At 38.5% G+C, this 144,179-nt stretch overlaps 2 protein-coding genes, 2 long non-coding RNA genes and 2 other non-coding genes across 8 annotated transcripts in view; 2 read left to right on the top strand and 4 right to left on the bottom strand.

The window, feature by feature from the left end:
- The window catches only part of AKAP6 (A-kinase anchoring protein 6), a 503,026-nt gene extending 496,818 nt beyond the window's left edge, over positions 1-6,208 (bottom strand). The window contains exon 1 of the mRNA XM_034648359.1: positions 5,937-6,208. The gene's annotated coding sequence lies outside the window, so the exon portion shown is untranslated. The remainder of the gene's footprint in view (positions 1-5,936) is intronic.
- A 17,540-nt stretch (positions 6,209-23,748) lies between these two features.
- Positions 23,749-80,480, bottom strand: LOC117797225. Its single transcript, XR_004622144.1, has 6 exons — positions 80,277-80,480; positions 75,847-75,899; positions 55,886-56,142; positions 53,257-53,465; positions 52,138-52,265; positions 23,749-23,792 (listed from the first exon to the last, which is right to left on the bottom strand). It is a non-coding gene; the product is annotated as an uncharacterized LOC117797225 (long non-coding RNA).
- Positions 80,481-80,597: 117 nt separating this feature from the next.
- Positions 80,598-99,585, top strand: LOC117797261. Its single transcript, XR_004622206.1, has 3 exons — positions 80,598-80,910; positions 94,756-94,759; positions 99,573-99,585. It is a non-coding gene; the product is annotated as an uncharacterized LOC117797261 (long non-coding RNA).
- LOC117797312 lies at positions 80,805-80,911 on the top strand. The gene has a single exon (XR_004622243.1). It is a non-coding gene; the product is annotated as a U6 spliceosomal RNA (small nuclear RNA).
- On the bottom strand, positions 81,954-82,060 carry LOC117797311. The gene has a single exon (XR_004622242.1). It is a non-coding gene; the product is annotated as a U6 spliceosomal RNA (small nuclear RNA).
- Positions 99,586-122,698: 23,113 nt separating the features above from the next.
- ARHGAP5 (Rho GTPase activating protein 5) overlaps positions 122,699-144,179 on the bottom strand; it is a 106,667-nt gene continuing 85,186 nt past the window's right edge. For all 3 annotated transcript variants that reach the window (XM_002918511.4, XM_034648362.1, XM_034648363.1), the window contains exons 4-7: positions 133,471-133,548; positions 130,752-130,883; positions 129,926-130,031; positions 122,699-125,634 (exon numbers count right to left, since the gene is read on the bottom strand). In XM_002918511.4, the coding sequence (XP_002918557.1) occupies positions 125,307-125,634; positions 129,926-130,031; positions 130,752-130,883; positions 133,471-133,548 (644 nt within the window). In that variant the 3' untranslated portion in view covers positions 122,699-125,306. The remainder of the gene's footprint in view (positions 125,635-129,925; positions 130,032-130,751; positions 130,884-133,470; positions 133,549-144,179) is intronic.

Here is a 144,179-nt window from a genome sequence, read left to right as displayed (position 1 = left end):
GCTTCTTCCTCTCCCACTCCCCCTGCTTGTGTTCTCTCTCGCTGGCTGTCTCTATCTCTGTCGAATAAATAAATAAAATCTTTAAAAAATAATAATAATAAAATAAAATAAAATATTCATAAGTATACAAGTCACATAAAGAACATATACTATACAGAATACACATATTGAGATATAAAAAACAACAAAATCAAGTAATAAAAGCATTGCTTGACCTAGCTCTATATTCACAGTGATTACTCAGTGCTATGGACTGAATATCTGTGTCCTCCCAAAATTCATATGTTGAAATCCAAATCCCCAAGGTATTAGGAGGTAGAGCCTTCCCGAAGTAATTAGGTCTTAACGGTGGATCCCTCCTGAACAGGGCTGGTGCCCTTATAAAAGAGACCCAAAAGAAAGCTCCCTTGCCCATTTTCATCATGTGATGGCAAAGCAAATAGATACTATTAGGAACAGGAAATGGATTCACACCACACAATGAATCTACCAGCCCCTTGATCTTGGACTTCTCAGACTCCATAACTGTGAGAAATCACTGTCTGTTGTTAATAAGTTGCCCAGTCTATGGTATTTCTGTTTGGTAGCCCAAACAGATTAAGACACCCAGGCTCTTCAAAAATCAGTCGTGTTTCTATATACTAACAACAAAGTACCCAAAAAAGAAAGTAGAAAACAATCCATCCATCAAAAGAATAAAATACTTAGGAATAAATTTAACCAAGGAGGTAAGAGACTTATACAATGAAAACTATAAAACACCGATGAAAGAAATTAGAGAAGGCACTAATAAATAGAAAGCCAGCCCATGTTCATGGATTAGAATAATTAATACTGTTAAAATGTCCATACTACCCAAAGTAATCTGCAGATACAATTCAACCCTTATCAAAACGCCAATGGATTTACACAAATAGAAAAACAATACTAAAATTTGCATGGAACCACGAAATACTACAAATAGCTAAAACAATCTGAGAAGAAGAACAAAGCAAAAAGAGGCATAACACTTCCTGATTTCAAACTATCTTAATATAGGAATCAGAACAGGATGGTATTGTCATAAAAATAGACACATAGATCAATGGAACAGAATAGAGAAATAAACCCATGGCATATATGGCCAACTAATTTTCCACAAGGTCACCAAGAATACAATATGGGGAAAAATAGCCTCTTCAATAAATGGTGTTGGAAAAACTGGATATCCACATGCAAAAGAATGAAACTGGACCCTTATCTTACACCATTTACAAAATTAACTCAAAATGGATTAAAGACTTAAGGATAAGACCTAAAACCATAAAAGTCTTAGAAGAAAATATACGGGACAATCTCCTTGACATTGGTCTTGTCAATGATTTTTATTTTTATATGACACCAAAAGCATAGGCAACAAAAGCAAAAATAAACAAGTAGGACTATGTCAAGCTAAAAAGTTTCTGCACAGCAAAGGAAACAATTAATAAAGGAGAAAATGTTTGCAAACCATATATCCAATAAAGGGTTAATATCCCAAATACATAAGGAACTCTTACAACTCAATAGCAAAAAAACAAATAATCAGATTTTTAAATGGGCAAAGGACCTGAATAGACATTTTTCCAGAGAAGATATATGTATAGCAAATAGCAAAATATAAAAAGATGTTCAATATCATTAATCAGGGAAATGAAATTAAAACCACAATGCAGGGCACCTGAGTGGTACAGTTAGTTAAGCGTCTGACTCTTGGTTTTGGTTCAGGTGATCTCAGGGACTTGGGATTGAGCCCCACGTCAGGCTCCAAGCTCAGCACAGAGTCTGCGTGAGACTCTCTCTCCCTCTTCCTCTGCACCTCCCCCGCCCAACATTCTCTCTCCCTCTCTCTCTCAAACAAATTAATAAATCTTTGACACAAACAAACAAAAAAACACAAAGAGATAATACCTCATACCTGCTAGAATGTCTACTACCAAAAAAAATGAGAGATAACGAATGTTGGTGAGGATGTGAAGAAAAAGAAACCCTTATACTCTTATACACTGTTGGTGGGAATGTAAACTTGTACCACCATTATGAAAAGCAGTATGGAGGTTCCTCAAAAATTAAAATAGAGTTACCATATGGTGCAGGAATCCCACTTCTGGGTATACATCCAAAGGAAATTAAATCAGTTTTTCAAAGATAGCTGCACTCTCATGTTCATTGCAGCAATATTCACAATACCTAAGATAGAGAAACACCCTAAGTATCCATTAACAGATGAAGGCATAAAGAAATGTGGGAGATATATATACATATATATGTGTGTGCATTTTATTATCATCATTATTATTATTATTCAGCCATAAAAAAGAAAGAAATCCTGCCATTTGTGACAAGTAGAAAAAGCCAAGAAAAATTATATGTGAAATCGAAAAAAAAAAGAAAAAAAAAAGCCAAACTCATAGAAACAGAGAGTGGAATGGCAGTTGCCCAGGACTTGGAGGGAGATCTTAGTCAAAGGGTAAAAATTTTCAGTGTTGTACACCTGAAATCTGCTAAGAGTGTAGATCTTAAGCATTCTCACACACACACACACACAAGTAATTTATGTGAGGTGACAGGTATGTTAATTAACTTGACTGTGGTACTCATTTCACAAAGTTTACATACATCAAATCATCACATGGTACACTTTCAATATCTTACAATGTTATTTGTCAGTTATTCCTCAGTAAAGCTGGAAGGAAAAAAGAAAATAATAATAACAACAACAAAAGAAATCCAGATCATGTATGGAATTTGGCCAGGAAATATGCCTTTTTAGTAACTAATATAAAATTAAAATACTTCAGGGCCTGTTTTTCTTGGTGTATTGGCTCTTGGCTCAATGTTTTAAACACCCAAGAAGTGTGGCATAACTGCAGACAGTAACCGCTGTGGTCAGGCAGCACTATAATAATGTGTGGCTAAGGTTTTGAATTGTTAGTCATTTGTTGTAGAATGCCACTAATAGACTACACCACATGAGCTACACTGAAGAAAAAGATGATGCCCTAAGGAAAAATGAGCCAGCACCATTCATCTACATGGGACTTCAAGTGGTGATTTTGAAAAAGGTAAACACCAACACCCACCCACCCCCAGAAGAGGCTCCACCCTGAGGTGCTGCTTCTGATCCCTGGGTAGGGCTCCCATGCATTGGTGGGTTCTGAAATCATTTGGAGTCCTCTTCTGCAGGAGACAGCTTTATGAGTAAATGTTACTCAGATGGTGGAATTTGAGGAGAATCCAAGTCCCATCTGCCCCATGGTCTCCCTCACAAACCTGCTCTGGCTCCTAAATGACCTCAGGATTCACTCCACTCAGCGGGAAGCTAATGAATGTTTTGGACGAGAGGGATCACCATCTGCCATCAGCAACCACTGATATCTGCAAGGCGGGGCATGCTAAGAGACAGGCAGTAACCAGACTACTGGGAAGACAATCAGGTTGAAGCCCAAACATGAACTAGCCATGGGAAATTGGCCAAGTCATTTAACATCTCTCAGATTCCTCATCTGTAAAATGAGGAATACCTGCTCTGTTGACCTAATACTGTTACGAGAATAAAGTGCCACATTTTAAGTGCTTTAAGAAAGAAGGAAAGGAGGAATGCATAAAGGGGAAAGGAGAAGAGAAAAGGAGGAAGAGAAAAGAGAAGAAAAGAGCCTTAAAGAGCTTCTAACAATTCCTTGCAGTTTAGAGGCCACCAACTGCAAACATCTTGCCTAAAAAAACTTGGTACAATCCGACACTGGTGGGCATAGACTAAATTTTCAATAAATTCTTATTGATCAAAGCAATACATACATCCCCAAACTATTCAGCCACCGAACCTGACATTTATTTCCATGCTAAAACGCCAGTGCGGCTCAGGGGGCAAAGGTGCTATAAAGACAATGGTGCTGATCAAAGTGAATAGAGTTGCACAAAATACATGGCATGGCAAGCATACAAGGAAGTACACAATCTTCATAATTGCTAGAACTCTTGTCCCCCTGGCCTAATTTTCAGTCTCTGGGACTGTGGTAATTCCCAAGGTTGCTTTATAAATACAGAATCAGTAAAATACTGTTGTTCCATAGGGCAGCAGAACATCACCTGGGAATTGGGAGTCCTGAGTCTCAGTCCTGGTTACTAGCTCTGAGGGTCATTCACAGTCTCTGAGTTTCAGTTTCCTCACGACACAGGCCCTGCTGTTTCTGGACACTATTATAAAATCTGCCAAAATAATAAAGGGGAATGTGCTTTCAACATTTCAACACTACAGGCCAGCCTAGTGAAAATGGCATAAGTTTTAGAACCTGACAGACCTAAGTTTAAATCCCAGCTCTATCACTCTCTAGCTGTGTGATCATGGGCACATTACTTGCCCTCCCTGAACACAGTTTCCAGATCTACTGAAAAGGGTTAATAGTAAGCCCTGTCTCTTAAGATGAGCTAATTGTGTAAAGCATCTGGCACATATTGGAGCTAAATAAATGGTAATTATTGTGCTTGTTTGCAAGCCATTATTTCTCAGGGTAGTCTTATGTAAATGATAAACATCTTGAAGTCTTGAACAACGAATTTTTGAAATTCTAGCATAGAACTGACCATGTGGATGGCGACTAGCAGCAGCAACAGAAGTACTAGTACTAGATCCTGCTGCTGCTAGTACTAGGAGCACTAGTAGCAGCAGGACCAGCAACAGCAGCATCAGCTGTAATTACTGTACAGCAGCAGGTCGTGGCAACAATAACAGCAATAGAAGAAGAAAAGGAAGAGGATGAGGAGAGGGGGAAGGGGGGGAAAAGGAAGAAGGGGGAGGAAGAGGAAGAAGAAGGAGGAGGAGGAGGAGGGCAGCAGCAGTAACAGCAAGCACAATGCTCTCTTCACCTGTTCTTTCTTGTACTATGGATTATCTATCCTTCTACCAAGAAGATAAAGTCTCCCATGCAAATAAGCACTGCTCTATAGGCACTGGGTCAGTAAGAAATTGAGCAAACCCTGCTAGCTGAGGAAGCTCAAATGCTGAGGGATGTTAAATACTCCATACTAGTTTCTCCCTACTAGTCCTGCAACTTGTCATCTCCATTGGTATTAGATGCAGCAGCTTTATGGAGAAACAAAAGGAGAAGATACTAATGAAAGACACTGGCAAAAGTTTGAACAGAGCAGTGACAATGATTCATTCAATACTTGAAAAGAAAAAAATGCTGGGCACTTGTGATCTCAAACTTTAACCTAGGTCAGAACTCTCTTCTCTGAACTTCAAAACTCCCAAATCTTAAGAGACTACAATCCTCCAAGTTCAACGTCATGCTTCAGGAGTCAGGCAAAGAACAAAGGCCCAGATAACTAGCTGGAAGAGAGGTCCACATTGGTCCTGGGTACCTTGGGGAAAATGACAAGAGATTGGCAGAGTGACCAGAGGGAAGCCAAGAAAATAAACTTAAAACACCTGATGGGTTCCTCTACCCATCGTCACAAGCAAGAGTTTCTTTCTGTGGTAAAGATTTTAACCATTGTCTGAGAAAGTAACCAAGAGCACAGATGCGCTGGAATTTCCTCTTTTACTGCATTCCTTTTTTGTGCATGGCTTCCCTTGGGGAACACGGAGCAGAAAGTTTATTCAATAATATATACATGGGTATATGTTTAAAAAGAAAACAATCACATAGGGCCAAACATGGGTAAAGCTTAACCATGAACCACACATAAAGAAACATTCTTTTAATAAGAGCAGTTCCAAAGGGGAAAGCATATCCCCTAGTTAGCAAATATATGTATGAAAATACTAGCACACTCATCTAAATAACACACATACAAAACTCAGAACAGCCAAAGAACCACAGCACACCAAAATGACAACATATGATAAAATAAACATCCTAATGGAATAACTAAAAGGAATTAAAATAAGATGTATAAAGAAGACTCTGACTTACCACTACTGGATAGTATCTTTATTAATGTACAGAGGAGAGACAAAAGTCTGCCCTCTGAGAACAGTCAGAAATCCTGTCTTCTGTACAGGCCTGATGAGCTCTCCATAACCCAACATTTTCCTCTTTCCTCAGCAGTAGGAATTCAGAGGTCACAAAGAAGGTTCCATTTGGCTAAACCTCAAGGGGAGGAGCAGTTCTACACAGAGCTCTCTGAGCAGACAAGACAATGGCTAGAAAGCTTGGGTCTCTCCCACTCTGCAGGCAACACAGATGGGTAATGATCTTGGGAATGGTGCTGGAAGAAAGTGTCCTCAGACCAAAATCTATCATCGTTATCTCATTACCAGGTCCCCAAGGTCAGTCAGGGCTCACAGGTCTTAAAACTTCCCTTGGCTCCTCCAGGAACGGATTTCCTGATTCTAGATTCCTAACTTCGCCAAGTTCAGTAATTGCCAACAGTGGGCCTCAGCTAGGTAATGGAAAAATACAGAATCTGGTGGCATCAAAAGGGTGTGTACTAGCAAATATCCATCAAATGGGCCTGAGGGTGAGCCAGAATGAATACATAAGTATAAGAATCTGAGTGTTCAGTCTAATAACATGGTTATCCTCACAATCAGCTCTTTGTTCACTGGTGGCAGAGACGCGCTCATCCGTTTGGTCTCAGAGGCAGCGGAAGTGGCAGGGCAGACAAAATGGAGGAACCTAGCAAAAGCAGAAGCAACATGGGAGGGGGCGGGGAGAAGAAGAGAGAGAACTATGCCCCACCCCCACCACAAACATCACCTAGCCATCTGAATGGTAAGATTTGCGGTTACTTACTAGCTTGGGCTTGAGTAGAGCGCTCATCCCTAAAATAGACCTAATGGTAACCTACCAAACATTTTGTAAACTCTAAAGCACTACATAAATGTTACTTGCTATCTTTACTATTATTACCAAAAAGATAATACCCAGACTCAACCATTTGGAAATTATACTTTATTCTTTTTGTTGTTTTTAAGCTTTTAATGGTCCAGGCAGTTTCTTTGTTGAACTTTAAAACACTTAATAGGGGCGCCTGGGTGGCACAGCGGTTAAGCGTCTGCCTTCGGCTCAGGGCGTGATCCCGGCGTTATGGGATCCGAGCCCCACATCAGGCTCCTCCACTGTGAGCCTGCTTCTTCCTCTCCCACTCCCCCTGCTTGTGTTCCCTCTTTCGCTGGCTGTCTCTATCTCTGTCAAATAAATAAATAAAATCTTAAAAAAAAAAAAACACTTAATAGTCATGTCAAATATTCTCCATAGAAATGCTAGACCAATCAATAAATGAGGATGGCAGGGGAAAAAAACCTTTAAAAATTTGTCTTTCTCTTCAAGAAACATACTTTCCATTACTAAAGAAAACAATTACCACCGAGCTTTAGGTATTTATTCAAGGCTATTCCAAGCAACCAGGAGTCAGTTTTTTCATTATAGCTATACGACCTAGAGGGCTGTCGGAACAAAGAAAAACTACGCTCCAAATATTATTCCTGCTTCCAGTCATTATGTACACAGAAAACACATTTCTGGCAGCTTTAGGATACTTTTAGTTTGTTCCTTTATTCCAGCCATCATGGTTCATAAATACAGAGGCCTAGCTTCAGAGACTGAAAATATTGCAGTATGTGATTCAGTACCAAACTCAGGGAGTAAGTATAGTGTGATTTCTGGCCATTCCTAAGATTTTCCAAGCCTTGATGGGTAAAATCTGAAGGCAAGGGGTAGTGGGAGGGAAGCTGCCATTTAAGTGCTGAAAGTAATTCTATCTGTCCACATACAAGGAACTGAATTCCCTTTGGGGTAGGCAGATCCTTTGTTTTGAAAAAAACATCCAAATGTGTCCTTGGTTACACCTACCAACTTTTCTTGAAGAATAATGTGAAATGATGTAAATCTTTCAAATTTAAAATATAAGTATCTATTTGGTAGAGAAGATTTTCATTTGAGGTTGAGCTTGAAATAGTCTTTAGAGACACTTCTTTTTTCTCAGATAGGAGCTATAGTCTGAGGATAAGGTTCCCCTAAAGGGAGTGGATAGTCCCAATCTTTGGATGAGACAGAGACTTGGACAAAAAAATAGGGACCAAGAAAGCCAACCTTAGACTGGGAGCAGAGGACTTTCATTTGTTTTTCAGGTCTTGGGGGAGTTATGCTTAGATTCTTATGAGTAGACATGCTCTGAGCACTCTAGGGTATAGTTAGCTGGCCTCTGCCACAAAGAAGTATGTGGGAAACTAGGAAGATAGACACTAGAAAGGCCCCTGAAGGTACTGTAGAGCTACAGATTCTGAAGTTAGCAACACTGCTATGGACTGAACTGTGTCCCCCCCCCAAATTCATATATTGAAGCCATAACCCTCAATGTGACTATATTTGGAGATGGAGCCTATAAGAGGTAATTAAGTTTAAAAGAAATCATGGGGGAGTGCTAACTGGACAGGATGAATGTACTTATGAGAAAAAAATACCAAAAGCTTGCTTGCTCTCTCTCCACCATGTGAATACACACAAGAAGGAAGCTGTGTACAAGTCAGGAAGAGAGCTCTCACCAGGAACACAATTGGTCAGCACCTTGATCTTGGGCTTCCCGGCCTCCAGAATGATGAGAAAATAAACCTGTTGTTTAAGCCACCTACCTAATCTACGGTATTTTATTACGGCAGCCTGAGTCGACCGAGAGACACACCTAGTAACTGTGTCAGGACTCTTTTGGTGTTGCATTTTTGTTTCATTATTCCTCTACCTGAAGTAGTCTTGTTAAACCTGACAGTGTAGCAGATCTTTCTAGTATTTGAATGCCTAGGCACTGCACTAGGCAAAGGAAAACAATGATGAATAAGATAGACATAGTCACTACCCTTATGAGTGGTCTAGAGAGAAGAATACACAAATATACAGAAAATTCATGACAGTTGTGACAAGTGCTATCCTACACATATGAGAGCACAAGGTAGTCTCTGCTATGCTGTGTAGAACCAAAGATCTTGCTCTTCAAGTGCCACAGCATAATAAAGAATAGACCAAGGTCAGCGTGGTAATGGGGACAGCCATAGCCTGAGAAAGACCAGAGATGCCTAAGCCCTGTGACAAAATGGGACAAGCACTAGCACAGAAGCTTGATAAGGAGACTGGAACATTAGACTCAAAGTCCCATCAGAGGAGTGATCATCTCTCTTGTTCGCTGCAACATCCCCAAAATCTAGCATCCCTTGGTACACAGTAGACACTTAATAAGTATTTGTTTTTGGATAGATGGTCACAAATGACAAGACCATGGGGAAAATCTCAGAAACAAATGGGGGATAATCTAAGTGGACTACAGTTCTATACTCGAGTGTAGAAAAACTCCAGTTTTTATAAAAACATATTGTTGTATGAATAGAAAATGACACATTATTACAACTCTCAAGGGCATTCTAGGAACAGTGACTACAGATTTGTTTTGGGGATGTCAGAAAAGCTCTGTAATAAATATCTGTTGTTTTTGTCCAACAGCCATTTCCAAAAGCTCCAAGAGAACCGTTTCCTTTGAGAAAGAGGATCCAAAATTTCCTTTGGGAAACCACCCTCCACTATTCTTCAGTCATGTGGTTTCCATGGGATTGACTCCAACACTAGTTCTGGGGGGTGGGAGTGGGGTCCCTAATTGGCTTAGAATAACAACATATCCCGTCCCTGTGGCTACACTGATTAGTTCCAGAATGGCACATAAACTAGTCAAAGCCAAGAAAACATGTTCAGTCTTCCTCTGGAATTGGTAGTGTAAGGATATGAACCCACAGAGTGAGCTGGTAAAGCTGACACCCAGACAAAGCAAGCCTGGAGACAGATCCCTGTGACAATATTTGAGCACTGGTCCCAACCACACTGGAAGCTCAGCTTGCCTGTGGACTATAAGTGAATCAGTACATTCCCATCCTACTGAAAGCACTTTAGGTTTCTTTATCTAAGCACTTGTAATCTAGAGAATCCCAAGGGACAGATGCCCTGCTTGCCCTGACCTAACTCTCTTCTGGACGGAAGCAGGTTGGGTCACAGGACCAGTGGGTCTCCTCACCTTAAGTTTCTCCACAAAGGCTGCTGGGATTTCTCTGGCAAGTCTCCACAGTCATCCTGGCAACAGTGAAAGTCCTGGGAGAGCTCCCTTTGCCCTTATGATTAAGGGCTCCGGCTTACAACCTGCCCTCCCTACATCTGTTTCTATGGCAGGAAGGCAAAATGCCCAATATGAGATAGATAGGAAAATCCCTGGGTGTGAAGCTCAGAGTTATTGATGCAATAACAGATTTCAGCTGTGTCTCTTTCTGTCCCCATATTGTCAGTATCACACCTACAAAAAACCAAGCATGGGGAACCTCAGGGGCTCAGTGGGATTACAGAGACAGGGACATAGCCCCTGAAGGCAGAGGGGCAGTTCTGACTCTTCCCACACTGCCCTGTAGCCCAAGATTTGGCAGCCATGGCCCTTTGCTTTGTTTCCCCATCACAGATCTCCAGCATCCAGCCACAAACCTATGGTCATAGGATGCTCTGAACTGAATCATGTCCTCCAAAATTCATATGTTGAAACCCTAACCCCCAGTTTGACTGTATTGGGAAATAGAGTCTAAAAGAAGGTAATAAAGGTTAAGTGAGGTCATAGGGTGGGTCCTAATCCATTGGGACTGGTGATGGACAATAACTGTCCTGTCTTACTCTATCCCACATAAAAAGAGATAGATAGCCTGAAGGCCCACCAAGATGATGAGTCACCCCTGAGGGAAAGTGAAGTTGCGGCTTAGAAAAGAGGAGATAGTGGTTTTCAAATAGCAAACAGGTGCAATGTTGAAGAGCTAGCTAACCTTGCTCCGATTACCTCAAAAACTAGAAGATCAATGGAGAAGGAAAAAGTAAAGCTGGTTTCAGCTTAATATTCAAAAGCTCCCATAAAGTGTCATGTAACAACTGAAAGGGTTGCCTTATGGTGCCATCAAGCACCTTGTTACTGAAGCTAGACAAGCAGAAGCTGAATAAGCATCTCTCAAAAGTATCAAACAAGGGGTGCCTGGGTGGCTCACTTGGTTAAGCATCTGCCTTTGGGTCAGGTCATGGTCCCAGGGTCCTAAGGTGGAGCCCCATATTGGGCTCCCTGCTCAGCGGGGAAGCCTGCTTCTCCCTCTGCCTGCCTCTTCCCCTGCTTGTGTGCGTGCTCTCTCTCTCTCTCTCTCTCTCTGTCAAATAAATAAAATCTTTTTTAAAAAAGAAATAACAAACAAGTATTTCTCATTGTGAGGCATAAGGTCGAGCTACACAACTTCTATTTCCTCTTCCAACTTTATGATCTCATGAATCTATGACTAATAGATAATAATTAGGAACTAGACTACTTGTTTCAAATCCCAGCTGTCATAAACTGTGGGACTATGAATAAGTTACTTCCTCATCTGTAAAATCAGGGCACTAAGAGTGTCTTCTTCATCTTGTGGTGGTTAAATGAGTTCATATATATAAAGAACCTAAAACAGCACACAGCCCAAGGTAAGCCAGCAAATGCTAACCATTGCTATTACAAGCTGAGTGATAACTTTGTGCTCAGGCCTATTACAATTAAAGCAGGTTGCAAAAATATATGCATGGTCCTGGTCCTCAAGACTAATATATGAAAGGAGGAGCAAACAATGATTGCTACCAATCTTTCAGTTCCTAGTACAAATTGAACACTTTATATACATCACCTCTAATCTTCCAGCAACCAGCAAAAGCGGCATTACTGTTCCTATTTAAAATGACAGAAGATCAAGTAATTTGCAGCTAGTTAAAAGGTGGCAGGAGAATTCAAATCCACTTTTGTCAGGCTCCAAAGGGTAACAGGCTCTTTTCATTCTAACAGCCAATTCAACACTAGCCTGTTTCTTTCTATTACCTAATTTCATCTTTGCCACATCCTGTGAGTAAATAGAGTAGACTCAGGGCACCCGGGTGGCTCAGTCAGTTAAGCATCCGACTCTTGATTTCAGATCAGGTCTTGATCTCAGGGTCCTGAGTTCAAGCCCTGTGTTGGGCTCCATGCTACCCATGGAGCCTACTTAAAAAACAAAAGTCAAAACCACACACACACACACACACAAAAAAAAAAAAAAAAAAAAAAAAAAAAAAAAAAAAAAACCAGAGTAAACAGTATGGTGTAGGAGTTGAATTTATAGGCCCTGGAATCAGGCAACCTAAGGTCAAATGGTGGCTCTATCATTTAGAAGCCCTGACATTCAGTAAATTACTGAACCCAGGTCTCAGCTCCTTCATTATAGAATGAAAAGGTTGATAATAGTACCTATACATAGAACGTACCTAGCATAAGACTAATAGTAATGAGGTGTTAGCTATGATTTTCATTCCCACTGATGAATAAAGAAACTGAGGCAAGGGGCATCTGGGTGGCTTAGTTGGTTAGGTGTCTGCCTTCTGCTTAGGCCATGATCCCAGGGTCCTGGGATCAAGCTCCGCATTGGACTCCCTGCTCAGCACACAGCCTGCTTCTCCCTCTCCCTCTGCTGCTCCCCCTGCTTGTGTACTTTCTCCCTATCAAATGAATAAACAAAATCTTTTTAAAAAAAAGAAGAAACTGAGGCAAAAAAAAAAAAAAGAAAAAGAAACTGAGGCAAATCAGCCAAAGAACCTACTCTATAAATCAAGTTCCTTCTTCCTCAACCATTTCTCCACTAGATCATATACTTGTATTGATATGACACGTCAGCACTTCTCTTCTAAAATAAAAGACTACAGGAGCACCTGGGTGGCTCAGGCGGTTAAGTGTCAGACCTTGGTTCAGGTCATGGTCTCCGGGTCCTGGGATCAAGCCCCATGTTGGGCTCTCCACTCAGTGGTGAGTCTGCTTGTCCCTCTCCCTCTGACCCTCTCCATATTCATGTTCTCTCGCTCTCGCGCTCTCCCTCAAATAAATAAATAAAATCTTTAAAATAAATAAATAAATAAAATAAGACTACATATAATATCTCCACGAACGTGAATATTCCTAACACTAAGCTTAGTCAAAATGATTATATTTCTGCCACCTCTGTGGAGCTCAAATATCCAATATGCTTTAATGCTAATGACTCAATATTTAACCACAACAAATTAAGTCCCTGATCATCCTCTTCTGCCCACCCCTCCCACTCCACCAGGCAGAGAGGGCGCCCTCTGGCACTGTGTCCTACCACAGCCACCAAAGCAAGAGCACTGCCAGGCCTCAGCCTCTGTGCTTCCTGCCCCATTACAAATCTGGGTGTATAGCTGTTATAGAAATGCCACTTGCCTCACATCTGGCTTTCATTTTCTTTACTGAATCGTCATGTTTTCACTTTGTGACACATCCAATGACCACTGATGGACTTCCAAATAAACCCACCGTGGGCAAGCATTTCCTCTTGGTGGAACTCTTTACCAGCCCAACCCTGATTATCGTCTTATTACAGCTTCTGAGGGTCACAAACACTCATTCCCCACTCCTACTGTGGCTTGGAGACCAGAATAACAGTCCTTGAATTTACATAAAATAATTTTTAAAAAGAGGCAATTGGAGACTGACAGTGTCTCTTCTCATCCCTCTCTCCCTGACTCTCAAATTAGGCCTCTGACCCACACTCTCAAATGGATGGGGTTTCTACCAGCCTGAGAATCCCAATTCCATGCCCAAATATGGCTCCCCCATATGGCAAAAAGGGCTGCTGCCATGGGACAGCTGCTAAGCTGAAGCTAATCCTTTCTGGAGCACTTATGGCCCGGAGGGTGTCACCTCCAAGATGTTCAGGGCTCCATCTCTCCCTCTCAGCCTGCCCATTAGGCTTAGAAGCAGGCATGCAGCATAATCACCCGTGCCTCTCCTGGATCCCTGAGGGGAGCCCCCTCTTCTGGGTGGAGCGTCTGTCATATGGCTACCAGGCATCTGGTTTCAAGCAGATTTTTGTTGAGAGGTGAAATGGTGCCAGTATTGTACTATTACCGTTCCCCATGGACATTCATCAGAGTAAATGATCAGAGTAGATTAACCCATCAAGGATCTGAGTCCCACCTGGTTAAAATAGATTATTTGGATCCAGAGTCTTGAACTTTATGTACTAGGAATCCCTTCCAGGGTTAAAGTACAGGGGAGCTTGAGTTGTTATTCATAGTTTGTATTTTTATCTGATTACCCCCTACACACATACACGCATGCATGCATGCACGCACACATGCACATACACATGCTTGCATGCACACACGCACTCATATTTTGCAACCTATAGTTGGTTTTGTTTTTTCCTTATAATTTCTCCATGTCCTTGCTTATGATGTGGGAACATTTTGTACTGACGTCAAGAAGGCAATCTGTCCCCCCCCCAGCATCAGAAAATGCCAGAATTGGAGGGCTAGAATATACTACCTGAATCCAAGTTTGTCAAAATCCAAAACCCCATTGTTTTAAATGCATCAGTCTGTGTCTCTTAAGTCTAAATGACTGTGTTCATGTTCAACCACTAAAAAATGATTGGAACTATGCATGCATAAAATGTTAACATTAGAGGAAGCTGGGTGAAGTGTATATCCAGTGACTCAAGGATCAATAAACAGGCTTCATATGATTTTCTCACTGTCCTTTTCACCTCAGATGCTAATAAGTCTAAATATTGCTTCTTATTAAAATGAAGTAATGACTTTAAAAATTGCTGTCAGTCTGAAGATCCTTCTCAGCTAAACCTGTTAAGGTTGTTAATTTCAACAATATTAAAAACTGCAATTACCCATAATGCCACATGCTTATAATAATTACAGCTCACCTCTTTGGACTATATGCCCAGAAATCTCATACATATTATAAGAAACCAAAATAGCAAAGTATTTTAAGCGTTTGATGATAACGCCTACTTCTATTCTAATAGTTGGCAACACATTTAGTTATAAATGAAGCCTTTCAATATATAAGTTCTATGTGTTGACCTACCTTAATCATTTCAGACATTTATTAGCCTGGAAAGAGGACACAGATCCTTCAGAGGACACAACTGAACAAGAGAGTGACAGCCATATATATAACTGCTTCTCCTTTTCCTGCTACCACCTTCTGTGTTTTCAGAGGCATGTTTTAGAATCCTGCCTTTCTGAATGTTCTCTTTTTACCCTCCTGATGGTACTCCTGGGTCTTTCAGCTTTGACACCCTAACCTGTCAACAGTCTGCATCTGACCCTCTCCCCAAGGAAATGGAATACTGGGCAAGAGAGAAACAGATGGAATATAAGTGGAGCTGAGTCATTCTGATGGCAGCTAAAGAGACTTTCATGAGCTCCTCTGACTGAGATGCCTGGAGCTACCACGGCTTCTATACTTGTGAGATCTTATTTTCTGTTATTATGTGAACCACACAAATCTATTCTGTAAACTATTTTTTTCTTTTCATAATAGTCAGCTTCTGTTATAAGCAGACTTACAAGTTCAGAACACCATATCTGGAAGGCATCTCAGAAATGATCTAATAACAATGTTCCTTTACCCCTGACCATCGTGTTGCAAGTGAAGAAAGTGAGCGTTTTAATTTGTGCTTAGTCCTGCTACACGGAAAGTCAATGTTTTGCCCTTGATAAAAACAGCACTCTAGTGTAAACAGTCTCTGAGAGCTTGCCCATAAATATTCCACAAGATACTATCAAAAAAAAAAAAAAAAAAGAGCTTGCCTTAAAGAGTTAATTGATGTCATGAACTAGCTCTCTCTAAATGAAGACCTAACTATAGAACATTGATACTTCCATAGTATTTCCTATGACTGAAAAGAATTAAAGTACAGAGAAAGCACCTCTGAACCCTAGTTTAGAGTAGCTCATTTAAAATAGGAGAGACTCACTGCTGTAGCTAAGAATCCACAAACTTCAGTGACTTAGGACATTGAAAGTTTTCTTCTTGTTCACATCACAGTCCAATGAGGGTCATGAGAAGGACTCAGCTCCACAAAGTTATTCAGGACTCAGGTTCCTTCATCTTGTAACTCTGATCTCTTTCAAGTCTTTGAATCTCTCCTTTAGCAAACAAATGGAGAAGAGAATGGGGCTTGCCAATGGGAGATGTTTACAGGTCAGGCCTGGAAGAGGAGCAGTCACTTTCACTCATATCCCTCAGGCAAGGAAGGCCACACCTAGCTGCAAGAGAGGCTGAAAAATAAGGTCTGGTTTTGGACCCCCAGTGGCCTCTACCACAAGCGGCAAATTCCTTGACTTGAAAGAAAAGGAAAAATCTGAGATTAACTTCTTTAATGAAATTTACTTCTACCTAAATGCAGAGATTATCCTACTTGAATTAGCGACCCACAGATGTGTTTTTTTTAAATACTTTGTTTTAGGGGCACATAGGTGGCTCAGTCGGTTAAGTGTCTGACTCCTGGTTTCAGCTCAGGTCATGATCTCAGGATCATGTCCTGCATCAGGCTCCACATGGGGCATGAAGCCTACTTAAGGTTCTCTCTCTCCCTCTCCCTCTGCTTCCCCCACCAGTCAAGTGCATGCAAGCACGCCACCCAACACCCACCCTGTTCGTGCGCTCATATTCTCCCTCCCTCTAAAAAAATAAAATATTTTGTTTTATAATAACACTAGAAAAGCACTAAAATTATCTTAGTAATCAAGACATGCCTGATATGTTTCTTATTAAGAATGAACGTTAAAGACCTGTCTAGGATATAAAGGAAGTTGAATGATTAGGACTTAAATGAAGAAAAGGGCTATTTTCACAAAACGAGTTTGGTTTTGCCTGCCCCATGTTTTTTGGGGTGGCCCCTCAATATAATCAGATCGGTAAAAGGGGTGAGGGCCAGAAAATCAAGACTACAGAAACTCTAGTGCAGTGGTCAGCAAATGACCAAAGTAAATCGCAATTTTCTGTGTTGGGATCTGATCTGTGGGAGCACAGTTCTGGAGTTAAGGAGCAAGAAGGACCGTTTTGAAAAGCTGCACTTTCTGTCTTGTGCTGTATTCTCCCAATCCTCCGCCTCCACTTCTATTCTCAGGCACACTGCCACCACACCAGAACCTGATTCACATGTACATTATGGGATTAATTGTTACATGACTCATCTTACTGTGCCACTGTCAGAGAAGTAAGGTCCTGGCTCTCAATCTTGTGTCCTTCCTTGGACTTCCCATGTGCCATGGTGAGGGCAAACACCACCAGAAAGGGGGCCTAAGGTTCGCAGCAAAGAGCAGCAAAGAAGAGCAGTCTCTTTTACAACCTAAACACCCTAGAGTAGAGAACACAGTTGCCAGGGGGTACATGATGTTCCTCACCCAAATAAGGTCATTGGCCCTGGTCATCTCTAAGATCTCAGGTCTGGGATATCCCTAGTAAGGCCCCAAGCTCTGAATGCCTCACTCCTGCCACAGCCTGTCCTGAAGAATAAAGCCCTTCAATTCTCACGTTTCCTAATGATTATCCATAGCACAATGGCTTGGAGGAGGAGAGGGAGACTGAGGGAGGGTGGGTCCAGCCAGCAGGTCTGCTTTAGAGGCAGCCAGCAGACAGGGCTGGCAGAACACTCAGAGACTGCTGCTTTCCACCAGGGGTTTTGCTGACCAGATCAGAGCGACACTCGAGAAGGCAGCAGCTGTGGCCAGAGACAACTACTCTAACTCCTTTTTAGCTAATGAACTGGAAGAATCAGGAGGGAGCCAGGGAAGAATGGCTCCCCTGGGGTGTGCAGAGAGGACTCTCCTTCCCCGAATTTTCCATTTTTAATTAGGCTTGATGGTTTGGTCAGGATAAGCCTTTTCAGATAAAATATCATACTGAGTAGGGATGCCCTATGCTTAATTCTTTAGATCCCTCACCATCTCAGATCCAATACGTGCCCTGATTGGGCCTCTTGACTTGTTTTGAAGGAGCAAAGAGGAAAAGAATAGGGTATTTTTAGAGCATGTCTTTTATTTCGAAACAAACACATGATAATTATTAAAAGTTGAGACATTTTTGAAATAAATTAACAGAGAAAGAAAATATGCCTCCATAAACCTACATCCCCAGAGGACAGGAATTCAGTGTTTTTATTTAGCTTTTTTTTACAGACATACAAAGAGACCTCTATTTGTTGTTTGTACATATATGTAGATATTTTAGAGAAAAACTTATCATATATTCTTTTGACACTTGCTTTTTCCTAGTTACTACAGTGATCAATCTCATTCACTTTAATAGCTGAATAGTGTATCATTGTAAGCTTATGCTTTTATTTAACGAATATGGTTCCAAAATAAATTTAGGGCAAGTTATTTGGCCATGAAATAAAACCACTATAGAAGTTTCTGGCTAGGTAAGTTAACTGTTTTCAAAATCCAGGTATGTGGCTATGGAAATAGTAGGCATGACCATAAGCCAAGAACTCACCCAAAAAAAGAAAAAGCCATGAACAGACAAATCACTTGCACAATTTTACATTCAATTTCTAATACTGGAAATTACTTACAATTGCAAAATATTAACTTCTTTTAAAGTAAAAATCCTGTCTCTCCATGTTTCTACAAGAAACTCAGTCCTAGGTGATTCAGAAAGTAGAAACGGAACAGAATCAATATGGAAAGAAGCATATGAATATTAGCTTCTTCATGGAATGAAGCAGTGGGATGAGGAAGGTCCCTGGCCTGACAACGCTTCTCTTATGCAGATGGTAGATGTCTCTGCCCCAGGCACTGGACAAGGGTGTCAGTAGTGTCTCTGCCCTTGCATAAAACATATGAAAAAGAGAAACCCAGAGTTGTTCTAGGGCCCAAAATTCTGCAACTCACAAAAAATTCAACTCTTTTTCCCTCCCCAACTTCCCTCACTCCATAAGCAATGGAACAAGTCTGTATCCTCACTTTCCTAAGTCACTATTGAGTTCCATTCCCCCCATATATGTTCACCTGGATCCAATTCTAAATTGGCCTGTGTGGCTAGCAGAGGTTGGCATGGTAGCTTTTGACATCACTGGAGCCAAGTGCCAACATGGAAGAAGAAATGGGTGTGTCCATTCTCATCCAAGCATGTTTCAGTCTTTGTAGACCATAAAAAATGGTGTTTGAACAACAGGGCAATAGAATAGGGTAATGTTTTATGAACACGTTTGGAAAACAGCAATATGAATTTATGTGGCCTTAAATATTTACTTCTACTCACAAGTTAAATTTTTTAAGTGTGATTCAAAATTAATGATACCTAAATATATTAAAACTCGGTATTAACTGAAAATACTAGAACAAAGAGTCAAAGAGAAGGAGAAGGAAAGGAAACTTCCAAGAGTTGATAGACTGGTTTTGAATAAGATGATGTGGGCAGCCAGTTCTTTTCTTCATTTTCAAATTAGAAATACAATACACAGAATTAAACAGCTTCTTGGAGGTGATATAAGAATAATATAAGAATTCTGATAATCATGGTTTGTTGCAATTCCTAAGTTTAATATGGGGATTAATAAAGAGAAGGGTATTTTGAATGTCATCAGCAGATATCAATATTAGCATAAAAATGCTAATATTACAGTTAATGTATATAAGTACACACCTTACTAATAATTCTCTTTAAAATAAAATGAAAACAAAAAAAGAAAAACGTACTATTCTATCAACATGTTCTTTTACTGTAGAATTAATATTTTTGACGTAGGGTTGGATTAGATAATCCCTTTCCCTAAGAGGAAAATGTGTGAGTGTGAGTGCACATGAGCATATATGTATGTGCATATACACACAAACACAGCGTGCCATTTTATTTCATTTCAAATCAATGTACTAAAGCACATTATCTTATAGTAGATCTATAGCAAATGCTACTAAGGAAACCCAAACTTACTATGATCAGTCTTAATGTTTTTTTAATTAAACAGCAACCCAAAAAAATGGGCTTTGGAACCACATAAAACCATGTTCAAATCCTGGCTCCACCATTTGTAGTTCAGAAGACAAATAAGTGACCACTCAAGGCATGGTTTTCTCCATTGTAAACTGGAAAGCTACCCCCCATGGGGTTGTAATGTCAATTAGCGAGATGAGGATACCTAGGACACAACAGACAAATCCTGGGCATTCAGTAAATTTGATTCCCTTCCTTTTAATTCAAACATGAGTAATTTATGCAAAAATATTTCTAAGTTATACATGGTACCGTTAATAAACAAATGTGTACAGTGAATAATGCCCGAAAATATAATTTAAACATTTTTTGCTAATATTTGTCTTATGAGACCATTAATCTGAGTTAAGGATATAGCCACTTAGCTGTAAACACTGTAACTGGCATTTATCAACCAAGAGAACTGAGAGGGAAGGAGTTTTGATATCCTAAGCATAATCTTTCAATCTAGTGACCAAAGGAGCACCTGGCTGGCTCAGTTAGTAGAGCATGTGACTCTCAATCTCAGGGTTGTAAGTACAAGTGCCATGTTGGTGGTAAACTTTACTTAAAAAAAAAAAAAAATTTAAATCTAGTGACCAAAAAGCAATGCCAAACCTAAAATGGACTGTCAGTAGGATTATTACAGGATAATATATGACTATTTATTGAATAGAAACAAATGTCTCAGGAGTTTGTTTGCAAATCACTCATAAGCCTTAGCACACCCTCTGACATCAGATGTAAAATATAAATTGTTAAACTAATCCTGTCCCTTTTCCTCATTCTGCTGTCAGAAAATGAAGCCCTTAAAGTACAGGCTGCTAATCAATGGACATTACCAATTCTAATATTTAAAACTGCCAGCGTTCCTAAACCAGAAAAAGTCCAAATATAGGGAGGAAAATCCAGCAATAGCAATAAATCCTGAGTAAATTAAATACTAGAATCTGAGTAAGATTCAGTCAACTTTAAAGACAGACCAGAGACAAGAATTTTTGATGCATCCTTGTGGTTCCAGCTCATTCCTGCTCTTCTGCAGTTTTCACTTTACAGTCATCTTCCCTTCCCTGCCTGTTCTGTGTCCACGGGTTCCAGCATCAAATGTGAAGATGACAGTCTTTCAGAGACTGCCTGGCCAGCTCCCACAATTACGTAAGGTCACATCCCTGTAACAAATCCCTTTGTCAGTGTATGTGTGTATCTATACACATACACACGTGTAAATACATATATATATATATATATATATATATATATATATACACACACACACCAAGAGATCTGTTACAGGCCTGTGATCATATATAACTGTGAGAACTAGGGATTTAGATATATCCAAATATATACATACATATATATATGTTTCTATAATATATATAAATACATTTCTTAAATATATATTTCTTTGATTGAAACCTGACTGATACAACACCCAAATGCTTAAAATATATTGATAGGTTTCTTTCTTTTCTCTAGATACCTCATACTTTTTTGCTCTTTTCAAAAGAGGGAGAAAAAAAGCAAAAAGAATTTTAAAATTCCTCTCTTGGGGTACCTGGGTAGCTCAGTCAGTTAAGCAGCTGCCTTCAGTTCAGGTCATGATCCCAGGGTTCTGGGATTGAGCCCTGCATCGGGCTCCCTGCTCAGCAGAGAGCCTGCTTCTCCCTCTTCCTCTGCCCCTCCCCCTGCTTGTGTGCCATCCAACCCCCCCCACCCCCTCCCCCGGGTCAAATAAATAAATAAATAAATCTTTAAAAAAATACAAAAACAAAAACCTCTCCCGTGCTCTCACACTCTCTCTCTCTCTCCTTCAGATTATTAGGCCATTATCAGGGTGACACTATAAAGTATACCGAAAAGCAATTTTCCATGTCTTTCTTCTTAACAGAAACTCAATTGGATTCAGCTATCAGAGGCCTACTTGCCTCCTCCTGGGACTGGGCCCTCCTCAGCCTCACAGAATACGTGTTGATTAGCCGAAGCCCATCGTGGTCATTTCTTTTTCTTGCCAGTGATTAGGTTAGGAATGGGCAAGGGACAAAATTCTAGCCAGTAACATGACTGAAGATGACTGTTGCAGGTAAGGAGGCTCTAAAAAAATTTTTCCCCTCCTTCTTAAAAGGAAACATAAATAAGAGAAGTCCCCCTTTCCAGCCTGGAGTTACTAATCAGTAGACCTTAAAACAGAGAGATTATCCTGGTTTATTCAGAAGGGGCCCAGTGTAATCACAAGAGTCCTTAAAAATGAAAGAGTAAGTCCGAAGAGATGAATCAGAGGGAGATTAGACTATAGAAGAAAGGCACGGAGAGATGCGATGTTGACGGTTTAGAAGATGGAAAAAGGGAGCCACAAACCAAGAAATGTGGGCAACCTCTAGTTTCTAGAAAGGCAGGGAAATGGATTCTCCCATAGAGCCTCCAGAAAGGAACACAACCCTGATGACATCTGGATTTTTGGCAAGAGAGATTCCTGTGAGATATCTGACCTACAGAACTGTAAGATAATAAATTTGTATTGTTTAAAGCCACCAGATTTGTCCTAATTTGTTTCAGAAATGGTAAGAACCTAATACAGCCTTCTTGACTATAATGCTTCTATACCTAAATTCAAGAAATCAATGTCAGGCGTAGAAAGTAGGAGAGATCTGGCTTCCCCCTGGAGCCTTTAGTTAATCCAAACTTAGTATGTTCAAAATAATTACTAAAGTAAATATAAACCACATTACTATACTAGTGTAACACACCCACTAAACTCTGCACTTATATACTGTTATGTCCAATTTTGAGCCTAATGTTTAAGGGAAACACCTGCAACTAGATTGCTCCTATGATTTCACAAGAGCATCCAAGAGCCCTGAGGATGCTCACCTCGGAGGGGACCTGAAGGAAGGTGACAATATCTGCAAACCTCATGAGGTTGTCATGTGTAAGTGGGGCTGAGATTGTGTTCTCTGTGGGACAGATTATACCCATCGGCAGAAATAGAGGAATGAAGTTTCATTACAATATATGGAAGAGTTTTTTTGTCATTGAGAGATGACCACTGTTGGAGGGTGCTACCTTTCAATGTAGAGCATTTGATGTCACTAAAAGGCATTCCTAGATAGGGTGGTCTCAATTCTCTTCTAAAATCCCATCCGAATCTAAGGCTTTATTGATTTTCTTAAGTCAGAGTCTTTTGGAGAGTAGAACGGTGCCTCCCATACAGTAGGCACTTAATAAATATTTGTTGAATGACTGAGTGAGGTGGGCTTGGAGGCACAGGTCACAGACTGCAAAATTCATCTACTTCACAGCTTCCCTATGTTGGTGATGCTTTGGTAGGTATTTCTGGCCTTTAGAAACAGGCCTGAAAACACTATCGGCCCTATTATCACTAATAAGTTCTTAATATCCAGGCAATACAATGAATTCTTCCCACTCTAGACTTTCCACAACCTACAGAAACCAATAGAATTTATTTTGTTACTCCTCAGGTGGTTTCAGACCAGTGATCACATCATTTCCAGCTATTCACTCTATGCAAACCTCTAATAGGGACAAAACAATGAGTTGCCTAAAAAGTAGTCTTTGGTAGTGATGAGGTTGAATAGTATCTTGTATTTGCCCCAATGTTAGGAACATTTTCAAGACTGCCATCTGGCCTAAACCAAATGACAATGCTGGTTTCTTGGCTGGCTCAGTCTCCAAGCTTGTTATGCCCTTTTGGTTTCTCTCAAATCCAAGGCTTGTTTGACTCAGAATCAAAATAAGTGGTTACTTACAACAAAGGCTTTTGGGGGTTGGTGGTGGGTTGGCCGGGTTTTGTTGTCGTTGCGTTGGGCTCAGACATTACGCTTAATTCCCTTAGATTAAATACTACATTGTCCTTTCCTATTTCTCTCTAAAAATGCAGATAGTCTAGTTCAGAGGAGGTGAGGAGGTCATACATTGACTGCTTTCCTCAGGCTTGGAGGTACTGGGGCATCAGAGCACTGCAAGGGGAAAAAGAAAGAAGACTGAAAAGTAGGAAAACAAAGACACCCTGCACTACTTAAAACCACTGGGAGCTCAAGGTATCTCCTGTGGTGTCACAGCTTGCTGAAGAACAAACTTTAGAACAAATTCTAGAAATTCAATGAATGAACTCTCCTTAGCTGTCAGCTTCCCTCATAGTGGCAGGTTGTGGTCCCAGAGCCATTCTGTACAGCTTCTGTTCCCCTGAATGAACCAAAAACAGACATGAGGTCTAAGCTGGACCAATTAGTTCATTTGCTAATATCTGAACTGAAATAGTGATGAAGGAAGAAGGGAAAGACAGACAGAATGGCTTAGTCTCTTGGGATGTCTCATCCAGTTACAATGAATGCAACCTTTGGACATGTGGGCTGGCCATCTTGTACTTGCCATGTAGATCAAAGGGGCAGAGGAAATAGGCCAATGGGCAGAATGAAGCAGCCATGCTGCCAAGGGTCAGCAATGAAAGTGTCAGGATGGTGTGCCATGGCTGATTCTAGGCCCTCCAGGGCCTGGTTACACTCTTGCTCCAGGTTACTTGAGTAACCCCTGTTATCTTGAAAGTTATTTTTTCCCTTAGNTTTTTTTTTTTTTTTTTTTTTTTTTTTTTTAGAGAGAGAGAAACAGAGGAGGTGAAGGGGGAGGGGCAGAGGGAGAGGGGGAGAGAGAATCTTAAGCAGTCTCCGTGCCCAGCATGGAACCCCACACATGGCTCAATTTCACAACCCTGAGATCATGACCCAAGCTGCAATCAAGAGTCAGACGCTTAACTGACAGAGCCACCCAGGAGCCCCTCCTTTGCTAATTTTAACTGGAGTCTTACCTGCCACCAGCAGTACACACCTGTGTACTATTTTTAACTTGGCTAAGCTGAACTACATTTTCTAGAATTCCCTTTCCTGTATATTTTTTTTTTAAGATTTTATTTATTTATTTGACAGAGATAGAGACAGCCAGTGAGAGAGGGAACACAGCAGGGGAGTGGGAGAGGAAGAAGCAGGCTTAGTGGAAGAGCCTGATGTGGGACTCGATCCTGCAACGCCGGGATCACACCCTGAGCCGAAGGCAGACGCTTAACGACTGCGCTACCCAGGCACCCTCTTTCCTGTATATTTCTGATGAGAATTGGTGGTAAGAAAGATTCCTGTGGGAGGTATGGTGGGCAGAAAGGATGCAGCAGCAATCTATAGCTCCCACAGGCTGTTATTTATCTTTGCTGGCTCACCTCACTATCATTAAGCAGCAGCTGAACCTAAAACTTGCTCTACTTTCCCCTGGATCTTCCTTTTGCTTCTCCAACTCCTGGGCCAGGTGTGTGTGTTTAGTTCTATGATGAAGAATTCTAAACATTACTTTTATCCATATATTATTTCATTCTGGTGATAACAGGCCCATTCTCCCAACCTATGGAGATCACTTTGATTATCTGTCATTCTGTACATTAGATACCTAAGCTTCATTATAGCTACAATCTGACCCCTGGCTGTCCTTCCCATACCTATTAATACTTCTTGGGGCCCTTCTATCTTCTATAAATCTACTAAAGGCATTGGGCAAGAATGGAATGAGATCTAATATATTAATGTGCTGCCCCTACCTTATACATTTAAACAAGTGTGTCTGGAAATAGTGGTAGCCCAAAGGAATGAATTTTGCATAAATGAACACTTCAGTCCTCAGATCAGGCTTGGGAAGGAGATATTTTAAGGTCAAGAGGGCCTTAATGTAAGTGGCTGCCTCGTCTGGCTACACCGTGGAAATCTTTGGCCACTGCACCAGGAAATAGGAAGCCCCACCTTCTCCCATCTCTTACACACAGCAGACATTCCTCACCCTTTTCTCTTCCTTTCTCAGAGAAATGCAAGATTGTGAGGTCAGGGAAAGTGTCTGACTTGTTCCCAGTTTTAGTTACTGGATGATAATCGCTGTTCTTTGCCACATAAGCTTGCACAAGGCCCACTGTGACACTGAGAACTCAGGAAATCCTAGCCAGCCCTAAACGGTAGCACAAACACCACTCTTCAAGTCCCTTAACAATGGACACACTGCCACCATTGACTCACAACAACATCTGAGAATAAAAAAGGGAGGGAAGAATAAGAAAGGGGGTGACTTACTCCTGTTTATCAAACCCACAGTTACAATTTAAAACTATAGGCTAATCAAATATATTATGCTTAAGCCCTTTTAATTCTGAGTTCCTGAAAGTAAATTAAACTAAAATGTACCAACTGAGAAAGTATGCATAGTACGTTAACTGTTTAAGAAGGGAAAGGAAGAGGGCATCTGGGTGGCTCAGTCAGTTAAGTGTCTGCCTTCAGCTCAGGTCATGATCCCAAGGCTCCTGCTCAGCAGGGAGCCTGCTTCTCCCTCTCCTCTGCCTGCTGCTCCCCCTGCTTGTGCTCTCTCTCTCTCCCTCTTTCTCTCTGTCAAATAAATAAACAAAATCTTTAAAAAAAAAAAAAAGAAAAGAAAAGGAAAGGAAGATATAAGTAGATAGATATCAAAGGGGGGGGTGCACCTGGCTAGCTCAGTCGGTAAAGCATGTGACTCTTGATCTCAGGGCTGTGAGTTCAAGCCCCACATTCGCTGTAGAAATTACTTAAAAATAAAATCTTAAAAAAAACACACACCCCAGAAAATAGCTACATATAGAGGGAGGAAAGAAATAAAGTGGAGAGGACAAAGATAAAAGCTAGATTTCTGGGGCACCTGGGTGGCACAGCGGTTAAGCGTCTGCCTTCGGCTCAGGGCGTGATCCCGGCGTTATGGGTTCGAGCCCCACATCAGGCTCCTCTGCTATGAGCCTGCTTCTTCCTCTCCCACTCCCCCTGCTTGTGTTCCCTCTCTCGCTAGCTGTCTCTACCTCTGTCAAATAAACAAATAAAATCTTTAAAAAAAAAAAAAAAAGCTAGATTTCTTTTCATATACTTTTGTTGATCTGACTGTAGAATCATGTAAATATTTTATATTGTAAAACAAAATTAAATTTTAAAAAGCAATCCTTTTAAGCTAAGAGTCCATATTCAAAAAGCTGTATACTGTACAATTCCATTTATATGCTTTTCTCGAAGAAAGCTAAACTACAAGGACAGAAAACAAATCTGTGGCTGACAGCAACTGGAGTGGGGGCTGACTACACCGGGGCTCAGGGCAATTGTGGGGTGTGATGGAACTGCTCTAAATCTTAGTGTAAGGTACATGATTTTATGCTTTTGTCAAAACTTGCAGAACTATGCATTTAAAAGAATGAACTTTATGGTATGTAAATGATACTTTAATAAAAAGAAATATTTTAAAAATCCTTAATAATAAAAAGCCAAAACACCTGACCATACGTCCAGTTGAGGGTACATCCACCACAACAAATCATTCCAAGTGACTTCAAAACGCAATTATGTGTCTGGTCATTCTTTTGGCAACATGCCCTCCTTATAAAAAGAGCTGCAAAAGATTTTTACCATTTTCAACTAATCATATTGTTTAGTGTGCGTTTAGCGTGCAATAAGGAAAATGAGTAATCACACTGGTGCTAAGGTCAGAGATCTCAATGTAGGAGAAAGGAGGCATGGATGTAAGATCAATGAACTTAAGTAAAAACTCAATTTTTTTTAATTAAAAGTATCAGTATGAATTCATCATTTACCTTAAATATTTCCTATGTCTGTCCACTGAAAAGATCTAGAAATAACGACCAAAGTGGAAATAATCTGCACCTGTAGTACTCCGGTAGTTATCTCTAAAATACCTCAGGGCTGCTTGGAGAAATGGCAGATTCCGTTCTGGAGCAGGACTTACAAAAGATGAGCCCAGAACAATTTGTTACACCAAAAAGAAGTCACCAAACACTCCTAGAGTTGCACCTAGAGGACTCAGGAGTCAGCCTAAATGCTCCCACTGGCCAAATAATGGGAAAATTTAGGTGCTAATAAGGATAATACCTGCAATGGATTAAATATATCACATGTGTTTAAATCCATAAGTTCACAACGATACTAAAAAGCACGAGTCATCACTGGAGCATGCTAGGGAACCATTTCCTATCTTTAAAACTGATAAATAAGGGGGAAAAAATCAAGCACCTTTCCTGCCTTTCCTTTATGAACCATACCTCAGAGAACCCTCGTGGTTGCTGAGGGGAAGAATTTCTGTAAGCTGGAAGTATTCCAGCTAATAAAGGAAGAAGTAAAAATAGAATATCCCCCTTTGGAATGCTTTATGAATTAATGTATCTGGAAAATAATTGTCAGTGGTTACTAACCTCTCCAAAGGGAGAATACCAGCCATTATGTAGCTCCTACTGGCGTACCCAACACGAACAACCTATCAAGTATTTAATCTGATCAACCTCTAAATTTAATCCCAAATTTATAGGAAAAACAGGGTGCAGAGAGGCACATTCATCAACACCACGAAAAGGCAATCAGCAAAATAAAGACTGTGGGAAACTCTTAATTACTTCAACAACAAAAAAGACTGCAAGGGAAAAAGAAATTTGGAAGTGAAGCCATAGGTTAAAAGAAATTTAAGAAATGTAACTGCATTGATTAACACTTATTTATTTGGGGGTGCCTGGGTGGCTCAGTCAATTGAGCATTCAACTCTTGATTTTGGCCTGGGTTATGACCTCACAGTTGTGAGGTCGAACCCTGCATTTGGCTCCGTGCTGGGCATGGAATCTGTTTGAGAGTCTCTCTCTCACTCCCCCTCTGCCCCTTCCCCAGCTCACGCACTCGCTCACTCTCTCACAAAATGAATAAAATATTAAAAAAAAAAAAAAAACCTCATTTGGATCCTGATTCTAACACAGTGCTATATATAACCAGTCAAGGAGTTGTGTAAACGTGAGATATTAGATGGTACTGACTACTATTTTTAGTTTTATTGTTTAATTATTAATATAATTAATTTTTAGGTATTGGTGATATTGGTATTACATTCATCAAAAATGAATATTTAAGATTTGCTTCAAATGGGATGCCTAGGTAGCTCAGTGGGCAAAGCATCTGTCTGCCTTCAGCTCAGGTCATGATGCCGGGGTCCTGGGATCCAGCCCCGCGTCAGATTCCCTGCTCAGTGGGAAGCCTGCTTCTCCCTCTGCCTCTACCACTCCCCCTGCTTGTGTTGTCTCCTCTCTGTGTCAAATAAATAATAAATAAATAAATAAAAATAATAAATAAATAAATAAATAAATAAATAAATAAATAAATAAATAAATAAGATTTGCTTCAAAATAATTACCGGGAGGGCGGGACGGAAGTAGGTAGGGTCTACATGAAACAAGATAGGCCTTGAGTTGATAATTATTGAATCTAGGTGATGGGACTACCAGGCTTCATTAAACTATTCTATTTTTTTCATATATTTGAAATATGTAGTTAAAAATAATAAATTTAACTGTACTATAAAACATAACGACCTAAACTTACAATGTTTACTGTTTCAAAAGTGGTAAGGGCTTAGCTTTATCCCTCATAAGGAGGAAGCACAAACTGGATTTACTTTGAAACTTATAGGAAGTAGAACAGAAATCTATCACGATAAAATGCAATTATCAGTTAGAGAATAAGCCTGACTTCTGAGAAAAAGGGAAAAACTGTAAGTCAAGAAGACTCAAGAACATTTCTCATAAATAAACATTTCATGAAATGGTATTGATCGCTGAAAAGTAGATGCAGTTTTAAAATTATTTTTATTTTAATAACAGATTTGGGATATAATTCACATACCACACAATTTACTCACTTAAAATGTACAATTCATTGGTTTTCAGTATATTCAAACATTGGCAACTATTATCACAGTCAGTTTTAAAACATTCTCATCACCCCAAGAAGTTCTGAACCTGTTAGCAGTTACTGCCCATCTGTGTGCCAACCCTACTGCCACCCCAGCCCCAGTAAACCACTAATCTGCTTTCTGTTCTCTGGATTTACCTATCGTGAACATTTAATATAAATGGAATCATACAATATATGCTCTTTCGTATCTGGTTTCTTTCACTGTTTTCTTTCGTGGTTCATCCATGTTGCATTGTCAGTACTTTATTCCTTTTATTGCCAAATAATATTCCATTTATAGATATAACACATTTTTTTATCTATTCATCAACTGATAGGCATTGGCATTGTTTCCACCTTTTGGTTCTTATGAATAGTGTTGCTATGAATATCTGCAAAGATATATGTTTTCACTTCTCTTGGGTATATGCCTAAGTGTGGAATTGCTGGATTATATGGTAACTCTATGTTTAAACTTTTGAGGAACTACGAGATTGTTTTCCCAAATGGCTGCACCATTTTACTTTCCTACCAGCAGGATGTAGAATTAAAATTTCTCCATATCCACACTAACACTTGTTAATATTTGTCTTTTTTATGCTAGCCATCCCAGGGGGAATGAAGTTATATCTCACTATGGTTTTGATTTACATATCTAAAGATAAGTTTTTAGTTTCCAGAGAAATCATTTTTATTGAACCTTTATTGCTTGAAGTAGGGAAAGAAGATGCTTTTGAAATGAAGACCAATTGTTTATACTTCAGAAAATAGTAAGATGAATGCTTTTTTGTGAAGGGACAGTCAAGCCAGTTTTCAGGAATAAAAAGCATATTAAAGATAAATCCTATAAAGAAAAGGCAAAGAGCATAAGAAGAGAGGGCAGTTATATTTTTTGGTCCTATTTTGAATGATAATTTGACACCTAAGCATTATATGTTAAATAAAACCTTTTATTCCCAGGAACTGTTTTTTCAACTAGACCATGTCAGAATAAGCAGAAAGCTCCTGAATTTAACCAACAACAACAACAAAAAGAATGGAAGAAGGAAAGTGGATTTTGTGTTTTGAAACAATTTTTATTGAAGTTGAAACTGAGGGACACCTGGGTGGCTCAGTCTGTTAGGCATCTGCCTTTGGCTCAGGTCATGATCCAAGGGTCCTGAAATCCAGCCCCGCATCAAGCTCTCTGTTCAGTGGGGAGCCTGCTTCTCCCTCTGCCTCTCCCTCTGCTTACCTGTGATCTCTCTGTCAAATAAATAAATAAATAAAATCTTTAATAAATAAATAAATAAAGTTGAAACTGAGGCCTCTGGGCCTGTACTAGCCTTTCATGGAAAGGAGACATCACCAAAACCCTCAATTTGGCTAGCGAAGAGCATTCTAAAGACATCATTGTAATGTCTTGGTATGCTAAAAAGTTGGAAAAGGATATGGAGAGAAAGTTTCAATTAAACATTTGGGAAAACAATAGTTTTGAGGTTCCTCAAAAATTTAAAAATAGAAATACTCTATAATCCAGCAATTGCACTACTAAGTATTTACCCAAAGAATACAAAAATACTAATTCAAAGGGATACATGCACCCCAATGTTTATAGCAGCATTATCACCAATAGCAAAATTATGGAAACAAACCAAGTGTCCATCAACTGATGAATGGATAAGGAAGATCTGGTGTATACATACAATGGAATATTACTCAGCCATAAAAAAGAATGAAACCTTGCCACTTGCAATGACATGGATGGAGCCAGAGAGTATTATCCCAAGTGAAATATGTCAGTCAGATAAAGACAAATACCATATGATTTTACTCATATGTGGAACTTAAGAAACAAAACAAATGAGCAAAGGGGAAAAAAGAGAGGGAGACCAAGAAACAGACTCTTAACTATAGAGAACAAATTCATGGTTACCAGAGAGGAGGTGGGTGGGAGGATGAGTTAAACAACTGATGGGAATTAAGGAGCGCACATGTTGTAATGAGCACCAGGTGATATATGGAAGTGCTGAATCACTATATTGTAAAACTAATATTACGCTATATGTTAACTAACTGGGTTTGAATAAAAACAAAACAAAACAAAAAAAACCTTGGGGAAGCCTAAGAGATTGAGTTTAACTGGAAGAAGGTAAGTTGTCTAATTCAGATAAATAAATAGAACAAAAGTAAACAACCCAAGACCACCTGATTTTAACATTTTGAATGTAGTATTTATTTTTTTTCAAATTAAGAATTTTTATTGGATAATTCTATGGAGTTTTTTGTTGTTGTTTCGGGGTTTTTTTTTTTTCTTCCAAGTTTTTATGTAAATTCAAGTTAGTTAACATACAATGTAATATTCGTTTCAGGGGTAGAAATTAGTGATTCATCACTCACATACAACACCCAGTGCTCATCACAATAAGTGCCCTCCTTAATGCTCATCACCCATTTAGCTCATCCCCCCACCCAGCTCCCCTCAACCATCAGTTTGTTTCTTTAACTATAGAGTTTCTTGTGGTTTGCCTCCTTCTCTGTTTTTATCTTACTTTTTCTTTCCTTTCCCCTATGTTCATCTGTTTTGTTTCTTAAATTCCATATGAGTGAAATCATATGATATCTGTCTTTCTCTTACTGACTTATTTCACTTAGCATAATACACTGTAGTTCCATCCAGAACGGGCTACTTCATTTTTAAGTAATCTCTATGCCCATCGCAGGCTTGAGCTCATGACCCCAAGATCAAGAGTCACATGCTCTATCAACCAAGTCAGCCAGGTACCCCTTGAATGTGCTTCTTAAATAAGTGAGCCTAACATGGACTAAGTCGTCTAGAGCTCCCCAAAAGAGGAAGCAAACATTGAAAAATCACAGAAGTAACTGTTTATATATTCTCAAAAGAAAATTCAAAAATAGAATTTACAAAAACGAGCCTACTAGAGACCCTGAGAGAGAGGATGTTGGGAGTATCCTCCTAAAGTAAAAGGAAAAATCTCTGACATTCTGTCTTGGAATCTCTCTATCAATACAGCAAAGATAATTCAGAAAGAAGAAGGTTTTGGGGCACCTGGGTGGGTCAGTTGGTTAATCCTCCAACTTGTGATTTCGGCTCAAATCATGATCTCATGGGTGGTGGGATCGAGCCCAATGTCAGGCTCCATGCTCAGCATGGAGTCTGCTTGAGATTCTCTCTCCCTCTGCCCCTCCCCCCACAATGCTCTCTTCCTCTCTCTCAAATAAATAATCTGAAGGGGAAGGAAGGAAGGGAGGAAGGGAGGGAGGGAGGAAGGAAGGAAGGAAGGAAGAAAGGAAGGAAGGAAAGATTTTGTGTCTTCCAGGAAGAAGACAAAAAGGTCAAAGGAGAACAAGCGAGAACTGAAATAAACATCCAGAAATGTGAAAAAAGAAAGTCTTCTGAGTAAAGAATCTTCCTGAGGAACATGATATGAACTGAACAGCTCTTTGAAATCCATTGAAAGATTTCTCAAATACAGAAAATCAATGAGACAAAAAAATTTTTAAAAAGAGGTAGGTTAACTATTTCAGAGAGAAAACTGAAAAGTAACAACAGGACGATGTCTTTGAAAAGAAAGGTCAAAGAAAAGAAAAAGAAAAAGAAAAAAAAGCCTAGGAAATTGGGGTATAATCTCAGAAAACTTGATTTACTCAAAGAAATGTTGAGGTGAGCTTTTAGCACTTTTAAAAAGCTAATTAGATGGATGCCTGGGTGGCTCAGTTGGTTAAGCATCTGCCTTCAGCTTAGGTCATGATCCTGCACCCAGCTCCTTACTTCTCCCTCTGCCTGAAGCTCCCCTGCTTGTGCTCTTTCTCTCTCTCTCTGACAAATACATAAATAAAATCTTTAAAAAAATAAATAAATAGAAGCTAGTTAGAAAATAGAAAATAAATGTGAAAATGTCACAAAATAATAACAAGGAAATATATAAAGAAAACGTTTTAAAAAGTGTCTCGGAGAAGAGAGAGAAAGAACATCAATGAAATCATCACACTAAGGAAGAATGTAGCAGTTCTTTTGAGAAAAAAATAGGAATTAATTAAAATGGAGAAATTGCTACTTTAAAGCAAATATTTGTCATTTACAGGTGGAAAATAGGTGCTTTTCTTAAACCCTGAACTCTTGACAATGTTTATTCTTTTCCTCATTCAATTATGTACAAGGCTTTTTCCCTCTTGCTGAAGAATTTGTAGCCAAAAGAGGTATAGAACAATTTCCTTCAAAGTCACTGCAATTAATACAAGGTAGACAATTCCTTATGTTTCTGTCCTGTTTAGGAGATATCTGAGAACTCTGATCTCCATAAAATGGAGAGAATACTCATCTTCACAATCTAGACTAGTATGCAGTAGGCACTCAACAAACACTGAATAAATAAGGAAACAACAACAGAAATACAGACATACACCCAAAATACTGTTTTTTCTCTTGAGGCAGCACTCAAGATTTCTAGGTCACATCAAAGACAAAACAGCAAGGACTATTTTTTAAAAATTCAATTAAATAAAACTCAAAGCCTCTCAGTTGCAGATCTACTTTTTAAATGTTATATCTTTGGACAGATCATAAAAAGCAATTTCAGAGACTTAAGTCAAATAAGACTATAAATACCTATTATCTTACTTCATAAGACTATGGATAGGTTACTACCTAATTTATTTTCTTTTCACTGCATTCACCAGCCTTAGATGAATCCTATTTAAAGGCTTCTTTTTGCATCAATCTGCCAGCAGCACTTTTTATTTACAAGTTTTCATGAAATTGGCCTGGAGGTAGTTAGAATTAGTCAGAAACAAACATAATGATCATAATTTTCATTAATAGAAACATCACTGCATTTTAAAGTAAGTTAATCATTATATTCCGGATAATGACATCTTTTTCATGAGAAATCTATACTCTTCAGTTAGATACAGGGCAGGGAAGGGAAGGTTTTAAATCTATATATGATGCCTGACATGGAGTTCAACTTCCCCTCAAAAACAAGCCTGCTTGGATTACATGAAGCACAATCAATGTACCTGGCCCTGTCACCACTCCCAAGCACCCCTTGCTTTACTTCTATATAAAAAAGGGGGGAGGGATGACAAAAAAGATAATCTATGACATGCAACTGCCTGCCTCTAGACACAAGACTCAGAGGCCTTGAAGGCACAGACCAAACATGATTCCTCTTTGACACAGTGCCTGACACAGAATGTTTCTGATATTTTTTTAAGTGAATGAAGATTGGTAGTTCTGGGTACAAGATTCAAACCAGAAATTATATTGTGGAGGATTTATTGTGCTAACAGGCTATGGAGCTTAATATTCTATTCTGTTTCCTATTCTGGAAAGCCAATTCCCTCACCCACCAAACACTAACCATCTTCTAGGAATCTGGCACTGTTACATTTCTTGAGATACAACAGAGAGTAAAACAAAAATCCTTTCCCTCACAGCCTAACATTCTAGTGGAAGACACAGATAATAAGAAATAATTATAATAATCTATATTCTATAGTAAATAGTAAGTACCATGGAAAAGAACAAAATAGAGTAGATTAAAAGAGATTGGGTACACAGGGGGAATGATTGTATTTTTAAGCAGGGTGGTCAGAGTAGGCTTCCTTAAGAAGGTGACATCCGAACAAAAAGACTTGGAAAAAGTGACAGAATGAGCTAGGAGGGCATCTGGAGGAAGGGTAGTCGAAGGCAACAGCTTATGCAAAGGCCATTATGGGGCAGGAGCCTAGCTGCTTGAGAATTAAAAGTAGGCAGCTAGAGCAAGCTGAACAAGAGGAAAGGAGATCAGAAAAAGGGGTAGAACACATGTCATCTGGGCCTATGTAAACACTCTGGGTTTTCTCTAAAATAGAAATCCTCTAGATGACTTTTGATCTGAGGAGTGACATAATCTGACTTACGTTAAACAAGATCCTTCTTCCTGCTCTGCTGGAAGAGGTTGAAGCAAACAGATCAACAGGGAGGCTCTTGTGGTTATCCAAATGAGAGATCATAGCTGTATCCATTTGCTGGGACTGCCGTAACAAAAAAACCACAAACTGGATCACTTAACTAAAAGGAACTTATTGTTTCATAGTTCTGGAGGCCTGAGGTCTGGGATCAAGGTGTCAGCAGCGCCATGCTCCGTCTGAAGGCCCTAGGCAAGGGTCTGTTCTAGGCCACTCTCTCCACTTCTAGTAGCTTCAGTTGTTCTATGCCCTGGAAATGGCCATCTTCTCCCTGTGTCTCTTCACATCAAGGAAAGTGGTGAAGGTAAAGAGATGTAGTCAAATTCTAGATAGGATTTGAAGGTTGGGCCACAGGTTATGTTGACAGATTGAATACAGGGAGTATAAAGAAGGAAAAGAATAAATGAGAAGTCCATGATTTTGACCTAAGAATAGAGTTGTTGCCATTAAGATAAGGAAGACTAGAGACAGAGAAAGTGGGGGTGGCAGCCACAGAGAGGTGCCATTCAGATCTCCCTGCTGCACAGCATGTAGTTAGCTGCCAATCTCCAGCAGACACACCTCCAGGCTTCGAGGCATTATTCAGGCCAAGGCCATGAGCTCCCTGCACCAAGCTCAGCCAGGGACTGTGCATAGCAGGAGTTCTAGAGTGGGGCCATTCCTGCTAGGGCAGGATGCCTCTAAGGGCAATCTTTACTCTGGTTCCTTATCTAACTGCTGAGATCTTCTCAGAGCTATGCTGAGTCTCAGGCTCTTCCTACCCCTTCCTCCCTTCTTCCCCCTCTCTTTTCACAGGTTTCAGATTGATTGTGCCATCCAAAGTCTCTCCCTTCTATTCCCACTCTCACTACCCTTTATCCTTCACAAGTATCTCTCCCTTTAAGTCCCTTGCACTCCAAATTCCATCTTGGTATCTACAACCAGAAAACACAAACTGACAAAATCAGTAGCAAGAATGGGCTGAGAAAGCAAGCAGTAAGATAGGATTTTTGAACTGTCCACTTCTCATCTGACAAAGAACTGCATCCCAAGTGGCGGGAAAGCTGATAGTAATATGGGAACACCTCCCAATGGAGGGGAATGCCTTTGCCAGTAAGACTGAGACATGTGAAAGCTAAGGAGGGAACAATGCATAAAAAGGACAGTGGAGTCGGTTGGTTATTATTAAGTTGTATTGCCCTGAAGGGGGATAATGAACAACCTGATAGCACCTAATAATAGTTAAAGATTAAATATAAAAATCAGAAAAACTTTCTGGTGGTTTACAAAGAGGCCCTTTTCTCCCACACTGGAAGAGTAGATACAACTAAGGAGCAAACCCAGGCCTAAATAGTTGCAAAGCCTCAAAAACAATTAAACGCTTAGTGAAGACAGGTCTATTATGTAAAAGTTCTAGCTGGAAAAACCTGGGATCCAAATGGGGGCAATTGGGTTAAAGCCCCCGAGGATTATGGCTCTACAGACAACCCTGCAGAGAGGGCGCACCGCTCAATTAGCACGTGCCCTACACAGAAAGACAAGACTCTGCAGAGGCCTCTCTGCCACAGGCAGCACAGGCCACCTTCAGGAGGGGCCCCACCCTGCCCCTGGCTGCCAAACTGATAACTAGGGGTAAATTCCTGCATAATCTGTGGTGACAAGCTAGGACTGATAAGAGCGGAGCTGTAAGAATTAGTCAGCATGTCCTGACAGCCCAGAAGAGGACCTCTATGGCTGGATTTTGAGGGTGCTTGATCAATGGAGGAGGACTATGAGACTGTATAAGCAAGAATAAATTGACTCTCTTGGGACATGAGATTTAACACTCTGGCAAGGACCCCAGGGAAGGAGCAAACTTGCTATTAGGGTGGCCTCGAGAAGCCTGGAGAAAACGATAGCCTATGCCAAGGAAAGCAGAAATGCCTGAGTTACCACAGTAGGCAAGAGAAGACGGGATAAAGAGGCTAAAGGAAGCAGGCATACTGGAGGGAAGCAGCACCGCTCCTGAAGGTGACCTGTGCTACCCTGGCAGAGAGGCCCTCGGTAGCGTCTCCCTGCATGGCGGATGTGCCAGCTCCTAACCAGGACCGGTACGCCACCTCTGCATCACATTTGGCATTCTATGATGCCAAGTGGCCCACTAGAGGATTCTATTTCATGGAAGAACCAACAGGACACTTCATTTACAAAGGCTGTCAGGAATTTGCTGGTGAAGAAGGAACCAGCATCATCACTAAGAACTTTAGTGCGGGCTCTCCTCTGGAGGTCAGAGCCTATGGTACCAGAGGTAGTCACAAAACTTGGCTTGTTGATAGTGACAGGGCTGATGGGTCCCCACCTAGAGACCAGGTGGCAGCACAGAAGCTGGAAGAACAAAATTACTAGAATGACTGGAAAGGCTAGAGGGGCAGTTGGCTGGCCAGGGACTAAAAGGAAAAGATACCAGAAAATCAGAGACAAAAAGATCCACGTGAATGGACTTACAGTTGTGAGCATGAAGTGTGAAGATTTTTGTGTCACATGTTAATGCCCATCAGAAAACACGTACCATGGAATAGGCACTAAACGACTAAATAGGCAAAATGACATGGCAGTTGACCTGTCAGCCTTTATCACTGACCATCTTGAACATACAAGACAGGTGCATGCCCACAGTGGCAGAGATAAAGGCTATACTGGGGCCCAAAGCATGATTCCCACTTAGCAGGGTCAATCTAGCTACCTCCATCTCTGAATTTCCAACCTCCGAGATTAAAGTTCAGCATCCTATATGGCACTCATCCCCAAGGAGACCAACTAGTCACTTGCTGGTAAGCTGACACTATACCTCTTCAAGGATCAATGATTCATTCTCATAGGAGCAGACACTAGTAGACACACTCAGACATATTCTGAGTGTGGGTTTGCTTTACTATCTACAGAGTCTCAAACACCACCACTGTCCAAGGTCACAGTGTGTCTATTTCAAAGACATGGAATCCCACAAAACACAGCATGCAACCAAGGAATGCATTTCACAATGAAGGACACGTGGAGGGGTCCATGACCATGGAATACCTTGGTTATATCACGTACTGCACCAGCCAGAAGCCACTGGCCTGATAGAGCACTGGAGTGTCCTGGTTGAAGGTATAACTGAAACACCAGAGTGGAAGCAATTCTCTCAAGGATGGGGTGCCATCATCCAAGATGCAGTATAGGTAATAAATCTATATGGCCCTGTATTTCAAGTAGGAAGAATTCATGAGTCTGGGAACCAAAAAGCAGAAGCAGGAGTGGCCCCACTCACTATCATTTCCAGTGACCCCCAGGGGGTCTTTGTATTTCCTACCCTCATTACTCTAGGCTCTGCAGAGTTAGAGGTCCCATTCCAAAAGGAAGTGTACTCTGCCAAGGGACACAGCTTTCTTTGATATCATATGAAAACCTGCAAAGTGCAGAGTCCTTCATTCTCCTTTACTTTGGGATTTAAGACATAGGCAAGACATCACCAACTACACCTCTATAGCTCATGATTAGACAATGTGCATTACAGAAATTGCATGTTTGAGGTCCCCTGTACATCTGGGTCCAGGACTACTTTATAAGGTCTTCGGGTGTTAAAGGATTATCCTCTGATTTACCTGCCTGCTGCTTACAAAATTACCAAATCACTTGAACTGCCTTCCTTGAGGGCTGTTTCCTGTAAACTCTCAGGTCAGTGAGAGATCAAAAGAACCACCTGCTGCCTGGGGCTAGGGCTGAGTTGGCTGATGAGTCATAGTTTATCTATTTAACTCTTTCCTATTTGCCAGATGTGAGCGACACTACTTCCCTCTCGGAAAGCAGAAGAGGAAACACAGCATTATAATGAACACCAGAGAGCCCACGTTTAAAATAATGAGTGTTTGCTGTATGAATGGAATGTCAGAAATCATATTTTTAATATGCAATGGCTAAATGAAGGTCACTTTTTCTGGAGTGAATTAGGAAGTAAACAGATGCCGTTTGATTGTGTTTAGGAGAAAGAAGGCAGGATTCTGACCACACCCTACCTCCTCTAAAATTCCTAAGGCACTTGTGATATTTTGTTGTGGTGGGTAGCTGAAATATTTGAATTTTTGAGGAGTAGGAAAATTAAAGTTAAATCTCACTAGCTCACAGAAGCAAAAAGAAAGAGAAATGGAGAGTTTAGGTATCTTTTCTCCTAAAGCATCTGAGGCACCTTCCTTAAAGTAAATTTTGCACAAACAGGATCCAAAGTACACGTATTCTACAAAAACATTTCTTCTAAAAAATTCATAATCAACAAAATAACAAAGATAACTATTAGGACTTAAAAACAGGAGCAGTCAGGGGTGAGGGGGTGAGGAAGAGAGAGAGGGAAGCAAACCATAAGAGACTCCTAATGAAAGAGAACAAACTGAGGATTGATGGAGGGCAGTGGGCAGAGGGATGGGCTAAATGGATGACGGGCATTAAGGAGGGCACTTGCTGTGATGAGCACTGTGTTATATGTAAGTGATGAACCACTAATTTCTACTGAAACTAATATTACATTATTTGTTAACTAACTAGAATTTAAATGAAAATTTGGGGGAAAAAACAAACAACAGCAATCCAAAAAGTTATTTTAGAATAAACTGTACCCCAAACAATTTCATTTATATAGGCCTGGGGTAGAAAAGAGAAGGATTAGTTTTCTAAAGATAAATGCTTTAAAAGATGGGGAGTCTGGACAGTATCCCCAAAGTTGCCATTTACTTGGCAATCATGAACATCAGTTTTTAGGTCAAAGCCATAACTATGGTATGAAGGAGGCAGTTGTTGGTTTTAAGGTCCTTCAGTGGAGTTTTAATTTCCTGGAATGCAAGGGAAGAAAGTTCAGGCCAACCCAGCCAGTCTTTTCTGAAAGACGGCCAAACCTTAGTGACGATCTGATTTGGGCAGCCAAGAAGTCTTAGTTTTGATCTTTTGTAAGGAAAAGTTGGGACTCTGCCCAAGACAACAGAAAGGGGAAGAGGCCGGGATGGGAATAAAGACTGAGATGATGACTGCCTACACACTGGGTAGGCATGTCCAGTTTGAGGCCTCCTGCTTGCTTGCTTAGGCCTTGAGCAATTATTGAGTTACTGTTGACTGGGCCTTTCCATAGACCATATATTCACATACAGTATCTCTGTCGTATTGTTTTAAAACATTTTAGAGAGGGTCTTATCAGTGACAGTGGACCCTAGCAAGAGAGCAGGACCCTGTGCCTCTCCAGAACCCTTTCCTGGGAGGTCTAAATCAACAACTTGACTTCTCTGTATGCTGGACATCAAGGAGGGTCACTGGGCTGGGAGCCCAGACACAGACAGCGGTGTTCAAATGGCCTGTGGCGGCTGCTTTCTCAGGAGCATATTACTAGAGAGGCAGTATGGTGTAATGGCTTCAGACATGGGTCATGAAGTCAGAGCTGGGTCAGCTCCAGTTCTGCCACTTACTAGCTATATAAATTCCAGCAAGTTTTTTATCTCTATAAGCCACCATTTCCTTATCTGAAAAAGAACAGGTAAATACCCACCTCATGAGAAATAATGAGATAATATATGTAAAGTGCTCGGCTTATAGTTAGTGGTTGACATTTGTATTATTTTTATTACCAACAGAACAATGAATTGCGGAAAAGGGAGACAAGAGGGTAACTCCTCATCTGTGATTCTGTTTCCCAAGTTGTATCACGGTGCATGATTACTATATCCATTTACCTTAATGCATATTTGAAATACAAATGAGATGACAGGTGTGAATCCCATTGGGAATGAAATACAAGACATTATCTTTTCTTTCTTTTCTTTTTTTTTTTTTTTAGAGAAGGGAGAGAGAGAAAGAGAGGTGGGTGGGGCAGGGAAGAGCAGAGGGAGAGGAAGACAGAGAATCTTTTTTTTTTTTTTAAGATTTTTATTTATTTATTCGACAGAGATAGAGACAGCCAGCGAGAGAGGGAACACAAGCAGGGGGTGTGGGAGAGGAAGAAGCAGGCTCCCAGTGGAGGAGCCTGATGTGGGGCTCGATCCCAGGACTCCAAGATCATGCCCTGAGCCAAAGGCAGATGCTTAACCGCTGTGCCACCCATGCGCCCCGAAGACAGAGAATCTTAACCAGGCTCCATGCCCAGCCCAATGTGGGGCTCAGACTCATGACCCTGAGATCATGACCTGAGCTGAAATCAAGAGTCAGATGCTTAACCTCCCAAGCCACCCAGGCACCCCAAAATAGTATCATTAAGAGAAGGCTATGACTTGAGGAAACCAGGTTATGGCCTTGACATTTAATTGCTCCCTTTTGGGAGTATTCTTCCTGAACTCCACCTTTTCGCTTTCCAAGTCTCCTAAGACATCCGAGAATTCACATTTTCAACTGCCATTCAGTTACATACTGAGATTTTAAGATGCAGGTAATGATGAAATCTCATAAGTTCTTTCAGTCAAGAAAATTTAAAAACAAAAGAAAACAAAAAAAACCCTACCAGGTAATGAAAAATGAAGCTACCATATGTCCAACTTGCTAACAGGCAAAATCATAGCAAACTTCAATCTAGTCGCCACCAATAAAAGAAAATCTTAATTGATCTAATTTTATCAGAAATAATACCTCATCCCCAACCCCTTGGAAAAAAAAAACTTACTCTCTTACGAAAATTCTCATTAAAAAGCTAACAATCTTGCAGTGTTTTGCTGTTTTTGTTGAAAAAAAATAATTTCTTCAGTGTATTGCCTTTCCTTGGAGATAATATACACAAAGTCCTAAATATTTACCAGATGATACAGATCTGCCAGTGTTTTCAGCCAAGTTTCCAAAGTTTTATGACATCACTTCTTGGACATATATCTAACAATCTGGCCCATAATAATTTAACTGGGGAGGATTTTTCCACCTTCTTCACATGGCCTTTAGTTCATAAGCCTCTGTGTGTGTCCAAATGAAACGAACACCCTGCAATCCTGAATGTCCTTACTCGTTCAGAAGCAGTTGTTATCAACAGATAAATATACAGAAAGTTTATTCTCTGGAACAGCTATTTCCAATGAAGATACCACGTGTTCTGGCTTCAGTACAAATTTATTTTCTTGGCCTCCACTTACTCAGATCTCAACTATCTGCTGTTTTAACAAAGTATCTTCTCAAAAGTATATTTCAATTCAGTTTTCCTACACTAGCAATTTTCAGTTCAGGTTCCACAGAGTCAAGTACCAAGCCTGCCTCAATCAGAGTAGTTCCACTTTTATTGCTCTCTTTAAGCTTTATCATTCTATTTCAATTAAAAATTTAAAACATTTGGGGGAAAAATTTACTTTTCTGTAATTATAAGCTTTAATGAAGAAGAAAGTTCCATTACTTCAGTTACTAGAATCTTTTAAGTAATAATAGATTTTAAATGTCATATTCCCATTTAAAAATCTTTCAAAAATACTGTATGCCTCTGAGAAATTACAAGAAACAGGGAGGCTAGTCCTCCACATCCTGTCCCAATTGCCTGGAGGGTCTGACTGCCAAAAATCTCAGTCTTCCCCATGGGAGTTCCACATACATATCCAGCCAGGAAGGTCACGTTCCATCCAGAACTCCAGAGGAAGAAAATGATCCAGAGGGGTGCAAAACCAGGCCAAACATTCACTACAGACAAAAATTCATCTATAAAGTAGTGACCCACTTAATAAAGAGACATTATCCTCATTCTACCACACTATTATTTTTGCGTTTCTATGTGGGTCACAGCACAGAAAAATCCACGGAGAATTTGCTAGGGAAAATATGGAAGTTATAATTGAGGATTGTTGACCCCACTTTTCCACTTAAACTGTCACATGAAGGAAAAGGTGAGACCACAGGGAGTAGCAAAACCACATTTACCCAGACACTGGGATTTCATAGACAAGAAAATGTTTTTAAAGAATCAGGGATCTGACCTACAGTTGCTTTTTCTCTTGCCAAGCAAATATATGCTTAAAGTGATAACTCTCAACTATTACCACCATTTTGTAAAAGGGCTTTTAACACCAGAAAGTAAAGAGATTATAAATCTCAGGGGGAAAAAAGGGCATTCCTTTCCTCAATAGGTCACTTGGCCCTCTTGCACTGACATCAGCATGAAAATGAGCCACCCTGGTCCCTATTTTGGATTTAAAATTTTGTTTTGTTTCCACTTAACCAGTGAAAAGTACTTCAAGGCAATCCTAGTCAACACACTGGGTATCCAGAGGAATGAGGCCAGAGGATGCTGGGATATGGGCTCCCAAAACAGCCTGAGCCTGAGGCAACTGGCCCTGAGCTCAGTAACTGGTGGGGAAATCCCTGTGGGACAACTCTAGTTGTGAACTAAGGGTATCCAACAGAAATCCAAGTGCATCGTGGCATTTTATGAGCTTTGCTGTTCTCTGCCCAGCCCTGGGAGAGAGATGGAGGGGCCAGGAATGCACATAGTCCTTAGCTTTCCCAGTCAGCTTTCCAAGCTTGGTGATCCTTTTCCAGCAGATGGCAGAACACACCCATAGAAAACTCCAAAGCCACCCAAGGTTTCTGCCTCTCATTTGGTCCTTGGCCTTATTTCTTTAAAAGCTGGCCATGAGTGAGAAGAAATTCTGCAAATAAAAAGCCCCACCCACGTTCCATCCCTGAATCCTGTTTACTCAGTGCTTTGTTCTTCACAGAGAGGCTGAACTCCTTGGAAAGAGAGGGAGCACAAAGTCAAGAAAGCCTGACCAATAAACTGCAAACACCAGGATCAACATGTTCTAGCTGTTAGAGAGCCAGCATATAACTCATGCATTTTTTAAAATTCCTAAATCCAATCAAAGCTGTCATTAATCTTCATCACATGTGTTTATACAGGTAGATAATAGCTATGAATTATCTTTTCTAAAGAAGCCAATGGTTTTTACATTGCCTTGTTCCAAGTCACATAAGTGTCCAAAGTTACTATACAGTAGGTCAGAAGACCCAAGAAAACCAAAAGGGTATCTCTCTACTGCAGTGTGTTTTCACAAAAGCAAAATCATATTTCAAGCTGAAAAAGTATTTCCTAAAATGCACTCTAATTGAATATTTCAGGCACAATAGTAAGTAAGTAGGTCACTTGCTCTCTAGGATTCAAAGAATATCAGCCTGTGGAACTCCATTTCTATCCTGAACAGGAGAGTAAAAGGGAAAACACTACAAAACAAGAAAATCCACCCCACCAAGCTCTTTACAGCAGCAGCTGAGCTCAGGTGTATGATCTATATGACCAGGAGTTCTGTAGATAATTTTCAAAAACTTGACTGACCTATAAAAGTATAAGGAATTGTGCTTCCCCCAAAATCTGCAATAACCACATCCACATCACCACGCTTCCTTTTACGCATCTTCTAGTCAGAAACTGGACCCAGGAATAAATGCCCCAGAAACATTCCTTAAATAGCCCAAATTTGATTGTCAAACCACACCCCTTCTTCAGGCTCCCTGTCTTTTTTTCAGTGTCTAATCTGGTCCTGCTCCCACCCCCAATTATCCAGCGTTCTCAGGGGTGCTCCACACTCTGTGCTCTCCTGGATGCTATCTGCCATGTAAAACAGAATGTCAGGGCTAGAAAGGATCTGACAGAGGAATTAACACGGCTGCTTCTACAGATGAGGAAATCTTAGCCCTGAAAAATGAACTCCCCACAACCACGCCTTGCCAGTCCAGAGTTACAACTCCACCCCTCAGTATCCTTGTCCCTTGAAGCTTGTCAGGTTGTTCATTTTCACTAGACTATATGCATGGGGCCAAAGTAGCTGGCTTCATTATTAGTTCTCTCAGAAAACACAGCTTTAATGAACGAGGGGTTCAAGTTTAGAAATTTCAGAAAAGACTGGTTGGAGCAGACACAATTCTGAGCAGTAGGTCCTTTCCATGTCCTCAAGTCACATTCTGCCTGGAAACAGATCACACTTTAAAATGTAAACATAGAGAACTGAGCTGTGGTGACCTGCCCCTCGGCAAATGTAAAGAATGTAAGCTTCAAGAGGGCAGGGATTCTGTTTTATTCCCATTTGTACCCCTAAAACCTGAAACAGAAAATGGCACTGAAGAGCAGCTTAACAATAAATATTTGTTAGATGAATAAAATGAAAGATGGAAGCATCCTTCTTCCCTTCTCTCTGTAGTCCATCTCTACCCTCCTTTTGCTCCCTGTTGTACTTAAGTCTAGTTCCTTTGATTAAAACTCTGTTGTCAGGTAACAATCATTTATACGCCAGTAACCTTTAAGCTGCTGCTTGGAGTGTTTGGAATTTCAGTTTTACCCTAAAAGAAGGCTTTGGCCCTTCTTCAGGCCCAGTCTCAGTGACCAATGGAAAGCCTTTGTGGCCAGGCCCCATCCATCCTCCTCTTCACACAGGACGCCAAGCTTTGAATTCTTTCGAAGAACAGCAAACTGTTCAGAGGAACAGCTCCCTTTATAGTGACCTCCTGATACACTCCTGTGGCTCTCCTTAGCTTTCACATCTTTGTAAAATAATCTAAACCCCTATCTTCCTGCTGTCTCTATCTTCCTTTCTCAGCTATTGAAACCTAGAAGACAGGCTGCTGTTGCATAGTTAGGCTCAGCCATTCTGTTAAATAAACGCAAGCCGCAGGATTCCCACCGCTCACTCTGCGAAGACAGAACACTTCACTGCATTAAACCGGAGCCCATCCTCATCCAGTCGCACACTAGGGGGTACTGTTGTTATATACAGATCCCAGGAGGTGGAGGAAGTGACAGAGCTTGCAGGGTCCTGGGAGACATTTCTAGTTGGGCCTCTCACACAACCCTTCTGCAAAGTTTCTCAGAATCAAAGACCATTACACCCCCTCGAGCTACGTAATTCCAGGGTAAAGCTGCCACATGGTGCGATGGGAAGAGAGGGCTGAAGATGTCCAAACTAAAGGTTTTATTCTACAACTCATTTAATACACAGGCTCACATAAGTATTTATGACAACTGCTGGACATTCATAATTAACCCTCACTCACCACTGGAGAGGAATATTCTGTTTACACAACCAAGTGGCAAACACTGTCAGGCAGAATTAAATGTATCGGAGGCAACCAGAACAGCTGGGAAACACTTGAGTTTGTCCCTGCTTTTCACAATCATCTTTCCTGGTATGTGATGTCTAAGACGTTGGGAATGAACGCTTCATACACAAACAAATGAATATCAGCCTCTCCCAGCCCCCAGCTTGGCTCTCGCACAAAGCTTGCAGGCTGCCAGAGAAGCTTCTCTGGCCTCAGTTAACTCTTTGCTTGAATGACGGCAGACCTGCACTGCAGGAAAAGCTCCCTCAGACAGCAGAATGCCTTTTCAAACTTCTGAACAAACCATCATGACAAAGAGTATTTTGTAGGGTTTGTGGGTTTTTTAATATAAATTGAGAAAAATGTGTATTTGAAAGAAGTTCTCTGAATGAGACTCACACCTAACAGTACGAACATTAAACATTCCCACACAGAGAAGAATGGATCTGCACCAAGGGAAATAACTCTGGTATTAATCCAAGGAGAAACAATCCCTCTCACCCTGCCCCCCACCCCAAGCTAGGGTTTCACACCCTTTGTTGGTTCACACAAATGCTAATGAGCAACAACTCACCAATGCTAATGACTAGGACTCTCTTTGGCTTCAAAAACAACCCAGCCAAGCTAGAAACCTTCAAGAATCCCCAAGTGGTTCAAGAGGGACTCAGCCAGTCTGAGGTACCATTTTAGGGCAAACAGAATGGTTTCCTTTTTGCTCTGAACCCTATTCCTAAAAGGGACAGAATCCCAATTACAGATCCATCAAACTTTCAGACAAAATGCAAAAAATATCCAATCCTAGCTTTTTTGCAACAGCTAGCCTGACATTTCAGGGAAACTTTTAAGAAAAGTGGCTCTCAACCTAATTCCTGCTCTCACATAGACAAAAGACACACTCCCATCAATTACCAAGGCTGACTGCTGCAGTATTACTTAACTAGGACCCTTAGGGAACATGTCAGAATGGGAAGGTTGGGGGATGCAATATGGGGTATAGTTTGAAAAAGGCTTACTCTGAGAAGGCCACTCTGAATGGTCCCCTAGGGGCATTCTGCTCAACCTCACTGGAAATCACTAAAGCTAGCACAGTTATATGTCAATGGCAGCACACAAGGGGGGTTAGCATGAGACATTCAGTAAGGTCCTGATAAACAATGGGTGAGCATTTCTGGTCCTAATTCCCTTAAATTTTATTCTTTAAAATGAAAAACACAAAGACAAACCCTTGAACCTGTTGCTATCCAAAAACTTTCATAAACAAAATGCTAATTGGTTTGAAAAGTAATAGCATAAAGCAAGTTTTAATTAATATTATGTTATATTTTTTGAAATGTGTTTTACAATCATTCCCGTGATTTCCTAATTCCAACAGTGAAAATGACATCTTGCCTTCTTAGTAAATTCAGCAGTAATCTCAACCATGTTTGCCCATTAGATTCACCTGAAAAGACTGAAATGTCCTTGCCTTGACACCTTAATGGATTGCCATTTTTCATTGGCTCAGGTGAGATCTGGGCATCATACTTCTTTAAACTCCTCAGGTGTAGAGCCAGGTTGATACCACTCGATTGGTGTAGCCAGGCCCACCACCTAAATGTAATTAACTACCTTCTTTGAACTTTCCCATATCTGAATTTTATTCTGCAAAATGAAGTTAAACAAGAGTTCTTCCATCTGAATATAGGCAAAATAAAGCTGTAATCATAAAGAACTTTGTGGTAATGAAAAAAGAAAGTAGGTACTTCTATCTTGATATTTGAAACCAATTGTTGGCACTGCTAACAAAGCCACAAGATGTCGATGAGGTGGCGAGATGATACTCCAAATATGCAACAAATTTGTAATCTGAGGTAGAAATATATTACATTTCTTCTCCAAAGAATTTATTGCATTGCAGAATTTAGCATTAAATTCAAACAAAGAGGCAGCAGAGAGACAGAAGAAGGGACGTGAGAAGGTTGCATCATGAAATCTAAATGCAGATCCAGACGGTGGAGGAGAGGTTTAAATCCCTTGTCCCTGTGATTCAAACATACCAAAGACACCTAGGAAAGAAGTAATCAGTGTCAAGGCCACCCTGCCTGCCTCTCCTTTGCTTCCCCAGAGCCAGCCCCACTCCTCCCTGCAAGGCCAATGGACCTAGTGAGGCTCCTGGCTGAAACTACTCAGATACTCTCTGCCCAGAACGGTAGAGAGCAGTTTGCCGCTCAGGGCTGGCAGAGGTTAAGGGGACATAGATCCTCTTGGGGCCTAAAACATCACTCAGCACCAAATGAGGTCCTGGTAGAGAATCAATACACCGACCCCTAGAAATTAGGACTCTCTCAGTCCCAACTTGGCTCAGGAAGAAGAGGCCAAGTGGCCCCCTTCAGATACCCAAGTTGTGAGGTGGCAAATTTCACCTTCTCAGAAACTGAACTCCCAGACCCGCTTGGCTGGCAGAGGATGGCACAGCTCCACTCACTCACACCTACAACATCACCATGACAGTAACACAGCTGGCTACTTAAGGACAAAACATAAGAAACACCTTACATAATCAAAGACACACAGGTGACTTGCATGGACCTGTGTTGGAATTTCACATGGGCAAAGTCTCTAGCTCCTTCCAAATGTATTTTTAATGACCTAATTTGGTCAGGATTTTCGTGACACCGCTTAGCAACCAGCAAAAAGTAACGTCCCTACCCCTTCCTGCAATACACCCACAACCCCTGTTTCTACTCTTTTCTCAACCCTTCCCAGTCAGGGCAAACCCGTTTTCAGTTTCCTAAATAGGGCCTGGGCCACTACAATGATTTTTCATGCATTCATCTCAAATTCTTGCTTCTGGTAGACTAAAGCAGGCTTCTACTAACCAACCTGTTATAAGCACACACTGTGCTCCAGGCTCTTATCTCAGTTTCGTCTTCACAACAACTTATAAGGCAGATTTATTATCCCTATTTTACAGATAAGGAAATGAGAGCACAAACTAAGTAATTCTGTTCAAGGTCACACAATTACTAAGCACTAGAGCAGGCTGTGAACTCAGGTTTGTCTAATCCTAAACTCACGTTCTTTTTTTTTTTTTTAAAAAGATTTTATTTATTTATTTGACAGAGAGACAGCCAGCGAGAGAGGGAACACAAGCAGGAGGAGTGGGAGAGGAAGAAGCAGGCTCCCAGTGGAGGAGCCTGATGTGGGGCTCGATCCCAGAACGCCGGGATCACGCCCTGAGCCGAAGGCAGACACTCAACGACTGTGCTACCCAGGCGCCCCTCAACTCACGTTCTTTAAAATGATAAAGAACCATGTGCTAGGCTCTGATCTAAACACTCGTCAAACCTAACTTATTTAATCTTCACACAAACCTAGGAGAAAGGTACTATTTCTACCACTGCCATTATTATACAGATGAGAAAACTGAGGAACAGTGAGATTAAACAATTCTTAAAGTTTCAAAGTTCATAATTGGTAGCACCAGGATTCAAATCCAGGCAGGCTATTAAGTATTCAGGCCTTAACCACAGCACACACTGCCCCCTCATTTTCCCCTGTAACTTTCCACATTCATTCATTCAAATGTTGCTTAGGCTTCTTCTATGCACCTGACATCATGCCAGGTATTGCAGAAAAAGAGCCAGTATTTGACAGATTCCTTCCCTCACAGGGCAGCAGTCTACATGGGCGGAATCAGCAAAACAGCCTTAAGAAAGAAGGTTCTTACCAGAATGTGAAGCCAGGTATTGCCTGTTTAGGACAACAAAAGGACTGGAGCACTGACACAGGCAGGATGACCTCACTGAGCACTGTGAGTGAGGTGAATTTGGAGAGGTGGAGAGAATGATCCAGGAAGGGGGAATAATGTGAGCAAAGGTAAAAATAAGGAGGAGGACTGGGGAGAAGAGAAAGACCTCCCCCACCCCCACGCACTCAAAGCCAGAATCTCTACTGCTGTTTTATGTATTCACTATCTCATTTAATCTTCATGGCAGGCCTATAAGACATCCTCATTTAACAGATAAAGAAAATGAGGTGTAGGGGCACCTGGGTGGCTCAGTCATTAAGCGTCTGTGTTCGGATCAGGGCGTAATCCCAGCGTTCTGGGATCGAGCCCCACATCAGGCTCCTCCAATGGGAGCCAGCTTCTTCCTCTCCCACTCCCCCACCTTGTGTTTCCTCTCTCCCTGGCTGTCTCTCTCTGTCAAATAAATAAATAAAATCTTAAAAAAAAAAAAAAAAGAAAAGAAAAGAAAATGAGGTGTAGAAAGTCCAACAACTCACTCAGTCACACATCGGCCAACAAAGAGAGCTAGGTTTGCCTGCTTCCAATACCCCTTCTCTAAACCAGGAGCTCTTCACACAGCTGAACACAAACTTATAAGGCCAAGGAATCAGGCAAAGCACCAGCAAGGCCAGGCGACATCTAACCATTCTGATTTCTAGACACCTTAGAGCAACTGGGGCTCTTTATCTTCCTCCTGACCCACAGAGGGGTATGTGCTTTTTCTATGTCGAAGCCTCTTCCTGTGTGTTCCCACTCCAAACAAGCTCCCTTTCTGCAGACTGACATATCATGACTTGCCTTGTCCAAATATAGAGTAGGCCTCTAGAGTCAGTTGAGCTCACCAGGAAGGGCCTGGCTGAGGACAAGCTCTCTGCTATTGGGGCCCACTGGTGGAGACACTAACTAGGCCTGGGGGACCTCAAGGATCCCCTAATCCAGACCCGTCAGTTCAGAGAAAAAATGGAGGCCCGGAGGAGGAAAGGGAGGGAGTCACTAAAGGCATTCCCTCACCCACCACAAACAAACAAAACAAAACAAAACAAAACAAAACAAAACAAAACAAAACAAAAAAACCCTAAGCTCCATAAAAATGCTTTGGCAAGTGGAGGTCTGAAATTCCTGCAACAGCTTGGAGAGGAGGTAACTAAGGTTCTGCCTTCCCACAGAGTCTGTCTTTAGATGCCAGTGCTGCTAAGACTGAAAAGAGCAAAACTGTTTTCTTAGCAAAGTTCAAGCTTGACTCAAATTTTGTGTTGTTAGGATGGGGGTATGGGTGGAGGGGCATCAAAATGTGAATCATCAGCTCTTACTCAGCAACCTGGGGAGTGTGATGTTTGGGGAAAGAACGCCTTCTTGAGACCTTGGATTTGCTCTCTTTCCTCTGCAGGAAAAGCAGGCCCTGATGTTATAGCACCCACCAACAGCTTCTTATAGCATGCCTTTTACAGCATCCACAGCCTATAACAGGAACAGAGGAGTCGTGATGCTTCTGCCATTTTTCCCTTAGGTGGCCTTCTACACAGCCTTGTAGTAGACCCAACCTGAGCAAAAGAGAATCTGGTATCCAAAGAGTAAAAGCAGCACCCATTACATCTCTGTCAGAATGTTTAAAGTGTATATCAAGATCATTATTCATCAAACTTTCCTTCTGGGAACAGATATAGCCCATTGCTCTTTCTAAGGCCAAAAGACTATGTGTTACCTTCCATTAATATTTCCCTGTCACTCCTCAGTTTCACTTCCACCAATCATCATATTAGACCATAGCCAAAAGACATAACTTTTTAAAAATGTACTTACCTTAATGTGCTCATAGTATTTATAGGTCAATTTCCCCGCTAGCTGCTTTTAGTGCAGCTGTACAGTGTGTGAAGAGGATTTCTTCTCATTCTCTCTGGTATAGGCAAAATCCTCAGAGGGACCAGAACCTAGATATGTTTAAATAAAACAGACCAATGACCCTGGGCTGTATCATTCACACAGTAGTGGTTGGATATGCTTTTTTTTCCCTAATCTAGGATCTATTGACCAAAGTAATATGAAGTATTAGGAACCTAGAGATTGGATGACTTAAAGGTGAAGAAGTTGGACCATTCCTTCTTTCTCTGTGTTTGCCTCCTATTCCTCTAACCGTTACTCATGGTTAGGTTTCTTCATGCACCCTTCTAACTCTCTCAAGCCCTTACATGTTGGCATTTTCTTAAACAAATTCATCTACTCACACCCATGTCTACATCATTCTCAAATCTGTACTTCAACTGATATCTCTCTTCAGAACTTCAGACCCAGGGAGTCTGGGTGGCTCAGTCAGTTAAGTGTCTGCCTTCAGCAAGTCGTGATCTCAGGGTCCTGGAATTGAGCCCCGCATCAGGCTCCCTGCTCAGCGGGGAGTCTGTTTCTCCCTCTCCCTCTGCCCCTACCACTCGTGAGCACTCGCTTTCTCTCTCTCTTTCTCAATTAAAAAAAAAAACAAAAACAAAACTTTAGACTCATTCATCCAACTGCCAACTACACATCTCTAGGATGTCCCACAAGCTCTTCAGACTCAGCATATAAACAACTGAACTCATCATCTTCTCTATCACCTCCCCATACCTTTTTCTTTTGTTCTGTTCTCTGTCTTGCTGATGGCACCACCTTGTATCATTGCCCAAATTAGAGACCTTGGAATCCTCTCTCACTCTTTGCTCCTCCTCACCCAAGGTCCCTCACATCCAATTAATTTCAAGAACTGTCAACCTCTCTTGAATCCAAGCACTTTTTTCCACTCTCACTGCTACTAGTACAGGTTAAAATCATCATTTCCCAAATTTGAGATGTCTACCAACTGGTTCTCCTGTCCCTACTTGAGTGCTTCTAATTCATTTTATATGCTCTACCCAGTGATCTTTCTAATATGTATATCTAAGCATGTCATACCTCTCACTAAAAATTCTTCTGTGGCTCCACTCTGCTTTTAGGATGAAGTCCAAATGCCTTAACCAAATGAGGAGACTCCGCATGACTTGGCTTCCATATACCTTTCCAGCCTCATCTCTCACCAGAATTCCTTCATGTTTCATGTTCCAGCCACAATGAATCTCTTTGATCTTCAAACCTGATGTTTTCTCTCTTGCCTCCTAGCCTTCCTGGAATCACAGAATTATATAGAGAAAACGTTGCTTCTCTTAAACTTCATCCTTATCTTTGGGAAATTAAATCCAAGTCAATGAACATTTACTGTGTGCCCACCAAAGGAAAAATACCTTGCCAGCTGCAAAGACACTTACTGTGTAAGACGTATTCCATGCCTTTGGAACTTGCAATTTCGTTGCTTCTCTTAAACTTAAGTTTAAAAGGTCCAGTCTCTAAACTTTAGTTTCTTTCCTCAAACTTAAGTTCAAGCCACACAAAGAAATTATTTGTCCCCAACACACTTGGTTTGTGCCTATATTCATTTTGACCAGAAGGTTTCATCCCCTTCTCTACCAAGCCAGGGCGACATTTCTTTTCCCTATCTCTACACTTCAGAGAAGCCCCAACTGGTTGTTAATGCCTAGATTACAAAACTCTAAGTTTCTGTTGGCTTCTTCAGCTGTTGCTTAAGTCACTCCAACTGGTATTGATCACCCAGGATTCCCAGGAGCCAGAAACCCTGCATTTAGTAGCTCTGTGGGGTGTTAGATTTTTAAGTCTAAAAGACTGGGGCTCAGAAAAGGGGTAGGGGGAAGAGCCACCCTGAAGAAATTTAATACCCAGAATTTCTGATTGCCCCTGGTCACACACAGAGCAAAGTGATGGAGCTAGGCAAAGAACATCTATCTAGAATCAAAAGACTATATTCTATGTCTTTGCTGAGTTAGGAGTATGATTTAACGATGGAGTCATGATCTTGTTGATAGTGTTCCCTCGTATCAGTAGGCAGATGACTAGAAGGCTTCGTATCACTAGAATTGCAGAAAGGTCCCCTCTGGGCAGACAAATGGCTGAACATCACCCCTTCTTCCTGACTGGAGGCAGACTTTGTACAGAGTATGTGCTGCATGTCCCCATATAGTTGGCCCTGCGGACACCTCAATGCCTTCTAAAGTCATGGCTATCACAGCATAAATGGAAGACACTTTTTCATGTTTCTCGCCACCTAGACCTGAACAAGAGGGCATCTACTTTCCAAACAGACAAAGTTATTATAATACACTTTGCATACTTCCTCTCTACTGGAAACTCAAGTGAAGTTTCCTAATGTCTTGAACTTTCACCATCTGTTTGTAATACCCAATCCTGACCCATCTACCCCACCCTCAATAAGGCAGAAATTGGATTGTTCTCAAATATAACACAAATAGAATTCGTGGCAATCAGAGTTTTACCCAGAGGTAGTAATAAAACATTATCATCCCTGGCTGACCAGAAGCCCAATAACCATCTACAGAGAGAAACAACATGAAAGTGTCAAATAGAGTAGAGAACATGCTACAGCTGGGTTGAAACACTAAAAAATAAGGAATAGGATGTAGAGAATCAAGTAGCTATTTGTCCCATGCCTTCCTCCCTTTGATTTTTTAGGCTGGTTCGATTCCTATATATTTCAAGGTAGGGCATATCCTACTTGAATCTGGTTTGGGAAGCAACTGAGGATTCTGGGTGCTTCTTTTAAGGCAGGCCCTGTGCTTTACTTTAGCTGAGTGTTCCTGGGTTTATGACACCTTTCCTCCCACCTATGACAAAGGAGGTTTGTGACTGTATGTCAAACAGCAACAGTAGTAAGCAAGAGAGTTAAAAGACTGGATGTGGTATCAACCCTATGTTTCACCAGCATCCCTAGAGGCCTGAAGATTCAGCCGCTGTGGTAGCAAAACCTCCCCACAGGACTGTACATGGAGTGACCTTCATATCTCCCACACCTCTGGTATGGCCTTGTTACTCAAAGGGCATTAACCCCTGCATTCGCTCTAAGAACCTGTCAGTGAGTCTTTCAGACAGTATCAAATAAGGGAATTACTGGTTTACAGGCCAAAGATTTTTATTGAGTTTGGAAACATTTATCAATTCCCTTCTCTGTGGAAAACAATGGGTTTAGCATTAGGGTATAGTAGGATAGGGTGAAGAAGGGCTTGAAAGATGGGAGGCACAGCAAGCTTCCCCTCACAGGAACTTAAAAATGGAAAAAATTGACACAGACACGAAATAAATAATACAAAAGAGGGACAGAACCCGGGTGTCTAGGGTTGTGCTTGCTCAAAGAGAATGAAATGTGTAATTGGCCATACCATCAACACCTTTTAAATGTCTTTCATTCCTCTAGATGAAAACCTTATCATACCTGCCAAGGAGAGAAACTACAATAAACAGAAATATGCTCCTTGGGGAAGATTTGTTTATATTCTTTTGCTATTCCCAAGACACAGGTCCTGAAGCCTATTTTCAAGTTGAGCTGGTTTTTGATGTGTGTGAAGATATGGACAATAAGGTAGTAAAATGGCTAAATAAATCAAAAGAATTGGAAAGGCCCACTGAGGCAAGATTATGATGTATCCACCGGCAGGCATTTGGGCTCTACAGCACACACCTGCTGATCCAAGTGGATGCCACAGAACTGTGTGCCCCTAGGGTCTTTTACAGCCTGGGGAGACAGTAATTGCAGGCCTAACAGGAAGGTCAGTGAAATCAACTGAAGAGCTCCCCAGCACACTGCATTAAATGCCATAAAAACTGGAGGCTTTGCTGATAAGAGAAGTGTTGCCTTGGACAAAGTAACTCAGGATACGGCATATCCTCAGTCAGACCCAGTTGGCTTGATTGTAATTCTTGACTCCAGGCCTAGTCCTGAAAGACATCAAACACAGAGGGAAAAAGGTCTGAGAAAAAATACAGCTTATTCCACTTGGAGGGCAGGGAATGAGACATGTAACAGATGGAATGGGGAAGGGCAAAGGGCTTAATAAAATTCACTACAGGATTAGGCGTTCATTTGATTAAAACCAGCGTATGTGGGGCAGAAGCAGAACAAAACGACACCGCTCTGACTCATCCTGCTTCAGGGTGTGCAGCCACCACCATGCAGGCGAGACCAGGAGGAAGCCATAGACACAGTCCCTGCTAAGGAGCATCATAACTGGGGAACTGGACTGTGAAGGTTTTGCCTTACTCTTTAATGTCATGAAAGTCTTGGCCACAGAAACAACAATCACCTGGGATATAAACAGAAGAGCTGTTTTGTATCCTCCGTGCCAAGCACAGTGCTGCACATGTCAGTGCTTAACAACTGTGCTTTGATTGAGTCTAACCTCTTAGTTATGTCCATGAGGTCCGGAGGGGTTATAAGTACATTCGGTGACCATAGGTCCAGATTTGCTGGATACTCCAGCCTGCACTTGTATCAGCATAATCCATGATGCACCCTTTCACTTGCAAAAAGGTATCTGTTTGGAAAGCAAATTATATTTTACCTTAGCTATACAGTCTTTCACCAAAATGAGTATTTTCCACTGATTAGATGATCACACACACACAGGGGGCCCTTCACTTTTTCCATTAAGTAACTCCTCAGTCCTTCTAAAACCTGTCTTTGGGGGACTTTGTGAGGCCCTTTTCTCTCTAGTCTCCCTTTTTATCTCTCTGCCTATATCTCCATTATTTGTTCCATCCCTCTGTTTCCTTCAAGTCCTGTCTCAACCTGGGGTGGGGGGACGGGCGGGGTGTTGGTGAATCAGTTTCTCTGTGTCCTGTGAGTCCTGATTATTTTAATTCCTTCAAAGTCTCAGAAGGACACCACTTCTAACACACCTTTCCTTGCTAATATTCACCACCTTTCAAAGCCTGACTTTAATATACTTTTGTGCTGACAGTCTCTACCCTTTTTCCTGACTTACCAGAGACCCCTCCAAGAAGGAGTGATAATGAAGTGAAGGAAGCAAGGGAGGAAAAAAAAAATCTTACTACAAATAAATAATTCAACAAATAATGTGAATGAGGTCCTACACATGGGCAAGGAGTTGAACTCTTAGCCTTGTGGATTTTTCTTATCTTCCAGAGAGAAATAATTGAACTATGTGCTTGCTTTTTAAGCAGGGAGTCTGATTTATTCCTGGGACTTGTGTCTATTTCTTTTTATTTAACATAGTGCTTACACCAGCAGGATTCAAGAACAAATTCTATTTTGTTCAAGATAAATCATCATTCACTTCGGGAAGCCCAAAACCATCACGAAAATAAAGACAAGTAGGAGGAAAAAGGGATGTTAGTAAGAACTGGATCCATTAATGAGTTTGGGATTTTGATATTTTTTATGTAAATCTTTTTCAACCTTTCTCTCAGACCATGAGTGGAAGTTTATTACCTGGTGTGTAAACTTCTCAGCTTTAGGCACCATTACTAATAAGGAAATAATAGCTTATCTATAGCCTGTGTCTTCATAAAAGGAAACAAGAGACTCATTTGGCCATATCAGGTGCAGGACTAAATTAGGAACCTTAAAAAAATAAACTCAACTTCACATAGTGTCAAGTTAGAATCTGAAGACATGGATTGGAATCCCATTCTAACCATTCCCAGCTCTATGACCTTGGAAAATCTCCTGGGGCCTCAGTTTCTCTGTACAATGAGGAGCTCATATGCTTAAACTCTACCTATCCTTCAAACTCTATGATTTGATCATTAGGCCAGTGAGAATTTCTTTCTTCCATCAGCCCCACAGGAATGGTATCAAACGTTCACTCTATCTCCTACTCCCATGTCCCACTACTTATCTTCTAATACCCCTTGGATCTCTATGCTACCTCATTGCTCCCATCTTTCACTGAATCAGATGCTCTGGATTACATAACTCCTTCAGGGTGATTTCTGGCAAATGAAAACTACCTCTGCTCACCGTACCTGGCTGCGCTTTGACTGTAAGCTCTCTGAGCACAGCAAAATATCTCAGATCAAAGGGTCCATCTGTCTTTAGCTGGAAAATAGAGTTTGAATAATAAGTTTGCTAAAAATTGGCCAGCTCAGGGTCACCACTGAGAAATCAATTACTCAGCCTTCCATGCCTCTCCTGAACCAGGGTGTGTTCAGGGGATTCAACAATACAATTTCAACCTCTGATCCCCCTTAGCAAAGAATGTTATTTCGTTACACCTGCCTAGAAAGGTACCAACATTCCCTGACCTGCTACTGATACTCACTGATTCAAACCTGACTCCAGACCTGTTTGCTTACTTAAAAGAACCTAAATAAAGCATCTGTGACTTATTTTCCCTTAGTGAAAGAAGAGTTTGCAGGATATTCTTGTAGTGACCCTTGTCAATCTCATTTAAAAATAGTGGTCACAGAGTGCCTGGGTGGCTCAGTCAGTTGAGTGTCTGACTTCGGCTCAGGTCATGATCTCAGGGTTCTGAGATCAGGCCCCGAGTCAGGCTCCCTGGTCAATAGAGGGTCTACTTGTCCCTCTCCCTCTCCTTCTGCCTCTCCCCCTGCTCATACTCTCTCTCTCTCTCTCAAATAAATAAATAAAATCTTAAAAAAAAAATAGTGGTCACAATTCACCAGCACCCACTGTTCTATGAAACAGAGATGAAAACACCTTTACATAGTCAGATCCAGGGATCTTAAAGCCCATTTGGATATCTCCTGAAAGTTCCCTCATAGTTACCCCCATGGAACTGCTGGAACCAGGAAATGAGATGATGCATGTGAAATGCACAAAGCCCACAACGTTATAGGAACTCTGTTTTTTTCCAACGGGTGAGAAAGATATCTTAGAGCAGGCAGCATTGCAGGAACTCTCTTGATAATGGTAGGGGAGGATTACTTTAAGTGGTAAAATGATAGGGGTAAGAGAGGAGTGGATGCATAAGTAAATAGAAAAGTGAAACAGATGTGTAATAAACCATGAGCACAATGTAGGAAAGTTCTCCCAGACTCTGGTTTCCCAGCATCCCAAATGGCCATGCTCATGGAAATCTGCTTTTCTGGTGGGTCTTAAGTTCCATCCTCATTACACAGTCTATATTCCACCTACAAGCTTCCGCTCCTGCTCTCTGAATGCTGCAAGCATAAGAACAAACTCTCTGCTCTCTTGTTCTTAAGTGTAATTTCTACATCTCTCCCCCGATGCCAATGATGGTCATATCCCTACATTTGATTTCTCTGGTCTGAATGGAAACAGTCACGAGAGATTCTATTTTATAGATAATTTGATAAATTTCATGATGTTGGAATCCATACCCCCCTAATTCTCTAGGAATTCTATCTACTGCTGCTCTACCATGTCCGAGGGCCCATAGTTGATATTTTTTCATAGCAATCACAGAAGGCATATACAGACTTCCAAATGCTCTCAGTGCCTACCTGAAAACAGCTTCCCGCACAAGGAAGAACTGCCTTGTTCCAAACATCAATGCCACCCTCCTGCTCCCCTGCATTGGTAAACTCTGCCTAGCCTAGTAAAATGCTTCCTACAAGAACAGTTCATCAAAAGCCTCCACAATTCTAAGTCTTAGCTTTGCTAGGCTGACTCCCTGGCTCCCACACCCCGGCTGTAAGACAGACTCCTCATGGTTCCTGAATCTCATCCCTTTATCCCTACTAACTGGGATTCACAGACAGTGGCTAGCACAAGACATTTTTGAGAATCTGACTTCCAACCCAAATCTACCAATCACGTGAAACCCTTGGACTGAACTTGTTCCCAGTCTCTTTTCCTTGATTTTCTTTCTCTCACTTCCCCCATCCTTTCCATAATTGCTGCTTTTCTTCCTATTACAGATGAGCCTCTCCTTCCTTCTGTCATCTCCTAAGCTTCTCTGAAGGAATTCTCTGGCAAGTTCTGGCAATTATAAGAGGTAGAAAGGATGCTGAGAGGGGCGCCTGGGTGGCTCAGTCGTTAAGTGTCTGCCTTCGGCTCAGGGCGTGATCCCAGCATTCTGGGATGGAGCCCCACATCAGGCTCCTCTGCTGGGAGCCTGCTTCTTCCTCTCCCACTCCCCCTGCTTGTGTTCCCTCTCTCGCTGGCTCTCTCTCTCTGTCAAATAAATAATAAAATCTTTAAAAAAGAGAGAAAGAAAGAAAGAAAGAAAGAAAGAAAGAAAGAAAGAAAGAAAGAAAGAAAGGAAGGAAGGATGGATGCTGAGAACCAGTNAAGAAAGAAAGAAAGAAAGAAAGAAAGAAAGAAAGAAAGAAAGAAAGAAAGAAAGAAAGAAAGAAAGAATGGATGCTGAGAACCAAACAAAAATCAAACAAGCAAACAAACAAACATAGAAACTAAAGAAAGTATGCATTTGGTTCTAGAAACCACATGCTTCTATGCTATCTTAGGCACTAGCACAGAAATGTCCCTTGAGAAGGAGTCAAGCTATAAAATTACTTAATACTGAGTATATCAGCAGCACTGCAAGGTCACACTTACCATGACTTTCCTGTACCAAGGGCTATGTTTCCAGCAACTCCTTCCCTGGGGCCAACTTCTTATAGCTTTATGGCAGAAATAGCTGCATAACTTGGCAAGATGGTAGGGTGGGGAGGGAGGAATTAGATCCAGGCCCAAGGTATCAGTGGCACTGTGCACAAAAAGCTGGCCCATGGAGGGAAGAGAGGCTGGGACCTGCTCTGGCCACTTGGCAGTCTGAGGTGTCACAAGTTGGAGAAAATATCTGAGGCCTAACCCATATAAAAGGGGAAGCCTTGTACCTCATCTGCCAGCTCTACACTGAAATAAGGAAGCCCAGCCTGTGTAGCATCTTCCAGCAGCCAGCTGGGTGGTACAACAACCTGGCACCAGGCCCTAACCCTCCCTTCATTAGGCCCCAGTGGAAAAGGATCCCCAGTATGGGGGTTCAACAACACAATACCTAAAAGAGTGGCAAACAAGGGGTTTACAGCCCTGATCATCTTATCCAAGGTAATGAGAAGCCTACAGATGCATCTTGTATGGCCGGCATAGTCTGTGTATAAATTGGAGGCCCTCACTCTGAGTGAACACAGCCCTGTGGGTGCACAGCCTTGCTGGAACGCGGGCATGATCTCTGCCCCCACTGTTTCCTGTGCTCAGGTATAGTGCACAACTCACAGCCACACAAAGCTTCCCCATTCCGTAGCTCAGGGGTTTAAAACTAATTACGTTCAAGACAGAGTGTCAGAAGAGAGGCAGATATCAAGTCTGGGTCAGCCCAAACCAGTCAGCTTCTCACAACCTCTGTGTACTGGGACATTAGTCTGTGCCAGGCTAGCTGAGGACAGAGATGTTAGGAGGAGCAAGGGTGGAGGGAACATGGTGGCCCTAGCCAGTCACTTAGACACAGCCCCTGAGACCCAACTCACTCCTATTATCAGGCTCAGTCACCTCCATCTGTCTCTGAGAAAAATTACCAAGAACAATTCATGCTTACTTACTCTGAGTGCAAGGGGAGTGTGGGGATTCAACAGTGATGTGAGGTGTGAAAAATGGGCTAAGCAGCACGATCACCAATGAAAGAATCAAAAGGAAGAAGGGAAAGCTCTCAGGTCAGGGTGGAATGGTTCCTAAAAGAAGAGGAATGAAACCATACCACTCCTACCACCGTTCCAAATATAAATAGGTAAAATGGAAAAAGAAGATATTTAAAAGGTGTGCTCTAAAGCAAGATAATGATCTTCTTGGACCCAAATGATGGGAGTTCTTGGGGATTCGTGGTGACTAGATGCTCCACACAAGGCAGGTGCCCTGACGCAGGCTCACTGTGGGAAATCCCAGCTGGACCAGTGTCCCCCTGCCCACCCAACCCATGACATGAGAGGTTCTGCAGCTGCTGCCTGAGGTTAAGCCTCCTGTGAAGATACGAACCTAAGAAGATAGGAGGAAACCAGCACAATCCTGAAATCAGGCTGATGTTAGTGAGGACCTGATCAAGGCTGCCCACGAATTCAGGGAGTGGACCTGTGACCGATTCAATAGCACACAGGGCAGGACTCTCCAACCACCATACCATACCTGGTTCTAAACAGGGGTCCCAAGGGATTTGGGGTAGAGACAACCATTCAGGGAGGGATAAGTGAAGAAATAGGGAAAGACAGAGTGAGAATCTCTCAATAAAAAAAGACAACCAATGAAAGTCAGCCAACATTGCAAATGAAAATAATAGAATAATCTAAAAAGTATTTACATATTTTCAGAATCTTCAGAGATAAAGGAAGGAATAACATTCATTTAAAAACTCAAACAAAAATAGACATAAATGAAATTAGAGGAGGTGGAGGAAATATAATAAATGAAAAATAAACTGAAAAACTAAATAGATGAGACCACCTCAAGTCTGTACATACTCAAAAAAGGATTAGGAAATTGAAAAATTGCACTGAGAACAAACCACAGAGAAAGAAGGAAAAAAAATTATGAAATGGCAGTTAGGAGACCTGGAAAATACATTTCAGAAGTTTAAAAATACAGCTAATCAATTCTATAAGAGCAGAGAGTTAAGGGGGGACAAGCAATATTCAAATGGTTAGTGGCTAATAATTTTGGGGAACTGAAGAAAAGAGATCACAGTTTGAAAAAGAACTCTGAGAGGCAACACAAATCAATAAATATAAATCCACAATCATAGTGTGTGGTCCAACACAGAGCATTATAAAAGTTACTAGAGAGAAAAGACAGATTTCCCTGAAGCAATGACAATGAAACTGATAACAGATGTATCATCAGCAATAATCAATGCCAGAAGAATGTGGAGTAATATCTTCCACATACTAAGAGAAAAATTTTACCCACTTTGAATTCCATACCCAGCTATCCAGGTATAATGGACTATAAGGGAGCTTACCACCCAGAGACTCTCACTGAAAAAAGCAAACAAACAAAAAACTAAAGAATGCACGTCAGCAAGAAAGAATCCAGGACAACAAATACAGAAACTGACAAAAATATAATAATGGTATACTTAATCCTTAACCATAAAAACAAGAATTATTTTTGGTTCATCTGTAACCTCAGGCAGTACTGCCCTAAGTATTAGATGGCAAACAAAAAACACAAAATAAGATGACAGAAAGGACTCCTGATATATTATCAGTCACAAAAAGGTAAATGGACTAAGCCTAGAGGTTGGCAAATTCTACCTAGCAGGCCAATTACAGCCACGTGCATTTATTCATTTATGTACTATCAGTGGCTTTCTTTGAGCAGTTGTAACAGATAACAGAGATACATATATATGGCCCACAGAGTCAGAAATATTTACTGTCTGGTCTCTTATAGGAAAATGTTACCAATCCCTGGATTAAAAACACTTATTAGAAAATGGGATAAGAGTGTAGGTCATTTTTTAAGATCCAAATAATGTTATTTATAAGAAAACATAATTTTAAAAATCACATCAAATGTATGAAAATGAAGAGATAAAAGATGTGCCAAGCAAATATTAACCAAAAGAAAGCATACTTAGCAATATTAATATAAAAAAAATAAAAGTTAATGCAGAAGCATTAACAGAGATAAAGAAGTATACTACATAAGAATTTAAAAAAACCACCCTGAAAAGATGTAACAATCTTGACCTTACTTGTAAACACATTAACTATATAAAGCAAAAGTGATAGAATTACAAAGAATACTTTTTCAGAACTATAAATACAGAGGTAAATTATACCACAAATCTTTCAGAAGCTGATAAATCAAGCCAATAAATTTTAGTGATATTAAGGAAGACGCAATTAGATATATAAAAGCTGTGATTCCCAATGGAGAATCGGTGGGGTTTCAGAACCACCTGAGGAACTTTTTCAAATAATACATACACTGCCCATCTTAACCAAAGAGGAGAAAAGGGAGAGATCTTTTGAGAACTGATTTAGTACATCTCTGTTACCATCAGAAAGAGGGGTCTCCCTTAGGGGTGTGATGCTATGGTGAAAAGAGGTTGACAACTGTCAGTCTTTCCCAAGGGCGTGGATAGGGACGAACCTCAATGATACATGCTCTGAAAAGAAATATATGTTGACTTATCAAGTACTTAAACCATCTCTAACATGAGCTTTTCTATGGCTACCAGAGACACCAAAGGACTGGAATATAAAGAGCAAAACATATGTTATGATAGTGACCAGCTATCTCACCTCAATTTCTGGACCATGTTTCTAATTTTAAAGCATGTCAGAACTTTGTCTCAGTAGATTCAGTTTAACTAAATATACAACCTGCTCAAAACAGGAAATATTTTTTTAAGGTGTTCAAAATAATCTATATATTGACTTAAAATTTTGGCGATTCAGCTTTAGGGGAATTTTACCAATAGGTAATATATTAAAAGGTACTCTACCTCCTCTAAAAGTTCAGTGAGCAAGAGAAACCAAATTTAATCTAAGGAAAGCACCAAATGGAAGTTTACATCTGTGATAAAATAAAATGTAGAGTCCTCATCCAATCAGTCCATCAGTCCACTTGGTTTCCTCCCAGCCCTTCTCTATGGGAAGGGATTTATAATAATATAGTCAATATATCAACATTCCCCTTTCACAAAGTGGTTCTCTGTTCACAGAAGTTTATAATAAATATATTTTGAGAATATACACTCAAAGGCAAGAGTAAAAAAAAACTGTGGACTAGAGGCACTAGTTCAGACTAAAAATACATAATTTTGGAATAATGAGAAGTGTAGTTGATAGATAATATAAAATATTAGGGAGGGGTACCAGGCTGCTTCATCAGTTAAGCATCTGACTCTTGATTTCAGCTCAGGTCATGATCTCAAGTTTGTAAGATCAAGCCCCATATCAGGCTCCGTGCCAGGGGTGGAGCCTGCTTAAGATTATCTCTCTCCATCTCCCTCTGCCCCTCAACTCCTTTAAAAAAAATATTAGGGAGAGAAGTTCAGTTCTGATAAGGAAGACAAAAAATCACTACTTATTCTCGAGTAGGTGAGTGCCATGATAAAAATGATGTTTGTATAAAATAATAGTCCACTATGTGAAAGAAGGATTAAAGAAGGAATAGAGAAGCTAGAAGCCTTTAGGAATAGTCCAGGCGTGAGTTGGTGGGTGGGGGTTTTGGAGGACAAGCCATAACAATGAAATGTAACATGAATGGAGACTGAGAAGAAGGAGACAATAGGACTTAATGACTAGATAAAAGAGAAGATAAAGAAGGAGGAGAAAGAGGAAGAAGGAAAAAGAAGAAAGATGGAAGAACAAAGATGACAATGATTACATTTTTTTTAGATTTTATTTATTTATTTGAGAGAGAGCAGAGTAAAAGAGAGAGACAGAGAGCTCAAGCAGGTGAGAAGCAGAGGGAAAGGGATAAGCAGACTCCCCACTGAGCAGGGAGCTGGATGCCAGGCTTGATCCCAGGACCCTGAGACCATGACCCAAACTGAAAGCAGACACCTAATCAACTGAGATACCCAGGGACTCCGACTATGATTACGTTTATAAAACTTTGGTCCATCACTGATGACAGGGAAGAGAAATCTCTATCTATTCATGGAAGTTTAGTCTTAGTCTCACTGACTCTAAAATAAAAGAGAAAAATCAAAGAAAAATCAGGTCAGCAGTTGAAAGACATAGGGATTCTCAGTAGCCCACAGAACCCTGTGTCATAATCCTTTGGGTGCCTATTAAAATGTAGATTCCAGGGCTCCTCTCCAGACCTACTGAATCACAACCCAGGAATCTGGATTAAATGAGTTGGGAGTGAGGGCAGTCCAAAATGGGAGTGTAAGAAGATTCTGAACTCATCTCCTTCCATACATACACCAAATCTACAACTGCATATGAAACAATTCCTTCTGAAAAAGAACTGAAAACTAGCTGAACAGCTCCTCCACAACAAATGATAAAAGGACCAATCAAGTGTAGGTAGGAGAAGCAGAGACACACTCTTGCCAAAAACCCTACCCTCTCTGCAGCAAGCCAGGAAAGGGAGATGTCTCAAAAATACAGAGCTTCTCCTGTTGGAGCAAGGGGCTTATGCCACATCAGGTACCCTAGGGACCTGCACCAGAGAGCCAAGACCCCAAAGAATCTGGCAGAGCTCACATTTAAGGGACCAAAAGGACTACAGGTAACTGAGATTCTTCTTTTGAAGGGCTTGCATGCAGGGGTGCCTGGGTGCGGAGTCACTTAAGGGTCTGACTCTTGATATCAGGTCTTGATCTCAGGGTCTTGATTTCAGGGTTGTGAGTTAAGGTCTCACAATGGGCTCCACACTGGATGTGGAGCCTACTTAAAAGTGAATGAATGAATGAATGAATGAATGAATGAATGAATGAATGGCTTGTATGCAGTCTTACACCAGGACTCAGTATAAAAGCAGTAGTTTGATTAGTACCTGACTACATGTGAAGAGATTCATTTGCTGATTGATCTTAAAGCATCTGCCGGAGGGGCAGGAGACAACTGGGAGTCTCTGGTAGATGCCATTTTTGTACTCTATCCTCCTCACACAGGCAGTTGCATGCACATGCAGCACCATCCCACTGCCTTGCTAAGCCCAGCGGGGTAAGAGATTTCAGCACTCCCCTGTTCCCTGGCTGGGGCTGGAGAGCATGAGCAGTCACAGCATTGTCATGCTCCCTTACTAAAGTTGGTGACCAAAGGGGTTGCAACACACCCCTGCTTCCTGGCTAAGGCAAATCAGTGCAAGTGTGCTGGGCATTCTTCCACTCCCTTGCTGGCCTGGCAGGTACACGTAGACAAGGCACAATCCCACTATGTAACTGAAGCTGCTTGCACATGCAGTCAAGGCATTTTCCCACTGCCTTGCTGAAGTCAGTGAGTGTGCTTCACCCCCTAACTTCTCCAGTTGCCTCACTAAAGCTGGTAGACACCTGCAATCCACACAGCAGATGCCTCTCGATTGCCTAGCCCTGATGGCCAAGGGGGCTCGCATTTCTGGGCTCCCCCGGACAGTAACAATCAGAAAGACAGTTCTTGGCAGACTGCTACCTCCGGGGCACTTCAGAGACAAGAGATTAAAAACCTGTCCTGGGACGAGCGCCTGGGTGGCACAGCGGTTAAGTATCTGCCTTCAGCTCAGGGCGTGATCCCGGCGTTATGGGATCGAGCCCCACATCAGGCTCCTCTGCTATGAGCCTGCTTCTTCCTCTCCCACTTCCCCTGCTTGTGTTCCCTCTCTTGCTGGCTGTCTCTATCTCTGTCAAATAAATAGATAAAATCTTTAAAAAAAAAAAAGCAATACTGTCCTGGGAAAAAGGCCTATTTACTTGTCTTAGAGCTTTAGCCGAGGGACAGGCTTCAGATTTGCCCCACATGTAGAGGCTACAGATGCACTCAGACAGACACCGTCCTTGTGTACTTCCTTGGCCTCGCCATGGCTCAATGATACCTCCCAGAAAGGGGCTTATACACTCATCTGGAGCCCCGATTTTTTAACTGTCACCAGGACACATCTAGATCTCCTGGTCTGAAGACGAGCAGGGTTTAAGATTGTGGCCCCACAGGACTGTAGATATTTTTATACTTTAAAAGCTGCTGCTTAAGGGTCTGGCTTCCAATCAGCCTGAAACTAGGTGCTAAGTAAGATCTTTCCTTCAGGTCACTGACAAGTCTTGGCCCACCCTCAACAGTAGGGACCTATTCAGAATAAATCAGGCTACGCAGACGGTCACAAAGGTTACAGAGACAACCAAGTGCTAGGTCAAGGTTGAGTGGTAAGTTTCATCACCTACACAAGGCCACTCCTTCAAGACTGGGAGAGGTAGAAGTTTTGCCTAACTACATAGAAACAAACACAGAGACTGAAGCAAAATGAGGAAATAAAAGACTATGTTCCAAATAAAAAAACTAGATAAAGCCTCAGAAAAATACCTTAATGAAACAGTGATAAGTAATCTACGTGATAAAGAATTCAAAGTAACAATCATAAAGATGCTTGCCTAACTCAGGAGAAGGATAAAGGAACACAATGAGAACTTCAACAAAGAGAGAGAAAATATAAGAAACTACCAAATAGAAGTCCCAGAGCTGAAGAACACAATAACTGAACTGGAAAATATACTAAAGTGGTCAATGGCAGACTAGATGAAGCAGAAGAAAAGACCAACAATCTGGAAGACAAGGCAATGGAACTCACCCTAAGATAGCAGCAAAAAGGAAAAAAAAAGAATTTTAAAAAGTGAAGATAACTCAAGGGACCTATATGACATCAAACAGAATAACATTCATATTATAGGGGTCCCAGAAGGAAAAGACAGAGAGAAAGGGGCAGAAAATGTATTTGAAGAAATAATGGCTGAAAACTTCCCTAACCTAGAGAAGGAAACAGACATCCAAGTCCCAGAAGCACAGAGAACTCCAAATAAGATGAACCCAAAGAGAGCCACACCAAGACATATATAATTAAAATGTCAAAAGTTATAGAAAGAATCTGAAAAGCAGTAAGAGAAAACCAACTTGTTACATTACAAGGAAACCCCTATAAGATTATTTGCAGATTTATCAGCAGAAATTTTGCAGGTGAGGAGAGGTGACATGATATTTTCAAAGGGCTGACAGGAAAAACTTCCAACCAATGTGTAAAAAATAAGACCCATCTATATGCTGCCTACAAGAGACTCACTTCAGATGTAAGGATACACACAGATGGAAAGTGAAGGGATAGAAAAAGATATTCCATGTAAATGGAAATGAAAGGAAAGCTGAGTAGCTATACTCAAATTAGATAAAATAGACTTTATGACAAAGACTGTAATAACAGATAAAGAAGGGCATTACATAATGGTAAAAGTGTCATTCTAACAAGAAAAAAAAATTTGTAAATATATATGCATCCAAGAGAGGAGCATCAAAATATATAAAGCAAATATTAACAGACTTAAAGGAAGAATTGACAGCAATACAATAATAGTAGGGGGACATTAGCATTCTACTTACATCCATGGATAGATTATCCAGACAGAAAACCGATAAGGAAACATTGGCCTTAAAGGACACATTAGATCAGATGGACTTAATATATACAGAACAGTCCATTCAAAAGCATCAAAAATACACATTCTTCACAAGTGCACATGCAACATTCTCCAGGACAGATCACATGTTAAGCCACCATACAAGTCTCAATAAAACCAAGACTAAAATCATATCAAGCATCTTTTCCAACCACAGTGGTATGAAACTTGAAATCAATTACAAAAAGAAACCTGAAAAAAACACAAACATGTGGAGATCAAACAACATGCCACTAAAGAATTCCTGGATCAATGAAAAAATCATAAAGAAATAAAAAAAATACCTTGAAACAAAGGAAAATGAAAATGAAAATACCATACCAAGATCTACGAGATATAACAAAAACAGTTCTTAAGAGGAAAGTGCATAGTGATACAGGCTTATGTCAAGAAAAAAAAATCTCAAATGAATAACCAAACTCTACACCTAAAAGAACTAGAAAAAGTAGAACAAATGAAGCCCAGAGGTAGTAGAAGGAAGGAAATAATAAAGATCAGAACAGAAATAATGAAATAAAGACAAAAAAGACAATAGAAAAGATCAATGAAACTAAGAGCTGGTTGTTTGAAAAGATAAACAAAATTGACAAATCTTCAGCTAAAAAAGAGAAAAGAGAGAAGGCTCAAATAAACAAAATCAGAAATAAAGGAAAAGTTAAAACTGATACCACAGAAATACAAAGGCTCATAAGAGACTATTATGAACAACTATATGTCAACAAATTGGACAACCTAGAAGAAAAACATACATTCTTAGAATGGTTTAATCTTTCAAGACTGAATAAGGAAGAAATAGAAAATCTGAATGGACCAATTACTAGTAAGGAGATTGAATCAGTAATCAAAAACCTCTCAACAAACAAAAGTACAGGACCAGACAGCTTCACAGGTGAATTCTACCAAAGCAATCTCAAGCAAAAAGAACAAATCCAGAGGCATAATGCTCCCTCATTTCCAACTATTACACAGCTATAGTAATCAAAACAGTATGACACTGGCATAAAAATAGACACATAGGTCAAAAGAACGGAATAGAGAACCCAGAAATAAATGATCAATTAATCTACAACAAAGGTGGCAAGAATGCACAATGGGGAAAGGACAGTCTCTCTCTTTTTTTTTTTAAAGATTTTATTTATTTATTCGACAGAGATAGAGGCAGCCAGTGAGAGAGGGAACACAAGCAGGGGGAGTGGGAAGAGGAAGAAGCAGGCTCATAGCAGAGGAGCCTGATGTGGGGCTTGATCCCGCAACGCCGGGATCACGCCCTGAGCCGAAGGCAGATGCTTAACCGCTATGCCACCCAGGCGCCCCAGGACAGTCTCTTAATAAATGATGTTGGAAAAACAGGACAGCTACATGCAAAAAAAAATTAAACTAGACCATTGTCTTACCCCATACACAAAATTTAACTCAAATGGATTAAAGACTGGAATGTAAGACCTGAAACCATAAAACTCTTAGAAGAAAATGTAGGCAGTAAGCTATTTGACGTTAGTCTTAGAGATGAATTTTTGGATCTGACTCCAAAACAAAAGGCAACAAAAGCAAAAATAAACAAGTGTGACTGTATCAAACTAAAAAGCTTCTGCACAGCAAAGGAAACCATCAACAAAATGAAAAGATGACCTACTGAATGAGAGAAATACTTGCAAATCACATAACCAATAAGAGGTTAATATCCAGAATATTTAAAGGACTCATAAATATAACAGCAAAAAAACAAACAATCCAGTTTAAAAATGGGAAGACGATCTGAATAGACATTTTTCCAAAAAAGGCATAGAGATAGCCAGCAGGCACATGAAAATTGCTCAACATCACTCATTGTTATCATTAACTTCCCCAAAGTGAAAATAAATCTCATCTCTCTCATCTTCATCATGTATTTAACAAACACAACCCAAATATATCCAACTTTAAGTTTTTAAAAAATGATTAGGAAATATTTAAACAGGTGCCTAGTATTTTAAGCTTTGGGTGGGAAAAGGGTGATTGGCCTCAAGTGTGCTTTTCCTCCCAGTTACATTGTTTCCTTCCCAGTATTTTATTTTTGCTTTGTTTTGTTTTTAAAGGAGATAGGAGTTTATTGAATTCACTCCAAGGGAGGAGAGCAGAGGAGACTGCTGCCTCCTTTCTAGTATTTTGAAATGGTCCTAGTTTCCAAGGTAACAGGCAATGGATATTGGGTTGTATTTCATCCAGTTTAAGAGTCGTAGGCAGGCGCTCTTCAGGATGAGTGAAGGCTTCTGAGGCAAAAAATACCCAAACGCTCTTCTTGAATTAATGACTAAAAATGTTCATCACTGCAAATCTTAAATTTGAAAAAGCTTCTCATGGTGACAACAGCAATTTACACACTTGGAGAGCTTTGCAATACACAAGGCACTTTCCTGAGCATTTCTACAGATCCTTCTGTCAATCCACAGAAGCAAGCAGGACAGACATTACTATTATCTGCTTCACAGAAGGTGTAGGTTGTCCAAGGGGTGGAGCTGGGATTTTTACGCTGACCATCAGACCCAGGGATCTCTCCATGATACCCCAAACATATAAGTAATTAAAAAGAGATTTTTTCCCCCTCATTAGAAATAACTCCACAAGGAAAATTTGATCGATAAATGTTTTGCTTGCAGTTTACATTACCAAATATTACAATAGCTTCAGTTTTTCTGGTAGAATTGAAGCTTAAATTTCCTGGGAAAACAAAAGCCTTCAGCTTATGTGAATAAACAGAATTCACTGGGGGAACAAAACCACAGTGTAGATAAAGACATGTGAAATATAAATGCTTCATGTTGCTGGGGTCTTGGTATCAGAACCAAACTCCTACTCAACTTATAATCCAGGGGTATAAAAACCATTCCTAGAAGCAGAAAGCCTGGCCCAAAGAGTCCATCATATATGGGGGCCTAAAGACCCTCCAGAAGGGGTGAAGGCTCCTAATAGAGGAGTCCAGGTTGAGGGGCCAGGGTCTGGGCATCTGTCCCTCAGATTGACTATTCTGGGACAATTCAGGACTAAATGCTAGCCAGAAGGGGATGAGATACAAAGAGAAAGTCAAAACAAAGAATTATCTCACTAATGTCTTCCTGAGACCTGAGAACCCAAGGCAACACTGCTTTGTGGGACATCATGAGAACACAGTGGGGTGTAGAAGTTATTTCTGAAATAGCCCGTGTGTGACCAGAGGCCATCATACTAAGGAGCAAATGGAGTCAGGAAATACTGTGTTCTTACAGTTGTTGCAGCTTTTTTGTACATTAATTCATTCAGAAAGTATTTATTGAGATCACATGTTATGACAGGTAGTTGGGAAACAGCAGTGAACAAAACGGATGAAGTCTTACTCCTTAGAAGTTTTATACTAGTGGGAGAAGATAGAAAACAAATAAATTGTGTGGTGGAGACAGTTGCCATGGGAAAAATCAAAGCAGGATAAAGGGGATGTGGCTTTGGAGAAACACAAATTGTGTTTCTATTTTAAATGATTTTATAAATCATCAAAGTCCATTTGATCAATTTTAGTAGTTGTGACAGTAGAGGAACATTTCATAATGATAACGGGACTAATTCCTCTAGAAGATATAACAGTCCTAAATGTATATGTAGCTAACAACTGAGTTTTACAATACAAGAAGCAAAACCTGTTGGAACTGCAAGACCAAATAGAGAACTCCACAATTACAGCTGGAGATTTCATCAGTCTTCTCTCAATAAATGATGGAAGAAGTACAAAGAGTCAGTAAGGATATACATGATTTGAACATTACCAACTAACTTGACCTATTAACATTTATAGAACACTCCAGCTAACAACTGCACATTCTTTTTCTATGCACATGAAACATTCACGAGGGCTATAAAACAAGTCTTAATTTTAAAATAATTGAAATCATACCCACAAGAGAATTAGAAAAAAAAGAGCACAAAGATACTTAGAAAATCCAAATATTTGGAAACTAAAAATGAACATCTAGGGGCGCCTGGGTGGCACAGCGGTTAAGCGTCTGCCTTCGGCTCAGGGCGTGATCCCAGCGTTATGGGATCGAGCCCCACATCAGGCTCCTCTGCTGTGAGCCTGCTTCTTCCTCTCCCACTCGCCCTGCTTGTGTTCCCTCTCTCGCTGGCTGTCTCTCTGTAATAAATAAATAAAATCTTTAAAAAAAAATAAAATAAAAATAAAAAAAATAAAATAAACATCTAAATAATTCATGTGACAAAAAAGTAAAAGGGAAAGTAAATATCCTGAATTATCATTGAAAATATGTGTTTATATTAAATAGCACATTAAAATTTGTGAGGTACAGCTAAAGCAGCTAAAATTGCCTAGAGACAAATTTATGGCTTTAAAAGCTTCTATTGGAAAAGAAGAAAAGTCTAAAATTAATAATCTAAATTTCCACTAAAAAAAAACTAGGAAAAGAAAAGCAAATTAAACCTAAGTTAGATAGAAGAAAGGAAATAATAAAGAGCATAAATCAATGACATAGAAATGAATAAGCAATAGGGAAAAAAAATGAAACCAAAAACTGTGGGGTTTTTTTGTAAAGTAAAAATAAAATCGATAAAATTCTAACCAGAAAGATCAAGAAAATAAGACAGAAAACAATAATCAACATCAGGAATGAAAGAGGAGACCTCATTACAGATGCTAGAAAGATTAAAAGAAAAATAAGGTAATGTTATAAAACACTTTATGTGGCTCCTTTAGGACAAAACTAGTATTTTTCTTGGAAAAATACAAGCACATACACAGTTAATTTCTCTGAAACAGTTCCTTCTCAGTGTAGGCTCCACCATTTGTAATAATTATAACTTTTAACCAAAGTAATTCTATTTTGCAGAGAAAACGGAGAGTGTGGTAAATAATGTGAATTGTCACAGCCCAGTATTTTATCAGACTACCAGAGTTCATGAATTCATATAATACAACTTTCCACAACTGCTAATATCCCCTATACAACTTCTCAATGTGGCAAAAATGAACATGTTCATGAACATGACCCAAAGACATCATCTTTCTATAGTATATAGAAATAAAAAACAAAGGTATATGAAATTTTTTAAAAGATTTATTTGAGAGAGAGCGAGCAGGAGAGGGGGGATGGTCAGAGGGAGAAGCTGGCTCCCTGCTGAGCAGGGACTCCCAGGATCATGATCTGAGCAGAAGGCAGACACTTAACCACTGAGCCACTCAGGTACCCCAAAGGTATATAAATTTTAACCTACACTTAATAATTAATACTTTAGTATTAACTCTTATTTAGAAATGATGTAGGTATCCAGTGATTTTCTATTAATTAACCCAATTCAAGTACCAACCCAAGATTTTAAGTTACTTTGATCTTAGAAATCTATCTTCAGGTTGACACTCTATAGAACATAATTATTAATGAAATAAAATTCATCAGAATAAGGATCAATTTGGTCAAACAGAAATTTACATTTTTCATAAGCAAGCATTAGGTAGAAGTAATGCTATCTTATTTGATCAATAAACCTGTATATGTTTAGGGGCGCCTGTGTGGCTTAGTCATTAAGCATCTGCCTTCGCCTCAGGGTGTGATCTTGGCCTTCTAGGATCGAGCCTGGCATCAGGCTCCTCTGCTGAGAGCCTGCTTCTTCCTCTCCCACTCCCCCTGCTGTGTTCCCTCTCTCACTGGCTGTCTGTCACATAAATAAATAAAATCTTAAAAAAAAAAACAAAAACCTGTATATGTTTAGAAAAACATACCCAAGTATAATAAAAATGTACACTTGTATTACATATAACACTAATAAGTCACAAAAAACATAGCTGTTTTTATTAAATCAAATTATTAAACTAGTTTGCCAAAGATTTACCTAAATTATGTGAACTTAAATTCTTAAAATGTTTCTGAGCTGTGTTTTTTTAAATACTTTTCAAATTTAGCACTTTTTAAGTTCCATTTCCTTATTTCCTGAGGTTTAAAGAAATATATTTACATAAGCACTTATCTGGTAAGCCAATCAGAACAGGGCTCCTTTAATTTAGGAGATTTTATAATCTACTTTATTAATACCACCTAGATTTAGGAAAACATTTACACATTCATACAATGAGGGAAAGACCTTTCTGAATTACAGATATGACATTCACAAAGATACAGAGTTTATAGTTTTAATTCCAAAATTCCAGTTATCAGTCAAAAGTAAACACAGAAGCACAAAAAAATTTACTGGTTCAGATTATCAGAGAGCTCTTTTCCTTCCTGGTGGAACACAACATTCTTAACTGATCTGAGCCCAAACAAACGAATAGGAAAACAAAACTAACAAACTATTTTCTCTGTTGTCTTCCACCAACAGAGACTAGATCTCTACAAAACCTTAATCCGCGCAGAGAGCTCACCAAACAGTCAGACTTTAACACTAAATTCCCAATCACAATTACCAACAGTGAGCCGTGACTTACTGCTGTAAGCAAAACAAAGACAAACCAAAAAATTAATAGAGAACAATATTAAAATTGGAAAAAAGAGAGACTCAGCCAAGTTCTACTGTCATTTTCAGAGCCCCAAAAAAAAGACATATCTCAGTTAAGTAGCGCACAAGCTGTACTTAATGGTGAAAAGTATACCTGGTTTTGTTAGGTGAATCCATTGGGCATCTCAGTAGAAGACGTACAGACTGCTAAAAGACAATTAAAAAAATATATGTGTGTGTAGATATAACATACATTTATTTAAAATAGATCAAAATAACAAATAGCGATATCCCGCAAGGCCAAGTTTCACAGCACCATACACCACAGACATCTTCCCAAAGTGCATAATGTGGATGGTGGGTTTTCTAATCCTGCCATCTAAAGGAATATTCTACATTTGAGTTTTAATGACTGGAAATGTGTTACACACAGCTCATCTTTGTAACTAATTTGTGTGCAAGACCAGCCAATTGAATCACCTGGCCTACTGAGACATGAGAATACTGAAAATGGCAGAAATGAAAGAGGAACCCAGGAAGCACCATTCAGATGACACTCTGGACCCACCACACCATGGTGTGAAGAGCTTGCCAGAAGCCTCCTTATGAACAGTTTAACTTTAAAACAAAGAAAGTGTCCATACTTGGCAGGGTTCCTACATGCGTATGTTACACACCTGCAATATTGAGAGGACCCAGGGGGTGCCACTGTTCAACATAAGGCCTGAGGTAACTGGTTCTTAAAATACCTGGAGCACAGAACTGTATCCAGAAATTACAGCTGGGAGAAAGGAAAAAGGTAGGAAAGACAATTTTTTTTTAAAGAAAGGTAAAAATCATGCCTTTCATACAGATATAAAATGAACATGGATTAAAGGTTTCATTGAATGTATTAATCAATGAAGGTAGATGTTGTAACAACTTCAAAGGAGAAATTAAAAAATCACAAATCTGTATGAAGTAAAGCAATGCTGAAATGAATGTGCAAATGGAAGCAAAACTAACTTCTTCCATAGTGATAGAAGTCAACTGAACTACTGGTCAGGACAAATTTTGCACTGCTATCAGTTATCTACAATTTACAGAATTTCCACAGAATTGGAATCAGAAAACCCAGGAGGGTATTCTCTGAAGCCTAGACAATGGAGTTGTCCACTTGGGCACAAGTTTTTCTTATACACGGGATATCTCTCCCCTGAAACCAGAAGACAGGAAATAGAGAAGCATGTGTATGTAGGTAAATTTGTATTTAGGACAAGAAATTAAGGAAGCTCATCTCTGATAATCTCTCTTGGTCTTTTTTTTTTTCCTTCATTGAAAAAGAACATGAGACTATCTGCTATAAATTAAAGGAACTGGTTGCTGTGAAAGGAATCCATGCATAAAAATATCTCACATCAGCCTTACCACAGCGAATTTCTCATTTCATTTAAAGTAGCCTGTAAAACACAGGTAAGTCATCTGGGAGATACGCTGGATCATGCTTTTAATGCTTTGGCAGAGGCTAATCCTCTGGACACTGTAAGAAGTTAGGTCTAAGAATCTATCACTAGGCCAGTTTGGGAAAAAGTGCTCCAGCATATTTTACTTAATGGGGTTCACCAGCAGAGCCCTGAAGAAATAAAACCCAGGACTGGTGAGTTTTGAAAGATCCCTGGAGTTCTTTCTAGGTGAGACATTTAGGAGAAGTACTGAGTACTGGGCACTCAATGAGTACAACATGAGAGAAGGAGGAAGAGCCATAAAGGAAGGGAGTAGCAAAGGAAGGGGCCCGGTGGGGAACTCACACAAGCTTCACCTGATGCATCGTGTGTCCAGTGGAAACGAAAGGAGACAAGAGCAAGAAAAGGACGCTGATAAGTCTGAAGCAGATCTGTGAAGGCTGAGAGCTCACAGTAGAGAAAGACGGAGAAACGTAGGACAATTAAATCAGAATCTTCGGGGAGGGCTCTGGCACTGGTATTTATGAAGTTCTTGTGCTGATTACAACCTAAGGCCTAGGTTGGTAAGTTCTGTTCCCCAGCTGGAGTTCACCAAGTAAAGCTGATCATTGATGCTCTGGTTCTAGGTGATTCACCTGTTCCCTACTCAAGAGAATGTGAAGATTTGGGTTGAGTTTCTTCTTTTTGATTAGAGCAAAATTCCCAAAGAGAAAATGACTTGTGGTTTGCATGTTTCAATTGTGTCATATCACTGATGTTCTCTTTCTGTGAAGAAAAAGAATAGATAGATCTTCCACTTATCAGTGAGTACTACTGTTGAGGTCAAACGAGAATTCAAAAATGTGGTTGTAAAAATAGCAGGCTTTAACTCTTTTCTTTCTTCTTTAATAGTAACCTATTGCTAATACTACTAGTGGTACAGTGGAAAGGGCAATGGGTTTGGCCTCAGAAGATGACAGAGCCACTGACAGTATTGCCCAGAGAAATCATGACACACTTATCCCAGCCTCAGTTTCCTTCTCTGAAAAATGAGATACTACATCTCTTTTGATCTAAAATGCCACTGATTATAAGATACACCAGTTTTGTATACCACTAAATTAGGACAGATATTATTTTATTCCACTGCTAATGTAAATGGTTGGAATTATTATGACAAGATTTTTGGTAAAGTACAAATGTTCGAGAATATAACAATAAAACTCTCATTTTTTCTTATTAAAAAATTCGATGAGCTGAGAAAAATCTTTTATTTTTTCTCAACAAATAAGGAAATATTTTATTATAGTCTAATACATCTCCCCAAAAGGGAGACCCAAAGTGATATTTTATTTTATTTATTTTTTCAAGATTTATTTATTTTAGAGAGAGAGAGCACGCATGCAAGAGCATGAGCAGGAGCGGCAAAGGGAGAGGGAGACAAAATCTCAAGCAAACTCCGGCTGAGTACAGAGCCCAACACAGGGCTCACTCTCACAATCCTGAGATCAGGGCCTGCTCTAAAACCAAGAGTCAGAGGCTTAACCGACTGGGCCACCCGAAGTGATATTTTAATTGGTTTTTATAAAGTAAAAACTTTTAAATCAATCTCTCCTAAAGTCAATTTGTTAACAATGCCTACTGAGACTTTCTTCTTAAGAGTCAAATCTTAACTCAAGACACAAAAGATTATCTAAATAAAAGATTATCTAAATAAAAAACCACCTCTCTTTTAACTTTTCTATATGACTTCCAAAGATGTGATGAAGAACACTATCTTCCCTTAAGAAAGTGATTGAAGATTTACATATGCCTAACTAGTGATAAGAGCAAGAATTGTTTTTGTCAAAATGTAAATAGGGGATCTTAAAGATTTCTTAGCTTAGCAGAAGCCAATAGTGTTAATGTTGCAAATTTGTATTGTGAAGACACGAGAGTAATTATAAATGCAGAGGTGAGCTGGATAACTGTGTTCAGTTAGTAAGGTATGCAACGGAGATGGGAGGAGGTACAGGGAAAGAAGAAACAGGAGGAACAACGCCGTAGGGGAACACAAGAGTGGAAAAAAGGACATCTGTGTAACAGCAACAAGACTAGAGTAACGAAATCTAAGATGTTAAATCTGAATGCCTCTAACACACTGTCCTTCTGGATGAAGCTTTCAATAAAGGGATAGGACAAAAAGCAACATTCAGAAAATATCCAGAAAAACACACACACCTTCAAGCCTTCAAACAGGGATGAGGCTGGGTGGAGCTATTTTTCTTAACGAACTGATTCTGCACAAGAAAGTATAGCTGAAGGATAAGCAGACCGTGAGGGAGGTGGGACCTAGAGACCCAGCACTCAGGACCAAGGTTAAGTGGCTCTGGAAGAGGCTCTCAGCAGTCAGGAAACAAAAAAAAAAAAACAGCTTCAGTCTGGCCCACAAGTAATTTGTTAGCGCACTTTAAATTATGAAAAGCATAGAATGATCCGCAGACTCAAAACAACATCCACCTTCTTCAGTCATTTCTTTTCCCGGTCTTATTCTCTCATTTTTCTTTCTTGGGGCACAGAACTTGGACACCAGGGGCTTTGGGTTTAGGTCCTTACAGCTGATAAGCCAAGGATGAAAAACAAAGCCACAAACGAACCGCCAGACCCTCTTCCTAGACAACGTTCATCACTGTAAACTAAAACCATTCAGTTAAAGATTTCTGGGAAACTATAATGGAGGGTCAGGCGGATGACCTCCCCTGAACCCACTGGTTCAGCCGGAAATTACACGCCTTAGGCCGAGATGCAATAGGAAGTAACACAACCTACCAATGAAGCTCGCCTGACGAAAAAATGGAACCAGGATCTAATTAGGCCTTTACGGCCAACTAAATTTTCGAGAAACATAGAGGAAAGAGACACGTGTTAAATATCATCGGTAAGAACTGAGCTAAATGCAAGAATTGTTACGGTCCACAGGGTAAGTATCCTGTTTCGCCAAAGAGTCCATGGCTTGAAGAGAAATGGGATTTATTAAGAGGATAATAGAGACCTATAGGTATAGCGACCAAACACAATGTGGGACGGGGTCTCCTGTGCGTACCTATGACCAAACAACAATAAAACGCATCTTCCAAACAATAGTTGAACTGAGAGTGAATATTAGGTGATATTAAGGAATTACCTTAACTTTTCGAGGTGTGATAATGGCGGGGTGATTATTTATTTATATATTTTTAAGTACTCCTAGGGATAATTTAAACAGGAAACGTGCTCTAAAAGCGCGGCGCCAACTGGACAGGTCGCTCTTCGCCCCACAGCGGCCTCACAGCCCACTCGTCTCCCGCTCGCCTCGAGGCGCCCCGCGCACTGACGCTTCCGCCGTGCTCGCAGCTCCCGGCATGCTCCGCGGGCCCAGCGCGACGGCCACAGGACCCACAGTCCCAGGTCTGGGTCCCGCGAACGGCCCCTTTACCCAAGGTGCTCCGGGCGCGGCGCTCATTTGCATGCCCCTCCCGACAGGTAAACTCGGCAGGTCAGTCGCGGCCTGGCCAGCGTAACACTAAACGTGCGAGCCTCTTGGGTGGCTCCTTGTCACTACAGTTCCCCAGACCGTCCGTGGTCACGGGGGAGGCGCGCACTTCGGTCACCCTAACTAAGAGAGGTGAGAGGTTCTCCGAGCCTTATATATGTGGTGGACGGAGGTACGATCGTGCTCGCTTCGGCAGCACATATACTAAAATTGGAACGATACAGAGAAGATTAGCATGGCCCCTGCGCAAGGATGACACGCAAATTCGTGAAGCGTTCCATATTTTGTGCACTTTCCCCGCAACTGCCCTTCTGTGCGGACTACGCACCGGAAACGGGTTTCGGAAAAGTCGTCCGTGGAGGTCCGTTTTGACCTTAATTAAGCATGCAGGCTAGGAGCTACTAGCCCAGCACACCTGCGAGGTTCTCCGGGCCTTCCAGGACCCGTCGTTGGAGAAGGGACTTGACCTCGACCGCCACCTGGTATCTTCGTGGCTGCCCGTCACGTTACTACTATTAAGTTACCGAGGCAGTTCTGGTATCGGCGTCCGAAAGCCTGTTGTCGTTGGTAAAAATCTGTTTTTGGTTTGGGCAACTAACTTTCCTCTTAGTCAAATTTTCCATCACAGAATCCGTCTGAGTGCTCCCTAGATGCCAGGTGAAAACAGGCGTACAAAAGCGGTCTCAGACTCGTGAAAGCAGATCCGAATGGCCTTGCCGCTTCTAGCCAGTTCACTAGTCCTAGAGCTCCAGGATCCACAGGCCGCCGCCAACATTGATCTCATCTGGTGTAACCGTTACTCCTTGGTAAAGGTCCCTGCTTTAGTGCCTCTCGCAGTGACAGCGTTTACGCTCAGGTCTAGAACGAGCGAAAAATGTCACAACGTAGGCTCAAGAAATGTGCACTAATGTCGCTTACTTTCTTTAGGAAGGATTCATTAATTTAGCAATAATTTAGCAATTTAAAAATTTAGAAGTGATTTTGTAAGGACTCATGGACAAATTCATGTCCTAGTGTTCTACTACCCAACAGAGCCAATACTCTTGGCCTCTCTGGAGTTTGTGTTGTTGAGGGAGACAAGATCATAATTTAAGTCGATATCAGAATTTTTTAATTCTATAAGGGAACGCAAGTTGACATTATGTAGAAAAAGCACGTTAGCACATAAATTTACATGCGCAGTTCAGCTTGGTTTGCATTCCATAAATTGCTGTACAGGAGTATTTTTCTACTGAAATATCACAATTTCATTATTCATGTTCTTCGACCAATTAATTACCTTTTCCTCGGAGTTACTCCGCACAGAAGGGCATTTGCGGGGAAAGTGCACAAAATATGGAACGCTTCACGAATTTGCGTGTCATCCTTGCGCAGGGGCCATGCTAATCTTCTCTGTATCGTTCCAATTTTAGTATATGTGCTGCCGAAGCGAGCACGATCGTACCTCCGTCCACCACATATATAAGGCTCGGAGAACCTCTCACCTCTCTTAGTTAGGGTGACCGAAGTGCGCGCCTCCCCCGTGACCACGGACGGTCTGGGGAACTGTAGTGACAAGGAGCCACCCAAGAGGCTCGCACGTTTAGTGTTACGCTGGCCAGGCCGCGACTGACCTGCCGAGTTTACCTGTCGGGAGGGGCATGCAAATGAGCGCCGCGCCCGGAGCACCTTGGGTAAGGGGGCCGTTCGCGGGACCCAGACCTGGGACTGTGGGTCCTGTGGCCGTCGCGCTGGGCCCGCGAAGCACGCCGGGAGCTGCGAGCACCGCGATATCCTCAGTGCGCGGGGCGCCTCGAGGGCCGGGCGAGCGGGGGACGAGGAGGCCATCAGTCCGCCGTGGTGCGAAGAGGCGACGGGTTGACGCGACTGAGGCTCCTCGGAGGGCTTGCAAATCGGTGACTTGCTGAGCCACCTGGGCGCGGGGTCGAGCACGGGTCCTCCCAGCAAGTCTGTATGTAACGTCACCGATATTTCACCCGTGACATAGGGGACTTATGCCAATTCCAGAAGACTCTGTTGAAATAAGCTCAGCGTCCAACACTCCGGGAGAACAATCTCACCACTGTCTTCGAAACACGGAGCATCACACTTTAGGTTGCCCCGGGCTCTATGAGCACCTGCACGTGTCTCGGGCCTGAGTCCATTCTGCGCAGGCGCCATGGGGAACCGGGAAGGGCGTGCAGAGGAGCCCGGATGGGTGGCCACGCCCTTCACAGGTGTCTTCTTCCTAGGTCTTCTTGGAGCCAGGCCTCCAACCCGCTGGAACACTGAAGAACGCGATTAAGCGCACCTGTTTGACCTGAAAGGTGGATTCGAGGAATTACACTATGAGAGTAGAACTGGAGAATCATTCTTGTACTTCCTTATACTTCCCACACCCTAACCCTAGCTCTGTTACGACACAAACATGCAGGACAGACTTACTTGCAGGGAATATTGGAACGTTAGTGTTAAATATTTTAACTGCTGCAGAAGCCATACTGCTCAAGTACACAGCCTTGTGTATTGTGAAATGACGGCCAAAGGTGAAAGCCTCTGGTACTGAAGTGGTTACAGTACGCCACATATTGAAGTAAAATGAAGGGCATAGGTTTGCCAGCATTGTGTTAAAATGACATCCTTAATTAAGGAATATGCATGTTTATATACAATAACTGGAGTTTTGCTTTTTTCTCCTGCTTGTGGTCGTCCTACCCTTTTTCCAAAAATATGATACAATATTTTGAAGTAAAAGCCTGAGAAAGATCAGTAATATTGAGAAGTTTTTAAATTGGTACCCAATTTTATGATGTACTAAAAGAAAGTAGTGTGAAACCATATGAAAGTTTCTGGTATTGCTGAGACAAAAATAGAAAAGAAACAGCCTATAGAGATTATTGGTAAACCTTTCCCTTTGTTTATTATTATAATCCTTTCTTTCACAGCTTTTGAAAAGTAATAAAAACACTATGTATTTCTCCCCCTCAAAAAACAATTTAGGCAAAAACGAAACGCCTGTTGAGCTAAATTGCCCAATTACAAATAAAATATGCTTTGATATATTTCTTCTAATGGCTTGTCTTTCCAATAAGCCAGTTCAGATTTCAAAGCTATTAAAAAACTGTAAATTGATGTTCAATTGTTATGATTTGAAGAAATATATCAAAACTCTTTCATGTTCTTGCTCTCCTTGGAAACCTTACAACCAAACAGTTTATTACTGGTTACATGGTTACAGGAATCTATAGTTGGAAGGATGGTCAGAGTTCTAGGATCATGAACTTGAGGTCTCTACCAATCGTAAGCTCCTCCAGTCAGGCCATAGTGCAGGATGACCACGTTTAAACACTTAATATTCTAAAAAAGGAAAAAATGTTGACATATACAGAACAAAAAGCTGAATCTTGACAAGAGATCAAATCTTTGGGGAGAAAAAAAATCTTTATAATGGCTTTAAATTATTAGATGTCATGGGTTCCTGAACAATGTGCTGTTAAAGAGCTAGAACAGAATTTCTCAGGCAATTTATGTTTGATCCCTTTTAAAGCAATAAATTCTCTCTAGACCCCCAGTATTGCTGAAACTCTATTTTTTGTTGTTGTTTAAATATATATAAACATAAAACTGGATATAAACTCCTTATTCTTATAGCTGTTATAAACTCTAAAACCAAAGCAGATTTACAAATTAAATATAAAACTACAAATCACTGCAAGTCGAATTAGCAACACTTATTTATTGCAGTAGATGATGTGTTTGGCTGAAACTAAATTACCATTGTTGGGTTTGTTAGGGGAAAGATGTAGCCTCAGGTTCAGTTCTATACTTTGTTTCTGTGTGGTGATAATTGCAGAGAATACTAATTCATGTATGTATGTTCTGAGAAAAACAACCTTTGTTTACAACCAAATTATACAGAAACTGGAACATACATTTTTTTCTTAACATCTGTGAAATCAGGACACAGTATACAGTAGATGTGTGCTGACAGTCTATGAAATAAGGTCGTTGAAGAAAATCAGGCCCCATACTTCACACTCTGCTGGTGAGAAATCCTTGAATGCCAATATATTACTTGATGACTCTGTAAAGCTGTATTATTTATTTCAACATGGAGTTAGCATAACAATATAATTGAAATCACTAAATGTATAATCAAATTTTGCTGAAATCTGAAACAAGAAAAGATTATCCAAAGTTAGTTTTAAATTCATAGAAATATTTTTTAATACTTTTGCTTGTTTTGCTTCAGTCCTGAGCTCATAGTCAGACTGTTGAAGATAAAGACAGAACTAGGCCTCTCACAGTGTTTTACTTTATATCTGTTTGGGACTACGTTGGCTAATATTTCAACAATTGTTGGCAAGATAGAAAAGAATTAACAGAGAATCTGTATAGTCAGAAATGCCCTCTCACCCCCAAAACAAGGAAGACAGGTTCCTACAGCAGAACAAGTCTGACACAGGCATCACAGGTCTTGTGGTTTTTCAAACAGGCTCAGCACTAGGTTTGCCATGAATGAGGCTTGAGAATGCAGAGTTTCACAGAGGCAATTAGTATCTCATTTACACCATTTCAAAATTGATCATAAATCAGATTTTATTATTATTGCTTCCACTCTGTTTTCAATTTAGAATATTCAAATTACCATTAAATCTTTATTTGTATAGAATGTCCTGAAAGCATTTGGCTTTCACTTGGTACAAATACATCATTTATATTAGTTAGTCTGCCTCTGTTCATTTCCCATTAGCCTCTACAAAATAGTACATTACTCAGTGGCATGTCATTTTCATGATGTGAAATCAAAGTATTGATTTGTTAAAAACGTAAGAAGCTAAAATCTTGGTCATTGAAAATGTTATTTATATTATCACTAGGAAATAGAAACTTAGCCTTCATAGACAACATAAGTATAGTGGCAGGCACTAACCATTGCTGTCATTTAACTAGTAGGACACAATAACCAAATACACTGTCACATTGATGGCCCCTTAGCTCAGTAAGATGAAATGGCAAATGTAAATGCAAATTCACATTGGAATCTCATGGCAATGCTTAGTTATAAGCTGAATATAACTTATTCTGATGTGTCAGATTCTGCTTATTTCAATATTTTAAGACAATCATCCCAATAAAAACAGTTTCTTTTAAAAATCCTGTAGAAAATCCTTTGACCCTTAATCTGTCTGAAGACTCCAAGAGATTCTAAATATCAATTTTAGAAACACTATAGACTGACGTAGAAAAGTCTAATTTCCAGAGTTTGTGTAGCTTTATATGTATTTTTTCCTTAAAAGAATAAGTCAAGAATTACAAACAGAAGTTTCAGTAGTCTCAAATCAATCAACACGATACCTCATATCAATAACAAAAAGGATAAAAACCATATGATGACTTCAACAGATCCAGAAAAAGCATTTGACAAAGTACAACACCCATTCATGAGAAAAAAAAAAAAACCCTCAACAAAGTAGGTTTAGAGGGAACACACCACAGCATGATAAAGACCTTATGTGAAATACCCACAGTTAACATGCTCAATGGGGAAAAACTGAGCTTTTCCCCTAAGATCAAGAATAAGACAAGGTTGTCCACTCTCGCCACTTTTATTCAACATAGTACTGTAAGTCCTAGCCACAGCAATCAGACAGGAGAATATAATAACAGGCATACAAATAGGTAAGGAAGAAGTAAAACTTTCACTATTAGCAGATAACATAATACTCTATAAAGAAAACCTGAAAGACTCCACCAAGAAACTACTAGAACTGATAAATGAATTCAGTAAGGTCATAGGATACAAAAATCAATGTACAGAAATCAATTGCATTTCTGCGGCACCTGGCTGGGTCAGTCTCTAGAGCATGTGACTGTTGATCTCAGAGTCATGAGGTCAAACCCCACATTGGGTCTAGAACCTACTTTTAATTAATTAATTAAATAATTAAATCTGTTGCATTTCTATACACTAATAATGAACCAACAGAAAGAGAAGTTAAGAGAACAATCCCATTTACTATTGCATCAAAAATAATAAAATAGCTAGGAATAAACTTAACAAAAGAGGTAAAAGATCTGTACTGTGAACATTGATGATAGAAATTGAAGGCAACACAAAAAGTGGAAAGACATCATGGATTATTAGAATTAATATTGTTAAATGTTTATACTACCCAAAGCAGCCTACACACTTAATGCAATCCCTATCAAAATACCAAAGGCATTTTTCACAGTACTAGAACAAACAATCCTAAAACTTGTATGGAACCACAAAAGACCTTGAACAGCCAAAGCAATATTGAAAAAGAAAAACAAAACTGGAGATACTGCAGTTCCAGACTTCAAGTTATATTACAAAGCTGTAGTAAACAAAACAGTATGGTGATGGCACAAAAATAGGCACATAGATTAATAGAACAGAATAGAAAGCCTAGAAATAAACCCACAATTATATGGTCAATTAATCTTCAACAAAGGAGACAAGAATATATAATGGGAAAAAGTCTCATTTGCAATGACATAGATGGAGCTAGAAAGTATAATACTAAGCAAAATAAGTCAGTCAGAGAAAGACAAATACCATATGATTTCACTCATATGTGGAATTTAAGAAACAAAACAAATGAGCAAAAGGAGAGAGAGAGAGTGATAAACCAAGAAAGACTCTTAATTATAGAGAATAAATCAATAGGTATCAGAGGGGATGAGAATGGGGGCAGGGTTAGAGAGAGATGGGGATTAAGTAGGACACGTGTCACGATGAGCACAGGTGATGTATGGAATTGTTGAATCACTATATTGTACATCTGAAGCTAATATAACACTATGTTAACTAACAGAATTAAAATTAAAACTTTTTTAAAAATGATAGTCTCTTCAACAAATGGTGTTGGGAAAACTGGACTGGAACATGTAAAAGAATGAAACTGGACCACTTTCTTACATCATACATAAAACTAAACACAAAATGGATTAAGGATCTAAGTGTGATACCTGAAGTCATAAAAATCCTAGAAGAGAGCACAGGCAGTAATTTCTCTGATTTTGGCCATAACAACATCTTTCTAGATATGTCTCCTGAAGCAGGGGAAACAAAAGCAAAAATAAACTATTGGGACTATATCAAAACAAAAAGCTTCTGCACAGCAAAGGGAACAACGAACAAAACTAAAAGACAACCTACTGAATGAGAAAAGATATTTGCAAATGACATATCTAATAAAGGGTTAGTATCCAAAATATATAAAGAACTTTTACAACTTGACACTAAAAAAAAAGCAAATAATCTGATTTAAAAATGAACAGGGGGTGCCTGGGTGGCTCAGTTAGTTAAGCGTCTGACTTTGGCTCAGGTGATGATCTCAGGGTCCTAGAATTGAGCCCCATGTCTGGCTCCACACTCATCTGGGATTCTGGTTCTCCCTCTCCCTCTTCCTCTGCCCCTCCCCCCCCCACTTGTGTGCACTCTCCCTCTCTCTCTCTCTCTCTCTCTCAAATAAATAAATAAAATCTTTTAAAAAATGAACAGAGGACATGAATAAACATTTCTCCAAAGAAAACATGCAGATGACCAACAGACACATGAAAAGATGCTCAATATCACTCATCATCAGGGAAATGCAAATCAAAACCACCATGAGATATTGCCTCATATGTCTCAGAATAGCTAAAATAAAAAACACAAGAAACAGCAAATGTTGGCAAGGATGTGGAGAAATAGGAACCCTCTTGCACTGTTGGTGGAAATGCAAACTGGTGCAACCACTGTGGAAGACAGTATGGAGGTTCCCCCCAAAATTAAAAATAGACCTTCTTATGATCCACCAATTGCACTACTGGGGATTTACCCAAAAAATACAAAGACACTAATTCAGAAGTGCCTAGGTGGTTCAGTCACTGTTCTCAGCTTGGGTCTTGATCTCAGGGTCATGAGTTAAGGCCCGGCGTTGGGCTCTGTGCTGGGTGTGGGGCCTATTTAAAGAGACACACACACCAATTCAAAGGATACATGCACTCCTATGTTTATTGCAGCATAATTTACAATAGCCAAATTATGGAAACAGCCCAAGTGTCCAGCAATAGACGAATGTATAAAGATGTGAGATATATATATATAAATACACACACACACACACACACACACACTGGAATATTATTCAGCCATAAAAAAGAATGAAATCTTGCCATTTACAACAACATGGATAAATCTAGAATATAATGTTAGGTGAAATAAGTCAGTCAGGGAAAGACAAATACCATCTGATTTCACTCCTATGTGGAATTTAAGAAACAAAACAAATAAGCAAAGAGGAAAAAGAGAGAGAGAGAGACAAACCAAGAAACAGACTCTTAACTATAGGGAACAAATTGGTGGTTACAAGAGGAGAGGTGGGTGGGGAGATGGGTGAAATGGGTGATGGGGATTAAAGGTACATTTTACTCGATGAGCACTAACTAATATATGGAATTGTTGAGCCACTATATTGATCACCTGAAATGAATGTAACACAGGACGTTAACCGCACTGAAATTAAAAATTTTTAAAAGAATTAGAAACAGAAAAGGTGGGAAGGAAGTAATACTTATTGAACAACTACTTGACAGTCATTAAACATAAAAGATTGCATTAAATATTTGCAATTATTCTGAAAGAGACACCCAGGTGACCCAGTCAGTTAAGCATCTGTCTTTGGCTCGGGTCATGATCCCAGGGTCCTGGGATCAAGCCCCCCCATCGGGCTCCCTGCTCAGCAGGGAGTCTGCTTCTCCCTCTCTTTCTCTCTCCCTCTGCTTCTCCCCATGTGCATGCTCTCTCTCTCTCAAATAAATAAAATCTTAAAAAAAATATTCTGAGAGGTAGGGATTATCCCATTGTGTAGCTGAGGAAAATAATGCTCAAAGGAATTATGTGCCTTGCTTAAATTCATACGGGTAATAAAAAGAGATCGGGGGAGAGACAGCATTCAAACTCAGGATCCTCAGAATCCAAATCCATGCTGTTTCTATTATTCTGTGACTTGATTTAACATTAGAGATATCCTAATATAGCTTTAACCAGGAAAATCTTTATGAACTCTTTTGAAATTCTTGGACAATCAATATAACAGAACATGAGAAGATGAAAAATTTCAGTCAGCTCTAGGTGTACTGTTCTTAGATTATGAAGGAAAAAAATTCAATCTCAGACCAGTTCATTTCTATCTTCCAAAATGCTTGTGGGTTACCTTTTCTAGACTAGTGAAGCTTACTAATGAAATAAAAAGTAGTACAATTGTTATAGTCAGAAAATAAAAACAGGAGAACAAACCTGCAACTATAAAAATAATAATAAAATGATCCAAGACAGGACTTCTGCGCCCCATTGTCCTCCACTAAAACAAATGATTCGGAATTGTCTTTAGTGTTCATTTCTTTGATAAAATAAAATAACATAATAAAATAAAATGTAGTTCTTGAAAAATAATTGGACAACATAAATAATAATTCATATTTTAATGCATGTTTTACCAACAATCAGCCAAATAATTTTCATTAAAGAATCCCAGTAGAGTTATACAGTTCTAGCATTTCTGAGAGCTCCTAAAAAGGTAAGTAAAACTTGAATGTTGTTTTTTAAGCATGTAAAAAGAACTAATTAGAGATGGAGATACTGAAAGAAAACAGGAAAACATTTTTGCATCTGTGGGATTAGCAAAGATTTTGAAGACAGGACACAGCAGAAGCCATTAAAAATTGATAACTGGACTTCATTAAAATTAAAAATTTCTGCTCATCAAAATACACTGTTTTAAAAAAGTAGGCAACCCAATGACTGGGAGAAAATATTCAGGAAAATTTTGCAATCTAATATCAGGAAAAGGACATATATATCCAATAAATCAGGAATTCTTACACCTTGACAATAAAGAGTACAAAACCCAAATAAAATATGGGCAAAAGACTTGAACAGACACTTCACACACACACACAAAGATATATAAATGGCTAATAGGGAAATAGATGTACAATATCATTAATCATCAGAGAACTGGTAGTTAACACAAAATTATTACTTTTTCACACCTATTAGAATGGCTAAAGTTTAAAAGATTTATAACACCAAACATTGGCAATTATGTGGAGCAACTGGAACTCATACATTGTTGGTGGGAGTGTAAACTTGTATAAATTTCAGATAATTGTTTGGCAGTTTTTTTACAAAGATGACATACATTTACACGGTGACTCATCAGTTCCACTCCTACATATTTGTCCAGGAGAAAGTAAGGCATGTGTCTGTGAAGATTCATCTGAGAAAGTTTACAACTGCTGCATTCATACTAGTTCCAAACTAGAAGCAATCCAAATGTCCATCTACAGAAAAATAGACAAATTATGGTATATTAATACAAAGAATACTACTCAGCAATAAAAAAGAACACATTACTAAAAAACACAACAACCTGGATGCATTTCACAGGCATACTGCATAAAAGAAGCCAAACATGAAAGTGTACATATTGAATGATTCCATTCATGTGAAGTTTGAAAACAAGCAAGGCTAATTTAATAGTGATCAAAATCAGAACAGAAGTTGCTTAGGGGAGAGGAGGAAATGGAGAATTGACTATAAGATGGTATAAAAGAACTTTCTGGAATGATGTAAAGTTCTGTTATCTTGATCAGTGTGTGGGTTACATATGTATATGCATTTATCAAAACATATCAAGTATACACTTGAGATGTGTGCATATCTCCCTTATAAATTACACTGCAACAAGACAGCCTGCTTCAATGAAAAAGAAGAAACAGTGTGGAGGTCCCTTAAAAAGTTAAAAATTGAGCTACCCTGTGATCCAGCAATTGCACTACTGGTATTTACCCCAAAGGTACAGAGGTAGTGAAGAGAAGGGCCATATCCACCCCAATGTTCACAGCAGCATTGTCCACAATAGCTAAATCATGGAAGGAGCTGAGATGCCCTTCAACAGATGACTGGATTAAGAAGCTGTGGTCCATATACACAATGGAATATTACTCAGCCATCAAAAAGAACGATTTCTCAACATTGCTGCAACATGGACGGGACTGGAGGAGATAATGCTAAGCGAAATAAGTCAAACAGAGAAAGAAAATTATCATATGGTTTCACTCATTTATGGAACAAAGGAAATAGGAAGATCGGTAGGAGAAGAAAGGGAAGACTGAAGGGGGGTTAAAGAGAAGGGGAAATGAACCATGAGAGACTATGGACTCTGGGAAACAAACTGAGGGCTTCAGAGGGGAGGAGGGTGGGGGATTGGGATAGGCCGGTGACGGGTATTAAGGAGGGCACATATTGCATGGTGCACTGGGTGTTATACGCAAGTAATGAATCATGGAACATTGCATCAAAAACTAGGGATGTATTGTATGATGACTAACATAATATAATAAAAAATATTATTAAAAAAAAAAAAGAAAGCATCAGCAACAAAATAACTGTTGCTGAAATCTCATGCTGAAGAGCTTGCTGTTTCTAACCAGTGTGGTATGGCCCCTGGAACTTTATACTCCAGATATACTCCTTTTCTAAACATATCAATTCCATCTAGTAAGAAAGCATTTAGTAAAGCTGATAGGTGTTGTCACTGTGGAGACTTCAACAAGTTGATTTCAGAAATACATAAATATACTTCTGAAATAGTGTACTGAATATTTTTCAATTTATATTCATTTATTCATGCAATAAGTATTTATTGAGCACCTAATATGTTCTAGGCAATGTGATAGGCTCCAGGGTATGGTAATGGCCAAGTCACTACACCCCTTGCTTCATGGAGTTTCACTTGAATGTGGAAGAGACAGACAATGACAAAGTACACAAATAAGCAAATGAAGTGATTTCAGGTGGTGATAAATGCAATAAAGAATATGAACTATTCGGCCACATCTCATTCATTTCTGAGAAAGTGAATTACGTATTTACATGTCAAATTACATGTCATGTTCCGCTCCATTATGATTTCTAAGATCAATTCCTGAATGCTTTTGTTCCCACTATGTGATGAAAACACATTTTCAAAACATGAGAACATGAAGCCCTGTTTCATCCATGCACATTTATGTACATTTTAATTTCTCACACACTCTTAAAAAGGACAGACTGACAATTCACCAGATCACTACACACAAATAATAGAGCATATGGACTGTGCATTTAAGTAAAGTACACCACACTGTTAAGATCCACCATCATAATTTCACTGGGATCTCACTTTCTCCTCAAGGCCTGAATATTTAAGGAGTTATATTAATAAGTAACTGGGAATTTTTTTAAACATACTAGCTTAAAATGACCCACGAAAATCAGGTTACATACCAACCACTCATTCACCACATCAAGCATGGTATAGAGTAAAAGTTTCAGATTCTAAAAGTCTTTTGGCATCCAGCACCTTGGAATTGTTTGAGAGTCATGCAGTTGAGCCGCAGGATTTCACTGGTTTAAGCATGTTACCACACAATAGTTTTATTTTTGATCTTTAAAGGTTATTTTTGTTCTCATAAGTGAAGAAACAGAAAGAGATGCTAACCATTAGTGTTTTAGCTTTGTCTGACATTGATGAAAAGTTAAAACTGTAGTAATCTCAACTATGGCAGATCAATCCCCATCATAAAGCCAGCTTTTGCAAAGCCAGGTAGACCTGTGCAAGTCAAAAGTGGGTGAGACTATTTCCTATAGTCTAGTTTCTACAGTGGTTTATACCATTTTGAAAAATGGTGTTCTCTTTCATAAGCAAACCCTCTCAGCATTTTAGGGAAAACAACAGGTGACAAGCATCGCTAGTCATCACCTGCTTCGAGTCAGAGACTGTGCCAGGAGGCAGCTTGCTCTGCACAGTACCTCACTGGCAGACCTGAAATCAGACCAGAGAGTGCTGAATTGTTCATTCGGGCTAATCTTCTAGCATCCCCTCGTTACCACACAACTCAAATAGAAGAAAAACCTTTTCTAACTGTCAGCTGAGGCTATACATGATGAACATCTATATTTATGTGCATTCATCTTGCAAAATAACGGTGGTAACCGTGATGATAGCTCTTGAGAAACCATGGAGCAAGTATTCAAGTGAAGGCAAGCAAGTAAAGAGAAAGATGGCTGGGCCTGCATAGTCACCTGAACAAAGAATAATTAAGAATCAAAATGCTCATTTATATAAATAGTAATATTAATGAATGAAAATAGACCCCTACAATTTATACAATAACGTTGTTTTATTTTTGTTCTATTTTATGAAAATATACCCACAGCATTGGTACTCATAGGAACAATAAAACTCAATTAATTTTATCTCTTAAAAGCAGGGTTTGAAGTTGATGGCAGAGACAGGAGAATGCCTGCTGATTAAATATTGTGCCATGTCTTCCTGCTGAAGTGTTTTATACTTTAGGCTAAGAAAATAATTCCAAATCACCTTTGGATGGCATATATAATGGTATGTGACGTCATCCTAAAATGACTCATCCTCCTGGTTCCTTTTTCATCATTTGAGACACATGGTAAGCAAGGACCTCTTTTCTATAGATCACATGGCTCTTAACCTGTGATGCTGTTAGGAACACATGCTTCCAGGCAGGCATATCCAGACTTCAGTCTAGCTGTACCATTTACTAGTGTGATCCTGGGTTAGTTCTTTGATTGAACTTACCCAGTGCCTTGAACTGGGAAAAATACCAACTTCATCATGTTATTGTAAGGTTAAAAAATGACATATGAGGGGCCCCTGGGTGGCTCAGTTGGTTAAGCATCCAATTCTTGACCTCAGCTCAGGTCTTGATCTCACGGTCGTGAGGGGGAAAAAAAAAAAAGATATATGAAATATGCCTGGCTAATGAAAGGTACTCAAATAATTACTGGTTCATTTCTCCTCTGCTTCTTTCCCTAGGTCCTATCACACATGGATCATATAATCAGTTATCTGTGTATGTCTTATCGTTTACCTCTCTTTAGACTGTAACCTCCTTATTAGGGAGGATGGCCTCTCATTCCTCTTTGAGTCCCCTAGAGCCCTCCACATAATGCCCTAAACAGAGTAGGCACTTGGAAACTATATATTCAATTTTACTTCTTGTAATTTAGCAGACACTCAGCAATTTAATGAAATAAAACCATAGTCGAAATGTCTAGTGATGTTTCTTTTCTTCAATAGGCAGGGCTGCTTTTATTTTTAGATGTGTCTTTCTGGAGCATTCACTCAGACTGAAGGCCTTTTGCTTCAGGTAGACAGTCTTCCTAGGTTAGATGGGCTATTTTCGCGATTCAGCTGAGGCTTTGCTTTTGTCCTGAATTAGTTTGTGACATGTATAGTTAGATGAGTTTTCCAGTGAAACAGGAGGAGCCTAAGGAATAAATCCACCAAACTATTCACTTCTTGTCTACTGAACATCCATTAACTGCAATGTACAGTACAGCTGACCATATATATATAAAATGTACAACATATATAATATGTATTACATTTTTAATACGACTTATAAGAATTTTAGTGAGTCCTAAATGTGTTCAAAATGCTTTGATCCAAGGAAATTTATTTTTTCAAGTTCTCCACAGATAAAGTAAATGCCAATTATACAAATACTTTAAAAAGGCAAATTTCAATTAGTCACATAGGACCATGCCTTGTATACTTTACCTTGGGGGAAAGTGTAAGTAAATTCACAGTCCTTGAATATTTATGAATTAAGGGCAACTTTCCTTTATCCTTCTCTTTCACCTTTTGACCAAGACCGTGGGGCTGTTATGAGGATTAAGTGAGATTAAGTATACACAGTGCCCAACTTAGTGCCAGCCCCACAGGATGGGCTGAGGTGGTTGCAGCTGGGCTGCATGGTGTTGCCATTCGAAGCACAGCTTAAACCTGGGTTTCCCGTTCAGGAGAAATGACACAATGCAGGAAGGAGTTTCTGAGTCCCCTTCTCTCAGAGTCCACAGGCATTCCGAAGATCTCTTACTCAAAATACAGTTTTCACAGTAAGTTTCATCAAGAACATTACCTTGAAAATACTACCTTGGAAAAAAAAAAAGTAAAGAAGTGACTACTGTATCTGGAGGGGAGAGAGCACTCAGGGGGTTTCTGGGAGCTGGCAGTGTTCTGGATTGGGTAGTGGCTACCTGGGTGACTTTATGATAATTAATTACATTAATGTTCTATGCAGTTTTCTATACATGTGTCATATTTTGATGGAAAAGGTTTAAAATGAGATTGTGTGTACGTGTGTGTGTGTGTCTCAAGAAAATAAACAGAAAAGAATACCTACTCGGATTTTTAGAGTGTCGTATGTTTCTCAGATTGCTTTCAGACAGGTGATACACTGTGATTCAAATAGGACTTCTATTTGATCCAAACATATTCAAAAACTTGTCTGAGGTCACATTCTTGTCTTTTTAGTTCTCCAATCTTTCTCCCAAAGCAGTATGTGCCCTTTACACCACGTTGATATTGATACGCAAACTAATGAAATCTTAATTTTTAAAATTATGAAATATTTGAAATATATAAGTACTGAGAATACGAAAAACCTATGGGTAAAATCTTAATTTGCTCAGTTTGCTTCAAACTTTTCTTTCTTTTATAATTTTTTTCTTTTATTTAAATTCAATTAATCTACATTATTTTCAGAGGTAGAGTTCAGTTATTCATCAGTTGCATGTAACAATTACATCATGTGCCCTCCTTAATGCTGATCACCCAGTTACCCCATCCCCCCACCCACTTTCCCTCCAGTTTGTTTCCTATAGTTAAGAATCTTTCGTGGTTTCCCCCCTCTCTGATTTCTCCCCATTCAGTTTCTTAGACCCACCATGTACCTCTCTCAGCTGCCATTCTTCTTCCTCTCTTCCCAAATTCCAATTTCCATGAGTTTTAAAATAAATAAAATAAAATAATTTCCATATATATCTCCGTAAACAACATATAGTATTCTTTTGCAGGTTTAAAAACTTTGTTTAAATTGTATCATATTATAAAACCCTTCTGCAACTGTTTGTTTTGGCTTAAAATTATATTTTTGATGTTCACCGATGCTAATACATGTAGTTCCTGGCTGGTATTCTTGCTACATATACCACTATTTTCTGATTTATTCACCCTCTCACAAAAAACACTTTGATTGTATCAATTATTTTGCTGCTGAAAACATTCTTATAGAACAGGGATTGCAAACTATAACCCATGGGCCAAAACTAGCCCACCCCTTTTTTTTTAAATAATCTCTCTGTCCAGTGTGGGGCTTGAACTCACAATCTCTAGATCAAGAGTTGCATGTCTACCAACTGAGTCACCCAGACACCCCACTACTACCTATTTTTTATAGCCCATGAGCTAAGAATGGTTTTTGTAATTTTTAATAATTGAAAATATAAAAAAAGAATAATACTTTGTGACACATGACAACTGTATGAAATTCAAATTTCAGTGTCCATAAATAAAGCTTAATTAAGTTAATAAAGCTTAAGTAACACCACAATGCCTATTTATTTATGTAGTTTCTAAAGCGACATACAGTAAAATTGAATAGTTGTGACAGAGATTATTATATACTTCGTAAAGTTTTGTTAACCATGAAACCATTTTTGGGGGACAAATTTGGCCTTCTAGGAGTCCTGCCCCCCTTTTACTGGGGTAGGTGCCCTTTTCTGAGCCCTCACATTCCCTGAGGGAATTGTCTTCAAAGCTCTTATAACACTGAATTGTAATTGTCTCCTTACTGGTCTGTCTTCCTCTCTAGATCATGAAAACTTTGGGGATCATGTCTTAGTCTTTTTCTTTTCTTTTTTCCCCTCTCTGGTTCCTAGCACAGCACCTGGAACAAAACTGACATATAATAGAATTACATATTTGAATAAAAGAATTAATTTCAGACTCAGTCTATCATACACATTACTGACTTAAATAAGGCTTCATCAATAATATTTAGCCATGCCTGGAGATTAACTATTAATGCACAGATCTGAACTTGTGGTGAGAGGTTGCTAGTACAATTAAACTGAATATCCTGGAAGCAAAACATGAGAGAGTATTGCCTATTCCTTGTATAATATGATTTCTGGTAATATGAAAACCAGATACCCTGAGGAACTGTCTCTGTGTATCACACATATTCACACATGCACAGAGAGAGAGAGAGAGAGAGAGAGAGACTGAGATATGGATAAATCTTATTTAAAAGTCTCCATAAATGCAGAGCTGAACTGGCAAGAAAGTTACCTCCAGATAATGAGCACCGGGGATGATAGCTGCCTGAAGCATCTGACAGTCCCCGATGGTGTAGAGCTTTTGGCTTTAACTGATTGCATGCAAGAGACAGGAGACAAAACTGAGGGCTTATGTAAAGTGGCAAATCAAAATAAGACATTGGCATATAGTTGAGACTCTGAAAAGTGTCATTCTAATGGAAGGATGAACTTGGGGCAAAATCCCTCCACCTAAAGGGAGATAATTAGGAAACATGCCAGTCTCAGCTTTATTTCTGAACACAGTGGGAAAAACGTTCTCTCGAGGTTTCTCCTAATCACACATCCACCATCATTGGGTACAGGCCAGAATTCGCATTAGATAAACTAAAATTACAGTTTAAAGTGATGCCAGATTGTAGTGAGTTGTTTAAAAAAGCAAGAGAGTATCAAGAGTATGCCCAAAGAATAAGAGACTAAAAAACAAGATCAAGAGACTAAAAAAAAATGATCAGGTTGATCTGGAAAAAAAAGAAAAGAAAAGAAAGGCAAAATCTAAAAATGAAAAGTGTAACTAAGATAAGAAATTCAATCACTGGGTTAAATGTCAGATTGTCCATAATTAAAGAGAGAATTACTAAAATGGAAGATAGAATTAAAAATCACACAGAATACCGCACAAAGATACTGTGATGGTTAATTGTGTGTGTGTGTGTGTGTGTGTGTGTGTGTGTGTGTGTGTGTTTGATGGTTAATTTTATGTCTCAACTTGACTGGGCTATGGAGTGTCCAGGTTAAACATTATTTCTAGGTGTGTCTGTGAGGGTGTTTTGGGATGAGATTGGCATTTGAATCAATGGACTCAGTAAAGTAGATTGACCTCCCCAAGTGTGTAGGCATCAGGCAAGCAGGTGAGGGCTTGAATAGAACAAAAAGTTGAAGAAGGTAGGATATATCCCCTCCCTGTTTGCCTCTTTGAGCTGGGACATTGATTATCTCCTGCTCTTAAACTGGGATTTACACCATTGACTTCCTGGTTCTTAGATCTTTGGACTCAGACTAGAATTACACCACCAGCTTTCCTGGATCTCCAGCTTGCAGATGGCAGACTGTGGGATTTCTCAGTCTCCATAGTCACATGAGCCAATTCTTCATAATGAATCTCTTCTTTCTCTCTCATTGTCTCTCTTGATCAATATAGATATAAGTGCATCTTATTGGTTATATCTAGAGAGATGGATAGGTAGATCTTATTGATTCTGTTTCTCTGGTGAATGCTGATGCATACAGATATTAAAATTTATGTAAAGTTCTGGAGGCTAGAAATCCAAGATGAAGGTGCTGTTGGTTCCTGCTGGGGTTTCTCTTCCTGGCTTGTATATAGCTGCCTCTGCTCTGTTTAAGTGCAGAAAGTGAGTTCTGGTCTCTTTTCCTCATCTTATAAGGACACCAGTCCTATTGGATTAGGGCCTTACCCTTTTGACCCCATTTAACCTTAATTACCCCTATAAAGGCCTTATTTCCAAATATAACCATACTGGGGGCTAGCACTTTAATATATGAGTGTTGGTGGGACACAATTCAGTCCATAAAAGCAGGCAAGACTAGATAGAAGGGGGAAGAGAATATTCAAAGACATGATTGAGAACTTTTAGAACAAATGTTCAGTAAACTTAAAAAATCCAAAGCAGCATAAATGACAAGAAATACATGCTTAGACACATCATACTAAAGCTACAGAATACCAAAGACAAAAATAATGTTAAGGGCAGACAGAGAAGATTATCTACAAAGATTAGACTGACAGCTGATTTCTCAGCTTTAACAACATAAAAAGATAATGGCATGATATCTTTAAAATCAACTGTGAACTTAGAAATGTATATTTAGTGAAATCTTTTAAAAAATAATAAATGCAAAACAAAGATATTTTCTGTAAAACTAAGACTGAGAATTCTCACTAAAAGAAGTCATACAGAATATATTCCAGAAGAACGAAAATGAACCCACAAAGGTCTGAGATGAAAGAAGGAATGGTGAGCAAAGGAAATAGTAATTATGTGGGTAAATAAAAACAAATGTTTACTGTATAAAATAATAATACCGGGAATTAATTTATAGGACTATATATTAAAAACAAAATACTAGAAAACAATAACGTATAGGTAGGGTGGGGCTGATCAGAGTTACAAAGCAAACATTCTTACCCCCTGTGACAATCCAGAAAAGGATAACTGCGTTAGTTAACTTCAGAATTTGTTTAAAAAGCACGTGAAAATTTTGAGAGTAACACTGAAAGAATAGACATAGACAAAATTTTCCAATTAGAGGCGGAGAAATTAAAAAAAAAAAATAACCCTCTGTCAAAGCCAAAAGAATGACAGAAACAGAGACAGAGAGAGAAAGTGGAACAAATGGAAAACATGAAATAACATGATAAAAAGAAATTCAAAACATATAAATAGTTACAAAAAATATGGTAGTACATTCCAACTAAAATACAAAAACTGCTGCTCTAGGATAAAAAGAAATCCATCTCTATGCCATTTACATAATAAATATCTATAGTTTGCGATAGTGTCAACACAAAGGTTAAAAGTAAAAAATTAAAGGAGAGCCTGGCTGGTTCAGTCAGTAGAACATGTGACTCTTGATCTCAGGTTGTAAATTCAAGTCCCACATTGGGTGTAGAGATTATTTAAAAGAAAATCTTAAAAAAAAATAAGAGAAGGATTAAAAAAGAGAAAGAGAGAGAGAGACATACCCAGTAAATGCTAACCAAAAGAAAGCAGCAGATCTGTATTAATAAATAAAATAGATGCTAAGGCAAAAAGTATAAAGAGAGATGAGAGACATTATAAGATGGTAATACTATCCACCAAGAAAATTTAACAACTCTGAACTTTTATGTACCTAATAAAGGACTTTTAAATTATGTAAAGAAAAAATAGAACTTTAAGGAGACGCAGCCAAAATCCATGTCATAAGGAAGATTTTGACACACTTATCTTAGTAATTGAGAGCAATAGATCCCCCTAAAATCACTAAAAGTATTAAAGATTGAAGCACCACAATTTCATAAGTTTAGTACAATGAACATGTATAGAATATGAATTGTACCCAAGAATTAGAGACTCCCCATTCTTTCCAAATGCCTATAGAAAGAAAATTCATACTATCCATAAAATAGATCTCAACTAATCTCAAATTAGTCTTATTAGAGAGGCTATGATCTTTAAAAAATTCAATTAAATTAGAAATAGTACAAAAACATAACTACAAATGTTCTATATATAAAATATTAAAAATACTTCCGTGTATCAAAATGTGTAGAGTACAGGCAATATGCTACACACAGAGAAACTTGTGGCTTTAAAGGCATATTAAAGAGAAAAACTAAAAATGAATTATTTAGGCAACCAACTGGAGAAATGAGAAAAATAATACAATAAGCCTAAAGAAAGTAGAAGGAAATAATAGAGATTAAAAGTAGAAAATGAGGGGCGCCTGGGTAGCGCAGTCGTTATGCGTCTGCCTTCGGCTCAGGGCGTGATCCCGGTATTCCGGGATCGAGTCCCGCATCGGGCTCCTCCGCTGGGAGCCTGATGCTTCCTCTCCCACTCCCCCTGCTTGTGTTCCCTCTCTCACTGGCTGTCTCTCTCTCACATAAATAAATAAAATCTTAAAAAAAAAAAAGTAGAAAATGAAATAGAAGACAAAGACATCATAAAAGAACCAACAAAGCAAAAAGTTTATTTCTTTGAATATACTGATAAAATTGATAAGCTTTAGACAAGACTAATCAAGACATAAAAAGAAGAGGTATGATTAAGCCGTATTTGGAACGGAGAGTGGGAGACATTACAGATAAAGCAGGAAATAAAACAACGATTAAAAAATATGAATGTGCTGATGGACTTGAAAGTTCAGATGAAAAGAAACACTTGGGAAAATATCAGTCATAACAGACTGATATGATTACAGAATGGTATATATTGGAAACTCACTAAGAATATTCAGGCTCATACCAACCAGGGGTGACTTTTTTTTTTTTAAGATTTTATTTATTTATTTGACATAGATGGAGACAGCCAGCGAGAGAGGGAACACAAGCAGGGGGAGTGGGAGAGGAAGAAGCAGGCTCATAGCGGAAGAGCCTGATGTGGGGCTCGATCCCACAACGCCGGGATCACGCCCTGAGCCGAAGGCAGACGCTTAACCGCTGTGCCACCCAGGCGCCCCCAGGGGTGATTTTTTAGATGACCCTTCCAAGATTGTTTGAATACCCCCTGACCAGAAAAAGGAGGACTCTCTGAATTCTCAAATTTCATGCTAAACCTGTGATGGTATGGTGAAAGACAAATTAAATATTATTTACATAGGGTGGGAGTGGGGTGCAAAAGGGCTAAATATCAGCACCCTAACAACTATGGAAAGCAATATGAAGTGTGGAATTATATTAGTTTCTATTAAAAGATGCCTCTACTGCTCATTTTTATTCATTACTTTGTGCATCAGAAATTCAAGTGCCCGGTGATACAGCATTAACTTTGGAGTTGGAGTTTTTCCCAACTTGATCAAAACTGGAGTAATATCAGCGTTATAGGCTCCCTGGCACGGTAAAAACTCACACTACTATGGACTTCACGTGACTGAGAGTTTTCACCACCTTTGCCCAATTAACAAGTCAAATGACTGAGAACAGGTGAGACTGTGCAAAAGTATGGGCTCTGAAGTTAGAACAACCAGGGTTCAAATCCACCACAGAGTCAGCATAATCTTAAGAAAATTACATTTAATATATTTGCATCTCATTTTCCTCAACTGCAAAATAAATATGGGATTTTTTTATAGATGTACTCAGCCCAGTACAATAAGTGTTTTCATAGAGAGTGTTTATTGTAGGGACTTCAGGTACTCTATAATATAGTTCTCATCCCTGACCCCTTCTCAGCGTTGGTGGGTAAAACATGTTTCTTTCTTTTTTTTTTTTTTAGATTTTATTTATTTATTTGAGAGAGAAAGACAGAGAGAGAGTGGGTGCATGTATGCACATGAGGGAGGGGAGGGGCAGAGGGAGAGAGAGAAGTAGATTCCCCACTGATCAGCAACCCCAACTGAGGGCTCAATCCCAGGACCCTGAGATCATGACCTGAACCGAAGGTAGACACTTAAACAACTAAGCCACCCAAGTGCCCCAAAACATAATTTCTAAGTGGATAAAACTCATATACATTGAAAATGCTTCTCCCAGGATGTGGCTTAGGAAGTTCTAAACATCATAATCTTTCTGTTTGGACCAAAATGTTCCGTTTTGTGAAATTTTGCATTTTGGGCTTCTCATACTTTTCCAGAGGGGCTGATCAGCATGTTAAAAGTCTAGGTTTGTATTATGAAAGAGAATGTCCTTCTTTGAAATGGCCATGGAAGAAGACAACAGAAGATATCAGGCCGTCAGTGAAGTGATTGGCTGCCTACTCCGATTTGCTGCCCTACTAGTGTCTTGCTCATATGTATAAATATATGAAAATAAACTTTTGTGAACTGGCTTGCTTTATACCTTTAAAGATATATTCCTCTAGTGGGAAATGTATTTTCATGCAAACAACTGACTTCCAATATGCATATTTGACAAATTAATCTATGACTATATATTGATTTTATTGTCTAGAATTTCTTGGATGGTATTTCTCAGCATCGATGTTTTGGTTTCTTTTAAATTTTTGTACCTAACCTATTACTGCGTTGTGAAATCACCTGCTCTGGAGGACTGCAGTAATGATTAGTTGGTTATGATCAATACTGAAAAAATATATAGAAAATGTTAGTGTTATATACAGTAAGGGATATTTAGGAAACTTTCACATCTGTGTTAAATGTGTGAGTGTGGATGTGAGGATGTACACACACACAGTGGGTCATGATGTAAAGAGTATTTCTTACTCTGGGTCCTGGTCAAAATGAGAATGAAAGCTGCTGTCCCATGTGAACTGGTAGAAAGGTATGGGGCAGGAGCAAAGGGTAAAATTCTTTCCTGGTTCTAAAATCTGAGACGGCACGGCATACCTCACACACATACCCACACACACAATAGGTAGTTCCTAGTGTTCAAGTTTGTTTTGTAGGTCAGTTTTTGAGGACTCAGAATGCATCATGTAAGAGAAAGACTTATCAAACCAGCTAGAAAATCTTAACTGGTAATGTACTATAGTCATAGTACTAAACACCCCAACAATTGTGTGTAACAATGCAATCCTTTTCATTTTTTTTTAAAGATTTTATTTATTTATTCTACAGAGATAGAGACAGCCAGCGAGAGAGGGAACACAAGCAGGGGGAGTGGGAGAGGAAGAAGCAGGCCTTAATTAAACATTTTCTTTACTATTTTCTTCCAAGTTATAATTCAATTTCTAACCCAATCTTAACCCCATTATATGATTACAGAATGCCATCATCTAATCTTTAAATGGGACTAGAGCTTAATACAGAGAATGCCGTTGAAAGGGCTTTCTCTTGAAACATGGCCCAGATTCAAAAGGAAGGACGTTTATACAACTATCAGTGGCATTAGCCATGAGTCTCTTCCTATATCCACTTTCATTAGTTAGTACTCTTCACTCTTTGCACAAAAATCCTGAGTTTTTTTATTACCAATATAAAATGCATTTCTGACTCAAGAGACTATTGCCTAATATGTAGAATCATCAATTTGGCCATATTATAAAATACTTTTGGATAGTGATACTTCAAAATTTTACTTGTATTTAACTAACATTGCCATTCTGGACTGGGAAAATACAAATTAAAGTGCCAGGCATCAAGATTTGAAATGTTCTGTTAGCAAGGAGCTGGGAAGTTTACAAGACAAGGATAAGAACAAAGAAGATGATATTAGAATTTGCCCACCTTCAGGGTGCCTGGGTGGCTCAGTTGGTTAAGTGTCTGCCTTCTGCTCACATCATGATCCCAGGGTCATGGGATTGAGCCCCAAGTCGAGCCCAGCATCAAGCTCCCTGCTCTGCTTGTGCTTTCTCACTCATTCTCTCTCAAGTAAAATCTTTAAAAAAATTTTTTCCCATCTTCTAGGCTGGCTGGTATTTCCTGTTAGAAGAATTGTAAAAAGATTGCATACCTCATGGGCTTGTTATAAGACAGAAATCATTCTGATTTGTTCATGGCCTCACTGTGATCTATGACACACTTGGATTTTTTATATGAATTGGGTTCTTTACAAACTTGATTCTGCACTCCAGACTATTACCTAAGACGGGCCTCACCTTCACTCCCATAGACTAGGTACATTTAGCTCTCAAGACACTGAAAAAAAACTTTCAATACTCATCATTAGCAGTTGCCTCCCCCTTCCCCCCCAAAAAAGCTCTCTAAATCCTACAACCAGTGTCATTTAGTTTATGCCTACAGGTCCAGCTTTGCCCCAGGCTCAAGGACAGATGAATTACAGAACCCCATCACTAACATACAACAGTTTTGAATTAATCCAGTTTTACAGATTGTACTACCCCAAATTCTCCACAGCTTCTAGAAATTAGGTCCATACTTGGATCCCTGTGATTAAGCTAGTGCCTGAATTCTAGTCAGATCTAAATATATGTGTCCTAGGGACACCTGGGTGGCTCAGTAGGTTAAGCGTCTGCCTTTGGCTCAGGTCATGATCCCAGGGTCATGGGATTGAGTCCCACATCAGGCTCCTTGCTCAACAAGGAGCCTGTTTCTCCCTCTGCCTGCCACTCCCCCTGCTTGTGTTTGCTCTCTCTCTCTGACAAATAAATGAAATCTTTAAAAAAAAAAACAAACTCTTTCTTTAAAAAAAATAAATCTTTTCTAATCAAAATAAGTCACTTCCCCTTCGAGAGTGGAAAGGGGTGCAAAGTAGTCAACATGCCACCAAGTGGCTGATTGGTCTCCTTCAGAGATGGTACTGGGGGACTCACTGTTGATCTCTGTTGCTGGAAATCTGGACGGGTTGGACTTTTGGAAGTGGTGTAGTTCGATCAGACTTGGGAAGTGGGAGCTTATATTATTAGGCCTGTGCATAGCCTCCACCCCACCATCTTGGCAATTCTGTTTGTATACTCATTGTGCCAACATTGGATAGCTGATGATAGAGCCTGGCTGATGTTAACCAGTCAAGTCATTCGATTCTTTTTTCTCTTCCATCAGCTGATCACAGTGACCCTCCTGCAGAGCCTGTAGGCTCTTTCAGATCCCTCGACCAGTTTGCCAGGCTATTCACCACTGCCTTTATATCCACAGGTTTTCTCCCTTCAGATTACTTCTACAAAAAGTGAATGACCAGGAGCACCACTCATAGTTCTACCCATTTGGAACATTTTCTTATACCACTGTCTTTCAAGACCACTCCCAATGGTGGTTATAATGTAGCCGCATCTATTATTAATTTGTACTCACTTACTGAAATAGCCCATTTATAAACCATGCTTGTGTTTTGTTTTGTTTTGTTTTCCTTCTCCTTCAGCTGGTCATTGGAGGCCCTATTTAGCCATAGGTGTGAGCTGTGCTGGGTAACACAAAGATCTGAACTACTTGCTTAAAAGCTTACTTGTGCTTTCTAGTTTCTCAGGTATGATCCCAAATATAGTATTTCTTACAGTAGAATGCTGCTGGGCCTGCCCATCTTTATGAATTAAGGATCTGACAGAACCCACTCATAATGGGCAGTCCCAGATGCATGGTCACTTGGTGTCCATGGTAGATTGTTCCTTTCTCTACCAGAGCCCAGGAACATGCCGGGAGCTATTTTTCAAAAGACATAGTAATTTATATTCTAGAAGGCATGGTTTTGCTCCAGAACTCCAGGGACCTGAATTCTAATCATCCCTTTAAGACTCTCTATAAACTCTACATTATTATATCTTTCCCACTATTGTTACCTCCAACACCATAGGTCTGCTGGACAGTACGGCCCAAGTAGCAGAGTTGCATATAGCAAAGCCTGTACCCTCTCTGGAACTCTTTGCTCTTCAGACCACTCTGAAATCTGAAGTTTTCCCTTTCACTTGGTATGTGGGTCAGAGCAGAATTTCTAGGTATATGACAATGTTTCTAAACCAGAAATGATTTTGCTCCCGAGGGGCATTTGGCAGTATGAAGCCACTTTTCATTTTCATGACTGGAGTAGGAGTAGTACTATTGGCATCGATTTACATAGAGGCCAGGTATACTGCTAAACATCCTGCAATGCCCAACTCCCAAAGAATTAATTGGTCCAAGAGTGCCAAAATTGAGAAAATCTGGGGTAGAATATGTTGCCTTCAGAGCATGAAGACTACCAGGTTCTGTGTTTCCTTATTTGTTGCATGGGATATAAGACACAGCGAATTTCTCTTATTTTGCAGGGAATATTCAGCCTGACCACTGGACTCCTAAAAACTCTACTGAAGCGAGAGTTTCCTGATCCTTATTGGGTTAATCCCTTTCCTCTGGAGTATATTATCTAATCAAGGACTCCAGCATACTAGCTAACTTTCAGTCAACCTGCCTGATCAGCATGACATCAACAGAATGGATCAAAGTGATGTTCCATAGGATGTCCAGACACTCAAATCTCTTCAAAATGCATTATAACGGATGTTAAGAGAATTAACATCATTTTAAGGTAAAACTGTAAATGAATATTGTCTGCTGTACGTGAATGCAAATGTTTGATTCTCTTTCCTAATTGGATATATTCTCATTCTTGCTAAATCAATGTCCACATGAATATGTATCACAAGCCATACTAATCTGCTCCACAATTATATAATGTCCAACATAACAGCTGTTATTAGGGCTACTACTTGGTTGAGCTTAGTAAGTCTACAGTCGTTCTTCAGCATCTACCTGGTTTTTTCAGGAGCCAGACTAGTGAATTAAATAGAGATTTTATAGAGACTACCACACTTTGCATTTTTAAGAGTGGCACTAATCTCTGCTCTTCCCATTTCTGGGATGAGAGAATGTATTTTCCTTACTATTTTGGCTAAAGGTTGAAGATAGGATCATATCCTGGCTTTCTCACTATAGTAACTCTTACTCCACAGGCCAAGGACCACATGAGGATCCAACCACCAAGTATGTCAATCCCAATTACACACTTAGGATCAAATAACCACTGTGGGCATCTGTTGAAACAGTGGACCCACTATAAGCTGGGACTTTGGACAGAGTACCTCTTGTTACTTGGCCCCTATACACCTCCCATCCTAACAAAGAGGTCTTCAGGCATCAAACATCAACTCAGACCTTGTGTCTAATATTACTCAAAACGTAAGATCCTCCATTTTCCCCAGTGTACAATCACCTACCTAAATAGCCTAGGCCACTTTGGGAAATTACAAGGAAGATCTTCTAATACATACTTGCTGGGATATTGTAGGGTCTTTCCTCGTAGAGATCTGTTCACCTTTTGGGCAGTGGGTTCTGGGTCTGAACACTGGCTCAGTTCAGGGAACTGAACAAGGGATTTTAACTTTTATTGGAGAAGTTGCCCTTAGCCTCTGCTTCTCCATACTTGCTCTTTAGGAGTATTGTAGATGTCAAGTAGCACCATCACTGAATGTTCATCTCTTTTGCCCGGAGGGTTGCCATGTTCTATTACCAATCCTCACAATTTCCTGGTTAAGCCTTCATGTCTATCTCTCCAACCTTGCAGGTCATTATGGTAAGTATGGCTCTGTGGCTCCTGGCAGTTGAGAGTGCTACCTGCTTTGAGATGTCATTATTCCTATTGCTATGAATGAGCTCAATTCTGTGACCACCTCTCCTACTATCATCCCCAGCCTGTGGATGAGAAAAACCACCAATAAACTCCCTGTGATACTGGTGTCCCTCTCATAAAAACATTCCTGACAGTCAAGAGGCACCTGGGTGGCTCAGTCAGTTGGGCCTCTGACTCTTGGTTTCAGCTTAGGTCATGATCTTGTGGTTGGTCATGGGATCTGAAGCCCTTAGCATGGAGTCAGCTTCAGATCCTTTCTCCCTTTGCCTCTCCCTCTGTACTCCTAGCTCTCTCTCTCTCTCTCTCTCAAATAAATAAAATCTTTTTTTTTTAAGATTTTATTTATTTATTCGACAGAGATAGAGACAGCCAGCGAGAGAGGGAACACAAGCAGGGGGAGTGGGAGAGGAAAGCAGGCTCATAGCAGAAAAGCCTGATGTGGGGCTCGATCCCATAATGCCAGGATCACCCCCTGAGCCGAAGGCAGATGCTTAACCGCTGTGCCACCCAGGCGCCCCTCAAGTAAATAAAATCTTAAAACAAAACAAAACATTCCTGATTCTTATAAAATCCAAGGCAACAGGGTCTTTCTTGGTGAATACAGAAATGTCTAGCTCCTAAGATCTGTCCATGCCCACCCACTACTTGATCATTGGCTATAGGTGCCCAAGAATAGTGTGTCTTGGGTTGAAATGTTGCAGTGAATTCTGAGAGTGCAGCAGCTGAGAATGATCAACTGACTGCAATCCTAGAGGCAATTCTTGAATGATTTGAGCAATGCACTTCCATGGCTGCCATCTGGACACGATTTTTAACTGAGAAAGAGGCACATGGGCAACAGTAATTGTTGAGCTGGGGATCAGGACTACTTGCTTGTGCAACTTAATTGTGTCCTCTGGCATTAACGCCCAATCACAGATGTACCTTCCGTCTTATGATAGATTGCTGCTGGGTCCATCTGACTTTATGACCTCACAGATCTGACAGAACCTACCTTATCTTAGATAGTTCTGGCCACATGGTTACTTGAGAGCCATGGTCATACTCTTTTCCAGGGTGTAGAAGCATACAAAGAACTTCTTGAACCGTATATAATTCTCTATAGGAGATGGTGTGGATTGCTCCCAAACCCTGAGGCTATGTTGTAATTCTCCTGTTGGGGAATTCCATAAACTTCACATTGTCTTTTCCCAACACAGATTCCTCCAACACCATTGAATGTGCTGTCTTTGGGGTCTTTTTAAAATATAGGCAACTGCTTATTCTTCTCATAACTCATATCTTCTTAAAGATTTACTCTGTACACTTGTTATCTACTTCATTTGTTTTTATTTTTTTCTCCCTGCTGGTATGAATTCAAACCTATGAACTCTGCTTATATGTATGCAAAGCCATAAATCTCCACAATTCAACGTAACACAAGATTTGATATTGTCATTATCTTTTAGTTCAAAATATTTCCATTTTTAATTTTCTTTTTCACCCATGAACTTTTTTTTTTTTTTACAAATATATGCTTAATTTCCAAACATTCAGGGATTTTCTTATCTTGCTGTTAACTTTTATCTTAATTTTAATATAACCACAGAACAAACTGATTTTAATCCTTTGAAATTTGAGATTACCTCTGTGGTTCAGCATATATTCAATTTTGTAGTAGTTTCATGTAATCATCTACATTTATTGGGTGCAGTGTCTAACATGGGTCCTTTATGTCATGTTTGCTTATCATGTTGAATCTTTGATACCTTTACTGTTATTTTTTAATTTGCTTTGTCCCATGTGTTAATCTCCTACTGCGATAGCGGAGCTCTAGCTCTCCTTATATTTCTAACATTTGTTTTGGCTTTATTTATTTTAATGCTATGCTACTCGGTGCTTACAAGTTTAGAATTGTTATCTCTTCTGCTGAATTAAACGTGTATCATTATTAAGTGTTCTCTATCTCTAGTAATGCTTTTTACTTTACATTTTACTGTCCGACGATAGTATGGCAACATCAGCTCTTAGTATTTGCATGATATAAATCTTTTCTATTAAGTGCTTTATACTTATCTATTGACATAGTCATATACTTTTTCTCTTATTCTATAAATGCACATTACAGTGACTGATTTTTGAAAGTTAAACCAACTCTGTATTTTCCTTTTAACATCTTGCTAAATATACTTAAGATTTTTCACTTATATACACAATAGTGCCCTGTAATTATGTCATTGCTGAATTTACTTAGCATGTTAGTCTCATAAAATCAATTCAAGTGTTTCCTCTTTTTCAATTTTACTAAAGACATTATAAAAAATTTGTGCTATTTTTTCTTTATTTAGTAAAATTCACCAGCAAAGACCTATGGGTCTATGAATGCATGTATACTTTGAAGTTATAAATTCATTTTAGTAGATATCAAACCAGTAGGAATTCCCACTCTTTTCATGTAAGTTTTAATATGTCATGCTTTGGGGGAATTTTTCTATTTCACTCAAAGTTTCAAATATATTGGCATTCATTTGTTTATAACACCATCTTTTTCCTTTTACTCTTTCTGTATGATTTTTGGTGTGGCCCTTGTAAATGTGATTTTGTCATTTTCTGAATCCAGTCTGACTTCCCATATCACTTATTTAGAATATTAATTTTTCAAATTCAATGTACTTAATGTTTGGATCTAAATGTACCATAATATATTTTTGTCCTATTTGTCTGTTTCCTTTTCTCTTTTTAGGCATTTATTATTCCATTTTCCCCCCTTTCTACTGGCTTCAATGTTAAACTTTCTACTTATCATTAACATTAGATTTACCCACATATTTATCATTGCTGTTGCTTTCCATTCTTTCCTATATATTAACATTCCATCTGGGGATAGTTTCATTCTGCCTGAGAAACAGTCTTCAGTTATTTCATTTTAGGACCATTTTCTACTTCATCTGAAAATGTCTTTTACTTTTATTTTTAAAGGCTATTTTTTTTTTCTATTGAAATTTAGGGAGATATTTCACGTTGTTTGGTTTCTAATACTTTGAGAAAGCAGCTTGTAGTCTAAGTGATACTCTTTCAATCCTTTTTCTTTTGTTGCTTTTATCTAATTTTCAGTCTAATTTTCGTTTTATTTTGATCTGCTTCAGTATGTATTTTCCGGCTTTATGTTGATTCACAGCCCTTGAGTCAGTTGTTTGTGGTCTTGATAGTCGTGGAATGATCTCAGCTATTATCTAGTCATATATTGCTTCTTTCTCTCTCTGCTCTTTCCGGAAAGTTCAATTAACGTATGACAAGGCTTTCCTCTCACTGTATTTTTAATATTTTCAGTTCTCAATCTTTTATTCTATTAACCACTTTCAATTCATGAATTATATTTTCAGCTGTGTCTGATCTGCTGTAAGCCAATCCTTTGAGTCCTTAAATTCAGCTAATATATTTCTGGGTTCTTTAACTTCAACTTGGTAATTTTTGCACTTTTATAGTCATCTGGTGAAATTCTCCATCTTGACTTTTATTTCCTTGGGCTTAGCATATAGTCTGTTAGTTTTAATTCATGCTGTCTGTACACATCTTGTTATTTTGTGTAGGTCATCAAATTTGCAAAACTGTAGACATACTTTGAGGTCTTGAAATCTAATTCCTGTCCACTGGTAACTACAGAAGGCCATCAGAAGCATTATTCAGATTCTTAGTTATCTCCTAAATAAGTGGGAGGCCAAAAGCAGGTTTATCTATGTTGCCCTTTGTTCTCCCCTTATTGCTGGCTGTAATCCTTCACTATCTTGTTAGCTTTTGGTTTGTTTGTTTGTAAGTAATCTCTACAACTAATGTAGGGTTTCAACTCATAATCCTGAGATCCAGAGTTGCATGCTCTACTGACTGAGCCAGCCAGGAACCCTGATCTTACTAGTTTTTTGATGGCCTTCACATTGATGTTTTGAAGCAAATTTGTCCATGTTTTCCCTAGGTGTCCTAAGCTGGAGGATTGGTCCAAATGATATCACCTGGCATTACAATAAATCAAAATCCCTTCTTGTTGTTTTATGCCACTTACATTCTAACTATATAGGATTCTGGCTTTCTGTAAGGCAAATATAGCATAAGAAGAGTGGGAACTGTGGTAAAAAATAAACCTGTATAACTAAATTTGGCTTCTTTCCTTTCAAATTTCATGTTACGTTCACATAAAATGCTTGTTTTTCTCTTTTTGGAGAGATGGCCCTTGGAGTTATCTACTGTGCCAATTTCACTGTTATTTTATAGTTTTTGAATGGTAAACCAACGCTCCATCTTTGGTCATAGCGTATTATCTTTTTTGTATATTGTTAGTTACAACTTGCTAAATTGTTGGTAAGATATTTTTTTAATCTATGTTCAGGAGATATATTGGTCTGTAGTTTTCTTATAATATTCTTTTATAGTTTTGGTATCAGGGTAACACACTGGCATTATAGAATTAGATGACACAATGCTCCTCTTCTATTTTCTTGAAGACTGTAGAAATAACATGCGGTGAGTTAATGAATTCATGTTTAAAGCAGCCAAAGAAATGCGTGCAGAAGAAACTTGTTGAAGACTATTAGCTTTTGGCAAGGCCAATTGCTTAGTTTAGAACACTAGGTAACCTCCATTTAAAAACAATGCAAATAATTCCAAGTGGTTTTCTTTGAGTCACAGATCTTACTCATACTGCTCAGTTACTACTCAGTCAATGCTGAGTTTGAACTGATTAAATAACCTCTATGGATGTTTTGTGAAACAACCAAGGAAAGTAAGTTGAGAATATGTTCAATACAACCTTAAATAGAATCTGTTCTTACAATTGATGGTGGTAAAATATAGGCAGAGAACGGAAAGCAGTTTTGTTGGACAAATTTATCAAGATTTGCAATGTTAAGGCTTCAAATTTGTGGTTATTCATTGTATTATTTAATAGCAGGTCCTTTACAGAAAATATTTGAACCTACCACGTGTTATTAACCAGCAGTATCAATGATGGACTTCCATCAATTTTTACACATTTATCCACTGTAAATTTTATGAATTTGTCAGAAGCCACATGCCCTGATTTGCCCTTCCACACAGCAATTCAATTTCTTAGCACTGATAAAGTTTGACTGTAGTTTTTTGAGGTCAGGGCCAGGACTTGGAATTTTTCTGAATGAGAGGACGCACCCCAACCACCACTATTGAACACCAAACTGTTTTCAAAATAAGCTGATTATTGCTGACTTGATGTTTCTCAATGAATTCAACCTAAAATTACAAGGCAAAGTAGATAATATACAAAATCTATGTTGCGGTGGTCATTTCATGATAATATTGTCTGAATCACAAGCAAATCTCAAGGTGCTTTATACATTTTCTGTACAATCAGAAATTAAAAAAAAATTCAATTCCAAATTTGTATTAGACATACTTTCCCAGCTCACACTAGAATTCAAGCAGTTTTTGGACCTTGATGGACTTGCAAAGGAAATTTATTTTAAAATCTATATAACCATGTGGTTGTGGAATTTTGACATAACCTTTAATTGGAAATGGTTAATTCATAACATGACATTTAAAATTTTTGTCAATAAAAAATTTATGGACATTTGTTTTTTCCTAAGTGTCTATAGAATATCCTTGTTTTTGGCCTCCTGGGCTGCAAAGCATAAAATATTTACTATCTCCTAATGTAACACTGTTTGTCAACTATATTTCAATAAAAAAAAGTATGTTTACCATCTGACCCTTTATAAAGTTTGCCAGGCCACATCCTAATATTTCAAACTGGCAAGTTTTTACAATGAATTATTACTTAAGAAAAGTGTGGTAAGATGCCCCTTCCTCAAAACATTCTTAGATGTCTCCTCAGAATTTTTCTCACAAGTATATCCATATAATTTCTGAGCTGCATAAAATCTATGTGTAATTTCATCTGATTCTGTGAGAAGCTTTCTCACCTTATAGTCGTTCATTTATGAATTCTGATATATGCTGCAAACTAATGACAAGGCCTCTCCCACAATAAATGCACCAACAGTGATTCAGGTACTATGGTCCTATCAATCTGTTGGGGAAGGCCTCTCTCTCTTCACACACACACACACACACACATACACACTTTCTCCTGTCAATCTGCTGATGCTGTTATGGTATTTTCTTGAGACGTTATTATATAGTCAGTACATTCTCTTGACATGTATTTAGAACAAGATTTCTCCATGAAGTTGCTCATTTCATAAAAACATTTTTTCCACTCCAGTTTTCTGATACTGAGATTTAATCAAGCACTTAGTGTTTTCCTACCCACTAGGTTTCACTGTGTGATTTTTTTTTTTAAAGATCCATTTATTTGACAGAGAGCGNACTCCAGTTTTCTGATACTGAGATTTAATCAAGCACTTAGTGTTTTCCTACCCACTAGGTTTCACTGTGTGAATTTTTTTTTTAAAGATTCATTTATTTGATAGAGAGCGAGCCAGCGAGAGAGGGAACACAAGCAGGGGGAGTGGGAAAGGAAGAAGCAGGCTTCCAGTGGAGGAGCCTGATGTGGGGCTTGATCCCAGAACGCAGGGATCATGCCCTGCCAAAGGCAGACGCTTAACGACTGAGCCACCCAGGCGCCCCCACTGTGTGAATCTTCTGATACACTTGGCATTGTGACTTGAAAATGAAGAAATGTACCATGCATTCATAAAGTATCTCCCCAGTATGAACTTCAATGTGCAACTGTATGTTATCTTTTGCTGTGTAAATTACCCCCAAAACTCAGCAGCTTGAAACACTTAACTACATTTCTGAGGGTTGAGAATCTGGGAGCAACTTGAGTTGCATAGACTTAGCTCTGGTTATCCTGTGAGGTTTCATTCAAGGTGTCAGCCGGGAGCAGAAGAATCAGCTTCCAAGCTTTCAACATATAGAGTGGGTGCCCAAGAAGGGAAACCAGTCCTTTATCATCTAGTCTTGGACATAGCATACATACCATAACTTCTGTTGTTTGCTACCAGTCACACAAGCCCAATCTTGGTAGAATGTAGGGGACCATACACAGATGCGAACACCAGAAGCCAGGGCCTCAGGGGGCCATCTCGGGAGCTGGTTATCACTCATTAAGTCAGTTTGACTCAAGGTTGATGGACTTTATAAACTCAGTATGTAATAGTTTCTCCCTGGCATGGAATTCTGATGTACACAAAGTTCTGACTTCTGGGTGAAGGCTTTTTCACTGTCATTACATTCAAATGGCTTCTTGCCAGTGTGAATTTTCTGAATTCAACCATCGTGTGACTTGAATTTCCCAGTTACCATGTCTCTTTCCAGTATGAATGGTCTCATGTTCAAAAGGCTTCTGAATGAAGACCAGCTTACATTCTGTACACATGTAATTCTTATATATGAATTCTTCAAAGGAACCGAAATATTGATTGGTGGGCGAGGTCTTTCCTACTTTACTTCATCTTGGCCTATTATCCTCAACTCATTTTCCACAGGAGCCTGAAAGAGGTTGGGCTGTCAAAATTTTAAGTTCCGATCAGAGTAGCTGGAAGTGGTGGGTTAGTCTCAGGACTGAGCTCTCAGGCTCTACTTGTTTTTATCTGAGACGCCAAAACCTACAAACCTTGCAAACCTTGAGGGTTTTAGAGGGAACTTGATTTATTGATCAGTCTCTCAGGAACTACAGTTGGAAATCTCAGTGACAAACGTAAACTCTCTGAGGGCTGCTTCTGCTTCCCGTGGTTTTTATTGAAGGCCTACTGGTGATAAGTACCTTACCTTTTGTCTAGAACCATCTTTATTCCACAAGGACCTTTTCTTTGGCAGCTACTGCTCCCCCTCAACATACCACCAGCATTTTAAAGATGTCATTCCATTGTCGTCTGCCCTTGATCATTTCTACTGAGATATCAATTGTCTCACTGGCGCTCCACTGAAGGTAATGAGTCTTTTCTCTAGGTGCTTTAAAAATAAGGCCTGTCTTGAATTTTCAGCACTTCCCCATGGATACCTAGGCATAGTTTCAAACATTTAGTTCTGCTTGACTGGTATTGGCTGAACTTTAATCTGTGGCTTTTCATCAATTTTGCAAAACTGCTAGCCATAACCTCAAACATTGTTTCTGCCCTAATCACTCTCCCCCCCGCCCCTTATGACTCCACATCAGACATTTTGAATATATCCTGATTAATATTATCCAGTGAAAATCTTGTCTTATGGTTCACTAATCTTTTCTTCTGGTGCACACTATTTGTTACCACATTTAGGGAGTTCTTTTCCCCCTCTATTTAAGTAGGCTCCATACTCAGCGTGGAGCCCAATGCAGGGCCTGAACCCACAAACCCTGAGATCAAGACCCAAGCCAAGATCGAGCTCAAGATGCTCAAATGACTGAGCCATGCAGGGGCCTGTCATCTAGGAAGTTCTTAACTTGACTTTTCAGTTCTAGAGATCCTTTCAAACAAAAATAATTCCTTGATGAGAAATTTCACCATTTTATGTCAACCCTCTCCATTTCCTTTCACATTAAATCACATTTAAAAAGTCATAGTTTTATATAATCTAGATTATTTTGATTCAATCGAACATTTCTTCCCCCTCCTGTTTATCTGTCATATAATTTTGCTGCTTCACATACCTAGTAATCTTTAAACTACATACTGGATATTGTGTATAAAAGAACTCTAGAGGCTCCAAGACAATTTCTTCCTCTTGAAAAGGGATTCCCCTTTGCCTTGTTAGGCAGACTTTTGTTAAGATTTAGCCCAAACTCATCCCTGTGCCTGGAGTACAAGCCTGAAAGTTTTTGGTTGAAAAACTGGATGGACCTTTGCTTCCTCAGTTTTGAAAGATCGCAAGGCATTGTTTTGCCTTTCAGAAATTTTCAGCTTAGTTTTTTAGCCCAAATTTCTATATTTAACAAATACCTTGGTAGAAAAACTGGTTATTCTTTTAAGGCTTTCAAACCTCCAACTTTGTCACTCCCGTCTTATGCAATCAGTAAAAGCATACCTGGTTTCTCTTTCCATAACCTGGCCCTTTAGCTGGGCCAAATCCAAATGCCCAGACTAAGTTCAGCTTCTATGAAGTATAAACTGGAGTGTAAAAGAGTTTGTGATCTTCCACTAACCTCTGAATAGTCCTCCCCTTTACAAGGCTAAGTCTAGTGTACACCTCCTTTCCACATCACACTGATGACTTTAAAGATATGGCTTTTGAAAATTATCCTGCTTAATAGGTTTTTAGATGGTGTGTTGTTGACCTGGAGTATGCTACATTATCTCATGTGAAAAACTGAACCTCTACAGTGTTTGTAAGGCAAATAATTAAAAGTGGTAGAAAAATTAAAATGGTGATTTCAGAAAACTCAGAATGTATAAATTTACAATACTGTACACATTCTGCAATGCAAATCACTCTGTATCCTCCAATTCCTTTTGTTATCAGTTTCCTATTTCTTTGATAGAACCTTTTTATTCAGAGAGAGTTAAGGGGGAAAAGACACTGTAAACAGTTGAATTTTCTAAGAAATAACAGTAAAAGCTTCTTTAGTAATATGCCCAGATCTTTGCCATTAAAATGTTCAGTTTTGATTGGTTTATTACATCTTATGGTCATAAAATTGGTCAGTAACTATCAAGTCTACATATCGATACAGTTAAGTTTAAATTTGAGTACCAAAGCTTTTTCTATGTAACGAATCATTCTCATATGAACTTTTTCTTCCAGAAACTCTGTTTTGTCTTCCCCAGATGAAATATATATGCACGTAACTGGGAATAAATCTCTTATTCTTGCACCTCAGAGATTTGTATACTTGGATGGCTTCTGGATAGCTTAAATAGTTCCCAGTAGTGATTTTGAGTTTTGGAAACCATGGCTACAAACAGGAAAATACTCAAAAGCCGCACATTCTTAAAACTTCTAAGGTATTCTTAAAGGAACCTGGTTAAATTTGTCTGAATTGTTTAGATTTTGCTGCCTATACACCTCATATGGCACTTAAGTAGACTAAAAACAGCCAAAAAAGATTCCAGAAGCAGAAACTTACATTTTGAAGAGATCATCCAATAAATAGTGGTCGCATAATCCCAGATCCATTATAGACATGATTTTGGTATTTTAGGGTGAGTAGTTTAAAAATATTAATCATTTCAGTAATGTCACAATTTACTGAAGTATTTAACGTATGCTCACGATTATTGTATAGTGTGTACAGATGCAATTAACACCACTAAAAATATTACTGTAAGGGGCACCTGGTCGGCTCAGTTGGTTAGGCATCTAGCTCTTGATTTCAGCTCAGGCCACGATCTCAAGGTTATGGGATTGAGCCCTGTGGTTCTGTGCTCAGTGGGGAGTCTCCCTCTGCCACTCTCCCTGCTCATCCACTAAAAATAAAGAAATCTTTAAAAAATATATTAACTCAAGTCACCTTTAAGAACAGAAGGTGGGGCACGCCTGGGTGGTTCAGTAACTTAAGCCATCCAATTCTTGGTTTCAGCTTATTATCTCAGTCATGGGATTGAGCCTTGCATCGGGCTCTGCACTGGGCATGGAGCCTGCTTAGGATTCTCTCTCCATTTGCCCCTCCCGTGGCTCATGCTCTGAGTCTCAAAAAAAAAAAAAAGAAAAAAAAGCAGCAGCTGTGAAGTAAGTCAATTCTGATATATATATATCACCAGTCCTACACACTGGATGTAATGTTTTAATAACTTATTATGATCTTTTAGAGAACTAAGTATTCCACATGGCTCATTTACTTTATTACAACTAAAAAAGATAATCCCTTTGGGAAAAAAGGGTGCTATGACAGAGGACAATTATCATCACCCTCTGAAAAATATTACTTTGAGCTATATTATTTGGAGTTAATCTATCATAAATTATTCCACTTAATTGGAAACTTGGAAGATTGAATTTTACTAACAATCTATGCCAGTGATCATTTCAGTCAGTCTGCTGCATCTTTTCTAGACAGTTTTACTGGAACAGCCATGTTCGTTTATTTCTATATTGTTTATGGCTCTTTTTGCACTACAATAATAGAATTGAGATCATACGGCCTGCTAAGTCAAAGATAACTGCCATCTGCCCTTTGACAGAAAAAGTTTGCTCACCTTGACCTACACCATGAAAATAATTATTTAAATGGATTTTTAAGTAACTTACAACTTCCATTTTTTTAAAAAAAGATTTTACTAAGTAATTTCTATACCCATTGTGGCACTTGAACTCACAGCCCTGAGATGGAGAATTGCATGCTTCACCAATGAAGCCAGATGGGTGCCCTACAACCGTCATTTTGTAACTGAAGAATTGGATAAAACATTTGTTTGCATTTGGAAAGGGCATCACTGGTAATCGTTTCTATAAACCAAAAACATTTAGCAACTGTACCTTCAAGCACCAACAAAGATGAAAAACCTGAAAATGAAATTTCCAAGAAATAAACTTGAGAGGGTATCTAGAGGTTATTTTCTCTCAGTGTGGGCTTTGTGTTGTTTTAAAAATCTTTTCAACTACATATTTAAAATAACCTAAGTCCTATACAAATAATAACAGCAAGGATAGCATGGATTGCTTCTAATTTTACTTATCATTTTAGGGTATTAAATATAAGGTGGCTTCACTGAACAACTATAAAATTTATTTGGATAAAATGAAATACCAAAAATCTAGAAAAAAAGGGAAAGAAAACCCAGAGNGCTGGCTGTCTCTATCTCTGTCGAATAAATAAATAAAATCTTTAAAAAAAAAAAAAAAAATAAAATAAAATAAAATAACCTAAGTCCTATACAAATAATAACAGCAAGGATAGCATGGATTGCTTCTAATTTTACTTATCATTTTAGGGTTAATTTAAATATAAGGTGGCTTCACTGAACAACTATAAAATTTATTTGGATAAAATGAAATACCAAAAATCTAGAAAAAAAGGGAAAGAAAACCCAGAGCTCCAAATTTAAAATGGGTAAGATCTTTTAAAAACTGGCAAGCACCTAAAACATATTAAATGATTAGGACAAAACATTCAGTTCAAGGTCACAAAAAAATGATCTGGTGAATACAGATACCTCATTACAAGTAACTAGGATGATTTAGTGAAGCATGAATAAATAGGTCAATTGTTAAGCCTACATCACTTGTATTGGAGTAAGATTTAATACAGAATAGAAATAAATCTGAAAAAATAGGTCACAGCACTAACAGAATCTTAACTAAAAACCAAGCAAACTTTCAGAACAGGAGAGCCATTATTAAATAGTTCATTATTTTTACCATGTGAGGCCAATAAAATTCAATAGAAAAATCTACACTGTGGGGATATACAAACGCTATTTCCACAAATTCCATGACAACCACTCAGAGTGTGTATATTGCAGGTCTTACACTATCTGTAAAATGACTAAACCTGAACTGCTGGCACCGCATTAATTTTAAGGTTTATAATAACTTTATTTATTAAACTTGGTAATAACCGAAATCTTAATTTTGACTATCAATAATTAGCTTTTCAAAATCATTCCTATTGCCTGAAAGATTTCTACAAGAATAATATTAAGTACTTTAAGATTTAAATGATATGAGAACTGTGAATCCCCCTCACCACCTAAATCCACCTACCAACAAAGAAATAAAACTAATATGGGGTGGGGGGATAAATGGAATCACACGCATAGGACGATGACAAGGTTCAACTGAATGGTGAATTTTTTTTGTCCAAAGTTCATTAATTAGGTTTTAACTACTTTAAAGAGATCATGGTACCTGGATATCTAAGGCTGGATACTGGGCATGAGATATTAATAGCTGTACAGTTTGCTCAACTACACATAGATGTTACAACAAATCAATTTTTGAAGAGTAATTCCTTCCCCTATTAAATCTTAGAAAATTTTATTTCCAGATGTTTGATAAATTGAAAAGGCTGCTGAGAATTCCAAGAGTTCAAATACAATAAAAACAAGACCTATAAAGCACTGAAAAAAACCAGAAATTGTTCAGCCTAAAAATTAAAGTAATTAATTAAAATGACTGAATTCAAGATAAACACAAAGATTAAAGTCAAACAAACTTTACCAGATCCATAGAATCTGAAAACATACATCCATAAAACTGGGCTTAATATTCATAATCCATGAAGAGAAAACAAAAGTATATTCTTCAATGTTAGCAGCTCTGTTAATAGAATAGGCTTCAAATATTTCCAGTGGCTCAAAAAAATGTCTAGCCATAGCTCTAAATTCAGGTCCAGGTAACAGCTGAGTCAGAAATCTGAGCAATCCATCTTTTCCTGAACATTTAAAAATCGAATTTCCACCAGTGTATACATCCAAAATGAATTTTGGATCTCCTCTCATGGTATAGTAAAAGCTCAATAATATACCTTCCTAATAAAACTTTCATCATATTGACAAATTTATTTTTATTTTCCTATTTTATGCCAAAAAAAAGGCTTTCACCAATGGTAAAATCAGAGGCAACTATAACTTAAAATTACACAGCTTCTTAATGTTTTATTCATAGCATTCTTTATACAGAAGCTTCACTGATATTTAATTTACTGCAGCATCCTGTGGGTGAAGCACAAAATTACATTAATTATAAACAAAGAAACAAAGCACTTCTGACTTTTTAAAATTATATATATATATATAATACACATATATATGTATGTGTGTGTGTGTATATATATATATATATATATATATATCCAGTTGACAAATAGCATCACATTACTGTATAAAAAACTAAAAATCACCATGGAAGCTAAGGCCTAAATTCTTATTCCAATTGTTCCCTTCTGTTTATATCTAAGAGCTATAAGAAATTAAAGTCCAGTACCTCAAAAAAAAGTTCTACATTATTTACACACAGTATGGAAAATAAAAGCTGCTTTTTGGCTAAGTTAGATTGCTGTTACCTACAGTATATACATCGCAAATTTTAAGGGGGGGGAAGCACTACTAAACAAATACCATTTCAAATGGAAATGTATTCTGCCTAGAATTTTGTTCTAAAATTAATTGTGTATCTTAGTGCCTGTCTGTTGAATAGAATTTGTCTTCCAATAAATCCGTTAAAAATTTGAAAAGGAGTACCACTACGCTTCTTTATATTGCTAGACACTGTTAAGTACAATTATTTTAATAACTATAAGCACTGAAGCTTAAATGAAACAATGGCAACATCTGTGTAGATGGAATTTTATTTAAAACTGTAAAATATAATGAGCCTTAATATTTACCCATAATTATGAGACTATCTAATATTCTTTTCATCCTTTAAGTCTCATATATAATATGTCCCTAAACAGTGAAACCTTCCAGTAACTTACCAGAAAAAAAGTTTAATTATATTATTCTGTTCTTAAAATTATTTTTCTAATATTTAAAAACATATCTAAACCCTTGGCAAAAACAAACGCAATCAATTCAGTGTAACAGACTGAGCTTTACTGTACTTTAATTTTCAATTAACTGTAACCTACAGGTTAATTGAACCAAATGTAGAATTTTAAATGACCCCTACGAAGGTTTTCAAATCAATCATAGAATGCATAGAAAAGTGGAGATAAGTTTTGGGGAAGGTGTAAGTAAGGTAGTTAATGTGGAAAATGGTAAATGCTAGTTTTAATAACAAAAATGATACTAAATGTACATGAAAGTTAAATTAACATAGTATAAAAGAGAACAGCTTAAATAAACTGGGATTCACATATTACAATAGCAAAGTCATGACCGAATGAACTGAAGACAAGAACAGTTCTGAAAATTCTCTTTTCAGCCTACTTCCAAAAGAAATAATCAGGCTTTTTTTCCTGTACATAGTTTTGAGCTTTGTCTATACCATATATAGTAGAAAAATAAATTCTTTAGCAACCTAGAAACAGTTTATAAAACTCTTAAAGTTTAATTTTCTTTGCCAGACATGCCAATGTTAAACTGACAGCTATAAATTAAAGCTATATAGACAATAGGTTATTAAGTAATATAGAACAAGTTAAGAATACTACATATACCGGATTTTTCTTTTTAAAAATTACTGTACTTTCTTAATTCCTGTGTGCTTTGCAATAGGAATAATAGGGACTTTGTTTTCTTAGAAAAGATAATAACACATAAGAGTATAACACAAATAAGATAATTTATAATATACATGTACTTCAACAGCAGCCTGGCTCATGTTGACATCTTGATTCTGAAATTAAAATTAGAAGTACAATACCTAGGACATAACAATTGGGAAAGACAGTATTTATTTTAGGGAAAAATGAGCAAATCAAACTCTTAGGAGCCTCGAATCTCAAAATCATCTATTTACTATAATACACATAAGACAACCTTAAAATTGTAGCATGAATGAGGATTACAACATGGACCAAAGAATTTCCTCTTCCTACAGAAAAATGTAACCTAAAAATGAAAAACACACCATTTTTTTTCCTTTCCAGAAAAAAAAATGGCATGGTTTGATAATAAATTTTGAATGAAGCCTAAAAATATTTACCTATGCCACCTATTCTGAAATTTTTATCAATAATTTAGTGTTCTGGTTGTATCTTCACTAACAAAATGATTAACCCCCAAAGCAGCAGTCATTTACAGCAAATCTGGTACCACATCAAAAGAAAAAACTGTTTTAAAAAATGGTGCAAAAGCATTTTGATTTTAGTACAACATATCACAGAAAAGAATATGAATACAAGTTTACGATTTTATATATACACACTCCAAAGAGGCTGTCAGTACCCAAAGTATTTTTATTGCTATATTAGCAATGGATTTTTGGATATGTTTTTAAGGGCCACATAAAAATAGATTCAAGGAACAGATTAAATTGAAGTCCTAGATTAAAATGTTTGGTTTAAAGAATTTTCTACAACAAATTTCATGTTTATGTACGAAAAGTTATATAACCTTATATGAAAATGTCATGAAGTATTTTCTACACTATACTAAATGTATTTCCCAAGAGGGAAAAAATTAAAATATCTAAAATATATTAGATTAAGATTACAAGACCATCATAGATCTTTTGAACATGCATCTGTTTACAGAATTAACAGTATACAAGATGTTTATTTCATTATGGACCATAAAGAAATGAGTTGGTGACAACTATCCTTTGCACAACATTATCAACTCACTTTAGCCACAAGTATGTCCTTGGTATGCGTGTACAAGAAATATGTTCATTTACCCCTCATCGAATCATCCACAGGTTTACTTAGAAGATGAAGGTGCAGAAATATGTTAAGTATATTTTTCTTTCTTTCAAACAACATCCCAAGCATGGCATAAGAAGCCTGAAATTATAAAATACTTAACTGGGCTTTTAGTTATCTATACAGATTGCTAAAATGTAAATTAAGTTGCCCAAATTAGCACACCAAATAACAAAATCAGCCATAAAGCAGGCTGAAAAGCATTAAATGTTTCATATATGTGAGTTTTTAAATCATTTAATTTCTATAGAAAAATTTTATTCACAATATAATGTGACAGAAAATGCCACAGGAATGATATACTGATTGCAATAAGGTTGCATGCACAGCAGCTTTGTATTTTATAGCTATTTTTGTTTATAAAAATTAAACCTCTCCAGTCATGCTTATCACATGGTCTTAGATTTGTAATGTAAATGAATAAGGAATACCATGTAGTTCAAAGAGAAAATGGTTCATCATTTTGAATGTGAATTACCTGTAAGAAAAAATCAAGTATACTACTGAACCCTGAAACATGCACGCCTAGATTTGCTTTTTGTCAATTTCAGGCTGTCTGCAATCAATTCCTACTTATATAATACCAAGAGGATCTGTCTGTAACTGTGGTTGAATCAGCTGAGGTTGCAAGGGTGGTGGCAACTGAAGCGGTACCATTGGTTCCACCAACTGTCCTGGGTTTGAAGGTGGTGGAGGAGTGACGGTGTTCACAGTTTCTACAATTTCTCCATTATAAAAGAAAAACTGACACTGCTGAATGAATGTTTCAACAACAGATTGATGGATCTTAGTGGTAGACAGAAACTCTCGATTTTCAAAATCGGGTCTCATCAAGGTTGGCCAAAAACAGATGGATAAGTTGTCTGCTGTCATTAGGTTGATTTTATTTTGCTGACTAACCCTGAAATTATGATAGGAAAACACAGTTAGAAACCAATCAAAATTCATGACAATTCAAGTATCCTAGATCTCAGATGATTTAGTTTTAAAACCTTTTATCTTAACTTCAAATTTAAAACATTTTTCTTCTTGTATATTCTAAGATGTTCAACTACATTTCAGTAACAGGAGACAGCAATAAAATCCATTCCTTATGAGAACCCAAGATAGTCTTTAAAAAAATGTACCCAGCGGTTTTATAATTTACTTATAGAAGCCTCCTTAATTTCTGTGTGTGTGGGGGGGAAGCCTTTTTCTCAGAGTAAAGAGAACATGTGACAAATTTCAATGAGTTTTTGGCAACAGAAACAGAAAATTCTAATTGCATATACAAATTCCTGGACTATTATGAGACGAAGAGACAAACTATGGTATGCCATCTCTTTGAACCTTGCAAAAACCAAACTTCAGAAAAATTATCATAACGCTCTAACCAAGAGGCTTTTCAACTTACAAAAAAAATTCATTTCTAGTATTGCAAAAAAGAATTTTTTCAATCATTAAATATTTGTACCTTGCTACAAATTTAATTTGAAAGACAACAGCTCACAGAAACACATTCCACCTTAAAATTCTTAGGATTTAATAATAATTTACAAATGATCATACATTAGTAACAGATTTACATCTTGTTCTTTAAATATGTGAACAAGCACTTCTACCATTATCTGTAATAAACAAGAAACATAAAAGGCAAATCTTGAATTATAACTCAAAATTATTAAATTAGGAAAGAATCTTAGTATTTTTATCTAACCCTCTTATTCCACACATAAAGAAACAGCCCAGTATGCAAGGTAGTGGGAAAATCTCATAATTAAGTTTGTACATCAAAATATTTAAAATATAAACCAAAGAATCTCCTTTTCCCAACCACACAAATTGCTCATCTGAGGTAAAATATGTGCCCTAAAAATATGTGTTCTATGGTAAAATTTACTATTTGTTAAGAGACAAAATTACAATATTTAGAATAAAATTAACCTTTTGTTAAAATATAGTGGGCCCAGTCAGGTTTTCCTATGCAGTAGGCAAGTATAGATTCTGAAAAAAGAAAAAAACCCTGAAGTTGAAAGACATGAGAGTATGGGCATCAGGTCTAATTGCTGGGTCAAAAATTATAAAAGGAAGGTACCAAATAAGAGATGAGGGTGGCCAGGGAAGGCTTCTTTTTTTAAGAGGTAATGTTTGATGTTTGAGCGAAGAGTGATGGGCAACTGGTAAAATGGTAGGAAGGAAGTGTAATTCAGTCAAAACAGTGGTTCTTAACTTCAGTGTGTATCAGAACCTCCTGGAGGGCTTGTTAAAACGTTAAGACTGATAATTACGTCTGGGGTGGGACCTGATAATTTGCATTCCTAACAAGTTCTGAGGTGATGCTACTGCTGCTGGTTTGAGGACTGCATTTTGAGAATCGAGGCAGTCACATTAAGACATAATGACAGGCACAAATTGATACTTGTGATTAACTGCTACTAGTTTAATACAGTTTCCTGATGTATGCTTGGGGGAAATTCAAAGAAGGTATAACCAAAGAAGTTAGAACCAGACCACTTAAACAGTGTTTTCTACAGGATATAGGATGTTACTCAATCAGAAAAGGTATTTATAGAAAGATCATTCTGACATTAAGATCAAAGGAGGATCAAGAGGAAAACTGGCATGGAGAGAGCTTAATTACAAAGAAACTAGAGTTACCTAAATGAGAAATGATAATGGCTAAACTAAAGCAGTGGAAGAGGAACAAAAAGTAAAATTAGGAGAAAAAAATGGATTTGACACAGTAACTCACTGAATAAAGNCCTAAATGAGAAATGATAATGGCTAAACTAAAGCAGTGGAAGAGGAACAAAAAGTAAAATTAGGAGAAAAAAATGGATTTGACACAGTAACTCACTGAATAAGGAAGGTGAACGAGAATATAACAAGAGAGTAACTCCACGGATTAGTTTTTGCAATCTGTCAATTATCCATTATACATTTATTTGTCATTTTTTTTTTAAGATTTTATTTATTTATTTGACAGAGAGAGACAGCCAGCAAGAGAGGGAACACAAGCAGGGGGAGTGGGAGAGGAAGAAGCAGGCTCGATGTGGGGCTCGATCCCAGAACTCCGGGATCACGCCCTGAGCTAAAGGCAGACGTTTAACAACTGAGCCAACCAGGCGCCCCGTCATTTATTTCCTATTCTAGAATTTAAGTTCCATGAAACGAGTGACTGCTTTATTCACATACTAGGTTTCTAGCATTTGTAAGAGTATCTGGCACACAGAGTTCCCATTACAGTCTACACTACAGAGTCCCACTACAGTCCTTTCTCTGCTCTACTCTCCAGTGGTCCCTCTACCATGAAGAATAACAGGCAAGTAATGCTATTTTCATTGAGAAAGTCTCATTCTCCACATCCCCATAAATGTCAGTTAAGTCAACAATGCCCTTAGTGACATACACCCATGAAGCAACTTCCTTATCAGTAAAACATTTTGAGGATTAAAGCTAGTCAAGCCTACACTCTGTGTTAATACTGTCCTATATGGGGGCGCCTGGGTGGCTCAGTTGTTAAGAGTCTGCCTTCGGCTCAGGTCATGATCCCAGCGTTCTGGGATCGAGTCCCGATCAGGCTCCTGGCTCAGGGGGAAGCCTGCTTCTCCCTCTCCCACTCCTCCCTGCTTGTGTTCCCTCTCTTGCGGTCTGTCAAATAAATAAATAAAATCTTAAAAAAAAAAAATACTGTCCTATATGACCTCACACTGTCTCTCTTCCCTTTCTGACCTTACCTCTTACTGTCTATCCTTCTCTCTACTGGAATCACAAAGTCCTCAGCTATTCCTCAACACATGATACTTTTGTTGTGTGGCTGTATTACTGAAGCCAAACACGGAAGTGTCTAATACGGATTATGGGCTAGCACAGTGATTCTTTGAACACGCTTTTCCCTTTGTCTTTTTTCCCTATTCTTTTAAATGAAGTACAATTCTTACTTCAGCACTTTAATCTGGCCAGACAAGAATATGTTCACAAATCATCCTTACACTCCATATTGGGTAAGGTCTCTGATAGTACCATGTACATACCTGTTATCATATCAAGAACCACTTGTATGGTAATTTTCAAAAGATGATATTTCACTAATTATATGTTAATACTAGTATGCTGGTATTTTCTCAAGGAGGGAGACTTCAGAGAACGGTTACTAAAAATGTGAATATAATTTTATACTACATTGAGCGCAACAATAAACTTTAAACATTGGTTACCATTCTAAGAGGTACAAACTGAAATGTACTTGGGTTTCAGCATTTATGTTATTAGTTAAAAAAAAAAAAAACAAAAAACAAACCTGAAACTTCAGTTCATTAAAGTGTCAATAGAAAATATTATGAAGAATAGACTTGAAAAATTAGCACAAATACTAATAATTCTATTTAGTCCCAAGAACAGCTTTGTGAGGTGTTATTTTTCTCATTTTTCATAGTTGAGAAAATGAAGACTTAGGCAAGGTAAGTAATTTGCCTAAGGTCAAAGAACTAATAAAAATGTTTCAAAACCAAGACTGTTTGACTCAAGAGTCTGAGCTTTAAGCTATTATACAATACCGTCTTTCACTTAAGAAATGGCATTGTGAGTGGTATCATTTTAGAAAAAAGAATAAACTTGAAGCTTAACACACCTATAAGGGCTTTTAATACCGGACTAATGTCCTGCATTTCAGGTTAACAGGGTAGGTAATAATATGAATTTAAGTTTCTGACAAAATTTCAGTGTGGGCTATATCCAAACAAAGCAGGCAAGATATACAAAAGCAACACAGTGTGATACAAAAAGCAAATGAAACGTCTTAATAAAGACTCAGGTTCTACTCATAAGATGTGTCACTTATTATGTGACATTGAGCATATAATGTCCCTCCTTAAACCTCAATTTTTTCAACTTCAAATAGGTTGATTTGGTTAATTATTTAAGAGTCATTTCATACCTAAAATTCCAAGATTCTAATAGAAGAGAATTGTTAAAGAATAACAGTAATAAAAAACAGGGAAGAAGTACCTATCATAGTATTCATATAATCATTAAACGTACTAAAACAGTCATTTACCTTTCTTTAAACAAGTTGATGAAAAATCTATTTTAAAAATCCAGAAAAAAAAAACCAGAATTGAACTGTATGTTTAAATTAGTTTGCCTCCTTTTCTCTTAAGATGTCTGAAGTTTGAAATTTATAGTGTATTTGCAAAAACAAAAAATAAAAATACCTGTTTAGATGTGTTATTACATATCTGAATACATCATAGTTTACAGGATGAAATTTCCTAACAATTTCTTTCAATGCATGAAGACGTTCTGTTTTATCTGGGATTTCTGTAAAATTAAAGTAGAGAGAATCTGTTGAAACTCATACATTTAAAAATATTTGATAAAGCTTCCTGCTTTGCTTGCTGTAAAAGACAATGAACAATCTCTTTGAAGCACATTAGGATAGGAGGTAAACACAAACAAAATATTCTAAAGAACCTGCTAAATACATTATCATCTAGTACAACAGACTTTCTGCAAATAAAGCTAATCAGAGAAGGTCTAAGTGACTTGGAGACAGTAAAACAGGAAATGGTTAATACTGAGCAGTTACCTATTTTCTCACCTTACCTTTTTAAAAAATGACTGAAGACACAAGTCCAAAGTTAATTTGACTTTAATTTAAATAAACACATGTGTACACACCATACACAGGTTAATATTTTACTGAAACACATTACAGATACATTCATTTGAAGAATTCATTTAATTTTCTTAAAAAGCCCCTGACTTTGAATAAAAATTGCAAATCTCAAATTTCTAGTACATTGATCTTCAAACTTCTAGAAGCACTGAGTCACTTGAGAGAGAGGCTAAAATTAAATATTCCTGAGAACACACCCCAGATTCTGTTTACCTGGAGGAAAATTGTTAAGAAAGAGTCTTATAAGCTAAATTTTTATTAGCTACATGTTCTAGTGCATGACTGATTTTAACACACAGCAATCAATATATAAAACCCACCATCATGTCATCCCTCTCCAAAAAAGGAGGCTTATAACTTACTTGCTGCTTCCAGTAACTCTGGATGAAGAGAATATGGAATTAAAGGGTCAGGCAGATCTGCAAAGAAAGCTTTAAGAGCTCCAGCCACAGCATTTACTGTTACTTCCATTGATACTAGACTGATATTATGATCTACAAGACAAAAATTTAAATTTAAATTTATAAAATAAAATTTTAATTTATTATAAGAGAAGTAAGCAAAACAGGTACTTGTAGATCCAAAGACTTTAGAATCTTTTCATCAGCCATGTTTCTTTACAGGCTGATTCATCCTTCACCCACTGTTTTAATATAAGTTTGCGTGGCATAAGGGAAGAGAGAACCTTAAAGTAAGTAGCATCTTCTATTACAACGAAAAATGCTGTTAGGCTTATTAGTATGTTGAAGAACATTAGCTTTCACTAACATCTATCTTTTAAAATATTTTGTTTACATAAGCTATTTAAAAAGGCCATATGAAAACAGACAAGAGACAGGAATTAAAGCACATAAGTTTATACGTTCTAGTTTATGCTTAATTTTTTATATGAAATACTTTAATTTCAACACATATCAGTGAAATTCTGACTTAAACAAACATGGAACATACTAAAGGTGTATCATGAGGTTAATTTGCTATTAAAAGAATCAATATTTTCCTTTTGTAAGTACGATGGATACTTAATGATGGAAAATGTACAAACACAGAGCAACAAGAGAAAAAAATTACCCCTGTCACCTAGAGACAATCACTGTTTATACTTTATTTTAGCACATTTCCTTTCAGCCCTTTTCTATTCATTAAAAAAATAAACAAAACAACCAGACAAATCATAAATACATTTTACACTGGATTTCATTTTTAAGGCACTACCTAAGATTAAAATTTCACAAGCCACTTTTAAAAACTTTTCGGTGTGTTCTAGATAACATTTAACTGTAATATAACTGAAAATTTGAAACACTAGTACTAAGAACCTACATATGTCCTTAACCCATTATTAACCTTTTGCCCTAGTTTTAATGATCACAAAACATTCCCCCAGATTTAACAATTTACATAACATTTTATTACTGAACATATGGATTTCATTTAAAAACATTAAAGATACTATGATAAACACTTTTATACACTAAAGCTTATTTTCGTAGCCTACATTCCTTTTAACAAGAGCTATCTGAAGAATATTTAATATGGTCACACAGAAAACTCCTCATTATCTCATTATTCATCATAGTTCCTCTAATCACTCCCCACTGTAAATATGAAAAAGTTAGGATTTAGAAAAATTAACTTCCCTATAGCACAAAGACAGTAGTAAGTGGCAGAACCAGAAAACAAAACCAGGAAGTCTAATTCAAGAGGCCCTAGTATTGACCACTACCCGTTCCTTCATTATTGTAAGTGAAAATGCACAAATTTGATACTATAAAGTCCAGTTTATCCAACAAAATAGTTTTTAAAAATTAAGTACTATATATATGATATACTTTTAAAGCAAGGCAAACACACACACTACTCAATAACTGACATTTTACCATTTTAACACACACAAATCTACATTATTTTACATGAGTATCTAGTATTCTACTTATAATAAGCACAGTGGGTTAACCCCTCACCTCCTTTTTAAAAAATTTCAGACAATGCTGCAATGAATACCCTTTCAAGTTTATCTTGGTAAGCTTACACTAAGACTTTTGTAACTTAAGTATTTATAAATGGAATTTCTCTAGCAAAGAGACCTGAATTTTTATTTTTCTTAAGATTTTATTTATTTATTTAACAGAGACAGCCAGTGAGAGAGGGAACACAAGCAGGGGGAGTGGGAGAAGAAGAAGCAGGCTCCTAGCGGAGAAGCCCGATATGGGGCTCGATCCCAAACAACGGGATCACACCCTGAGCCGAAGGCAGACGCTTAATGACCGCGCCACCCAGGCACCCCAAGAGACCTGAATTTTAATAGTTAACATGAATTGCCTCTCAAAACGCAACATACCTGCTTGTCTATGCTCTATCAGCAATCTTTTTCATTTATAATAAATCAAAACCAAATCTTTTTGCTTTAATTTTTGTAGCTACAAATCATAGAGACAGAGCATATTTTCATAAACGTGGCTGGTCACTTTCTTCTGTTGTGAACTGCTTAATCTAGCATACATAGTAGTATTCCACACCTTCCTCAAGTTTATAGTTTGTCTCCTGATTTTGTTTAATCCACTACCTCACAACGAATTTTTACATTTTTAGGTAGTCCAATTTATTATCTTGTCTATGCTTTCTAGGATTCCTATCAAATTTAGGCCTTTCCCTACTCTAAGATTATAAAAATATTCACTCCTTTTTCTCCATAATGCTCACAGTTTTCATTTTTCATACTTAAAACTTTGATTTCTTATAGAATTTATTTTGAGTAGGGAGTTGTTTTGTTTTTATTCCTAATGGTTAGTTGGCCCTATAGCATGAAAAAAATTTTCAATTGCATCTTAAATAAGTACTATCTCTGATATACAAAAAGATGCTGGTATGTCATAAGTCAATTTATTGCTTCTCTAATTCTTGTAATGGATTTATAGCTCTTCTATTTCCTGACTGTGCTTTTTATTCTATCACATACTTCTAATCCTGTTTCAAAACTCTTTCCCCTCAAAATCCCATATCCTTAGAATATCAATCTTCCCACCATGAAATTTCAATAAGGAAAATACCTTAAAAATTATTTTATTTTATATACCATACCCTGATCAAACTGCTTTTGAATATTGTCTTGATCAGTTTTGTTCCCACTAACACGGTAGAGTCCTTCAGTACATAATCCTAAAAGAAAAAAGAAATATACATATTTATCTACAACAAAAAATATACTTAAGCTTAAAAATCCAGAAATACAATAAGAACTGAAAACTTGAGAACTAAAAAATAACAGAACCAGAATGGAGATGAGAGAGTAATGAATGAGTGAACTTGAAGATAAATCAATAGAAATTAGAGAGTAAACAAGTTGAAGAAATTATACTGGAGGAGGGGTGGGGAGGGGAGGGAAGGAAAGAAGAAAAGCCTCAGGGACCTGTAGACAATAACAAAAGATCTAACATTTATATGTCACTGGCCAAAAGTCAATAGCTATTCTCTACGTTCAATAGGAAGTTCCTCAAAGCACTTCTAAAAGAACTCAATTTGATAAGGCATTGTACTCTTATGATCACAGGAGTAACAACAAAAAACCCCAAAAGAAGCAATCAATGAAAAAGGAGATTATTTCAAACATTCCTTGACCAATGTCACAGCTTTTGTGTGGAACAATGTATTATTAATTCCTCTACTTTTCCACCTAGTTATTAGAATTACTTTAGTCTTTACAAAGAATATGTAACAATAGGAAAGAAAGAAGTGTTTCTCATGCTGAAGGAAAAAAGTTAATATTCAGAACTCCATGAACATAAAAGGGAGCAAAAATCCAATGACAAAAGTTTCATGGGCTAAAGTTGTGTTTTTAAATGTTATAAAATTTTACTGACATAGTAAACATGAATTATTCTGTAATGAATGAAAGAAACCAGACTCAAAAGAACTTATTTTGTATGATTCCACTTATATCAAGTTCTAAAACAGGTAATACTTACCTGTAAGTGGGGGATGGGGGGAATCAGAAGAGGTTATCTTGGGTGGTTGGAAAACTAATTGGGAAGAGACATAAAGGATGATGATGAAAATGTTCTGTTTCTTGACAGGTAGGTGGATGAAACAAGGGTATGCATTTGTCTCAACTCAATCTAAGTGTACCCTTAAGTTTGGTGCACTTCACTCTATGTAATTGGACCTTAAAAATTAAAAAAAAAAAAAAACTGCAAGCACTTACTGAACTCTACTTAGGTTTCAAATCTAAAGTGTAATGTATACTTTTTGCACATTCCAGACTTGAGCAAATTAGTAAATATGCAGAGAATAAAAGGAGCAAGGATTCTCAATGGTGGAGAAGGAAGTTACTAATAACAAAAGGGGGACTAGAATTAAATGTACTTTGTGGCATTAGGTTGAAATAAAGTTAACCGCAAAAATTCATGGCTTTTAATAAACTGCTACAGAAATAAGCACAGATACAGACATACATATATTTCTTAGCTTTCCTAGCTTTTTCTGCTGACATGGTCCATAAGCAGCCCCAATACTGGTTTCTAAATAACATTCTCTACCAAAACAAAACCAGAGCAATCTGGAGAAAGGCTGATTCAAAGTTGAATCAGGAAAGTATAACCCAAGCCTGGTACATCTTGTACCAGAACACTGAAAAAGTACTTAAAGAATTATGGGGGCATATCTTAAAAAGACACAGAAGCCATGAAGGAGCCTAAGCTACAATGATCTGAATATCAAAATATATAAAAACATTAATGGATTAGAACTCATTGACTATAGTAAGAACAAATGAATCCGTATCAATATAAATAAATAAAAAGCTAATAAAGTTTTAACTTCAGTGACGAAGTCTGGTTGATACAGCACCAAATAATCAAAATTAATATTACCTATATTGGGACAAACTGACATTTTGTCTCAACAGATATGATGTACTTAAAAAGACATATCATCCTGGTAGTATTTCTAACAAAAAAGCATAAATCAGATCTAATAATGAGGAAACATTACACAAACTCAAATTGAGGAAGAAAGAGGAGTTCATTTGTATAGTGAAATGTCAACCAATAACCACAGGAGAAATAACAGAGATTTAAAAAATCAATGAAGACTAAAACTAGTGGTTAAAAGTCTGACGATCGTTTCAAAAATTCTTTTGAATTAAACGGGTTTAAAAAGACATGAACACTAAATGCGATGCACCTAAATTAAATTATATCCTAGACTGCCCCCTCATAAAAAATTAAATGGCCCAAATGTCAATAATGCTGAGGCTGACAACCACTGACACGGTGATAAGCATTTAATATTTCTCAGTAAATGAAAATTTTAAGGTACGCAATCATACATGCTAAAAATCTTGCCTTCCATTCACTAATAACTAAATGATGTAAAATAAATAAATAAATAAACAAAAAACATCCCCAACTCACTTATCTAGATGTAAATTATCGAAGTTTCACTTGGACTTAAATCACCCAAAGTATCTATTCATGGGCCTCCAAACAATAAAAGCATTAGAAATCTATTCCAAAATTCCAAAACTAAACATAAAAATTTAGAAATTTAGAATGATAACTTTTAACCAAGTATCCCCTTTTTCTCTTTTATTAGAAAAGTACCTAACCCTTGTGCTGTACAAAGTTCTAGGTATCTGAAAAATGGTCTATCTGAATTGCTAATACGGATATAAAACAAGACTTTCACAGACTGTTTCTGTATACCTTCATGCTGAAATAATCCTAAATCGTAAAACAGCTTACAAAGTAAGGTGTGTAGATAACCCATAAATTAGAAAAATATGTCCATGGGGAATGGCATCAGTAAGAGATGGAGATGGAAATTCCAGAGCCTGGTTCCCCCAGAAAAGCAACTAATGAGCTGTCAAAAAGTGTCAGAATCCATTTTTGCAGAACTCTGAAATCTAGTTAAAAAAAAAAAGAAAAGAAAAGAAAATCACAACCACCAGAAGGCTTGGTGAAGAAAGCAGCTTTTAATTGTCCATCTACCATACCCCTACACTTCAGATTGGCAACAACCATAATAATGTAGCCTGTGCTCTGGGCAAAGGTTGCAAGTGCCAGAGGGAGCAATACAGATCTTATTCTCAAAGAATTGTGGTGATGGGTTTTCATCTGTCTTCCAGATGGAACAACACAAGGGCCTGCTTGTGTTTCACTCAACTTGAAGTGTCCCAAGGGCTGAGGTGGCTTCACTGGCATTTAAAGGTACAAGTATTGGCTGTAGCAATTTGGAGCAAGGGACAACAGTCAGGACAAGCAATGGGAGGGAAAGTCTATGATGGAAGATGTTGGCAAGGGAGACAGTGGCAGATTACGGCTTTTAAAAAGCTCCTACATATACTGGGGAATCAAGAAGCCCACATGCTTGCCCAGGGCTCCATACATCCTCAGAAAATGCCTGACAAGATTCCAAACTTTCGTCTCTAGGCTGAACACTGGCTCTGCTCAAGCTGGAAGTGAAGGCCTTGGGTCAGTGTTGAAAGAGTGCCCCAGTACAATCTGCAGAGACTTGGAAAGGATTTTTTCCAATGACTTCAGGCATTTAAACAAACTGTCAAAACACTAGCTAACCAATAAGCTAATGGAATACAGACTTCAGTGGCCACAAATGACACTTTACAATAGTAGTTTAGGGAAGTCACCAAACTAGCAAACGTAGCCAATAAACAACAGAAACCCTGCTGAGGAGGAGAATCGGATTTCCAGACATACCACAATATTCAAAACCCCAAAATATGTTTTCAACAACATATTAAGAGACATAGAAAGAAACAAAACAATATGGTACATTCAAGAAACAAGGGAAATAAACAGAAACTGACCATGAGGAAACCCAGTCTTTGCACTACGCAAAAACTTTAAACCAACTGTTTTAAAAAATGCATTAACAAAGAACTGAAAGGAACCAAGAGAACAATCACAACAAATAGTATCAATAAATAGATAAAAATTACAAAAAGAACTAAAGAGAAATTCTGGATTTCAAAATTAGAATAAAGAAAATGAGAAATTCACTACAGAGGGGCACCTGGGTGACTCAGTCAGTTGAGCATCTAACTCTTGGTTTTGGCTCAGGTCATGATTTCATGGGTCATGGCACTGTGCCCCTAGTCAGGCTCCATGCTCAGCAAGGAGTCTGCTTGAAGATTCTCTCCATTGTCCCTCCCCCCATTCACATGTGTGCTCTCTCAAATCAAACAATCAATCAAAAAAAAAATCACTAGAGAGGTTTAAGAGCAGATTTTATCAGCAGGTAGGGGAAATAATTAGTGAACTTAAAGACTGGTTAGTTGACAATGTCTACTTTGAGAGAACGAAGAAAAATGAACAAAGCCTAAGAGATTTCTGGGACATCATCAAGTTTAGCAACATATGCACAAGGGCTTTCCTAGATGGAAAGGAAAATATTTGAAGAAATAATGGCCAAGGGGTGCCTGGGTAGCTCAGTAGGTTGAGGGTCCAGCTTTTGATCTGGGCTGTTACGACCTCAGGTTGTGAGATACAGGCCCGCATTGGGCTCCGTGCCAGGAGCTTTTCAAAGAAATACTTGTATAGAAATCTTCATAAAAGCATTATTTACAAGAGACACAAAATGTAAATAACCCATATAGCCACCACTGGATGAATGGACAAACAAAATGTGGTATATGAGGAGTGACTGCATGCTTCATGGGTACAGGATCTCCTTTGGAGTGATGAAATATTCTGGAATTAATTAGAGGTGATATTTACACAACATTGTGAATACACTAAATGCTACTGAATTGTACACTTTAAAGTGGTTGGTTAAGTTATGTTATGTGATTTTTACCTCAAAAAAAAATTCAGAAGCTCATGTGGGGAAACAAAATCAAGAATTGGTAGTATATAAACATATTCAAGGTAGATGTTATACAATTAAACATGCATTGTTGGGGTGCCTAGGTGGCTCAGTTGGTTAAGAGTGGACTCTTGGTTTTGGCTCGGGTCATGAGATCAAGCCCTGCAGCGGGCTCCACGCTCAGCACAGAGTTTGCTTGAGATTCTCTCTCTCCCTCTGCCCCTCCCTCCACTTGCACACACTCTTTCTGAAAGAAAAGAAAGAAAGAAAGAAAGAAAGAAAGAAAGAAAGAAAGATTCTCTCTCTCCCTCTGCCCCTCCCTCCACTTGCACACACTCTTTCTGAAAGAAAGAAAGAAAGAAAGAAAGAAAGAAAGAAAGAAAGAAAGAAAGAAAAGAAAAGAAAGAAATTTATCCTAAAAAATACATTCTTATTGCTTGATAGAAATGTAAAAACCACAGGGGGAAATATATGCAAATAGTAGTATTAAAGGCAAAATCATATTTCAAGAAAACTGCACAATGCAATATGCATTTAGACAAAACATGCTACATTAATCAGTTATTTAAAAAATTAAATAATTTGATTATTTGGAAATGCTAAATCAACAAACTAGTCGATATAGTATACTACGTTGTACTCATCAAAGTCTCTCCCTGAGAATTTGGAATTGGGGATTCAAAAACACCTGGCTAGGCTCACCATGTAATTCAAACTAAGACATAAAGATACAGATGTGTAAACAGACAAGGTAAGTCTACAGAGAGAAAGGGACAAGAAAAACAGATGATACTACTACCTGGATTCTAGTCCACTGGGGACAGATGCTCTTGGCTCCAAGAGATAATCTTCTTTTCAATTAAGCGTATTTTTTGCATTTGGTTTCTTGCCAAAATTAGTTAGATTTTAAAAGCCTTAATTCCTAGGCTATGGAATTCTTTTTTTTTCTTCTAAGTACTCAATATTTTTAAGTAGAAGACGTTTGGGGGTAGGGAGACAACTGGATTAGAAGGAGTAACAGTGTAAATGTGATTAAAAAAAGATCTTGATATGATAGTGCCACTGGCAAACAGAAGAAAAATACTAAGAAAGGGCAAGGCTTAGCAATTAATGGTGTGTGGGCACAAAGGGTGAAAGAGGAGTCAAATTAATGAAATAACTCTGCCGAGGTAACTAGGAAAAAGGAACTAGCAATCAGAAAAAAGGAAATCAAGAGAAGAAGTGGCTTGGGGGAAAATGAACTGAATTTTAATCTTAAATCCCAAGATGTCACATCCAAATAGAAAAGTTCAACAGGCACTCAGGAATACAGGAAAACACTGGGATGTGAGAAAAAGATCTGGGAGTCATTCTCTTAGATGTGATGTCCCAAGCCTAAAACAAAATGTGTAACAGAATATGCATAAATGAGATGAGCACTAAATGAGGCAGCTATAGCTCACTGAAACTAATTAAAAGTGTACTTCATTAATGCAGAAAAGATACGAACATGTGGAGACCTACAATGATGTGTTTTGATTTGAACATGAATTTATATTCTTTAATACAACACCTACTATGTGTTTGTATTAGACTATGCATGTGATAGAAGACATAAAATATACTGTCCCCAATATGAACCAGTACGTAGTTCAACAGGCCAGTTATTTTGAGTCTTAAAACAATAGCCGAAGTAAAATGTCCATCAATCTCAAGCTGAGTGTAGTGTGATTTTTCATATGGTAAAAGCTTATAAATCCAGACAAAGATATTATAAGAAAATTAAAGTACAGACCAGTATCACTCATGAACACAGATAGAAAAATCCTAAACAAAGTATTAGCAAATTGAGTTAAAAAATGTATAAAAGATGATATACTACAGCCAAGTGGGATTTATCCCAGGTATGCAAAGCTGGTCCAATATTCAAAAATCAATTAAACCATTGCATCATTAGATTAAAAAGGAAAAAATCACACAATCATACCAATATGCAGAAAAAGCATCTGACAAAACCCAAGACTCATTTATAATAAAAACTCTCAGCAAACTAAGAATAGAGGGGAACTTCCTTAACATGATAAAGACTATAAAAAAAAACCTATAGCAAACATCATACTTAACAGTAAGAAGCTTGACACTTTCTCATTAAAATCAGGTACAAGGCAAGGATGTCCCCCTCTCACCATCCCTTTCGACAGTATACTGGAAATCCTTGCCAAAGCAATAAAGCAAGAAAAGGAAATCAAAAGCATAAAGATTGAGAAGAAAAACTTTTTAACAAATGACCCGATCAACTCTGCAGAAAACCAATAGGCAAAAATCTGGAATAAGTGATTATAGCAACGCTGTAGGATATAAGGTTAACATATGAAAGTCAGTTACTTTCCTTATATACCAATGAACAAGTGGAATTTGAAATTAAAAACATAACACCATTTACATTAGCACTCCCCAAAATGAAATACTTAAGTATAAATTCAACAAACATGTATAAGATCTGTATGAAGAAAACCACAAAACTGATGAATAAAACTCAAAGAACTAAGTGAGAGAGATTCCGTGTTCATAGATAGGAAGACACAATATTGTCAACATGTCAGTTCTTCCCAGCTTGATTTACAGATTCAATGCAATCCAATCAAATTCTCAGCAAATTTTATTACAAATACCAACAAATTGATTCTAAATTTTATACAGAGAGGCCAAGACTCAAAACAAATACAATATTCGCAGAGAAGAACAAAGTTGGAGGACTGACCCTACCCAACTTTAAGACTTACTATAGAGCTACAGTAAACAAGACAATGTGGTATTGAGGAAAACATGGGGAAACAGATCAAGGCAAGAGAATAGAGAACCTAGTAACAGACGCCTATCAAGTCAACTAGTCTTTAACCAAGGAGCAAAGGCAATAAATACAACAGAGCAAAGATAATCTTTCAACAAATCATGCAAGAAAAGCTGTGTATCTGCATTAAAAAAAAAAACTAGATACAAACCTTACACCCTTGACAAAAATGAACTCAAAATGGAATATAAATGCAAAAATTAAATGACTTAAATATAAAACACAGAACTATGCCTAGAAGATAGCAGTAGAAAACCTAGATAACTTTGGATATGGTGATGCCTTTTTAGATACAACACTAAGACACAATCCATGAAGGAAATACCGATAAACTGGACTTCATTAAAACTAAAAATTTCGTTCTGTGAAAAACAGTATTTTGAAAATTAAAAGACAAGTCACAGACTGGGAAAAAATATTTACAAAAGACATCAGATAAAGGATTCTTATCCAAAATATACATAGAATGCTTAAAACTCAGTAATAAGAAAACAACTCCATTACAAACAGGCTAAAGACCTTAACAGACACCATTAAGGAAGATATACAGATGGCAAAGAGAGTATGAAAATATGTTCTACATACTATGTTACTAGAAAACTGCAAATTAAAACAATGAGATACCACTACATACCTATTAAAATAACACTGACAAACCCAATTGCTAGCAAGGATGTGGAAAAATAGAACTCTCATTCACTGCTGGTGAGAATGCAAAATGGTAGACACTTCGGAATACAGTTCAGCAGTTTCTTACAAATTGAAAACACATTCTTACCGTACCATCCAGCAACTGCACTCCTTATTATTTACCCAAAGGAGTTGAAAACTTACATCCACACAACAATCTGCAGACTATGTTCACAGCATTTTAATTTGTAATTGCCGAAAGTTGGAAGCAACCCAGATGTCCTTCAGTAGGTGTACGGGTAAACAAACTGTAGCACATCCAGACACGGAATGTTATTAAGTGCCAAAAAGAAATAAGTTATCAAGTCATGAAAAGACATAGAAGAATCTTAAAATGCATATTACTAAGTGAAAGAAGCCAATCTGGAAAGCCTACATGCTCTATGATTCCAATTATATGACACCATGGAAAGGCAAAATGATGCAGAATAAAAAGATCAGTTGCTGCCTGGGGTAGAGGAAGGGATAGTGGGGGAGAGATGAATAGGCAGAATACAGAATTTTTAGGGCAGTGAAAATACTCTGTATGTTATTATAATGATGGATATATCATTACACATTTGTCCAAACCCACAGAATGTACAAAACCAAGAGTGAACTCCAACGTACACTAGGGACTTTTGGGTGATTTTGATGCATTAATGTAGGTTGAACCTTGGTAAAAAACTCAGTGTTCTGTTGAGTGATGCTGGTAATGGGGGGTGGGGGTGGGGTTCATATGTAGGAGCAAGGAATATATGGGAATACATACTTTTCTCTCAATTTTGTTACCTAAAATTGCTCTAAAAAAATAAATCTATCTATATATTATCAAGCTTATAAGGATGAACTAACATTGGGACGCCTCAGTGGCTCAGTCAGTTAAACGTCTGCCTTGGGCTCAGGTCATGACCGCAGGGTCCTGGGATCAAGTCCTGCAAGGGCTTCTTGCTCAGCGGGAAGCCTGCTTCCCCTTTCTGCCTGCAGCTCCCCCTGCTTGTGCTCTCTCGCTCTCTTAAAAACAAGTAAATAAAATCTTTAAAAAAAAAAAAGAAAGAAAGAAAGAAAGAAAGAAAGAAAGAAAGAAAGAAAGAAAGAAAGAAAAAGAAAGAAAGAAAGAAAAGAAAGGATGAACTAATATCAATGGGGTAAGAATCTTCTAGCAGTGTTAAGTAACATTTTAGGCAAAAGCTATTACAGGAATAATAAAGCTAAAGGCATTATTTTATTTTCTTTTTTGCAGTATTTTCTTAATCAAAAACAGTATCTTAAAATTCCATTGGGAGATGGAAAAGATACGTATATTATTACAACTCAAATTTACTGAATTAAAACATGTCACTAGGGCACCTGGGTGGCTCACTCAGTTAAGCGGCTGCCTTCAGCTCAGGTCATGATCCCAGAGTCCTGAGACAGAGCCCCCAGTGGAGTGGGGCTCTCCGCTCAGCAGGGAGTCTGCTTCTCCCTCTCCCTTTGCCCCTCCTCCAGCTTGTGCTCTCTCTAATGAATATAATCTCGAAAAAAATAAAACTAAAACATGTCACTATATTTCCCAGCCACTAAATCTTTAACATTTGAGAAAAAACAATAGCTCTCCAATCTTTCATTTTGTTACTTTCCTTACTATAATGATTAAAAGTTCGTAAAGTAGGGGTGCCTGGCTAGCTCAATCGGTACAGCACACGACTCCTGATCTCAGGTTCAGGAGCCTGAGCCCCACATTGGGCACGGAGATTACTTATAAATTTTTTAAAAACTAAAGTTCATAAAAACAGATATTACATATATCATTTTCACCCCATGTTCAAAATAACCGATGAGAGGCCATATGTTAAGAATAAAGAAACAAGCTTTGAAAAGTGAAGTAACATTCTCTAGGTCACACATCGAACAAGCTAGGGTAATTAGTTTGTTACATTCAACATACGCCTTTTTGCTTCACAGTGCATACTTTCTACCATTTTGGGTTGGGTGTGGAAAATTCATGTCTAAACACTTTTCTGAAAAGAATAAAAATATAAGCATATAGAAATGTACAACTGCCAGTATTGAATGTTTGGAGGCTTATGTTCAGAAATACAGGATATCTGAATAAACCACGACTATAATGATGTTAGAATATGATAGATAAGTCATAAAATGTAATTCCAAAGACAACTATCTTATTGCATGGAATGATGTTGCTCATGTACTAAAATTATTATAAAACCATGTTTAATTATCCCTTTTTGAAAAAGCTATGTATGTTTAAAGGTGTATTATCTATGGTAAAAATATATAGAAAAAGAAAACCTTAACTCTTGATCATAATAAAATCACAAGTGATTTTTCATTCTACTTCTTATGGATTTATCTGTACTTTTCTTCTTGCTATAATGAAAGAGACAATTCCTTTCCTTAACAATAGAACAACTCTGATCATCAAAAGTCACCTGTAAACAGTAATGTAAAGTGGAGCTAGAATCCAACT

Source organism: Ailuropoda melanoleuca, chromosome 20 (genome assembly GCF_002007445.2).
Source record: "Ailuropoda melanoleuca isolate Jingjing chromosome 20, ASM200744v2, whole genome shotgun sequence".
NCBI classification, from domain to species: Eukaryota; Metazoa; Chordata; class Mammalia; order Carnivora; family Ursidae; genus Ailuropoda; species Ailuropoda melanoleuca.
The sequence above is the reverse complement of the archived record's forward strand: the minus strand, read 5'-3'. Positions and strand labels throughout refer to the sequence as shown.